The 144,179-nt window shown below is 43.0% G+C and overlaps 1 protein-coding gene across 3 annotated transcripts; it reads right to left on the bottom strand.

Moving 5' to 3' along the window:
* Positions 1–26,487: 26,487 nt before the first annotated feature.
* On the bottom strand, positions 26,488–110,378 carry CD47 (CD47 molecule). Of its 3 annotated transcripts, XM_060234539.1 has the most exons (11): positions 110,126–110,378; positions 105,540–105,896; positions 66,309–66,398; positions 63,497–63,598; positions 51,648–51,740; positions 50,199–50,294; positions 45,573–45,665; positions 39,857–39,888; positions 34,273–34,297; positions 33,607–33,634; positions 26,488–27,262 (listed from the first exon to the last, which is right to left on the bottom strand). In XM_060234539.1, exons 1-10 carry the CDS (start codon positions 110,172–110,174, stop codon positions 33,609–33,611), a joined length of 963 nt encoding a protein of 320 aa, XP_060090522.1. In that variant the 5' UTR covers positions 110,175–110,378; the 3' UTR covers positions 26,488–27,262; positions 33,607–33,608. The 3 variants fall into 3 exon arrangements, with proteins under 3 accessions (XP_060090522.1, XP_060090523.1, XP_060090525.1); XM_060234540.1 differs by lacking the exon at positions 33,607–33,634; XM_060234542.1 differs by lacking the exons at positions 33,607–33,634; positions 34,273–34,297.
* Between the last annotated feature and the right edge of the window lie 33,801 nt (positions 110,379–144,179).

The following is a 144,179-nucleotide window of genomic DNA, read 5'->3' as shown; positions in this document are numbered from 1 at the left end:
TTTTAAAAAGTTCTGCAATGGCAATGGCAATGTTATCTCAGCTATCTACTAAAAGAAGTCAAATAAAAAATAAATATCAGGTTTCAACCAATGCGATGATTTTGCAGCATTCTGAAACATTAGGAAATGTAGTACTTCCTGACTGGTTGCCAAATGACAATCATAGACAACTGTCTAATAAGGGTGTCTGCCTTTTCTCAGTTTGTCTGGTTTACCATAATGCTAAAACTACATTTCTTTTTTGATGAGCTGTGTCTATGTTCCTTATACTCAACGCTGGTCCCTGAGGTTGCATGGCAGTTGCAGGGAAGACATTTTTAGAAGTCTCAAAGAGAATATGGGGATGAGAGGAAAGGAGAGGCTCTGCTTCCCACCTCTGCTGGTAGGGTTGCCAATCCCCAGGTGGAGCAAGGGATCTCCTGGTTTGGAGGCCCTCCTCCCACTTCAGGGTCATCAGAAAGCATGGGGGGGGGGGAGAGAAATGTCTGCTGGACACTCATTATTCCCTATGGAGACCAATTCCCATAGGGAATAATGGCGAATTGATCTGTGAGTATCTGGGGTGCTGGAGGAACTGTGTTTTGAGGTAGAAGCACCAGATTTGCAGCATAGCATCCACCACCTCTCCTCAAAAGAACCTCCAAGTTTCAAAATGATTGGAGTAAGGGGTCCAGATCTGTGAGCCCCCAAAAAGGTGCCCCTATTCATTATTTCCAACAGAGGGAAGACATTTAAACGGTGTGTGGTCCCTTTAAATGTAATGGCCAGAACTCTCTTGGAGTTCAATTATGCTTGTCACACCCTTGCTCCTGGTGGCACCCCCAATGTCTCCCGGCTCCACCCCCAAAGTCTCCTGGGTCCACCCCCAATGTCTCCCGGCTCCACCCCCAAAGTCTCCTGGGTCCACCCCCAAAGTCCCCAGATATTTCTCGAATTGGACTTGGCAACCCTATCTATTCTCTTGCGCCAAAATGCCTGGGGAGGGAGTAATAGTCCCATCTATCCCTAAGTCTGTTTCCTTTGTGTACTAGCTCTCATCCTGCAGGGGCAATAGTCATGTGTTGATCACTGTACATGATAACAAGCATTTCACTCATTAGAAAACAGAAAATATTTCATAGGAGTTTTTTTCAGTACTTCCCAAAATTTCCACTTTTTTAATTGGAAAAACTGGGGGGGGGGGAGTCCTTGGGGAAAAAATGGAAAACATTTTCACTCCCCACCATTCCCCCCCCCCCCCGCCATTCTTCCCCCTCCCTGGGTCTTCGCATATCTACAGTGCACCAACATTGTTTGAAAAAGACAGCAGACACTGCCTCACATGTGAAATCTAAATGACCATCAGGAGGAAAGCAAATTATAAACTTTTGGTTGTAAAGCATCTCCATCCAGTCTTTAGAGTGGCAGCATACAAGTTTTCTAAATAAATCAATAAATAAGCTAATACCTTAAGAAAGATATATCTAGGGCGGGGTATAAATCTGCAATTCTTCGTCTATACTGCAAACTTGTTTGATGGCTCACATAACTGAGGTGTTTGATAAATGTTCCTCTTCAGTTTGTTTGTGAGGTCACTCTAACCCCTCTCTGTGAATGCTATAGCACAGGGGTGGCCAATGGTAGCTCTCCAGGTGTTTTTTGTCTACAACTCCCTTCAGCCCCAGCAATTGGCCATGCTGGCTGGGGCTGATGGGAGTTGTAGGCAAAAAACATCTGGAGAGCTGCCATTGGCCACCCCTGCTATAGCAGATGGAGTCCAGGGAACATTTTTAAAATCCAGAAATAAAGATTTCCAATAGTCATTAATTTTTGAATTTATGTTAGTTATAACTATACTAAAAACTCTGTGTTATTAGCTAATATCCAAATGCATATCCTTGTTGTCTACGTCAGCAGCTTGCAGAAAGTGACACTTCTACTGAAGCAACAGCAAAAAGAAAATTCTGTTTTACATGATGCTTCAGCTATGGTAGAAACAGCAGGAAGTATTGGAAAACCAGAGTTCCTGAAGCTAGTTCTATCAGGATGCAAATAACCATCAATCTCAGACATCAATCGATTCAGTAGCAGGCAGACAGTTTCCAATATTTAGCACTAACCTCTTTTTACCTTTCATTTCCGCAGGGCCTGCAAGACCGCCCTTTTTAGACAAGCTTATAACGATATCGACTGCTGAGTTGCTAGGAACAAAGAACCGCCATCTTTAATATTACCTTAACTGGCAGAACCAGCACCAGAACAGTTTTATTGCTGCCAGATATATATATAATATAACTAAATTATGTATTTTAACTTAACTAACTGGTTTTTATATGTTTAATTTTAATTGTTAAATTTAATGTTTTATCATTTATGTTAATGTATGAATTGTTGTGAGCCGCCCTGAGCCGCCTAGGCGGGGAGGGCGGGGTAGAAATAAAATCTATTATTATTATTATTTAAAAAAAATTCTGCAAATTGCTCTTCGCTAGCTATAGAACTTACTCTTCAAATATTTGTTCTTGACTTATCACAACTGAATCAAGCCTTGCATGATCTATTCAGCTCTAGAAATATTTATTTATTTATATTTCGATTTATATCCCGCCCTTCCCACCGAGGTGGCTCAGGGCGGCTCACAACACATAAAACTTACATAGGTTTTGGCTTAAAAGCAATTACATAATAACAGTTAAAACAATAAATTAATAAAACATAGGACATAAAAAACCAGCGGTCTGTCAAAGTGCATTCTAGCTCCATCCAAAAATTCTCAGTGATAATTAGTTGTTGTAGGCCAGCTGGAAGAGGACTGTCTTGCAGGCCCTGCGGAACTGCCCTAGGTCCCGCAGGGCCCTCACCTCTTCCGGCAGCTGGTTCCACCAGTAAGGCGCCGTCACCGAGAAGGCCCGATCCCTGGTGGATTTCAGACGGGCCTCCTTTGGCCCAGGGATTACTAGCAGGTTTTGCAAGCTGCTATTCGACTTCAGCAAATCATACTTGAGTAAATTTAATTTTAAACAAGATGTTTTAACACAAAATAAAATATCTCCAAGGGCAGTATCAGAGTTTTATACAAATGAGACTCAGATATCAACTCATCTACTGCATTTTAAAAACAAATCAATGAAGTATTAACCAGAAAATATGCTTCCCTTTGTAAATGAGTAATTTTTTTTTGTCTTAAGTGCATGAAAAATTAGACAGGAATTTGTGTCGTTGAATGGCACTGCTGATTGTACAAGGGAATCTGGCTTGCTTAACTCGCATTGTTAATGGTTATTGATTTTCAGTGAGTTTTTTAAATGTTCAGTTTAAATTGGGAGTTTGATTTGTAAGAACCCCAAGTACTACACAACTAGTTGCTTGAACTCAAGGGAAGTCCAAGTGAGGGTTTTCTTGCCATATGGCAAACTATGAATGATTTTGAATTTCTCAGCCATGCTGTTTAAACACTTACTTCAATTTTGTATCCTCCTGTGTTTGATGTGAATCAAACCCATGATATAGTACTTCATTTCCATACCATTTTGTTTCCTCATAATGAATTCTTATAAAACACTTTTTCAATAAAATCCAGTGTCCAGTGGCACCTTTAAGACCAACAAAATTTTATTCAAGGTATGAGCTTTTGTGTGCACACACAGTTCTTCAGATACAATTAAATGGAAGAAAACTATTCAAACTTATAGACAGGGCAGAAAAGCAAATTAGCATAAACATGATGTAGATACTTGGCTTGTAGTTCCTGTTTTGTCTCAAAATGTTTGGTATAATGGTTAAGTGTGCAGATTCTTATCTGGCAGAACTGGGTTTGATTCCCCACTTCTCCACATGCACCTGCTGATGTGGCCTTGAGTCAGTCACAAGTTCTCACAGAACTGTTCTGCTCAAGAGCTGTTCTGGGAGAGCTCTCTTGGCTTCACCTGCCTCATAGGGTGTCTGTTGTGGGAGGGGAAGGGAAAGGTTATTGTAAGCCACTCTGGAATGCCTTTGGGTAGTAAAGGGTGGGATATAAATCCAATCTCCTCCTCCTCCATTTCTTCTTTTCTGAAGTAGTGAATAGTTTTCTTCCATTTCATTGTATCTGAAGTTTTACCTTAAATAAAACTTTGTTGGTCTTAAAGGTGCCACTGCACTTAACTATCTATTGTTTCAGACCAACACAGCTACCCACCTTGATCTATTTTTTTTCAACAAATTAGCATTGAACATTATTTCCTTTTTCACTTTTCCTGACAGTCCCCATATCCTCTCCTTTTTCAGCTTCTTTCTTTCTTTCTCTCCCTCCCAAACACCAACTTCCCTGCCCTCCCCTTCAATTTTAATTCATTAATACTTTGCCTTCCTCTCCAATGGAGACCAAAAGCATCTTATGTTGTTTTGTCTTCCACTGTATTCTTACAACTCCTCTATGGAATAGATTAAGCTGAAAGTGAGTGACTGGCCCAATATTATTCATAGCAGAGTTGGGATTCATATCTGGGACTCCAGATCCTATTCTAATCTTCTTATCAATACACCACACTGACTGTCATGAGGGGGTTGCAATGGAAGAGCAGTGAGCTGCCAGATGGCTGTCACTGGGCCTGGTTGAGTTGTGCAAGTCACTCAGTAGTAATCACCTGATACCTGCTGTAAGGCCTGGCCCAGTGACTCCTCCCTCCAGAGTGGGAAGGAAGAGAACAGGGATAGACTGGGAGCCCAAAATAGTAAAGTAAGTAAGTAAGTAAATTTTATTCTTATATCCCGCCCTCCCCCGCCAGAAGGGAGGGGACCTGTGAAGTGTCATGCTCTCACCTCCTTTTGACAGAAACCAAATTTGATTCCAGGCAGTACTGTTACGGTCACCTAGCAACCCCTACAATGACTACTTAGAGCATTCATTTCTTAAAGGTAGAGGCATTGCTTCTATTAGTTTGGTGGGCTTTAATCTATCATTTTAAAATTTATTTTTAGATTTCAAGTTTGTCTGTAAACCTGAAGCTTTCTTCGGGTTTATAAAAAGATCTGGCTTGTCTGTTCCTGGCTTCAGTCTCTGGACTTAAGTATCCACAGATTTCTTAGTGGCAAGATTTAGATGTAATCAGGGCTTTGTTTGTAGAAAAAGCCCAGCAGGAACTCATTTGAATACTAGGCCACACACCCCTGACACCAAGCTAGCCAAAACTGCATTCCTGTTCAAAACCCCCCCCTGGATGTAATGAAAGGTGTGAAGATTGCTAAAATGGTGGTTATTAAGCATTGCCCACCTGGATGTTGGTTTTTAGCCATTTGATGATGTTAATCACTGCTTTGTGTCTGTTGTAGTGGCTCTCTCAGGCTTACCTTCTTTCTAATGGCAATTCCTAGATTGTATGGGATACTATTCAGTTAACTGAGTAGGTGGTTTATGTTATATTTTTCAGCTATTAGACATGTACTGAGTATACTCACCCAGATACCTAGAAACATAAGCCCCGTTCGTCAGTACAGTAGACTATGCATGTGGATATGCTACAAACAATCCTCCAAATGTGCACAATTGCTATTTCTTCTGCCATAGGCAACATATCTATTTCAGCTTTGGAACACAAACCAGGCTCCATATTAATCTGGTTCTGGTAAATGCACCAAGGAGGAAAATCTTCACATTGCCCCTTTCAGGAGAAATGGCAATTGTGTGCATAGGGATGGTTCCATGAAGCAAACTTGTTCCACTTGCATGGTTTCAGCTCCAGGGATACAACAAATATGAAGTGTTGTAGTGTATAAAAGAGAATTGCCTCCATATTTGGTGCAGTGGTTAAGTGTGCAGATTCTTCTTTGGGCGAACCAGGTTTGATACTCCCTCTTCCACCTGCTGGTATGATCTTGGGTCAGTCATAACTCTCTCAGAGCTGTTCCTCACAAGAGCAGTTCTCAGAGAGCTCTCTCAGCCCTACCTACCTCATGGGATGTCTGTTGTGGGGAGGGGAAAAGAAAGAAGTTTGTAAGCCACTCTGAGACTCCAAGTGAAGGGCAGGGTATAATCTCCTCCTCTGTGTACAACAGGTTTCCAGCTTTGGCATCTTCAGATATGGAAAATACTCATTTAAGTAGTGGCAAGAAATGATAATCCATGAATTTTTCTTCAAAAATTATTTGCTTTTTTGAGTTTTTTTCATTCTAACTGAAGAACAACTGAACAAGAATTTGCAGCATGGTAGAGATTCACGCTATGTTTTTGACAATGTGTGAGCTAAGAATTTCCCTTGTACTTCAGATACATTCCCCCCGCCCTTCTATTTCTAAAGCGGGAAGAGCTTGTTGATTCTTAAAATATGTGTGTGTAGTCATAGCTGTCCCTGTCCACTTTAGCCACACAATTTTAGCCACACACTTTGGTCCAGCGTCTACAATAAGTCAGTCAGACTTGCATGCACTTCAAATTACTCCAGCATTGCCAAGGTATAAGAGAACAAAACTTCTCTGTTTGAAGTGGCTTGGTCAAGCTGGTGCCTTACCTCTGACAAATGCATTCAGCAGATCAGTAAGTCTTTCAAATTATCTATTAATTCTCTGCAGTAAATCACACTATTTTCTTGAGCAGAGTTATAGCCCATTCAGCGCTTACAGAGTATAACTCTGCTTAGGACTCAGGTGGGTAGCTGTGTTGGTCTGAAGTGACAGAACAAAGTTTTAGTACAGGAGCACCTTTAAGATCAACAAAGGTTAATTCTGAATATAAGCTTTTGTGTACATGCACACTTCAGATAAACGGAAACAGTTTTTGTCAAGCCTTACATATAGGTGAAGGAGTTAGTTGCTAGAAAGAACTAGATAGATTCAAGATGCATAAGTAACTTGGCAATAAAGTAACTGCTTTAATCCATTCTCAGCTAAATTTATCACCCAGTTCCGCATCTTGACTCTAACTAGCTGTTTCTGGCAACTACCCCCCTCTATCTACCTATGTATAAAGCTTGAGGGAAGCTTTAAATGTATCTGATAAGGTGTGCTTGTACATGAAAGCTTATACTCAGAATAAAATTTTGGTCTTAAAGGTGCCACTGGATTCAAACTTTGTTCTCTCCTTAGGACTGCACTGTTAATTGTATATATGATACAATAACTCACACACTAGCTATCCTTTATGTAGTAATGTAGTAAGCCATTGTATGGTAACCACAGAGTCACCAGTTCTGAGTGGGAAAATCCCTGGAGATTTTGGGGGTGGAGCCTGAAGAGGGCAGGGATTGGGGAGGAGAGAGACTTCAATGGGGTATAATGCCATAAATCCCACACTCCAAAGTGGCCATTTTCTCCAGCGGAACAAATCTCTGTTGTCTGGAAATCTGCTGTAATCCTAGGAGATCTTCACATGCCACCTGGAAGTTGGCAACTCTAGGTAGCCATCCCAAAACCTCAAGCTGGCATAAAGGTTTACAGGTAGTGGAAGTCTCAGAGACATGGGCAGCATTGCCTCTTCACAGTCAGTTTTCTCTGAGGCAAGTGAATAATCACTTTGAGCAGAACTAAAAATATCACTGGCTCCAGTGATGACAGAAATTATATCAATAATACAGGCAGACTGAGTAAAAAAGAAGTTTTTAAGAGGAAGGGAAATGGATGGGGTCCCAGGGCAGGCCAAAAATGAAATCTATAAGTATAGAAGACAGAAGCCTGAGAAAAATACAGCCAAAAAGAAAAACGAGGAAAAGAAATGGAGATAGGAATAGAAAAAGTTTGCACAAGGCCTAAGAAGCATAGATAGTATTCTGTTGACAACAAAGAATGCTCTGTGGGAACACGAATGGCTGAAGTAAAATATTTCACAGAATTCAGGTTTTCACGGCTGGTAACATCATTAGGGTTTGTAGAATCTTTTGGGATCAAGTGCCGTGTTCTACTGGAGAAAGTTTTCCTTCCAGACGTTTCGTTCTCAGCTGCGGAGAACATCCTCAGTGGCATTGCAGCCGGAGCAGGCGCTCAGACCTTCTTGGCTGCTGTGCATTGAGTGATGCTCAATGCACAGCAGCCAAGAAGGTCTGAGCGCCTGCTCCGGCTGCAATGCCACTGAGGATGTTCTCTGCAGCTGAGAACGAAACGTCTGGAAGGAAAACTTTTTCCAGTAGAACACGGCACTTGATCCCGAAAGATTCTACAAACCCTAAAATATTTCACTTGCCTTCTCCCATCCATGGTAGTAGATCAGTATGGCATAGTGGTTAAAGTGCCAGACTAGAATCTGGGAGAGCAAAGTTCAAATTCTAGTTCTGCCATGAAAGCTTCCTGGGTGACCTTGACCAAATAATTCACTCTCCCCCTTCCCTAACCAACATCACACAATTGTCAGGAAGACAAAATGGATGACAGAAGAATAAACTGGTTTGGGGAGAAAAGGCCTAAGGAAACAATATAGTAGCACCTGTGCTTTCTTGAGAGCAGAGGTGTTAGCCAAAGCTTTTGTACCAAGGCTGAAAAGACGAGGAGAAACCCTCCTGACAGAGTAGCAACAGGGGCAACTCTGACTTCTTTGTTCCTGCTTGTGGGCCTCTGAGGCATTTAGCTGACCGCTGTGGGAAACAGGACCCTAGGCTAGATAAACTATTGGTCTGATGCACCAACGCCCAGGCCCAGGCCCAACCTCAGATCACTGTCTTGCTACTTAGGCTGGTCTACACTGTAGGGAATTCTGTTTGAAATTCTATTTCTTTATCTCAAACAATTTGATGGATCACTGGATCGAATAATCATTGAGAGGCATTTAACTTGAAAGCAAAAAAACATATTTATTACTACAGGGAAAGGGTACTAGGAGATGAAAATAACAAACTCTTAAGAACTACATCCTAACACATTGAAGACCACGTGTTTAATGGAGGATAATTCCTCCTTCTCCTTGATCTCTCTGCCTGAACAAAGGAAGTCACCTGACTGACCAGACAAATAAACCAGTTTTCCCGCTTTTAAATTAGGAAAGGGTTTCCCTTCATATCCATTCACGATTTGGAAGGGGGCAGATTTTGTTGAGCTGTGCAAACTGTTGTTGTAACCGTATTCAGCAAAAGGCAATAAATCCACCCAATTGTCTTGTTGGTAATTGATAAAGCACCTAAGGTATTGCTCGAGAAGAGAGTTTACACGTTCCATCTGTCCGTCCGTTCGGGGGTGGTAGGCGGAACTCAAGCCTTGTTCAATCCCAGTTAGTTTACAAAACTCCCGCCAGAAGTTGGCAACGAACTGTGAGCCGCGGTCGCTAATGACCTTGTCTGGGAATGAGTGGAGTTTCACAATGTGCTGAAAAAAGAGATCTGCTAGTTTTTTGGCCGTGGGGAGCTGTTTGCAGGGGATAAAATGTGCTTGCTTTGAAAATGTATCCACCACCACCAAAATCACCATTCGCCCATTAGAGGCGGGCAGTTCGACTATAAAGTCCATAGATACTACCGCCCAGGGGCGCCCTGCAGTCGAGGTGAGGCGTAGTAACCCCAGGGTTTTCCACCTCTTCTTTTGGCGATTATACAGGTAGCGCAAGAGGCTACAAATTCTGAAACGTCCTTTTTCATTTGCGGCCACAAAAATTGTCGGTTTACTAAGTGCAGCGTTTTCACATAACCAAAATGTCCGGCTAATTTGCTGCTATGGCAGTGCATCAGTACTTCTTGGCGGAGGGTTTTTGGGACGTACAATTTCCCTTCGTGATACCAAAATCCTCCCTCTCCTTTTACTAAGCCTTCCGGTCGCTCCTCCCCCTCGCGTTCTGCTTCCGTGATCAGTTTATCCCCCCCCCGGGTTCTGGTTTCCCGGTCTTTTCCCCCGACCGAGTGGTCACTCCCCCTGCTACTGCCGAAGGCGGGATTAGCGAGTCTATAGTTTCCTCCCGTTGGCTTTTGTGCTACGGCAGCCGGGAGAGGGCATCTGCCAAGAAATTCTTTGAGCCTGGGATGTGACGTAGCGAGAAGTCAAATTTGGCGAAGAATCCCGCCCACCTGATCTGTTTGGTGGTTAATTTTCAGCGTCCCGTGAGTGCCTCTAGGTTTTTGTGATCTGTCCATATTTCAAATGGCACTCTGGCCCCCTCCAGCCAGGACCGCCATGTTTTTAAGGCAAATGTTACTGCAAATGCTTCTTTGTCCCAGACTGACCAATTGCATTGCTCATTGGAAAATTTCTTAGATATATACGCGCATGGTCTCAGCCTCCCTTCGGGGTCTCGCTGCATTAATATTGCCCCGACGGCTACATCGGGGGCGTCACATTGCACCACGAAAGGCTTCAGCTCGTTGGGGTGCATTAAGATGGGTTCACTAGTGAACAGCTGTTTGAGTTTTTCGAACGCCTTTTGACATTCGGGGGACCAGGCTAGTTTCGAGCTTGGTTTCTTTGCCTCAGGACCTCGCCCCTTCGTCTTTAATAGGTCTGTTAATGGCAGCATAACTTTAGCAAACCCCTTAATGAACCCCCTATAAAAATTTGCGAACCCGATGAAGGATTGGAGCTGTCTACGTGTTCTCGGGGGGTCCCAGTCTAATACTGCTTGAATTTTCACTGGGTCCATGGCCAACCCCTTCCCTGACACCCGGAAGCCTAAATAGTCCAGCTCTTTCTGATGCAATTCACATTTAGACAATTTTGCCTAAAGTTTGTGCTCTAGTAAGGTATCAAGGATCTTCCTCACCAACTTTATGTGGGAGGGTAGATCTTTAGAATAGATAATGATGTCATCCAGGTACACCACCACCCCTTTGTACAGGTATTCTCTTAACACTTCATTGATAAAGTTCATAAACACTCCGGGGGCCCCCTGCAGTCTGAATGGCTTTACTAAGTATTCAAATTGCCCCATCGGGGTGTTGAATGCTGTCTTCCACTCGTCTCCTTTAATCCTGACTCGGAAGTAGGCGTCTCTTAGGTCTAATTTAGTGAAGATGCGCCCTTCCGACACTGTGCTTAGTAAGTCTTTGATCAGTGGGCTGGGGTAGGCATTGGACATGGATATGGCGTTTATCCCACGAAAATCTGTGCAAAGTCTAAGCCCCCTGTCCTTCTTCTGCCTAAATAGTACCAGGGCCGCGTGCGGCACCGTGGCGGGTCTAATAAACCCCCAGCTTAAATTTTTGTCCAGGAACTTCCTTAGCTCTGCTTTCTCTGCCCAGCCCATCAAGTACAGTTTCGCTTTGGGTAATTCTTGCCCTGGTATGAGTTCGATAGCACAATCCGTGTTCCTGTGGGGGGGGGGGAGTCTGTCCGCTTCTCTTTCACTGAACACCCTACGTAAGTCCCGGTACTCTTGGGGGATGGACTTTACTTCTTCTATTGTTAGACATAGTCTCTCGTTCTGGGGAGGGGAAGAGGGGCCCCAATCCCCCGACCATTTGTGGTTGGTGAACTTTTGGCTGTCAAAGTCTATAGTTTGTTCTGCCCACTGGATGTTTCGTTGGTGTCTTGTTAACCACCCCACCCCCACTACTACATCGAATGATGAGGAGGGGGCTATCACAAACACTTCTAGGTCCCAGTGTTCCTTAATTCCTACTGGGAAAAGTTGGGTCTCCTCTATGCACGGTTCCCCCCTCATCACTGACCCGTCCATCTGTTCAAATTGTAGTGGGTGGGGTAGGGGGCTCTTAGCTAAGCCTAGTGCTTCCACTAGCCTCGGGGTGATTATCTCTCTCGTGCACCCCAAGTCAATTAACGCTTTGACGTGCATAAATCTTTTACAGTTAGGGTTCAGTAAAGTCACAGGGACCAAGAACAGTTCTCCTGATATTCTCACCTGTAGTGGTGCTGGTGCGGCGTTGACCTGCCCTTCGGCACCGCTTAGGGTAGGTTGTGCTCGTTTCCCGCCAGCTCCGCTTCGTCTCCGGACTCGTCCCCCCTGAAGGTAAAATACTCATCAAGCACCGCTGAAAGCGCGGTGCTGCCCCGACTGGGCTCCTTGGGTCGTCCCAGTGTTTTCTTCATCTTGGGACCTGCGGACTTTGGTGTGGAGGAGGGGGGGCTCGAGGTTTCTCTGGGCATTCCCCTACGAGGTGCCCCAGGTCTCCACATCGGTAGCACCTGCGGGTGGTCAGCCCCTTTGCGGTGCCGCCCGGGGGGAGGGGTTAGGTTTTTTGGACTCAGTCTTTGCCCCTGACCGAGCCTCACGTCCCCCTCTGTTGCCTTCTCGTTGCCATTGCAGTGCCACTTGATCCATGTTGGTGTCCACTTCGCCTGCTACCTGGACCCACCCCACTAGTGTGGTCGGTCGAGCTTGGTGGAGGGCCCGATCCAGTAGTGTGGATCTGAGGCCACTTTGGTAGGCCTTGATTTTTATTATTTCGTTCCAGCCTCTCACCCGGGCGCAGTGGGTTTGGAACTCCACCGTGTATTCTCACTGAGCGGTTCCCTTGCTTCAGGTCTTTCAGCACATTGAGGGCCCGAGCCTCTCAGAGGGGATCTTCGTATTGCCGTAGCATAGCTTGCAAAAAGACATGCACGCTCCCCAACTCCGGTGCTCTCGATTCGTACAGGCTCACGTACCATCTCCGGGCGGCTCCCATGAGCTTCGAGCCCAGGTAGTCCACTCTGCTGGGCTCATCGGGGAAGGAGTTCCCCCAATAGTGCATGTAGCTGGTCGCCTGGATCGTAAAGTATTTCACTTCCTCTGGATCCCCGTCGAACTTGAGGTTGAGTTCACGGGGCTTTCCTGGTTCTCGGGGTGCTGGGCCTCCCGGAGGGGGTGATGGTGGGGCTGGGGCTCCTCCGCTGTCGCTTCCACCCTGGTTCACTGGTGGTGCGGGCTGGCCTCGGGGCAGCCGTCGTTCTAGTTCCCACAGGGTCTGCAGGCAGTCTATCTGTCTCCCGATCTCCCGGCTGACTGCCTGGGTGTTGCTTTGGATCTCGCTTCAGAGGTCCCTCACCAGCCCTTGCATCTGGGTTTTCACCTTTTTCAGGATTTTCTCCTCCAGCCGGGTGGCTTCATCTGCTCTTTTTGGATCACCGCTCTCGTTCTCCTCCTCCTCCGAGTCGAGCGGGCTCCTGGGCGCATCCTCTCCCTCCTCTCCGGATCCTCCGGCCGATGGCCGGGTGAGGAGGCTCTTGTGTTGTGCCGGGGCCGCGTCCATCAGTGCCATGGAGGTTCTTGGCTTTCACTGCGGTGGGCTGATGAACAGCGTTTGGGTGTAGGTAGGGGAGTCGATCCCCGTGGCTCGCCTAGTTCCAAGGACGTGCCACGGAGGAGTTTTCGGTTCCCCTGTAGGTTCTCCATTTTCCGGAACTTTTTCAGCCATCCGACTTCAAAGTGGCCGGTTCAGATAAACCTTTTTCAAAGGATTAGTCTCAAAATGTCAAGCGATGGAGACTCAAGGCTGTGTTCATTGATAGAAATGGACACTTTAATGGAAACTCATTGCAAGATACAGAAGTTGAGACTAATGCCAGAGACTAGGGGTCCCTGGGTCTTATGGAATTCTACATCAAAGTATTATCTAAACAAAGTGATTCTCATAACAAAAGAAACTGAAGGTGGAAACTTTCACATGAGAGCTCTCCCTTATCTCTTTGCCTAAGGGAGGATGCTGGCCAGACGTGGTATCTATTAATGGCCACATTCTTTACTCCTTTCACACTCTACACCAGGTTAATTTATTTATTTATTTTATTTATTTATTACTTTACATTTATATCCCGCCCTCTCCGCAAGCGGACTCAGGGCGGCTTAACACTTCAAACAGTCTCTCCTTGATATGCATACTAGCTACAACACAACAAAGGCTTCGGGGGTTAGTATGAAGAGGCCATTTGGTTAATATTATATGGCTTTTATTATAGGAAAGTTACAGAGCCTGACATATTGCTTCAAAAGTTTTAATATGCTTAAGTCCTGTCTTCTTGCCAAACCAAGCCTGGAACTGAGTAATACCTGTTTCCTTTGAAGGTATTCTATTGTGAATATACACTGCTATATTTACAGCTTCAGCCCACAGGCCTTTAGGTAATCCAGACTGCATGAGCATTGCTCTGATCATTTCCTGTAACACATGATTAAGTCTCTCTGCACTCCCATTCTGCTGTGGAGTGTATGGGACAGTCACTTTGTGTTCAATCCCTTCTGCTTTCAGAAAATTCTTCAACTCAGTATTGCAATATTCACCACCTCTATCTGTCAGCAAGCTTTGAGGTGCACGCCCAAATCTGTTTTTAACTATGGCAACATATTCTTTAAATTTATCAAGAGTCTCATCTTCTGATCTGAGCATATAGACAGTGCTATACTTTGTCTTTGCTTCTGTGAAAAATGAGAAATATTTATTTTTCCCAATCGAAGATTGGCCCGATGACGTCACTGAATATTGTCTCCAAAAACCTTTCATTATGCACACTGCTTTTTCCACTGAAGCAAGGTGCGGTTCCCTTTGCTCTCAGACAAACATCACATCTTTCCTTGGATTTATCACAATGCACAACATCAAGTCCACAGTCTTTTAGCAACTTCTCAATACTCTGCATGCTTCTGTGTGCTAACTTTACATGCCAAGCATAAACACATCTCCTATGAGCACACTCCTTGCCTTCAGTCTGGCAAACAGTCTTTTCTACAACATCAACAGCATCTGACCTTTCACTTAAGTCCATAATATAATGAGCTCCATTTCTTTCATCCAGTTTAAAACTAATTCCAGAATTTATCTTAATAATTTCACCATCATCTCCTTTATCAAGATATACAGCACAATTATTTCTTATAAGCACTTGACTTGAATGTAAATTCTCTATTGATTCAGGTGCATAAGCCACATTTTTCAGTCTTACTGGCATTAAATCTCCATCAGCGGTAAGCAATTTCATTTTGATCTCACCCACACCATGAACTTTCAAGGGTTTCTGGTTGGAACCTGTCATTTCAGGTCTCTGACTTTCATTCAACTCTGAAAATATGCTTTTGTATCAACAAATATGTATAGACGTGCCACTACCGATCAAAAATCTTTATCACTAATAGAATTCACATTATTAATATGCATGGTACATTCTCTGTTCCCTCCTTTATTTCCATTATGCTGCTTGAAAAATTTCTGGCTGCTATTATTTCTGTGGCCACGAGATGGCGCCCGTGTTCCCTCATTTGAACTATGTGCTTCAAAATTCCTTTGTTTAGCAGCATCACCCTTATTATTACAATATCTCGCAATATGGCCCTTTTGTCCACGTCTATGGCATATTATATCTTTTCTTGACTTATTCCTATGCTGTGGTTTCAGGCTTAATGCAGATATAGAATCAGATAATTCAGTGTCCTTGTCCCCAGATCTGGAGGCTGCTTCCTCTTTGATAGCATATAACAGACTTTTCAGACTCAAATTTGTTTGCAGTCTCAAAATCATCTTAAGAGGCTTGTAGCTATTTGGTAGAGCTTTCAATATAATCGAGATTAAGTCTCTTTCTGCAATAGCCTCACCAAGCTCCTGTAGTTTGGATTGAATGCACATAAATTCCTTCAGACGTTTAGTCACATTCTCCCCTTCTCGCACTTGAAAACCAAATATTTTGCCCTTTAAATCATGAATAGTGCTGATTGGAGTTTCATTATATTTACATTCAAGGCATTCAATCATTTGTTTTGCAATTTTAAGGGTGTGCGATCCAGAAATTTCATATGGCTCAATAGATTCTAAAATGAGAGCTTTAGCATATCCATCTAGCCATTTAAAAGCTGATTTTTCTTGCTCATTATCAGTGCTATCTGCAGACAGAGTTAGTTCAGCTCCATAAATTTCAAGTCTGTGCATTAAGAGCGAGAGCCAGAATGAGAAATTATTCTTAGTTAACTTCAGGGTACTAAATCCTATCAAAGGCAGGTTACTCATGGTACCAAAACCAAGATTTGCAGTGGCTGCTCCTGTAGATGTGGAAACAGAAGGTCAAATGGCTCCTCTCTCTGGGCTCAACATTTTTCACAGCAATCAGGCAGGACAGGGTTAAAGATTCTTCCTTCCTCAAAATAAAAGGCAGATGGGTGTGCACACGTGGCTGCAGCAAGGCTCTTCCAAGGTCTCTGACGTAATCCACAGAAAAAGGGTAAAAAACAAGCTCAAAAAATCTCTCTTTAGCACATCTGAGGCAGGTACTGGTTCCCAGGTCAGGACAATCTGGGTTCCAGGCTCAGGCTGATTCCGCATTAATCTTTGCTCCGGCGCGGTTATTCCCCTGGGGCAGATGTTGGTTTCCGCATATCTTGACCCAGGCAGCAGTTTGACCCGCCTCCAAAGCGGTGTCGCCCCGCATTTAGGAGATAGGCAAAATGTGAGAAGTTTATTTTTGATGTGGTTTCGGGGCTCAAAATTTATGTGTGGAACTCACGCCAATGTGCTGTCAAACTTCTCACATCAGTAAACACACCCATATAACTCCACGCTCATGATTCTGCCCAGTTATTTCATCATCCTTCCTTAATTTTACTCCCTTTGAAAATTATCCAATATTTTCCTGAAATAGAGTAATTTTTTTTAAACAAATAACGTTTCGTGTTACAACATGAAAAATATATAATGATGTAACATGATTTTTTTTACTGAATACATCCCTTGCTTCCACCCACCCCCATTCTTTATGATATTCCACATGATTTTGATAATGTGTCATTGCATTGTGATTACTTTCTTCCCCCTTCCGATAAAAATCACTATTATATATATATTTTTCAAATAAGATCGTTACAATGCAACTAAATAAATAGCGATGTTACACGAACTACTTTAAAGATGCGCGATTGCCACCTTTATCGATCCCCCCCCCGGGGAAGGGGAATTTGATTAGGTTTATAGGTTTATATTTTTGATAGGTTGGGGAAACTTTCTCCCTTAACCCCTCTGCATAAATCTTCCCCCCACCACCTTAATCTGTTTGTAATTTGTTACAGCTTTTAATGGAAAACTGTGTGCTTAACATTCAGCGTGTATGGATAAAAATGGTGGATCGCCGACTCAGATTTCCCAGAGCTTAGATAATCTGCCAATGGCAGGGCAAAAGGAAAACACATGACTTTGCCAGTATTATGCCTCTGGCATTACGTTGTAACGCAAACAAAGACGATCACGTTGTAACACGAACACGCATGCGTGTTAAAAAAAAGGGAAACGTATGAGGGAGGGGGAAATTGCTACGATTGTGGGGGGAACTCCGGGAACAGCAGTAATGCGGAATCAGAACACATGGAACAGATTGGGAATTGAATCGGGGAATAATCCTCTAGTGCGGAATCAGAAAATCACACCTGCATGGAACAACCTCGGAGCTAAAGGGAGGCAAACGCCAAATCCAGAATTAGCCTCAGTTAACTCAGAATGTACTCAGGAGGCTTCAAAGGAAAAAAATGCATCGTTTTAAAAATGAGGCTTGACTGTTCAGCATTGCAGCTTTTGCCTATTGCTTTCTAAATGCTCTCAATGTGATCCAAAGCTCAAAATAAATCATTTAGAATTCAAAAGCCAAAAACAGTCCATGCTATAATCAATTTTGTAGCAAAACCAACCATCGACTGCTACCAATTTTGTAGGGAATTCTGTTTGAAATTCTATTTCTTTATCTCAAACAGTTCAATGGATCACTGGATCAAATAATTACTGAGAGGCATTTAACTTGAAAGCAAAAAAGCCCATATTTATTACTACAGGGAAAGGGTACTGGAAGATGAAAATAACAAACTCTAAGAACTACATCCTAACACATTGAAGACCACATGCTTAATGGTCTTCTCTGCCTGAACCTTGACCTCCTTGACCTCTCTGCCTGAACAAAGGAAGTCACCTGACTAACTGACCAGACAAATAAACCAGTTTTCCCACTTTTAGTTCTTGATTGACAGCAGTCAGTATCTTCTTCCTAGGTCATGCAGACAATAGGGAATCAGGCACAGTGTTAACCCTATAATGACTGGAATTTTAGAACATTGCAAAGCACATACAGAACAGATACATAATTCCAACATATACAAGGATCCAATGCTTAGTGCTCTTGCTTGCTTACATTGCATCACATATAAATTCTATGCAAGCATTTTTAGACAGAGAGCAAATGCTTTGAAGACAGGAGCCATGTCTCACTGCAAGTTCTCTTTATGACACAATGGAAACAAATGTGACATTTAGACAGCATGCTATTTAAAAGTCATTCCTTACTTTTGTTACTTACTGTTGTTGTTGAGTGCTTTTTTCACATTGTTAAAATATAAGATGCTATGGTCTCAATACCAGTCATCAATCTTATTTTCTTGATACTAATTGCTCTCTATTTAAAATTAATATAAATGTAGTTCATTACACTTTTGGAGCAAGCCACCTGGGGACATAATTTAGGATTGTAACACAAGTAGTTACTATAGCAATAGCATAATAAATTGGCAAACAGCAGCCAAATATTTGGATTGCTAGCTCAAATCAATATGTGAAATATATATTTCTCAATTCTCTTTGTTCCTCAATCCAGTTATTACAGTACAATCAAGCTGCCTGATCCATTCTACCAGTAACATGCAGCCCCTTCTATTCTAGCTTTTGTATGGTTTCCCAAAACCCTTCTGCATCCTCAGATCTTCTTTTTCAACTCTATGTCCCCTCTACTTCTTTCTGTGACCTATGCTTTCTCTGTCCTTTAGCATTCCTGTCTATATCTTGCCACCAAGATTTTCCAGCATCACACAACTCTCCTTTTCCCTTGACCCTGTATTTCAGTCCCAGACAAACTGAGCTCACTTCCTTCTCAGACATTGCAATTTTGTCAGTATTCTATTGTTGTCCACCTTAGTAGTTAAGAATGTTTATGAACAGTCTGTGACATAAAGGTAGCCCAGCCAGAGGTTGCAGGTGGCTTGCAGAGAGGTAAAAAGATGTAAAACCAGATTCTGAAGTTTTTTTAGGTGTTGTAGCAAGACATTGGAGATTCTACCCAGAAATCTGTTGGGGAACAAAAAGAATGTTAATGTTGGATTTCAAAGTCCAATATTCTTGTTCAGGAAGAGATCGTTAGGAGACACAGCTGAAGCTCACATCACTACCATGAAGAAAACGAACATCAGATGCTAGCTAGAGAATCAGATATGAGCACAGAACATAAAGAGGAAAAAAGGGAAATAATCACATTTCCAGGGATTGAAGAAAATGCATACACTGGGGCACTATAGAAAAGGAAATAGTGACACAGGCTTATTTGCCCCTGCTATTCAATCTTTATTATAGAATGTACAATCTAGAAGAGAGGTGGAAGATGAAGTATAACCAAATATCTTGTTGCAATCTCCATATTAGTTACAATATTTTGCATTCAACTCCCTTAATAAACAGCAGTTCCTACTGCTGGTAAATCTACTTCTGATAACCCACACACATGCACCACCTGGATTTCAAAGAAGATGCAACAAGGAAGGTTATGAATAAATCCAAAGCTGCTTCACAACATATTCGATGTAGAGGTACTGAAAACAAAAGCATATGACCAAACACCTTCTGATCCCTCCCCACCCCCCACCCCCCCGATATTCAGTTAGCGAGCATCTTTCTAAAGAATCTTCAGAATCCTCAAAATAATTTTTGGAAAAGCCTGTGACTTACCAAGCAAAATGCCATCCACTACCTAGATGGTGCATGCCAGATGCTCAATAACTCTCTTATGTTTGTAGCAGCAGCCCTGTTTGGCTGATCTCACTTTCAAGGCAAGAGCAGCTTGGTGGGAGTGTTCTCCTCCAAGCCAAGCTTCCCTTGCAAGGGAAACCGAGCTCAGAGAATGCCTGCAAGTGCATTCTCGGAGGCACTCCAAACTGCCCTAAGAAGGGCAGTCTTGGATTGCTTCAGAGAGCATGGGTGTGGTTCACCCAGAGTCCTCCCTGCACTCCCCTGCTGCACCACTGTGCCTGCTCTCCCCACAGGCAGGGGTGCAGTGGTGGAGCAGGTGCAGGTGGACAGGTGCAAGAGCAGGCGAGAGCAGCTGGGCAGGGCGTGTTCTCCTCTGAGCCTGGCTTCTCTTGTAAGGGAAGCCGGGCTCAGAGGAGAGCCCCACCAATACGCCATCCAGCCACTATCAGCTTCCTGGGTCTGTGAGCCAGGAAGCTGAGAGCGGCAGGGAAGGGGAAAGGGGGTGCCTAGCAGTACCCTATAGGTCAGGTAGTGCCCCAGGCTGCCTCCTAGCTCACCTACTCCCACACGCCAGCCATGGGCAAGCCAGGTCCCTCTGCAATCCATCAAATATTCAAATGCTTTAGCAAAATTATTATTTAATTATACTTGATAAAATCACAACACAAATTGTTGCATGTGAATGACATATTTTAATCCTACAATAACATCAAATATAGGTAATACCTGTTCATTCTCATAAATGGGGGTGAATGCTTATTCACAATTATAAATATGGTGCTATACAAGATATTTTTTCATGTGAGCTTTTTTCTGTGTGGGCACTTTTCCTTGTGGGCTTTTTTCCTGTATTTATGACTGTGGGGCTTTTCCTGTGAGCTTTTCTCCTGTGGGCTTGTTTCCAGTTACCATTCATAATATTTTCAGCATAATATACTTGGAGGGTCCTATTTTATGGAATACATTTCGTTTTAAAATTCCCTTTAAAACAGGCTGTCTTGGACTAGAGCTGTACTAAATTTTACCTTTCTAGATCATCTGTATGACAACTATTTTAGGATGTTTTTTTTTTGGGGGGGGGAGCATTAATGTTTTCAGATTTCTCTAATAATTGGCATGTCTTGGACTAAGTGTGCCAAAACTCAGCTAAGTCAGATGGAACAATTTTTATCTCCCACTGTGCCTGTCATTCAGCAAGGTCCAAGAGAGTGCACACACAACATAGTTCACCTTTGTCAATCCTCAACCAAATTTTTTCAGCATATAATAGTATTACACCCTTTCTAAGAATCAGGTAAAAATAACTTGGATATTATTACATGAGAAGTTATAGAAAACAGCAACAACGCAACAAAAATCAGGCACCACCATTATCCCATTAAAAAATGGGGGGATATGTATATACTGTGCCCAACCTGGAGGTTTATATGTATACTCATTAATGGATTGTCTGGCTAAAGTTTTTCTGAACCGGATAGAATGGCAGAACATCAGTAGACGCTCTGGCTGCAACTGTGATTGTAGGTCAGTCCATTATCCTCAGTACAACCTTGCCATTTGAAAAGGAAAGACAGACGACAGAGCGTATTGGCAGCAGAATGTACAGGTTTCTAAACTATTGATTTACTGTTTCTGATGTAATGTGTGATAGACATATGCCAGCCTTCTCCTGCGTAACACTCTGCAGTCTTTATAATAGGGAAAGCTGTTCATCGGGCTCATTAGAAGCCAAATTTTGCTGTTTTTTATAGATGCATGCTTTCCAGTGAATTCAAACAAACATTAAATTGAACCAAGGAAAGCAAAGAACAAAGGTTTTGGTTCAGTCTAGGTTGCCTTTATGCTGTAAATTGTCTTTCAGCTGACAAATGCCCTCTGCTGTTCTATTATTTTTGATAGTTACAATTTTTTAAAAAAAAAGTTTTTCTGAATTAAGTACCTTGGAAATGATCCCAACAAACTTTTACAAATCAGTACTAAATGGACTGTGTCAGCACCAGTGTTCCAAGCTGAATCAGTGTGAGCTAGTTTTTTTAGCCTCTTGCTTACACATTTTTGTCTTAGCTCAGGAAAAATGGACCCAGAGCAAACTAATTTATGCAGTAGCTCACAACTTTAATGCCAATTGCTCATGAAGTAGAATTTTTGCTCACAAGACTCCACAGCTTAGAGGGAGTATTGGTCAGCAGCACACAGAAACCACAATCCCGTTAATCAGTACCACATACACTCTTACCTTTACTTTCATGTATAACTTTTTCTTCAGAAAAATAGTGAAGTCCATGTATCTGCCCCCAGATTCTAAAAACATTTAGAAGAGCTGGCAGCAGCAAATTAGAGTGTGTGTGAATTCATGTTGTAAAGAGTAGAGCTGTGGCTCCGTGTAACGTCAGGAGAAAGTGGCTGAAGAAGAACCAACTATTGAAACTGTGAGGAGTCCTTTTAAAAGCGGTTCCTTATTCTCTCCACACCATCACGAGTGGAACACTAAGAAATTAAAGACTACACCCACGCCTTCACTAAGTCCTATTTGAAGAGGCTTTCATTCTTTGTGACTGTTGAGAGACTTTGTGAGAAAAATTTCAAGAATGTTCAGTGTTCCTTAGTTTTGTTTTGTTTAATCTCACTAAATACCATATTTACACGCTTTGCGTGAAAGTTTCATTGCTTCCGGTGGTTACCACAGGAGAAAATGCCTGCTTTGAAGGGTGGATTCAATAGCATTGCACCATGCTGAGGCCCCTCCCTCCTCAAACCCCACCCTCTCCCAGATCCATCCCCAAAGTCTCCAGGTACTTCCTATGCAGATCTGGCGCAACCATTTGTGTAACAATTTAGTAAGTATTTAAAAGCAAGTGGAATGAAGCCAAGTGAAACAAATACTAATTTATGCACTGATCCTGGAAATAAGCATTGGGAAATAGCATTTGGAGTAACCAAGACAACATTTCTTCTTGCAACTCCCCATTTTAACTTTGAATGTTGTAGGTCCATGCTCTCATCCTAAAAAGAATTCCAAATATCTTTTAAGAGTTCTATCTAATGATTTTGTCTGATACTTTGTTGGGGGGCTGTTTGAATAGCAAGTTGACCCTAGTTCAGGGGGCACACATTTTCTATGGACGGTCTAAACAGACAGAGAATGGGCTAATACTCTACTGTGCTGAAAGAGATTCATGTTAAATCAGGCTGACTGCAGCTTAACTCACACATGAGTGTTCTAAAACACATCTGCAGGGAACGTCTCAATGTGTTAAAATAATAATTTAAACAGTAACTGGCTACAAACAGAAATATTCCCAGATTAACCTGCAGATTACTTCGTACATATTTGATTCCATGTGCCCCCACTCTATGTAGAATGAGAGAAACTGTCTTTTTCATCTGGAAAAAGTTACATTATTGCCAATACCGACCAGTAGCCACCTCAACAGCCCTCATTGGACAAAAAGGCAGCATACAGATTCTGGCAATAAAATAAATACTTGACATGGCCAAACAAAGTGCACTCTTCATGTTTTCTTCACAGTTAATTTAAAAGCCGTCTAATGAAATATGTAAATTATTTTCCTTTATATGTTTCTTAAATGCTGAATTTTCTCAAGTATTAATTATTTAAAAAACTAATGATACACTATGCATGCCCTGAATGAAAATATGAAGCATGTATTATACATATTTCAGCATCTTTAAGTACACAGAAACATACTCCCATAGTGAAGAATGCAGCACATTTTACACTTGATAAAGTCCATTTCCATCAAATTTGCATTGATGCTTGTAACTCCCAGAAATGTAATGACTTAAGGTTTATTTTTTATGCATCATTTGGATTTTTAAAACCATTTAATGTTATATGGTAATTTAGACTAGCATTGAATACTCAAACACTAACCCCAACTGTATTACTGACCTTTTCTGTTGTAATGGTTTTACATTTTCAGTGGAAAAAAGTAGGCATTACTATGCACATTGTTAAAATGGAACTATGTAGCAATTTACAATATGTTGTGGGGTTACTGTGATGGAAAAGCAGTCTAGCAAACCTTGAAATTATTGTTAGTAGCTGTGCTGACTCAAGCAGAAAGACAAAACATTTAAAACAGTTTTATTTACAAAGCTATGTTCAATAAATAAAAACAATGTTTAGGTTAAGAGAGGAAGATTTTTCCAGATGTTCAAATAATGAGAAATTTGGCTTTCTATCTATACAAAAACTGAATTCCCGAGACCATTAGCACAACCAGTTTGGGTAAATAAATGGCAATTTTAGGAAAACTAGAATTACATTTTTAATGGCACCAACAGGAAATCTTTAGCAGAGCCCTTTTATATACTGTAACTATCTCCAAAGGGCATGTGCTAAATCCAAGACTTTTGGTAAATCCTGGTAATATTCTGCTTATATAAAAGAACTTTGCTTCACTATTAGGGATATACAACTGTTCTTCTGCAGCTTTCCTTAATACAAAGTCTTAAACAAAATTATACAACTCTGCAAGGCAAACAGAATCAATGGATTTCAATTTCATATGGTCATCTCATAAAAGCAGGTGAATCCTATCTACCCCATATTCCGGAAACTAGATTCATTGGTAAAGAACCAGATCTGCTACAATGCTATGGAACTTTCTGACTGGTTATCAACTCATATGATACCATGAATTCTGTTTGTATTCAGGGTGGTGATGAGCTTACCTTCATCAATCCACATACAAATGATAGAGATCAAAAATCTCAAATTTTTAAAGTACTGCAACCAATGTACATCTGTCACCTACCCCTGCTAGTAACCCTGCCTGAACTGAACCTGCCTTGGTAGGATGGGCATGATCGAAATCCCATAAAATAAATAAATAAATTATATGAATATTTTTGAACATTTCTATATACTTCAATTATTAAGAGGGTCAAAATTCTGAATCTCAGATTATTCAAAAATACTCATGAATTAAGTTTTCAATCCATCCACCTGTACCCTGTTTAGTTGTTTTTAGGGGACTGAACTGCAGCATACCCCTGGGCTCAGGAATTATTTGGAAAGCACCGCAGAAATATGAACCATTTACTATTCTACCCAGTTTAAAAATACTTCAGGAAAAAGTCAGTGACTGATATTCAGGCCTCTAGAAAATCTAATATCCTAAGAATGGGAACCAACCTGTACCAAAACATCTGTAAAGATAAAACTCATAAAATCGTTATTCATGCACTACTGCACCCAAAAGGTTGCATAACCATGTACTGGTTGAAGAGTTATCTTTTGCACTTGTAGCTCATGCCATTTAGATAAAGAAAGAAACTGAACACAAGCAAGCCTTCTGTTTTGTCATTTTTACTGGCACACACTTGGTGAAGAAAGGAAGAAAAATAGTTTGCTTACCTGTAACTGATGATCTTCGAGTGGTCATCTGTGCAGTCACACACATGGGTCTTGCCGCTGGCAACGGAGCCATACCTCGGAGTCTCCAATAGCTCGCTGGAAGAAACTGAGTTGGAATGGCACCTCCCGCTCGCTCCAGGCATGCGCTGTCGGTGCCTGCTCCCCAGGGCGAGCGGAAAGTGCACCAGGAAAATGCTCTAGGCGAGTTATTGGAGACTCCGAGGTATGAATCCATTGCCAGCGGCAAGACCCATGTGTGGGACTGCACAGAGACCACGAAGAAGATCAACTAGCTTGCTGGTAACAACTAGCTCACTGGTTTAAAATAATAAAAAGCCTTTATAGATGTGATGTAACTGACTACTAAAACACAATAACTTCTGTTAGGAAAAATCCAGACTGTCAGTCTGCGCTAGAATGCTATTAAAAAGCTGAGTGTCCTTGATGATTCTTACCAAGAATGGCATTCCATGAAACTGACCCATATCTACAAAAGCGAGATAACTACAGGATATGGTTTAAAACAACAGAATGGAAGAATTTAATTGTTACTGCAACAGTTACAGTGTTTGAGCTCTTATTTGGAAAGTGGTTGGAGGAGCAGATGACTTTTTTTTGCAGAATGTATAAGTGCAGAACAAACTAGGGGTGTGCAAAACCCCATGATATTTTTCAGGTTCAGGTATATTGAACTAAAAAAAAATCAGTATTTCCCAATATTCCCAAATCCCAATACCAGTATGATATTCAGATTTGGTCAATATTCATGATTGCTGAATTTTTTAGCTCCACTAAGGTATATTTTGGGGAGGGGGTTTCAACTCCAGTAACCCGAATGCACACCCCTTGAACAGACTCTACATAGAATATTTCAATATCTGTAAGAACTAGACAAGCACAGGAACAGAATTCCTATTACATAATTCCCATGTAACTAAGGGGAAAGGCAACATCACAGAGATTGTGGCTTCAATTTAAGAACTGTAGTCTAATCTGAAACACTGAGAGCTAATGGTCTGACAGAGAACAGCTCTTGTTTCAATGCATATATTTTTGGTAACTGCAAACTACAAGGGATGAAGGATGCTTTAATTAGCAGAAGTCTCACAGGATGTTTCTCTTCTTTATGAAAATTGCAGTTAACACCGACCTGGCCCTTAGTTTAGAGTTTATTTTAATTAAAGAATAGGAAAAAGAGAGGAAGTTACTTGGACTAAAATACTGCTCACCAAAGCGCACACAGAATTACACTATATACAGCAGGAATACTAGCAGCAAGTGGGTGAATAGGGACTTTTGTGATCATTTGAAAGAACTGGAAATCAAGATCTCTTAGAAAAGGCTAAGTACCATAGTCTTGTAAAAATGTTATAGTAGGAACAATATCAGTTCACCCTGTATTACATCCGTTCCTATTCACACCATACAAGTATGAACACAGTTTATATAAATAGTTCTCTTATTCTAGTGCTATTTCTGCATTTATCATAAAAATGTCAAAAGATAGGTTGGGTCTGGATTGGTTTTATAGGACAGTGAGTAAAATCAAAGAGATAACACTAGCAATTCATTTATCATGCAGTACAAAGATTTACATAAATGGTCCCATAGAAGTCTGGCCCATGAGATTAAGGTTCTTTCAGAAATACCAATACTAACTTAGCTTGACCTTTGCTAAGCATAAGGCTGATGCTGGCCAATTTTCAGAGTACCTGAAAACATTAGTTAGGCATTATAAGTGGAGCGGAAAATAAGCTGGCCCTGGATAGGTATTTTTGGGAAAAAACAGAGTGAATAGTTCCTAAGAAATCCCTCCCCATTACTCTGGCATTGCTGCTATGCAACTTTTACTGCAATTTGAGGCTGGAAGTGCCATGCTGTAAAAGGAACAGCTGTTGTACAGCAGCACAAAAATTGGTCCAGAGCAGAAGGCAGCAAACTCGCAACACTGTGATATCTGAAAGTGATCCTCTATGAAGAAGTTTTGGTCTTTATGCAAAGTGGCAGTCAACACCATTCTGAGAAGTGCAGCACTATTACAGTGGATTAAAAGAGTCTTTTGTATTCTTGCCCTTGTCCACCCCCCCAAAGGAAAACGGCTCACGTGCATACAACACTCACTTCTCTTTTGAACTCTACTACAGCTGCTGTGACTATAAAATTACATCATGTAAATCATTACAGCACTTTTCCACACATGCAAAACAACTAATTTCCTGATTTCTTTTTTTCTTTGAGTAGTGCATCATCAAGGCCACGGTGTATGAACAAAAGTCTCTCTCCACTTCTTTCCATGTCCATATCAGATTCAATTAACTCACATCACGTGCTAGAAAATTAAGACAGAATAGTTTGTTAGAATCACTCTTAAATCTGCATTGCTTTAAAAAAATTCTAAAATTAAAACTTCTAAAATTATTCTACTAAATTATTCTTGATTCCAAAACTGATAGAAAACACCACACAGCACAAGAACCACGTTAACCCCAAAACCTGTTTGCAGATTATGAATGTTATTTTATATGTATAATTAAAGCACTAATTTCAGACTCAACCGTGATTATCCCTCTGCCTCTTGTTAACACAAACAAAAATATATTTACATTTTTCAAATATGGTTAAGTACCATTTTTGTATTCTTTAAAAAAATGCTGTAAATTACTGCTAAGGAAGAAGAGTCCTGTTCCTTTTACTTGTTCCGCTTGATTACAGTTGCAACACCATTTACTGCACCAGCCAGCAAATCTTTTCATTTTGCATTGATATAATCCAAGTGACTAAATGATTCATGAGTTTAATGAGATGCGTGAGATGCATTAAATTGAAAACCAGAAAAAGAACATTAGTAGAATATCACAACTAAATTTCAGCTGCTGTTTTTAAATACCTGAAAATCTAGCCAGTCATTAAACTATATTTCACAGAATTGCATTCTACAAAACTAAGTCAACAAGGCAGGAAAAGCCAGTCTGACAATCCTAACAAATGCACCAGGTATGATTACTCTAAAACTTCCATTTTAATGGGATGTGTGACTTGTAGCATCACTCTGGAGTCCACAGATTATAATTATAAAATGGCACATCTCTCCAATGCCTGACAGGAAAACGAAAACCATTCCTATGTTTTGAAATATCTGCATAGTCTGATAAAGTTTTTTCTTGGATTGGGAATGCATTCACCACTCAGCTACGAAGAATACTGAAATCTTCAGCAAGGTACAAATCTAGCAGCCTAACTTGCATTACAAGATTGTTATGAAGATAAAAATGGATAACCTCAAGTATGGTGGACATTCTGAAGGAAGGGTGAGATACAAGCATGCCAAAGAACAATGCACTGTCCTACTGGCTTGGGCTGTTAACAGAAGCAGTGGAGCTAAGCAAGCGTGTAAGCAGCTGAAGACATATCAACTCTTCTTCAGGAAATTGTTAGGCATATTGGCCCTGAGTCTACCTAAAGCACTTTCACATGTGCACAAAGACTTTTCTATTTTCAACTTGCACATGAAACCCTCACGTGGAATCCTCCAGAGAATCCACTTAAACTGCAAGAAAAGCTTTTCAGGAAATAAAACAGGCTACCCTGGAGAAAGAAAAGGGCTTTCATTTTAGTGAAAGTCAGCATATGCTCTTGTGGTTCACATACAAAGTATTTATACTTTTACTGCACTGGTAGCAGGCTATAAATTTAGATTAACAAATTTCAATTACTTTCCAACAGAATCTAGTATAGGAAGCTGACTATAGAACAAGTTTAGGAACTATTCAGAATTACCTTATTGATGAATTCCTTGAATGACTAAGATCTAATTACTCTCACTAGTTAGATTTGAATGTAGAATTAATTAATCTAGACTTCTCAAAATGGACTAGTGTAACAAAAGTTAATGAAGTATTATGTAAATAACAAATCATTAAATGAAGTAAATTTGATTATTTCATTATTGCCCACTATTCTCTTAGTAGAATAACAAAACCAGCAAATTTTCTTTGTATTATATGATCTGCGATGTTTATTAATTTATTTATAAACTGCACTTTCTGTCATAAGGCACTCAAGATGATATGCAACTTTTGAAAAGATAAACAAAAGAGGGATTCTATTTCTATATTTATTTTATTTACTTTATTTATATCCTGTCCTTCTTTCCCAAGAGGGACCCACAGCAGCTCATGTTTCCCTTCTCCTCCATTTTATCTTCACAACAACTCTGTGAGGTATAAGCTGAAAGTGTTTGAGCGACCCAAGCTCACCCAGCAAGCTTCCATGGCAGCACTGGGATGCAAACCTGGGTTTCCCAGATCATAGTCCAAAACTTTAACCACTACACTGTGCTGGCTCTCAATTGATATATAGGTATATTAATGGCCTACTCAACAGATTCAAGGAGACAGTTCATTCTCAGTGGTTGAAAACCCATTCCCCTGTGTGTACCAAGAAACTTGAAGGAATTATGTTATCTATGGCATTATTTTATCTATGGCTTTGAAAAGGCAAAAGCAGCACACATTCCTTCTGTAAAACTGAGCTCTGGAGTGCAGCAATTCACAAAGAACTTGGTAGGTATGACTATGTGTTTATTTTTGGGCTACTGGGCATACTGTACTCCTGAGGATGAGGGACATTAGCCTCAGCAAATTAATCTGCAAATGTTTAGTAGCAGTAATACAATTCAATATAATAATAATAATAATAATAATAATAATAATAATAATAATAATAATAATAATAATAATAATAATAATAAGTAGTAGTAGTTTATTTTTGTATCCCGCCCTCCCCCGCCAAAGGCAGGCTCAGAGCGGCTCACAGAGCATGGTGTATACCATGTTTACAGTAGAATACAATCATATAAAAACAGTTAAAATATAATTGAATTACATTTATAAATTAAGTTAAAAGTTAGATAAAACAGTTGTGCCAGATAAGTTATTAATTAAGGTACTACAATTCAGAATACGTATAGGATGACTAGATGTCAATTAGCCGGGTTCCGTCTCAAAAGCGAGCTGAAAGAGGGCAGTTTTGCAAGCCCTGCGAAACTGATTCAGGTCTCGCAGGGCTCGCACCTCTTCTGGTAGTTGATTCCACCATCGGGGAGCCATTGCTGAGAAGGCTTGCTCCCTCGTTGTTTTCAATCTAGCCTCTCTTGGTCCAGGGATTTTTAAAAGATTTTGGGAACTAGATCTCAGTGCTCTCTGAGGAACATATGGGGAGAGGCGGTCCCTAAAGTAGGCAGGTCCTCGACCATATAGGGCTTTAAAGGTGATAACCAGCACCTTATAATGAACTCAATATACAATTGGCAGCCAGTGCAGCTCCCGCAGCCTAGGCCGTACATGTTCCCACCGAGGTAGTCCCACCAACAGCCTGGCTGCCGCGTTCTGCACTAACTGCAGTTTTCGTGTTCGGTATAAGGGCAGCCCCATGTAGAGGGCATTACAGTAGTCCAGCCTCGAGGTGACCATTGCATGGATCACAGTTGCCAGGTCTCTGCGTTCCAAGAAGGGGGCCAGCTGCCTCGCCCTCCTAAGGTGGAAAAAGGCGGATTTAGCAGTGGCAGCTATCTGGGCTTCCATTGACAAGGAAGACTCCAGTAGTACTCCCAAACTCTTGACCCTACGCACTGGTGACAGCGGCGCACCGTCAAAGGTTGGTAGGGAGATCTCCCCTCCTGGCCCGCCGTGACCCACGCAAAGGACCTCAGTCTTTGCTGGATTCAGCTTCAGTCCACTCAACCTGAGCCAGCCCGCCACGGCTTGCAGCGCCCGGTCCAGATTCATAGGGACATCGTCAGTCCGGCCGTCCATCAATAGATAGAGCTGGGTGTCATCAGCGTACTGGTGGCAACCCAGCCCATACTTCCGGGCAATCTGGGCAAGGGGGCGATATAGATGTTAAACAACATCAGAGAGAGAACTGCCCCCTGAGGCACCCCACAATTAAGTAGGTGTCTCTGGAACAGCTCCCCTCCAATTGCCACCCTTTGTCCCCGACCTTCAAGGAAGGAGGAGAGCCACTGTAAGGCAAGCCCCCTAATTCCTGCGTCGGCAAGGCGGCGGGTCAGCAGCCGATGATTGACCATATCGAACGCAGCCGATAGGTCTAGCAACAGCAACACCGCTGAGCCGCCTCAATCCAGATGTGGCCGGAGGTCATCCATGAGGGCGACCAAGACTGTCTCCGTACCGTGGCCCGGGTGGAAGCCAGACTGGCACGGATCTAAGGTGGAAGCATCATCCAGAAAATCCTGTAGCTGCAACGCCACTGCCCTCTCTATAATTTTGCCCAAAAAGGGCAAATTTGAGACCGGCCGGTAGTGAGCCAATTCGGCCGGGTCTGATGTAGCCTTTTTCAGGAGAGGGCGGACCACTGCCTCTTTCAGGGGCGTTGGAAAAGAGCCCTCTGAAAGGGATCTATTTATGATGTCCCACTTAGGACATCTTAGCTCCTCCTGGCAGGCCTTAATTAGCCAGGAGGGGCATGGGTCCAGATCGCAAGTTGTTGGGCGTGCAGTAACCAGGACTCTGTCGACCTCCTCCAAGCTGAGTGGGCTGAAGCAGTCCGGGGTCAAACCAGAAGACACGCATTGGGCCTCAAGTTCACTTACTGTATCTAAATTGGCAGGGCAGTCACGGCAGAGCGACTGGATCTTGTCTGCAAAAAAATTCGCAAAAGCCTCGCAGCCTATCTCCAATTCCTTAACATTTGGATTGCCCTGTGGCAATGTGGTAAAATTCCGAATTATCCTAAACAATTGTGCCAGGCGCGAATTTGCAAACGCAATCTTAGCCGCAAAGTATGTTTTCTTTGCGGTCTTGACTGCCATCTCATAGGACTTCATAAGCTTCCTATAAGATGTTCTAGTCGCTTTGTCACGGGTACGCCGCCATTGCCTCTCTAGGCATCTGAGACCTTGTTTCAGCTGGCGTAACTCCGGGGTATACCATGGGCCAGCCTAGTCCGAGGTCGTAGAGGGCGTCGAGGTGCGATTTCTTCAATGGCCCTAGAGAGCTGGCTGTTCCAGGTCTCAACCAGGCCATTGAGAGAGTCGCCAGAGGGCCAGGGGCCCCACAGAGCCATTTGGAACCGTTCCGGGTTTATCTGGCTCCGCGGGAGAGCCATAATATGCTCGTCGCCTAAACAGGTTTGGGGTGGCATATCTACACGAGCCCTGAGGGCGAGGTGGTCCGACCATGGCATCGCTTTGGCGGTTATATCATCCACCGTAACCCCGGCTGCAAAGATCAGGTCTAACATGTGCCCGGCCTGGTGAGTGGGGGTTGTAACAAATTGAGAGAGTCCTAGCGTCACCATGGAGGACACTAGGTCCATCGCCTGACTAGAGGCCGGGTCATTAGCATGGACGTTGAAGTTGCCCAGGATTATCAACCTTGGATGCTCCAGCACCCAGCCTGTCGCCACCTCAAGCAGGGACAGTAAGGCGCTAGCTGGTGCGTTAGGCGTACGGTACACCAGCCAGATCGCCAACCCCTCTCCAGCCTCTCACGCCAGACCGGCACATTCAATACCCTTGATCCTTGGGGCTGGGAGCGCCCTGAAGGAGTAAGCCTCCCATATAAATAATGCCATTCCTCCCCCCCACCCGTTAGTCCGCGATTGGTGGAAGACTGAATAGCCCGGGGGAGCTATTTGCGAGAGGGCTACTGTGTCTCCCTCTCGAATCCAGGTTTCAGTCACGCAAGCCAGGTCCATGTTCTGTTTGAGTAGGAACTCTCGAAGGACTGAGGTCTTATTATTAATGGACCTGGCATTGCATAACACCAATGACGGAGGCGAGTTCTTCAGCCTGACCCTACTACCTGTCACTCTTGGGATGGGACACAGATTGGAGGGAGATCGAGCACTATCTTGTCTCAGTCTTCCTCCCTTATAACGTCTGTTCCCACCGCCATACCCCCCCCTCCCCAGGAGCACTGGAATCCCTGGGCCAGCCATTCTCTGTTGGTAGCAGCCGCCAGCCATTCTCCATTGGTGCTATCAAGCACTACTATCAGAGATACTCCCCAAACCGCTCCGCCCTACTAGGTCCCAATATTCAAATTAACCCAATACAACCCCAACCCTTGGTTTCCCTTGTATATTAATTGGTAAAAATTTAATTATATTTAAGTCAAATAGCAAATTAATTATAATCCCACCCTGTTAACTGTCCTTAAATTAATCAGCTAAAAATATTTTAAACAATCCAAATCCAATATATACAATAAGCTAATCAAAATGAGTTAATTAGTAAAAAAAATTTTAAGCTAGTAGTTCACGAGTAAGTAGAGGTAGTATATTGTTCTTCTGATAAGGCAGGTAGAAGCACCAGTAGAATAGGGTAACGGGAGTAGAATAGGGTACCGGGAGTGGATGTTGCCGGCAGGATACTGAAGTAAAGTGCGGAGTGCCAAGTCAAACTCAAGCGCCGGCGTCGAGGGCGTCAAGTATGAAAACTGTGGTACATTGCCATTCCAAGCAAAAGAACTGTTGCAATTTATATCAGGGCCAAATTTTATGATGAAATAAACAAGATTTTGTCTCAATGGTATGGGAACTGTGCAATTACCATACCATTATCATGTACTCACAGTTTATTTTAAAAATTAACAAAAAAGTAGTCTAAAGCACCTATTAAAAATTTGATCAATAAATACAAGCACTCACCATCATTCTAACATCACTCCTTTTGCATCTTTGAAAAATCAAGCAAAGGTTAGTAGTTAGATAAACACACAGTTAAGAACAGTTAGGCTCCCATAGAGTTAGAACAGATTAGTTTTATGACTACTTTCCAGCATGCCAGAATTTTATTTAGTAATGCGGAAGTAATTAGAGTGTTATTACTGATGTGTCTCCCCAATTCAAGTATGACCAGCAATTATTCTGATTTTATATCACCTTAAGTGGATTTTTTTTCTCAAGACCAGCTGGATCAAATGAGGAACTAAGACATCCAAAAATATTTTTTAAAAAGTGTAGCCTACCAACAACCATACTTCCCATGCACACAAGTTTCAACATTTGTACCCCATGCAGAACACAGTTTCAATATCTATTCTCTACAAGAAACATCCATTTGGCCAAGATATTTATTAACAAGCACTATGCTGCTGATAACCTAAAACCACCACTAGGGCTCTCCAAACACCTAAAGCTACCAGTAAGAGAGCAATAAACATCCAGTGACTCAACCCCATAGACAAGTTCAATTTTATTATTATTTTTTAAAAGATATTTATGTATAAGCAAGATCAACAGTGAGTCACTGGCCTGGTTTAGAAATAAAAGTCAAGACCCTGAAAGACAGTAAAATTTCCAGTAATTACCTACCATTTAGTGGTTCTTCTACAGCTTTCTGTAAAATATTTAAAATATGTGTGTGTACATATATATGTATATATATAAAAAGCCTTTTGTCTAGTTTCGATCTTCAAACTTAAATAACTCTAATTGACATATACAGTAAATAGTGATTCTATGGAACAAATATAAGAAGTAACAGATTGTTAATAACATTAGTGTGACAGATAGATTAGTGACAGGATTTGTTATTTTATGTTCAAGGCCACTAATGACGACGTTCTTGCCTCCTCAGAAAGCACTTCAATGACAACAGCACTGCTTAGAAATCTGACTGCATACCCAAAGTAAAAACTACCAAGAAAAAAGAGAGAGATTTTGTAGCTTCATATCTACAGTGAATGACTGGACATAAATGTGGCCTATCTGGTAACAACTACCTGAAAACAAAAACATAGAAGCTAATAGAACCTTCCTTGGGTTCCATTCTTTTTTAAAAAATATATAGAAATATTTAATGCTCATACCAGAAGTTTAGAAGCATGACCTTTTAAAACCCAACCTAAGTTCCATTCTATTTTGCAGCTTGTCATTATAATCTTAGAACCAAGGAAAAACACCTAATTATTCTGCTATCAAAAAGCTTTTAACTAATGCAGTCATGGAGCTGATCATTCAAACTGATTTTTAAAAAGTCTATTTAGATTTCAAACCTTTGGTCCCAACTGCTACTCCAATCCTAATTTCATTATGTGTATTATGTGCCACAGATAAGTTACACCACCAAGGAACATCATGAACCCAGTACACGCTAACAGAAAAAGATTCCACATGTGACATATGCACATCTGTACATCTTGTAATCTAACATTATAAATAGTTTCATACAATTATATTAACAAGGGAAACTTATATAGCAGTAAAGCTTGAATCAATATTTTTTGTGGGAGTGGTGGTACAGTTTACCACTGACTAAAAGATCATAATATATACCATGAAAATGTATTTTATTGACACAATTTTTCATCTTTCAAAATCGCTTTTCTATCCCTTTTGTATTCATCCAGAGGTTTGGTAAAAACCTGTTTGCTACTGCAAGTGACTTCTTACTTCTGAGATACTTGAACCTGATGGCCCTCTTCCTGAGTGGCCTGAGGTCACCCCTTCTCAAGTTGACAGCTTGATCCACCACCTCAACTCAGGGAATGGTCCTGGAATAGACCTTATCCCAAACAAATTATTCAAATTAAATCCATCTTGGTGGGCAGATATTCTAGTTCCACTGTTTTCGCAAATAAACATGTCTGGGGTTATCCCAAAATTTTGGAGGCACACAATAATAGTTTTTATCTTCAAGAAGAGTCAACACTCAGACCCATCCTGCAATCATCCAATCAGTTTATTATCTTGCTAGGGCAAATTATATTCTTTGTATTTGCTAGATGCCTTAACTGATTGGCTTGAACAGGGTGATATGCTGAGTCACAGGCAAATAGGGATCAGGAGGGGTAATTCAACCTTGGACCATTATCTAGTTTTGTAACATCTGATAGAAAAATACACCAGTTTCCCAAATGGCACATTCTACATAGGATTTATTGATTTTAAAGGGGCTTTAGATATTCTGGGGAAAGCTGCAACATACCACAATTGATAAAAAACTGCTATGGCTCATGTAGTAACTTCATATGGACCTTACTGCTCAGATCCACTATGGCTATGGTGGTGACTTGATTGAGCCATTGAAGCTCAATAAAGGGGGTTGGGCATGGCTGACTAAAGTAGTTGTTTTCTCAAAATAAAAAATGGAATACTTCATTGTTCAGTGAGACTCTGAATTGGGAAGAAATTCAGCAAGTGCAGGAGTTTTCATATTTGGATATCCATGGTTGCCACTAAAATTTTATTTTTCCTTTCCCTAACCAACATTTGTCAATTTCCCTGTCCACCATTCAAACATAACCACAAGTTAAAAAATGAATAGGTCATGTTGCATTAATACAAGGCATAATGAAATGTTCCACTCTACAATTACACGAGTCTCAACTGCTAAAATATGTGTCAATGTAAGAGATTTAATATCAGTTTCTTTCAACATTAACTGCAGCAACATCTGTTTTGCAACTGCACCAAAAATTACACCAAGATACAAACTTCAATTCAAGTAAACTCTGAATGCTAACAAGTAGGAACTTTCCCAAAGCTGGGAAAGTTTCACTTTCTGGTTCCACAAAGTGTAATGTCCAGATCAGCAGCAAGAAAGGAGGTGGAGTTTCTGCAATCTAGAGAAGCAGACAATCCTCATTTGCAACACTTATGCATGGGAGAAGTCAGGAAAGAGGGTGAGAGAGCTGGTACTACATAAACTCCAGCAGGAAAAAGCAATCACATTTGCAAAATTTACTTTGCATGGTGCAGAGTCGAAAGTGCTAGTTCTTTGTGAAATCTGACAGCAGCAAAACTCATTTGCAACTCTGTGCTGGGCTTTAGCAGGAGACAAAATGTTTATTCCATACACAAGTTTAGAGTAAGCCCAAGGCCTAAATGAGTGTTGTTTCATAGATGTTTGGGAAATCTACTGGAACAGGCTTTGAGCTTCCAGAAAACAGTAGAAGATAAAAGCAATCTTTTTTCGTCAAAACTAATTATCTATGAGCAATACATTGGAATCTGCAAACGACCTGTCAAAATGGGAAAATTATAAGTTAAGTTTCTGAACAGAGAACAACTTGGCAAAATGCCCTTTCTTTGTTTAAAGTTAATCACCAAGAGGTCAATTAAAGTTTAAAGCTCCAAAATGTTGTTTAAAGCTCATAATATCTTAATATCGGCTAAGAAACTTGTTGTTTATAGTTAAGATTCTGAGAAAGTTCATAAAATAATAGTTTTACACATCATGGGATTAAAAGATTTTGATATTTAGTTAAAGAAATCCATAAATAAACAGCTTGATCATTTATACTCTATGATCATAGCAATCAGCATTATTTTTAACAAGCAAAGGTGAACTTTGTTACTGGAAAGTATTTTCAGCCAATTAAGACTAGACCAGAATTTTTGCCAAGATACTTCTAATAGAGCAGATGTTTTTTAGATTTATTACTCCTGTCTAGAATCTTTGACCTAGATTAACATTAAATCAAATTTTGAAGGCTAATTAAGACAGTAATTAAAATAACAAGGAAAATCAAGAATACTTTCCATACAAAGAAGGCCCTCATGTGGTTAAGAAGAAAAGTGTTTTATTCACAGTTTTCATAAAGATATAAACTTTAAAATATTTCAAAAATCAAATAAAGGCTTCCTGATCAATTAAAGAATAAACAAGACCATGCATTCAAGAGAGAAAAATAAAGTTCTTCAGAGTATGCCATTTTAGAGCTGAAAAGTCCATATAAAAGTTCAATTTTTCTAAGAAATGGCTATGGTATTATTATTAATTCTTTTCATATATTTTGTAAGAATGCTTAATAAACAAGTATTTTATATGTCTTTATGTATGTAAAAGCAAGATTATGCAATATAAAGTTAAGTTTTGCTATAGAAAGTTAAGTTTTGCATATGAATTCAAGGTTATAAGTTCAAGAGAGATGGGAAGTCTGGAAATAAGTCAACTGGAAGGCAACAGGAGGGTCAGTGTCTAGGAAGATGTTACATTTCATTTTTAATAAGCAAGTCTTGACAACACACCTGTGAATAAGAAGGTCAGTAAAGTTGAAAATAAGCCAGGAACATCTTGTTTGTCAAATGTAAGATTAATGAATGTTCGAGACAAAGAACTTTCAAAAGCGCATGCCTGGTGAAGTAAGACTAATGATGTAAAAGGGGAGGAGCGCTGAAAAGTATAAAAGTTTGAATACAACTGGAGCTCAGTGAACAACTGAGCTGAACATTTAGCTGTATGTTATTCCTTATTCGAATAGAACTTTTGTTACCTCTTTTTTGCTGTCTGGGTTTTGTCTCACTGTGTGACTGTAATTGGCTAGCCACACAAGTCAAAGAACCGTGGTGCCTGACAGCGTTGCTATCACAAGCATGACCAAAAAACATACTTATTTTATATGTAAGTTAAATGCAGTACTAGCAGGTAGGGATGAAAACAGTTAAATGTTTAAAGTTTGTATATTGCTAAACATTTAAACTAGCCTTGCTTTGCAAATGCTACAGGTAGACCTTGGAAATCATGCAGGGACAGAGCTCAACAAACACATTAGGCTAGTTGCTGGGGGTGGAGCTGGGAAAGGGCATCATTAAATTTTATTTGTATTCTGCTACTTCTCTATTCCAGTTGCCACAAGAACAGATCATGTTCTTACAGCAGCAGGTCAAAAATCCACTGCTTGAATATATTTTAATCACAATTTCCCTGACTTTCCCTGACTTCAGACCAATTTCCCTGACCAATCTCCATTTCCCTGACTTTCCAGAAAGTGGCAATTCTGGTATCCTTTTCACATGTAACCAAATTCTGTCCATCATCAGTCACTGAAAAGGAAAAAAGCAAACACTTGTGCAGAAAGCATATTAAACTTTTTTTCAAAATGGAGGAGGGAACTATGTTCCAGGTGCTGCTTAAGTCTTTAACCTAAAAGTCATTCCTATTACCCTTCATGGAGTAGCCATAAGGACTGTCTCAGTAAATGAAAACACTGACCATCTTCCTTTATATTTCTGTGAAAATTATTAAACATTCCTCACTGTGTGGCTGGTGTGGCTTTCTGTTCAGAACTGGGCCAACCTTCCTTCAAGGCAAGGGCTTGGTTACAAACATTTAGACTGTTCATCAAGTAGCCCTTGAGCAGCAAGGGCTACCTGCCAATCCTGAAAGAAGACTCTTAAAGGCCAGGTGTATTTTATCATGTTTGTAAGTTCATTCAGACATATATTCCTATGACATAAGTTACCTTTTTACTTTCTGAAAGAGATCCAAAAAGAACTCTAGCAGTTGTAAAAATGTTTTACACCTTTTGTCTATTGGGTGATAAGTGATTAGTAAATATCCACTGCAACATGTGAAAGGAAAGGAAATAACTTTTCTATGTATAAGTGAAGAATTCTTGTATGTAGCCCAAAAAGATTATTCTGAGTTTTAAAAATGGAGTATCCATTCTTCCCTGCCATATTAACAGTTGTGAGAGGTATGCAGAAATAAATCTGTAGGACTCACAACCAGAAGGACAAAATCGGCTATTCGTTCTTTAAAATAATATATTATAGAACATTCATCATGAATTTGGAAGTCCTAGTTTAGTATGTTATGCATTTTGGTAAATGAATAGTTGCCCACACACTGCAAGTAAGGGGCATCATATCTGGGACAGGCATAATACACCAGCACTAACTATGGCTGAAGCTAGAGTTGCCCTTGAAACCAGTTTGAAACCAAGGTATGAAGAGAATTTGCAAACCGTAATTAGAAAGAAATCTGATTAATAATGGAGACTAATATATATAATATATAATGAGGCAAGTCCTGTTCAAGTCTTATTGCCATGTGTTATCCATAATTTTACTTGCTACCAACCTGGTTGCAACCAATCGTGAAAGGCTCAATATCTCATTAACAATCCCCTGAGCCATCTACTCACACAAAATGCATAAATTGTAAGCTTACCCTTGGAGGTTGACGATCTTTAAAGTTGGAACCTAGGATTACAAGAAAAGTAAACAGATTTTCTTATTATATGCCAAAAGGAAATAAATAAGAAGTGCATAGTTTTAATTATTGCTGTTTAGCACTGATTAATAAAATAAGTTAACATTTTTAATAAAATTAAGTTTAAAATAATGATGTATGAATATTTTTCTTCACAGAGGCATTCAACTGAGAATATGGAATAGCCTCCCAAATTTCCAGTTACATGGATCTCAGGAATCATACTCTGGGACCAACTCCTGCCTGAGAAGTACTGCTGCCAGTCCTCTAAATAGGCGTTTCCCAATGGCAGAGTCATGACCCGGCACCGGGGCACCTGGGACTTGATCTCTGGGCCTTGAGCCCAGGTCAATTTCAGGCTGTGTAAAGCCCTCCGTCCCCCTCCAACCACCTCATCAGCAGGGAAAACCAGCGTGCTCCAAGCACTGATTCGCTGCTCAGGCAGATTGAACGGACGGCGTCTGAAAAGGGCACTGCGACTGTTCCCACCCCCACACTTCCATCAGCCGCCGGTCTGCCTGACAAAGTGGTCGGCGGGGAAGGGGGGCGGAGAGCTTTACAGAGCCCGAAATTGACCTGGGCTGGGGAAGGGAGGGAGGAGGAGGCACGGGGGCCGGCGCGATGCCGTGTGGGGGGGGGCAAACTTGGCCTGACTTCCCCCTGACCAGTCAGCTGTTTAAAAGGTAAGTTGCTCCCATTCCATTTTTTTCTATTTTTCTTTTCTTTTTTTCCTTTTATTTGTCCCTCCTTTCTTTCACTCCTTTCCTCCCTTTTCCTTCCTTCCTATTTCCTTCCTCTTTTTTTTCTCTGTCCATTTGTTTCCAACTCTCTTCCTTTCCTTCCTTCCCTCTTTTTCATTCATTCTTTCTATCAGTCTTTTTTCCCTATTTGCTTTATTTCCCACTCCCTTCCTTTTTCTCTTTCTCTGTCAGTCTTTCCCCCCCCCCCCCCCCCCCGTCTCCTTCCTTCCTTCTTTGTCATGCTAATCTGAGTAGAGCGAGATGGGAGGGTGGGGGAAGAAGCTTGAAATGCCCTGCTATTTCATGTTTCCCCAGCACTGCCATTTAATTTAATTTAATTTAATTTCTTTATTTCTTTCCCCAGCACTGGCATCTTTCTTTCTTCCTTCCTTTTGGGACTGGGAGAGAAGCTTGAAACACCCTGCCATTTCATGTTTTCCCAGACTGAGAGCATTTTATATTTTTAGTTTTCTGCTGTGATTCTTGTGCTTTTTCTTGATGTTTTATTTTTAAAACTGCATTGCAAAATCCCAGTATTCTTTTACTTTCCTGAACAAAATATTGTAAGTTTTAGGCTTGTTTGTACATCATTTCCTGTCTCCCAGCTCCACCCCCAAAGTCTCCTGGCTCCAACCCCAAATTTTAGTGGGTCACGAAGGAGAAGTGTAAAAATAACCGGGCCCCGAGGGGGAAAAGTTTGGGAAACCCTGCTCTAAATAAACCAGACTGCACAATACTGGGCTAGATTAATCAAATTGGTATGGCTGAGAATAAACCACCAAATCTTTTATGACTCTCATATTATACTGGAAAATCCAAGGATTTTTTTTTAAATCTGCAAGCTTTTGAATGTCTAAGTATTGTCTGTTGTGTCTATCAAAAGGTAGAAGGGTCAAAAAGAACTGCATCATATGTTTAATTACTTCCGTTCCAAGTAATTTGGTTGAGAATTGAACTGTAAAGGTTGGATTCAGACTAGATTTTCTGCTAATGAAAGGCACTTCTGCCAGTGGAACAGACATTCCTACCTTCTTCCCGGCCCCCTGCTACAGGCCACTGATCTCCCTGTGAAACAGGGGCCTCTCAGGAACAGCATCAGAGGCAAACTGGGGCTCAGAGCAGGATGGGGAAATTATCTCAACACTTCTGTTAGTGGAAAATTTAGCCTGAATCCAACCCTATATACGATTGTATTCCACTGAAACTCAGTGAGCTAAAGGACAATTAATGATGCCCTGAATCACAGTCATGGTCATCAACTAATCCAGGAAAATCAATACAACTGATCTCTCATTGTAATTCAAATTATGTTTACTAATTCACATACCAAAAGATAATCAGGCATCTAAACACTTGGTTCAGTTGTGTATGTATGTTATATATTATGAAGCTGTTTCCAACTTCTAGCAACCCTATGAATTAATGACCTCCACAATGTCCTATTATTAACAGCCTTGCTGAGGTCTTGAAAATTAAAGGTCATTGCTTCCTTTATTGAGGCAATCCATATCCTGTTGGGTTCCTCTCTTTTTCTGCTGCCTTCAACTTTTCCTAGCATTATTATCTTTTCTAGTAGGTCTTCTCATGATGTGAAAAATACATTTGCCTCAGTTTAGTCATTTTAGAACCATTTCAGGCTTGATTTGATCTAAACCCCACTTAATACAGCTAATTTCACCACAAATCCCTATTTCTCCATTTACACAATTATTGTAGCAACTTCTCTCATTGTCCAATATTTGCATGATATTTATGGTGCTTTACAGTGTATTTTACAAATGTATTTTATGGTTGTGAAGAACCGGTCAGGGTCAGCTTGGGAGGTGACCACTAACAAATTTTTCTGTCCCCTTCCCCAAGTACCTCAGGCACACACACTAAAGTCCTGTCAGAAAATATAAAAAGTGGGCACCAGATGTTTTCAAAACCACAAAAGAATATTTACTGGCTCACAAAAGGCAATTATTAATTAGTTGTATTAAAAACAAATCAGTTGGCAGGCAGATGGTTGGCAAAATAATCACTATATACTAGAGGTTTGTCAGGCTGATACACTAATATAATTATAAACAGGCAGGCTTTAAAACGATACAAAAACTTTGAACAGGCAGGCAGTGCCTTCTTGGCACTAGGAATACTTTGCAGAGTTGATGGTTTAGCCCTATTATCAGGCTTTACAAATCATAAAAATAATAAACTAACATTCACTCTTTTCCACACATACAGAGGACTCTTGACTTGTGCCAGATAACTTTCCCCTCACAGACATACACACTAGCATACAGGATTCACACCTTTGAGAACTAATTTCCAGCCCCTCACTCCTTTGTGATCCACCCAGCTAGATTCCTAGTCTGAATCTTGGGATTCCCTTCTAGCCACCCGAATCCAGTCCTCCTTTCAGAGAGTTTGCGTGTTCTCAGTTTAAACTAAGAGTCTGCCCTGTTGTGCTGACAGAACCCCACAGAGAGTTTTGCCTCACAGAAGGTGCCTGGCCGTGACTCCCTTCTGATCAGAAACTCTCTCACTGACAGAAGGTTTTATTTACTTCTGTCTCCCAAGGAACTCAGCCCCACTGGCTGTTCTCAGCTCCATGTCCAGTTGCTTCCCACAGCAACACTTCAGCTTCAGTACCTAGTCTCTATTCCACTGTTCAGTACACAAGCTGCAACTCCAAAACTAAAAACTCTGAGGCCTTTTCTCTTCTGCAAGCCTCTTCAATTTGCTACATTTTAGTTACCCTGGCTGCTTCCCAGCCAATCGTTGCAAGGCTGTTCCCATCTTCCAGGCTAAGTGCCTGAGTCCATTACAATGGTGTTTTTACAAATCCTAATGTCCTGCCATACTGAACAGTCCATAATCTATATTTTTATTTATTTGTAGCACTTGCACCCTTTGTAGTCAATAGGATCAAGAAAGGCAACTCATAAGTAAAGCATTTAAAATGAAATACCTTTTGCTAATACAATGTATTTACATACTGTTCTCTTTTTTATTTATTTTTCTCTATCCGTCTATTCTTCTTTTAACCAATTAACAGCACAAAAGCTAAGTCCTCCTCTTTGTACAGTAGTACAGCTTGCCAAGGATCTAATTCAGTGTGTTTTAAAATGAGTTTAACAAAGATTTTAAAGATGTATCCTGTGAATTTTTGAAAACACAATTTAATTTTTAAAGAGTTATCTCTTACCCAGCATCTTTGACCAACAGGTCTCTTAAGAGATGGTGGGCAAGAAACGACCTTTTAAAAATAAAAATGTGTTTTCAACAATTCACATGATGCATCTTAAAAATCTTTGCTAATTGTAAAGAAAGACATATATACTTTTACTAGAACATAGGTGAGAGAAGCTGCAGCAAGTAATCTATAGTAAGGACCTTCCAACCTGTATCTATACCACCTATTAAGTTGCTGTAAACTACAAATCCATGCAAAAGTACTTGTGCAATACGGGGTGTATGGAAGAACATTATCTATATGAAAATAGGTTGGGAACACAAACAACATTTCCTGGATAAAAGCTAATTTTCATTGCACAAGCTTCTCATGTAAGGTGGGAAGCTGCTTTAGATCCTGAATAGCTTGTGTGACGGTAATGAAAGGGTTAACAAGAAAACTAAGGATGCATAGAGCCTGCGTCAGGTGATCTGAGGGTGGGGGCCAGAGTGCTCGGAACTCTCAGAGGTGATTGACAGCTAACGGCTGAGGGCAGTTAGTGACAGACAGAGGAGACTGCTGAAGAGCAGTTGGTCTGAGAAGGAGCTGAGACAGGAGCTGAGGAGAGTCTTCGAGAGAAGCAAAGCTCACTGTTCACTCTATTAAGACAGCCAAGGGGTTGTGTGTGACTAAAGGAGAGTCACAGTAAAAAACCTGAGAGGTCACAGACACAGAGACACTTCTCTTAAGAGCTAAAGAGGTGGTTGAGGGAAAAATGTGGGTCTAGAAGTCTGAAGGGCTGGGAGAAGAGACACCAGTCGACTTAAGGGATTTGGCACATTATACCCGAGAGGCCAACCTAGAATAGTATTGGAGAGTGAAATCTATATGATCTGTGAAACCTGAAAGACCTAAGCGAAATTGATATTATAAAGCCTGAACTACGAAGAAACTGTTAACTGCTTGAGATACAATATAGCCCATGTAGATAGTTCCCATTCCCCAGTTGAAGACGGTGTGTGTACGTTAATAAATTTCTGTGGTTTACTTTAAAGTTCTCTGGTGCCAGTATATTGGGAAAACTATCAAAGCTGCTGTGGTCCCCTACAAACTGAGTTTATATCCATCTGAAAGCAAAACAAAAACCCCAAAGAGACTAGTATTGAGAAATCCATATTACACCCACCCCTTGAGTTCCATGGCCGTGAGGTAAAATTCAAGAGGAAGAACTGAGGCTGAAGAGGGGCTGGGGTAGCCATAAGCCGCATATAGAAGCGATCCAGTGAGACCGCAAGGCGTGCTGTTATAGCTTGTTTGGGTGCTTTTCACATGTGTACTCAGACTGTTCTTCTCTGAACAGCAGCCTTCCATCCCATTGCAGGGGTGGGGAATAAAAAACCTTCAATGTCTGGACTTAAGCCAATGTTTTCAATATGTAATACAATTATTAACTCAGCTAAACAAATTTCTGAGATCTATGAACAGACAATACTATACAACCATACTATTGTCATGATTACGCTGTTGTCTCTTGTATGCCACAGACTCCACTTTCAATAAAACTGCTTTTTTCATTTGCATTCTAATTATGCAAGTCTCATCAAGGGAACTTTGACCATGCAATGGAACCCAACATGAGAAATATCAATTTATTTAATTTGCATGTAAAATTTGAATCAAGTATTTATCAGAGATATAATAGGTGGAGTTGACAGAATAGCCTGTCTATAACATATACCAGCAGTTGTGGAAATAACTTTAAACAGGAAGAACTTACCAATAATAATCACATAAACTAAGGCAATTACTGCTACAAGATCAATAATTGCTAAGCCTGCAACCATGACAGGAGCCTGTAGTGGGGGGCATGCTGTTGAAAAACAAACACAGTACTTAGGTTAGAATTTGTGGTTCAAAATTCCTTTGTTTAAAACATAGCTAATGAAAAGGCAGAAATATAATTCATTACTAGAAAAACTGAGTTTTTAAAGGTATGGCTGGCTGTTTTTTTCCCTCTGAAATCTGTATTTTTCTACACTACCTGTGATAAAAGCATCTTGAAGCTACACTTGCTCATATCTGCTGTACAGTGAATCCATTTCAACTTGAGATTTTAAACAGAAGAAGAAGTTAGACTAGGTGAAGATTTGCAAGATTCTAGCAACATTAAATATATACAAAGGAGCAACTACTGCTCTTTAAATCAATGCGGATCTGTTTATGATTCCAACTCTGAACATAAGAACATAAGAGAAGCCATGTTAGATCAGGCCAATGGCCCATCCAGTCCAACATTCTGTGTCACACAGCGGCCAAATATATATATATATATATATATATATATATATATATATATATATATATATATATATATATATATATATATATATATATATATACATACACACACACACACACACACACACTGTGGCTAATAGCCACTGATGGACCTCTGCTCCATATTTTTATCTAACCCCTTCTTGAAGGTGGCTATGCTTGTGGACGCCACCACCTCCTGTGGCAGTGAATTCCACATGTTAATCACCCTTTGGGTGAAAAAGTACTTCCTTTTATCCGTTTTAACCTGTCTGCTCAGCAATTTCATCGAATGCCCACGAGTTCTTGTATTGTGAGAAAGGGAGAAAAGTACTTCTTTCTCTACTTTCTCCATCCCATGCATTATCTTGTAAACTTCTATCATGTCACCCCTCAGTCGACGTTTCTCCAAGCTAAACTCTGCTATGATCACAGACTGACTTGAACAAGTAATCCCTCTTAAACTTGTTCCTAATGTTTCTCCATGCGGATATCAAATTATTACCAGAAAAGGTTGCCTGAGCTACCAACACGAACAAATGGGGACTATGTATGTGTGCTAATGTTGTACAGGTGTCACAAGTATGAATGAGAAGCTATCCACTATGCTGTCAGGATGTCTGTGAATTACAAGAATGAACAGAAGGAAAAATTACATCTGGGATGCCACGGTGATACAGCAGCCAGCACATACCAGGCTTTTGATATTTCCAAGATATTTTGCAAACATTTCATCAAACACAAAGGATGACATTTGCAACGCTTCTTGAACAATTTGTGTTGAACATCTAAGGAAGTCATCCTATAGATAATGAATACCTGGGAAATGAGAAGCAGAACACCCTATTTCATTGGGGTGGAGAAAAGACAATGCATGTGGATGTCCTTAAGCTTCAAGATAATTTGTGTTTTAAAAGCCCTTTCTTCTCATGAGGACTACAAAGTGCTCCTCTACCAGAGATAAAATTGTAACTTTTTGTACATGACAAACAGCCTACTATATATGATAATATGTAATATAAAGGCTGTCCTCTGTAAATTCTGTGGAAAGACAACATTTGCATCATCTGTATTTGTTTGATACAATAAAAAATAAAAGACAAAGATATGCTTGCTTCAATATTATGGACAGCAGACACATACATGCCATGTGGAGCAGTCTAATAATGCAAAATGCTTATGGAATGAAGCAGAGCCCTATCCAAATGAATCATCCATGTCCACTGCTATAGAAAAGTCCTAAGTCTTACTCTAGCATGCATATGCATTTCCCATTAGTATTCCTGGTCAAGAAGAAGAAGAAGAAAACTGCAGATTTGTACACCACCCTTCTCTCTGAATCAGAGACTCAGAGTGGCTTACAATCTCCTATATCTTCTCCCCCCCACAACAGACACCCTGTGAGGTGGGTGGGGCTGAGATGGCTCTCACAGCAGCTGCTCTTTCAAGGACAATTCCTGTGATAGCTATGGCTTACCCAAGGCCATTCCAGCAGCTGCAAGTGAAGGAGTGGGGAATCAAAACTGGTTCTTCCAGGTAAGAGTCCGCACACTTAACCACTACATCAAACTGCATAAGAACATAAGAGAAGTCATGTTGGATGAGGCCAATGGCCCATCCAGCCCAACACTCTTGTGTCGCACAGTGGCAAAAAAACCACAAACAGGTGCCATTAAGAGGTCCATCAGTGGGGCCAGGTCACCAGGAGCCCACTGTCCCCATCCCAAGCACCAAGAATACAGAACATCACTGCCCCAGATGAGCGTTCCAACAATAAAGGGCAATTAACACATGGAATTCACCGCCACAGGAGGTGGCAGTGGCTACAAGCATAGACAGCTTCAAGAGGGATTGCATAAACATATGGGGCAGAAGTCCATTGGGGCTATTAGCCACTGTGTATTGTTGCACCTCTGCTCCATAAGCTTATCCAATCCCCTCTTGAAGCTATCTATGCTTGTAGCCACCACCACCTCCTGTGGCAGTGAATTCCATGTGTTAATCACCCTTTGGGTGAAGAAGTACTTCCTTTTAGCCGTTCTAAACCAACTGCTCAGCAATTTCATTGAGTGTCCATGAGTTCTTGTATTGTGAGAAAGGGAGAAAAGTACATCTCTCTCTACCTTCTCTGTCCCATGCATAATTTTGTAAACCTCAGTCAATGTTTCTCCAAGCTAAAGAGCCCCAAGCACTTTAACCTTCCTTGATAGGGAAAGTGTTCCAACCCTTTAATCATTCTAGTTGTCCTTTTCTGCACTTTTTCCAATGCTATAATATCTTTTCAGAGGTGTGATAACCAGAACTGTACACAGAACTCCAAATGAGGCCGCACCATCGATTTATACAGCGGAATTATGATACTGGCTGATTTGTTTTCAGTTCCCTTCCTAATAATTCCCAGCACAGCATTGGCCTTTTTTATTGCTGCATGGTCAAGTGCATAAGCTAATTACTGGAGAAACATGAAAGAAAAAAGATCTTTATATCAAAAGATCTTATGGATCAAAAATCAGCTGAAAAAAAGAGGTTTTGGGGTACATGTCCATGTGTTTCAATAATTACTATGCTGCTTGCTTTACATCATAACTTGTAACACAAAATACTTAAAAATAACCTTCAGCTTAATATATTTAAATAATACTATTATTAGAGATAAAAAAAGGCTGAAGCAGAAGCTCCACTTTCATCATCAAGAGAAGACAAAATATAGAGTTTCTGCTCTTTATTTTTATTTTTTTTAGAACAGGATAGGAAGAGGAGAAATTGTCAGAATATGGATTCCAAAGAACTGCCCACATACTTAAAGATGCCACCTAAACCAAAGCCAGTAAATTTCTGTTGAAAACTGTTATCTGCTATAGATAGGCCTGTGCTAAAAAAAGAGACATCACAAAACAAGGAACATAAACTTTTGGCAATGAACTTAATGCAAATAACACACAAATTCAATTTAAATAATCTTATTGGAAATAAATCTGTATCTGTAACCTTATTATAGCCAGTTTTTCACGTTGCTTTCTTTTTAGCAACATGATCTCTGGGGCTATAGAAGACTGCCAACTTGTAGTAGCTGTATCGTATTAAGCATGCATAGCACAGTGTGCACAGCAACAGATCAGTGCTTGCAGCCTGTTTTATTTGCCACACACTAGATGTAGTTTTAGCTGTAATGGCAAAAGCCAGTAATTGTATCATTGCACTGAAAGCCAATTTATAAAATTTTATTCTAATTGTTCAGAAATAAAGTTTCTAAACAGCTTTCCTCCTGTGACACATTTTTTAAAGAAAAAAAGCTTCTTCTTTTTTGCTTTTAAGTCTACAGATATCTTTTTCTAGACAAAAAAAACTAAGTATGAACTTTTCAACATATAATGCCCCCAAAACATTGCCAAAAGAACACAATCAATATAAATGCAGAATATGCCATCATTATTTCAGGCTAGCCAACCTTGAACAATTACCATTAAAAATTGTCCAGGTAGTTCTCTGAATTTTATTCTTTAACACCACTAGGGATTTCCCAGTTTTTGTCTCCTATTTCTAGCTTTTTATTAACACATAAACCTTCTTGTTGAAGGTTTATGTATTTAAAGTATGCATCTAAACATATAAATAAGTGAAGATTTATTTTCTACTGCAACATCAGAAACTGTTTGTAGATGTGTATTCCTGCATGCATGGCATGTTCACATACAAAGCCTGTGGACACAAATTGAAATAATGACAAAAAAGGTCAGTAGTGGCTTTGGGTGATGCTCCAGGATATGTGGTGTTACCAAAGTAAATAATTTAAAGCAATGCTTTTGAGGTTTGGCTTCCATGATGCAGCAATGCATGGAACAGCCATGCTAATGAAAATGTATCAACACCTCCAGGTCATTGTTTGTTCACAAGATAAAACAGTAATAACAGAATGCTCATAGATTCTGTTCTATGAGATCCTTTGTGGATTTCCCAGTGTGAAAAGCTTTTGTAGGATATTCCTCAGTGTGCATGCAAACAGTGAAAACATACAAAATAAACAAGTTTTTTTAGAAAACAAAAATGCAAAGAGATATTAACACCATAAAGTAAATACGCTGCTTACCTGATACAGACATAGCAAATCCAGTCACAGCAATTACATATCCAAGTGCTTTCAAAAGCAGCAACGTAACTGCAAAGCATGGAGGTTTCTCAAAAACTGGGGGGGAAATTATGATTGGAAAGCATTTAAATGGTAATAATAACAATATTTTCATCAAGTGTGATGTAATTCCATGGAAATGCAACACCAACTGTCATTACTTTCCTCTTAATGTATGTATTGCTGCCACTAGGAATTTAATTTCAAACACTTTATTTAACGTTCCCAACTGAATTGTGCCCAAGCTTCTTCGCTGGACTATGTGGCCTGAGGATGAGACTCATATAATTTAATATCAAAAACTCCAGGATAATATAAAAAAGAATAAAACTTTATTTCTACAATAAGCATATTGGTATCAAGATGTTTATAGCTTAATTCTTCAGCGAATAATAATAACTTCTAAGGTGTCACTCTTTCACTTCACACACTCCTCACTCTCAAATCCTCCTTTCTCTTCCTAACTCAACTTTCTGACAGCTTCTGTCTCTCACACTCCTATAATACTCTGACAATATTAGGTTTTGGCTCTGTATCTAGCCCTTATATGTCCTCTACAGTATTCTATTTTTCTTCCCTAGAATCTAAACGCCTTTCACAGCACTAGTATGGGATTCTAATCAGAAGACTGCCTCTCAGACTCTGTAGACTGCTGTCTGACCACAACTGTCAGTTAACTGTTGTCACTCTGCTGAAAGTTAACTCCTGACCCCCCCCTTTCTCCCCACATACTTTTCAGTTCCCTCCACACTCTCTCAGTCACCAATCAATCACCTCACTCAGTCATTCCCCCTCTTTCACCCCCGTTTCTCTACTACAACATACCAACAATTAAAGAAGTACACATATTATATAAATTATAATCATTACATCAATATTTCCTAAATGGGATAGACAAAAACAATCAGAACTGTCTACCCGCACACACACACACAAAAAGGTCTTAGTGCTAGGCTTTCTAATATAACACTGCACCACAACAGGTAAAATCTATGACATATGCCAATGGTACATCAACAAATAATCACATCTCATGAACTAGACAATTTTACCAATTAGCAGCCTGCCTGCTTAAATCAGAATTAAGGGCTCAAAGACAAAGTCTTATTGGGTTAGATGTTAAATGGTCTGCCTAATTCAATATCCTCTCTGATAGTGAAAGTAACAGCAAAGCTACTCCTTTAGTGAGTTGCAGGGAAGAAAACAAAATCTCTCTGTATAGAGTACATAGTGCAGTGGCATGACCCTGAGGCAAGCTGAATCTCTGAAAACTACCACTGTTTACACCTAGAGAGCACCTAGGACCAGAATTATCCCCAATTACCACATTGCTACAAATCTCTCCCTTCTCCCCACAAATCACATTAAATCATTAGAAGTTCAGAAGGCAGAAAGTCAACAGATTCTTACCTGAGTCTAAGAGAATGTAGAGAAGGGGTACTAAAATGATAGCAGGGAGTACAATTAAGCCAAGTCCAATTTGATTTGATGTTGCAAATCCATCTGTAAGAATATAAAAACAGCTACCATGAACATAAGCAAATCAAAGGATATGTGTAACATCTTTATATTAAGACCAGTACAGATTTCTTAGACTCTTTCTGATCATTCAAACTAGATCTTACATAAGAATGTTACCCTGCTCCCTACCCTACATCCTTGTAACCCAGAAGCCACAGCACAGAGAAATAAACTGAATCCTGACTGAAAATTCAGCTCAGTCAACAGATATCTTATACACTGAATTCTTATGATCCACACTATTCTGTGGTAGTTCTAATCAGAGAAACATTAATACTCCAGGAGAGGCAAAATAGCTAAACTGGATTGGATCCATCAAAAGAACATTACTTAAGAGAGAAGAACCAAATTATAAAGCAAATCTATTTATATGCACCCTACAGGGGAAATCACCACAAAATAAAGACCCTTTCTGTATGAATGAATGCATACTCAATAGAACTCTAGCAGAATCCAAATCACCATTAAAAAACCCAAAAAGGTAACATCAGGGGAAGGCCTCAGTCTCTATTTCCTATTGTTGACCATCCAGAGGAGTTGGTTGACCACTGTGTGAGATAGGATGCTGGACTAGATGGACCACTGGTCTGATCCAGAAGAGTTCTTCTTAGTGCTTAGAATACCAAAGAATGGGTTCTGAAAATCCTGGAAACATTTGGGATTAACCAGAAATATAGGGAGCCAGCATTTGCAGGCTTCCTGCACTGATCCCCTCCCTTTTTTCTTCTTTTCCTCATGTATTTCTGAGTTTCCCAGGGCTTGATATCAGATTGCCAGGCTGCTTTAAGTAAGATTCTGTAAGTTTCAAGCATTTTTTCTGTTTTTCTGTTGGAGTTGGTTTGTGCTGGATTCCTGAAACTTTGGGGGTAATTCTCATGTTTTACATAGGTCAAGATTCTTCAATTTCCCATTGGACAAGATTCTCAAGTTTTATACAGTTTCAGATTCTCAGGTTTTATATTAGTTGGGCTAAGCAATCGCTTACAATAGCGTTCCCATGTTTCTCCAAATATTTATCTGCATTTGTATTTAGCCACAGGCCATTACAAACCAGAGATGACAAGAGCATAAAATAGGTATAACATAGTTGTATAAAATGAAATAAGATGGGGGTTTGTACGCATGCGTTAACTAAGCCGGCTGTGTGCTTGTCCTCCCCTTCGAACTGGAATTTTAAATAGCTCAAAGGAATGTAAATAGCTCTTTGGCAAGTCTATTTGAAGAAGAGCTTACTTACGAAGGTCTGAAGATCATAAGAATTCCTTTCTGGGGTCCCAGAGGGTAAGACAACAACTTCTACTATCAAATTAACGAGGCAACGCCCTGGTTAATTACTCAGCGGTCGCAGGTAACTCCAGAAAAGAATCATCATGGCTAAGACAATTAAAGAATTATCTGAGCAGATATCAGCTTTCCAGACTTTAATGATGTCGTCCCAGGACCAGATGAGTTCTGAAATTAAAGCACTCAGGGAGGCTTTTACAGAGTTGAGTGCAGAGCTCAAGGACACACGGAACATTGCAATCTCTGCTAATGAGCTGGCCTTATCTAATAAACAAAAAATACTCCAGCTGAATTCGCAACTTACAGAGCTCTCTGATCGTAACAGAAGAGCGAATCTGATTCTGGGTGGAATTTCAGAGGAAATAAATAATAAGCTCCTGGAAGGAACCCTTATAGACTGGATGGGTGAGCAAGGAGTCACTCTGCAATCTCAGGATATTGAGAGAGCTCATAGACTGCAAAGGAGACAAGATGGGGGTGCCCCAAGGGAAGTCATAATTAAATTTTCAAGGGAAAAGACTCAGCAGACAGTTTTCAAGACTTTGAAAAAAAGGAAAGACCTTTCTTTTAGAGGAAGGAAAGTTTGGGTGAGAGAAGACTTCTGCCAGGAAACCATCAGAAAGAGAAGGCTAATGAGACCCTTTGGGCAAAAATTATATGACAACAAGATTAAATTCTCTTGGGGGTACCCCTCCTCAATAATTATTTTTAAAGACGAAAAAAGGCTGGTGGCCCGCAACCCTAAAGAAGCAAGGGATCTTCTCACTCGCCTGGGCATCGCCACAGACGACCTGAGAGACCCGAGAGAGGAAGAAGAAGAAGAAGAAACAGTGGAGCTCGGTGTGGACCCGGGAGAAGGAAGCTCAAGTAGACAAGAGAAAAGGCCAAGAACGGATTACTAAAGGGAAGTATAAAATATTTTGAGCTAAATTTAGCTATAAGCTAGAAGGGGAGGGCGGGATGCGTGCCCCCTGGAAGGTGGAAGACAGGATGATGGTTTCATCCAGGAAGTTGTCTGTGCCACAGGGGAAGGGAATGGGGGGGGGGGGGGTTCAGTAAGAAGTATAGAAAAATACCCTCAGCCATTAGGGCCCAAGTCTGTTACATATAAAGAGAATGGATAGATCTTTAAGAGTCCTTTCACTGAATGCGAATGGTCTAACATCAAATCTTAAGAGATTCAGAGTAATTAAAATGGCTAAAGAACAAAGAATAGATTTGTTGTGCCTACAGGAAACTCACAAAAAAATAAATGATAGAAAACCATTGATAAAAGATCTGAGGTGGCAGGTTTTAGCAGAAGCAAGAGGGTCTTCCAAAGCTAGAGGCATGGCTACATTGATTCGTAAGGATATTAAGGTGGAAAACATGGAAAAATTAGTAGATAAGGAAGGTAGATACCTCTTAGTTAAGTTTAAGCTGGAAGCCATAAAAATCACTATAGTAAATGTTTATGCACCAAATAAAAGACAAAGGAAATTCTTAAACTTGGTTTTTAAGAAGATACAACAGTTTTCAGAGGGCGAACTAATTGTAGTGGGCGATCTAAATATGGACATAACCAAGAACAATAGCATTAAGCTAAGAGATTGGGGCTTGAAGGACGCTCATGAGTTCATCAATACGAGACCCAGCCCAACACATATTTCTTGTAGACATAAAACAGCATCCCGCTTAGATTATATAATTTTGGGAAAAAATAATAATATGGTGGTTAAAGAGATCAAGACCCATCCAATTTTGATTTCTGACCATGCCCCTCTAAGTATTGAATTAGAATTAAATCTTCCCTCGAAAAATAGACCTTGGAGGTATAACAACTTGGTAATGACAAAAGAAGAGGATAGGGAATACTTAATGACACAGTTAAAATTATATTTTAAGGAAAATAGAGGAACTGTGTCAACTAATATATTGTGGGACGCTGCCAAAGCAGTAATAAGGGGCCATTTGGTTAGAAAGGAAAAAGACATAAAAAGTGAATGGCATAAAAAAAGGCAAACAAAACTTAAGGAATTGGAGGAGTTACAAAAAGAAATAGTGGGAAAGTGTAATCCTAGTTTACAGATTAGAATTAAAGAGATTCAAAAACAGTTGGAGGCCCTAGATATGGCAACAATGTGGAAAAAGGAAATAATGGTTAAGAACGACTTCCAGAGGAATAGCATTAATACAGCAAAAAGATTAGCTAATTATTTGAAAGTTAAAAAGGCAAAACAATCAATTAGAACTATTAAAATTAATAATAGTACAACTCAAAACTCTAAGGAAATCACTAAGGCATTTGAAGACTTCTATAAAAATTTATATATGAAAAAGAATATAACGGAGGTGTGGGACGCACCTAAGCCAATCATAGAGGAGGAAGCAAAAGCCTCACTGGGTGCTGAGATTACACTCCAAGAGATAAAGGAAGTAATAAAAGCGCTCAAAAAGGGTAAATCACCAGGGCTGGATGGCTTTACTTCTGACTTTTATAAAGAAATGGTAGAAATTATAGCACCTGAATTGCAGGTAGTTTTTAACGAAGTCTTGGAAGGAAAGAAAGCCCCGGACTCATGGAAGGAAACAGAAATAATTTTGATATTAAAGCCCCAGAAAGATCCGGAAGAAGTAGGTTCATATAGGCCCATTAGTTTACTAAATCAAGATTATAAGATTTTTGCTAAGGTTTTAGCAAATAGACTTAAGAGAGTTATCCCGTCAATCATAAAAGGGGACCAATACGGTTTTATTGAGGGTAGATCTATTGCCCATCCTATTAGAAATATCTTAAATGTATTGCACCATGGCCAAAAGAAAAAAATAGCTCTGTTAAAGTTGGATGTTTATAAAGCCTTTGATACTCTCTCACATGAATTCTTGTGGCAAATATTAAAGTAGATAGGTTTAGAGGAACGGTTCTTACACGCTATACAGGAAATATACAACGGAGGTAAGGCCAAAGTTAGAGTCAACACTGACCACTCACAAGCGTTCCCAATTCAAGGGGGGGTAAGACAAGGCTGTCCACTATCCCCGCTTATATTTATAATAGCTATAGAGCAACTAGCAGAGCGAATTAGGAATGCCGGGAGAATAGAGGGGTATAAGTCAGGTATTGAAGAAATGAAAATTAATTTATTTGCGGATGATATCATAGTAATTATGTCTAACCCAAAAGACGGAGTTAAAGAGATTAAGATAATTTTAGATGATTTTGAAAAGTGTTCAGGGCTCGGAGTGAATATGGCAAAATCAGAAATTCTATACCTTAATGTTAATAGAGAGGAAAAACAGGAAATAAATAGGATTACGAATATAGGAATGGGAGCCAAGAGATTAAAATATTTAGGGATAGTCCTGCAAAAAAAATATGGACAAAATGATAAAGGAGAACTATGGTAAAATATGGAAGAAAATAGAGAGGGATATGAATAATTGGAATCATAAAATACTAGGGATATCATCTAGAATAAGATCTCTTAAAATGTTCATGATACCAAAGTTAATGTATTTATTCCAAACGTTACCCTTAGGTTTGAGGAAAAATCAAATTGAACAATGGAATAAAGCAATCAAAGTGTGGATTTTTAATAATAAAAACAGTAGGTTTCATAAGAGAATTCTATACAACCTTAAATCAGAATTAGGTTGGGGAATCCCAAATTTAAGTAAATATTATGAGGCCTTCCAACTAAGAGCGTTACTAGATTTGAGTGAGGATAAGGTACAGAAGTGGATTAATTTCGAGAATGCGGTCAACAGTGGCATTGGAAGATTTGGATTTTTTCCACAGTGTCGACAAAAGATCTAAAATTAGCTATAGGGCCCAGAAGAGCAGCATTAGAAACCTGGATGAAATGGTACCCACAGTGGCTAGGGAAGGTTTCAAGGTGGAGCCCCCTAGAAGCTATTGTTAAGGAGGTGCATGCTATAAAATGGTGGGAAAGGCTTAAAAACAAAGGCTATTTTAGAGTGGACGATATGTTTAGGGGTGGTAAGCTAAAACCCTTACAGGAAATTATAGAAGATTTAGGTAATCAATACTGGTTAAACATAGCAGGCTTGCATAAGAGAGTTAAGATGATCAGTGAAAAGGGAGAGCTTTGGTTAGAGATATATAAGGTAATGGCCAAACAAAGGAAGGGTCTAGTGGGGTTACTATACAGAAAAATGATTTCAAATAAAGATAAAATAATAGTACATTTACAAAAGATTTGGAGTCATGAAGGTCAGTTAACAGAGGAGTTGGCTGGGAAAATCTTGGATGGTCTAGAAAGGATTAAAGTAACCAAATTTAAAGAACTGGAATATAAATTTTTCACAAAATGGTACAAAACTCCCGCACAAATAGCCAATATATTCCCAGGAGTGAGCTCCAAGTGCTGGCATTGCAAACAATTTAAGGGTTGGTTTGCACATATGTGGTGGGAGTGTGAAGAGGTTAAACCCTTTTGGGGGGAAATTATTCAATTTATTAGAAAAGTCTGCAATGTACCATTAACCATTGGCTTTAATATGATGTTGTTAAGCACAATAGGAAGTCCGGCACTAAGTAGACCCATGCAAAACCTTGTCAAGGCAATGATACTAGCGGGGAAGGCGGTCATCGCTTTGGGGTGGAAAGATAAAAGTAAATGGTCAATAGAAAGCTGGCACAGCTATTTGTTTGATTACATACAGTCTGACATCGTGGCAACAATCAACAAGGATTCCACGTGGGAAGATAAAGTCAAGGAAATCGAGACCAGATGGAACCCTTATTTAGAGTGGATCCCAGGAGAAGCAAGGAAGGACATTCAGTGGAAGATCAGGACTCTGTGCCCTTGGCTGAGGGGAAAAGACTAAAAGAAGATGGGGAGGGTTGGGGGGGGGAGGGTTATTTGTAATTTCAACATCCATATGCTGTAATGGCCAATTGTACTAAAGTCAATAAAACATAAAAATATTTATTTAAAAAAATAAAAAATGAAATAAGATTTAAAATAAGACTTAGTCCATTGTCAAGTTCAAATAAAAACATAGTAAAAGGTAAACATCATTAAATATCCTCTGAGATCAAAGTTAATTAAAACCCTTAATAATAGTGTTATTTTCTTTGCAGCCAGGGCATATAAAGCCATTTTGTATGATATGTTGGCATCAGAGTCAGCTAACAAAATTACAATCTTCTCAGTCTAAATAGGAACGTAGATTGGATAGAATCTCAGAAAGGAATTTTAACCTGGGTTGGATTTACAGTGTGCAATTAAGAATATAATGGGGTAAGTCTTCAATAGCAGGACCACTACAGGGACAAAGTCGTTCCTTAGGTGTTCTGCTATCTCTCTCTCTCGGCTTGACTTCGCGAACGAAGATTTAAGAAGGGTGCAGTAGTCCACGTCTGCTGCAGGCTCACTGGTGGCTGACAAGACCAATGCGGGACAGGCAGATCCGGCCACAGTGGCTGCAGGGAAAAGTCTGATTTGGGGTTGGTGCTGTAGCAGTGCGATTCTTCCTCAATCTCCTTTTGTCCTCAAGACCAGCTATGCGTGCGTTCTCAAAGGAAGAGACAGCCTGGTGGATGGTGTGCCTCCATGCTTTGCGATCTGAGGCTAGGTCAGACCACTGGTGATGGTTGATGCGACAGGTGCCAAGGGATTTCTTCAAGGAGTCCTTGTACCTCTTCTTTGGTGCCCCTCTATTTCGATGGCCGGTGGAAAGTTCGCCATACAGAGCAATCTTGGGAAGGTGGTGGTTTTCCATCCTAGAAATATGCCCTGCCCAGCGCAGCTGCGTCTTCAACAGCAGTGCTTCGATGCTTGTAACCTCCGCCCTCTTGAGGACTTCAGTGTTGGTCACAAAGTCACTCCAGTGGATGTTGAGGATGGTGCGAAGGCAGCGCTGATGAAAGCGCTCAAAGAGTCGCAGGTGATGACGGTATAAAACCCACGATTCGGAGCCGTAGATGAGGGTTGTCATCACAACCGCTTTGTAAACAGTGATCTTTGTGCCTTTTTTCAGATGCTTGTTGCTCCACACTCTTTCGTGCAGTCGGCCAAATGCACGGTTTGCCTTTGCCAGCCTGTTGTCAATCTCCTTGTCGATCTTGGCATCTGAGGAGATGATGCACCCCAGGTAGCTGAACTGCTGGACTGTCTTCAGTACTGATTCACCCACAGTGATGCAGGGAGGGTGATAATCTTCCTGGGGTGCAGGCTGGTGGAGAACTTCTGTCTTCTTCAGACTAACTTCTAGGCCGAATAGCTTGGCAGCCTCTGCAAAGCAGGACATCATATGCTGCAGAGCTGATACTGAGTGGGAGACGAGTGCAGCATCATCAGCAAATAGTAGCTCTCGGATGAGTTTTTCCATTGTCTTGGAGTGAGCCTTTAGTCGCCTCAGGTTGAACAGGCTGACATCGGTGCGATAGCGGATGTAGACACCATCGTCATCATCTAGATCTACTGCAGCTCTTTGAAGCATCATGCTAAAGAAGATCGTAAAGAGAGTTGGCACGAGAACGCAGCCTTGCTTTACACCTGTTCCCATTGGGAAGGGCTTCGAGAGGTCGTTGCAGTGTCTGACTTGGCCTCGCTGGTCTTCATGTAGCTGGATGATCATGCTGAGGAACCTTGGGGGACATCCTAAACGTTCCAAGATTTGCCACAGGCCTTTCCTGCTAACGGTATCGAAAGCTTTGGTAAGGTCGACAAAAGTCACATATAGACCCTTGTTCTGTTCCCTGCATTTCTCTTGGAGCTGCCTGAGAACAAATACCATGTCGGTGGTGCTCCTGTTAGCTCTGAAGCTGCACTGGCTCTCTGGGAGGAGTTCTTCTGCAATGGTGGGCACCAGTCTGTTCAGGAGTATTCTGGCAAGGATTTTGCCTGCGATGGAGAGCAGGGTTATCCCCCGGTAGTTGGAGCAGTCTGACTTTTCCCCTTTGTTCTTGTGTAGAGTGATGATAATTGCATCGCGAAAGTCCTGTGGTAGTTTGCCTTGTTCCCAAGCAGGTGACAAGTACTTTGTGAAGTGTGCTATGTAGTACTGTGCCCCCATGCTTCCAGATCTCTGGTGGGATTCCATCAACTCCCGTTGCCTTGCCACTTTTCAGTTGCTTGATGGCTTTAACAGTCTCTTCTAGGGTGGGGATCTCATCCAACTCTGTTTTCACTGGTTGAAGTGGGGTGAGGTGGATTGCTGAATCTTGAACTACGCGGTTGGCACTGAAGAGAGCCTGAAAATACTCCGACCACCGGTTCAGTATGGATGCCTTGTCTGTGAGGAGCACTTGGCCGTCTGCACTATGCAAGGGACTCTGAGCCTGATATGATGGGCCATATACTGCCTTCAGGGCTTCGTAGAACCCTCTTAAATCACCAGTGTCTGCACACAGCTGGGTTCTCTCTGCAAGCTTGGTCCACCACTCGTTCTGAATGTCTCGAAGCTTGCGCTGGAGGTTGCTACATGCAGCGCGAAAGATTGCTTTTTTCCCGGGACAGGAGGGCTGAACAAGATGTGCTTGGTAGGCAGATCTCTTTTTTGCTAGTAATTCTTGGATCTCTTGATTGTTCTCGTCAAACCAGTCCTTGTTTTTCCTTGTGGAGAACCCGAGGACTTCTTCAGAGATCAACAGGATGGTAGTTTTTAGGTGTTCCCAGAGTGCTTCTGGAGAAGGGTCTGTGGGGCAACTGGGGTCCTCAATTCTTGACTGGAGTTTTGCCTGGAAGGCAGCTTTAACTTCGGCTGACTGAAGGCTGCCAACCTAGGCTTCCTCCGAGGGACATTCCGCACTGGGCATTACTCGGGTGTGTAAGATATCTCGAAGGTCTCTCTGGCGCACCAGAATGTAGTCGATAAGGTGCCAGTGCTTGGACCGTGGGTGCATCCAGGTTGTCTTCAGGCTGTTCTTCTGCTGAAAGATAGTGTTGGTGATGGTGAGCTGGTGCTCCGTGCAGAATTCTAGCAGGAGGCGCCCGTTATCATTGCAGTTGCCAATGCCGTGTTTGCCAAGTACTCCTTTCCAGGCTTCCGAGTCTTTACCTACTCTGTCATTGAAGTCGCCAAGGATGATCACCTTGTCCTCTGTAGGGGTCTTCCGTACGAGGTTGCGTAGATCAGCATAGAACTTGTTCTTTTCTGCAGGATCTGCTTGAAGGGTTGGGACATACACACTGAAGAGTGTTGCATGCTGCTTGTTTTGAAGTGGGAGGCGCATGGACATGATGCGATCTGAGTGACCTGTTGGCAGGTTTTTGAGTTTGGAGGCAATGGAGTTCCTGACCATGAAGCCAACGCCAGAAAGGCGGCTCTCAGCCTTTGATTTACCCAACCAGTAGAGGGTATAGCCAGCACCATGTTCTTGAAGACTACCTTCCTCAGGGAAACGGACCTCACTGAGAGCTGCTATGTCAATATTCAACCTGAGAAGTTCGTGGGCAACTAGAGCAGAGCGTCGTTCAGGGCGACCACTGTCTACTGTATCAAGCATGGTTCTGATGTTCCAACACGCAAGCTTAAGTCTTTGCACACTTTGTGAGGCAGGTGCATGCCTTTTCTTTGTTGTTATTTTTTGACTGCAAGTAAGGATGCCCGTTGACCGCAGCTAGCCAACTGGGGTGGGGGAGACGAGCTTTGTTTAGGTCACCTTTTCTAGGCCCCTCTCTGTGTGGAGCAAGCAGTGCTGTCCCTAGATAAGGCTGCTTGGTCATTCAGGGTGCTGTCGAAAGATGCTTTCGTCTCCGGGTCAGCATCAGGCGACCAATACCCTGAACCGCCTACATGCAGGATCGGGACTGCGGCTTCCAGTGGCATCTTCCACCTGCCGTTTCGCCCCTTGCCCATCGCTGCAGGACTTGGTGTGTTGTGGGTTGTGGATGTGGATATGCCCTTCAGGCCTGCGCAGAGGAATTTTTAGGTAAAGCACAGTGTGTGCAGTACTGGCTCCACCCTTTCACCTTGGGGTCATCTGCCATGGCCCAGTAAGCCGGGACGCCGGCAGCGAGTCCTCCAGGTGGTAGGTGTTACATAAACGAGCTCTATCTGCCCGAGTTTGATGTTAGAGTTTTCCTTCTCTTGGCTGGCGAGGTTGGTGAGCCCAGCCTGCCCATCCGGTTATACCGCCGGACATTCGGTCGCACCATGACGTGGCAAACTCTGTGAGAAACGGCGGGACCAGCGGGAAGGTGTTGCCACAGATGCAATAATGCAGGAGAGGCCATTGCAGTGACCATCTGCCAGGCATAGCCGGACAGTGACCACGCGGCGTTCACTACACCGGGAAGGAGAGGCTATGTATTGCGCATACACTTTCCCTGGGGGGGGCAGGATACCCAAGAGGGAGCCCACCCCTCCCCCCCCCCCGTTCTGCTATAGTAGCTGGTTAATATAGCCATGGGGATTGATTTGAAACGCAAGGATGTAAAAACTGCTCTGAGATTATGGTTAGCAATACTAACTAAATAAGAGGATCTAAAATGATCACACTTAAACAATTTAAACCAAGGGGCAGACTGCGAGTTCAAGAATGCCTGTCTGTCTAACAGAGCATTACACTTGAAAACCCAGTCTTGGAGATGTAAATTATTTGCTGAGGAGCTGAGAAGATTGTCAGGGATGGAATATCTAGATAGCAAGTTGATAAGAAAACTAGAGCATGCCAAGTCTTTAGATAGTGTTAATCCTATGGTTCTTTTACATTTTCCATGGGCTTTTTTCCTCCACAGGAAACAATGGAGGTGAGTTGGGGGCGCCTTGTTCAGGGGGCCAGAGATTGGACCCTGTGGTGCACCTGACTTAAACTCTGGAGATTATTTAAAGGATAGGTATCAGCAGTTTCCCTGCAATTTTGATGCCAATACATTCAAATGCACCCCATCAGCACTCCAGAAAGATTACCCAAAGGGAATAATGGAGCTGAATTTCAGAAACTTAAAAAAAAAAAAGATCCAGATACCATACTACTATTTGAAATCTGGAAAACCAGGAATACTGATATTTTTCAACTCCGATCTATCTGGATCCAAAAAAAATATCTTTTGTTGTTGTTGTTGCACGCAACCATCCACAGAGAAGGGTTTATTGCTACCCAACCCTTTCAACCAATCTGACTCAGCTCAATATCAGCAATGTTGAGCCTAGAGATTTTCCACAAAGGGCCTGCAGTTGCCCAAGTGGAAGTCTGCCAAATTTTGCACATGCAAATCTAGGTCATGTTTAAATAATACTTCTTTCCAGAGTTTCACCACAGGCAAAACTGGAAACAGGCAGGCTTGCAAATGTCTTTTCCCTTCCTTCCCCATGACTACTCTTATGTAAAAGGGAACACCTTTTCATTTCCAACATCTATTCAAATATGAGATCTTTCCCCTTTGACCACACAATACAGAATCTTCTTCCTTTACAATACATAAACTAAAAACTATAGGCTAAAGTACTTTATTTCAGAAAACTGTTATTTACGTCAAGCCATCTTAGTTTTTGACACTTACCTGGGACTAAAAGAATACAGCCAATCACAGCAGCAACTGTGACTATTAGTCCTGCAATAATTAAGCTGATCTTCTTTAGTAATGAGATGTCATATTTTGTTGCTTAAAGAAAAACAAAATGAATTAAAAACAATAAAAAATCATAAAATTAATATATATATATATGCCTGTTGGAAGAAAAAGCTTCAAGAAGTATTGAGCACCTTTAAATCTAATTCATTGTGACATCCAAAACAAATTTGGGCTTTGCTTACTCCTGGTTTAAAATCTATTACAGGAAAATAAACAAATCCCAAGAGGTTAAGGCAAATTTTAAACTTTGACATCTCAAGAAACTTGAGTGAGACCAAACATTTTCTAAACCAGAGTCCTTCAATTGCATCTTCTTGCATGTGGGATGGTGGAAAGAAATTTAAAGGTCATTCATTTCACAAAAGAAATTTTGCTTTGTGTATTTTACCTGATAAAGCCTAAAGGTCTGACATGCTAGTTCAAGGCCTCTTTGGATTCAGTACATTCCAGCAATTTTTTGCATTGCTGTCAGCTATGTAACACTGGCTTTTACCAGTGAAAAAAATAATAAAATGAAGGGATTCCTCTTCATGCACTTTTATGTCAAGCACTTATTTCAGACACTTTTATGATTCTATTTCAAATTATTACATAGAGTTCAATTCACCTTCAATCAAAATCATGTATGAGAAAGCTCAGACCCTAAATTTTGCATTACGCTTCAACTGAACATGCTTGTCCTTTAAAATTCAGTTAAATTTACACTGCTACAGAAGTGGTTCATTTCAAAGGCTGATAGTTCATAGATTTACCTAGCAGTTTGGGAGTCTTCCAAAGTGAGGAAGTTAAGAAAAATTGTAAGCTCACTATCACCAGCTGTGTTTTGTTCTGCCTTAGGCACTTCTAAAAAACCTGTCAGGTACATTTTTATTCCAAAATGTTCATTGTGGCTGAAGCATTAGAAAAGACATAGTATGATTTTTTTGTATGAATGAGAAAGAAACCTTGTATGTACAATTCTAAAGAGTAGCATTTAAAAGCTTGAAGAGTCAACTATAATTTCTTCTTACTTTTTCTAAGTTTTCTAATATACCAATGCAGTTGCTTTTTGTTTACTTCTGAAGCACAGCAATAAATTGGAAATGCCCAAGATGAGGCTTTGTTACTATACTGAATGCTCATGGAATCAGTGTGCCATGAAATAATGCTCAGAGACACTATGTTAGCATCCCCATGAAACATTACATCACACAGATGTAAGTATTTTGTAGCACAATGGGAATGTTTTTAGCTTAATAATATATACTGTGTATAAAGTGATGTCTAAAGTGATTAGTGGGCTTTGAAGATCCATGTCTCACATTATAAATTCCCTCAAAGTTCACATTGACTAGTACAAAGGCACTGGTCCATGAGTGACATTTTAAATTACACAGTATTATAAATAATGCTCAGAGTTCTCAAGTGCTTACACTAGAATACCAGGGCAAGTGATTTTTAAGAACAAATTGGACAAATAAATCTTGTCTATTAAACTTTGTAAATAGAAGACTCAGCTCATTCATATGCTGATGAATACCACAAAATGGAGACAAATGTGATTCAGTACTGAATGGGAATCCTATTACTGAACACTCGCAAGTGTGCTCCACATCTGGAACTGAGGATTAGCTCTGAGATTGCAGCCCCCACCCTCACAGCTATTTTACCATCAGACACCCAGAAATGATACCAAAAGATCTGAGTAGTTGCAGTATGTCTTTTCTCCATCTTCTACAACTCACACGTTATTTCTAGCAGAAGCTTTGAATCTCTAAAAAGTGTATTTCTTCCTACTCTCAGAGACAAGGAAGCTACACACTGCATTTTGTCATGTGTCTATTAAAGTCAAAGAGTTTTTTGGGGAATGTAATGTGAGAATTAGGAAAGCAGGAGTATATGAAATAAATGGTATGTGGGAAGGATTGGGAGAGCATGGAGAAGATGGTTTGTTGGAATGTTAATTAAAAAGAAAAATGGAAAAAAGAATGGATCACTGCTTTTCTTTAATGTTCGTCATTAAATATTGATGTTTTTTAGATCAATTAATTTATGTTTGGCTTTTCCACTGCAATAGCTAACAGGATAGCTAACAATGGCATATCATAAAGCCATTAATGTGAAAACCTCAGGCAAACAACAACAACTGCATTTTAAAGGTCTCCAGGGTGAAAATGTCTTAACCTTATTAAAAAAAAATCTGTAAAGATAATGCCAATCACACACCTTGGGAGAGGGAGTTCCATAACTTGGGAGTGCCAGCAAAAAAAAAAAAGCTTTTCCACAAGTCCCGACTGTTCACATCCAAATCTCTCTCCTCCTGAACTGAACACAATAGTACAAAATGGTGGTGGAAAGTGCCCTCAAGTTGCAGCCAATCTATGACAATTCCATATGGTTTTCAAGGCATGATGTGAACAGAGATGGTTGGCATTGCCTTCATTTGCACAGCAGTCCTGGATTTCCTTGGTGGTTTCCAATCCAAGTACTAACTAGGGACAACCCTGCTTAGCAACTGAGATCTGATGAGACTGGGCTAGCCTGGCCCATTGAGGCCAGAGCTCTGTACAAAAATAATCCTTTCAAATTCTCCGGGCAAGGGGAAGAAGTGGGAGATATGTTACCTTTGTTACCTAATGGGGCCAATAAAATGTTTCATTGCTATTTTTATCAGGATGCAAAATTTCCTTTACACTTTTGTTACATGCATGCAAAATATTTTAACAAAATTCCAACTTTTGTAAAAGAATGTAGAACTTACCAACAACGCCTAATTGGGTCCAATAAAAAATAGTGGCCAATACCATGGTGATAATTATGAGAACATTCTCCACTGGTTCAAACCAGGATTCTAAAATTTAAACAGATATAACAATTACAAAATCTTAATTTATTTATTGCGATTTATATCCCACCCTCCCCGCCAAAGCAGGCTCAGGGCGGCTTACATATTCATGTATGAACATGAAACACATGAAAAACAAAATACAATTAAAACATAAAAACATGAAATATTTAAATTATTTGAGGTGCTATTGATCTTTAGATGGTAATCTGTTTAATAAAATGGATGGCTGCCTATTCTGTTTTGAATTAAGTTTAACTATTCTGCTGCTTCAGCTGGATGTTGTTTAAAAAACAGCTCTTAGGGTCATGCCAGAGGTGGTCCAGATGTTTCAAAGTCTCTTGTAGCCTGTGATCTAATTAACAAAATGCCTGGTGGAAGAGCACCATCTTGCAGGCCCTAACCTCTTCAGGGAGCTCATTCTACCAGCTTGGAGAAGGCTCTGGCTCTGGTCATCATGAGCCTGGCCTCTTTGAGGCCAGGGAATGAGAGCAGGTTTTGTGACCCTGACAGAAGTGCTCTCCAGGGAACATGTGGGGAAAGGCGGTCCCGAAAGTATACAGGTCCCTGGCCATATAGGGCTTTAAAGGTAAGAACTAGCACCTTGAAACAAACCCAGTATGCAATAGGCAGCCAATGCAGCGCTTTCAGCCAGGGCCGGATCTAGGGGGTGCTTGCCCCGGGCACCACCAGAGAGGGGGCACCAAATTGGGTATGGTCCATTCAATTCTATGGGACCATTTTTTAACTTTGCCCCCCCCCCAAAAAAAATATGTAGATCCGGTCCTGCTTTCAAGCACAGGCTGAATGTGCTCCCATAAGGGGAAATCCATTAACAGCCTGGCTGCAACATTCTGCACTAGTTGAAGCTTTTGGATTTGAAACAAGGGCAGCCCCATGTAGAGGGCATTACAGTAATCTAGTCTCGAGGTGACCGTGGCATGGATCACTGTTACCAAGTCGTTGCATTAAAGGTAGGGGACCGACTGCCTTATCTGCCGAAGGTAGTAAAAGGCTGAGTTGGCAGTGGCTGTCACCTGGGCTTCCATTGTTAAGGAGGAATCCAGGAACAGAAGTAGAAATACAATACATTACAATTAAGTTTGTTGTATAATGGTGGCTTCATTAATGACTACAAACTTCAAGCACAAAAATCCTCATGTACCTACTTCAATACATATATCATTTGAACTCCTAGGCATTTCTTGGTGATCACAGCTACTAGTAAATTCTTCACAATTCAAATTCTGGTTGTTTGGCAATTTTACTGCAGAATAACACATGATTTGCATATGTTTGCCCCATTCAAAAATGTCTTTTTATCCCCAGTACGTTACAAGTATCTGTCTCTCAGATCACAAGATTGTTTCCTACTTTCTTTTGACACTGTATTTTACATAGAATATAAGAAAGAACAGACTTCCAGTGGACAGAATCAAAGGGCTTTATATTCCACCCTCGGCTAGTATTACCAAATAGAGTTACTAAATACATACATGTGCATAAATATATGAATATACCATTTCAAATTGCCTTACAGTAAATATAGGTGCAAAACTATCTAGTATCAAAAAGGTGCAAAACTATACTAGTATCAAAAAGTAAAAACAACAAGCTGTTGATATTTAGGATCACGAGTAAAGGTTGCAGCATGTTTACAATAATTGAAAGACATATTTATTCTCAAATTCTTTTTAAAAATCATTGATTTGGTGCCTACCTATAACATTGATTTATTGTTAATTCTATATTGACATAGTGACCACAATGGGAAAATGAAGAAGGTTCACTTTAGCAGCTTATTATCAATTCCAAATATATAAAGAATCCATGTTAGTGCAATAGTGATTTTATTTATTTACTTATTTATTTATTTATTTAAGTAAATTTCTATTCCACCCATTCCCCATAGGGCTCAGGGCAGTGTACAACATATAATAAAACAATAAAATACAATTTAAACATTTTAAAACAAACAACTCAACAGCACTCAGATTACCATGATATCACATATTGCCCAGCCTAGCCATCTCACATCATGATATCTCATAGGGATGGCAGTTTTTATTCCAATTCCTAGCACAGATGACAGTGCTGGCCGGGGAGGCCAACCAGATCAAGAATAGACGCCCGCAGCTTCAGCTAAAAGCTTGGCAGAACAGCTCCATTTTACAGGCCCTACAGAAGGCTAATAAGCCAGGTAGGGCCCAGATCTCAATAGAGAGCTTATTCCACCAGGCTGGGGCCAGGACTGAAATGCCCTGGCCCTAGTTGAGGCGAGGTGGGCGTCTCTTGGGCCGGTGATGGCCAACAGATGTTGGGAGGCCGAACATAACAACCTCCTGGGCATATATGGAAGGAGACGGTCCCGCAGGTATCTAAGTGATCTCAGTGCTTCATAATCTCACATTAATATTATAACTTATCTGGGAATTCAAGAAGAGCTCTCTGATTAAGAAATGTAAAGCTAAAAATCACTGTAGTGGAGTGACAACTATAAGACACTTTAGAACAGTACCTGATCAATTCAATTCTTGAAATTTGAATATAGAACAATGCACAGAAGCCTAATGAAAATTTAGAAAGCTTAACGTAAGAGTTGTTCTAGGAGCTCTATTAATTCCTCAGAAAGTCCCTAGTCACTACTATATTTTTACAAGTGGGTCATCCACAAGACATATGGGGGGATCACATCCCTTTTCTTTCTCTCTGGGCCACTGACTCATCGACCAGTCTGTCTGCCTGGCTCAAGCAGTACAGGGGCTCCCAACTTGCTGGTACAGACAACTCGAAACTCTTATGGGTTTCCTCTAAAACTCCTCCACAATTTTTTTTAAAAGATCTGAGATTTTTATAAACTTGTAGGTGTCCCACCACATTTACCATGGCCCCAATCTCTGGATATACCAGTCTATATCTAGGGTCATGTTGAGAATCAGATATAACAAGGGAAACTGCGACCACTCCAACTGGTCCTCTCTATCTTCTGCTGTTTGTTTCTGCTACCATTGCCTTTCTATTGCTAGTTGCCAGGGGACCCAGTCAGCTGTTAGGTTTAAATGGCTGCAAGTCAATAAACCTCTCAGTTTTGATCCCCTCCCCTTCAAACTATGCTCCCCTTTCTCTTGGCCCTGGTAAGTCACAGCTGGGAGAAAGATGGGAAATCCCTTCCAGGATGACCCCTGCTCCCTTTTTCCACTGGGAGAAAAGAGGAACTAAACTAATTGGATTAGGTTAGTTCAGGTGGGGCCCTTTTGGATTAGTTCATGGTTTAATTTGCTTTTTTTGGTTCATGCCCATCCCTAATGGGGTAGTGTTAGCTGGTCACTGCAGAAAATGTTAACCTCAACTAGCAGGACAATTACATCAATAGCAACAGTAGATCTGGTGGGGGGGCAGAATGCCTTTATCCTTTATCTAAAACAAAAGCAAGATATATGACACAGTGATGCACATTTCTTTAAATGTTTGTGTATGTGTCCAATATATTCAAGGATTTTGAATGCTGCATCCTCTATTGCTGTATCAAGTACTTTTCAAGACACGTAGTTTAGTATTAGCCAAAAGAGAAATGGAAGTTACCATGTTCTTTTACATAGATAATGGGGGTGTTTTGGCAGGAGAAAAAGAGTATAGAAACACATAATTACTGTCATTGTTAAGTTGGTTTACTATAGAAAATGGCTGTTTGTCACTTTCAACAGCTAGAGAAGTTCTAAAAGAGGGCATGTCAGTACTATGTGCAGACCCCTAGTGCTATGTTCAGGAATGAGTATATATTCTGAAACCACAGGGCAGAGGTGTCAGGCCCATAGGCTTGATCCTTCTTCCTCTCCTGGTTCCTCTCAAGGGCTCCTATCAGGCCTGCTTCCTTCTTCCTCTCCTGGTTCCTTCGCTCACCATTTTTGTGTTTCTTCATGTGATGCAGAGCAGCCTCCAGCTCATTCCCTCTTCCCCGTCCCTTTTCCACAAGGAAGGAGGAGCCTCAACCAATGAAGGAGCTTGGCTCTGTAGCTCTGCTGTGCAATTGAGAGAGCTCAGCTAGAGCTCTCTCAATCAAAGCTCGAGCTGTGCCAGGCTCTCTCAATTGCACAGCAGAGCTACAGAGCCAAGCTCCTCAACTGGCTGAGGCTCCTTCTCCCTTGGGGAAGAGGGAATGAGTAGGAGGTTCCTTTGCTCAGCTGCATCACATGGGAGAAACACAAAAAGCACCTTTAACAACAACAGTTTTATTCAAAGTAAGAGCTTTTTGCCTTGCTACAGAGAGAGGAGGGCAGGGTGAGAGAGAGAGAGAGAGATCATTTTGCAAAGGGTCTCCTGGGTGCAACTGGATTCCCTCCCCCTTTTGCATTGCATTAATGCCCTCCTGATCCAGTCTTTCTCAGTAGAAAAGCAATGTGGACTATTTAGATGAGGAATAACAGCAAGCCACCAGTGAAGATTAGGCTGAGAGTGTGTGTCCAGCACATTTCCTTTGTAGACTGGGGATTCTGAACCTAGGCTTCCCAGATAGTAGACTGATACTGACCCCTATATATGGCTGCCTCCCTATTATTGCACTGCCTCATAGGAGTTGCAGTTATTTTTCTGGGGAAGAATATAGTTTTGTAGATAAACACATAGCTTCAGCCTGTGTCATGGTGCCTTCACATGGTTTTGATCAGCACACAAAGCAACTTATGTTCAAAAGCTCACAATGCCCAGTCATTTCATGTTTTCCCCTGAATCCTAGGGCACTGAGCATGAGATTTCTGTAATGAATGTCAATAAATCAGAAGTACATTTGCACCTTACAGGTACCCACCTGAATAGCATACTCAAGATTGCTACAGCACAGACATTGTCTCCAGATTTTGATGCAATAATTCAGAACAAGTGGTGTCAGTTATCAGAGACTGTTAAACAAAATATTGCTAGCGTGCTAATGTTTTAAGCATGTTTTATTTTAAGTAAAAAACCCTTTAATTATGTTTTCTATGCCTTTTATAAAGTTTACATCTCCACTACCTGGCATTACATTTTATCACAGACATGGCCCAGCCTTACAAGGTCTCATTTATGTCAGATCCGTCTCTCATAACAAATGAGTCTGACACCCCTTCCCATAGGATATGAGTGCAGCATGTGGAACCAGAAATATAATTCACACTCCTGTGAATTCCTAACCCTTAAAATGGAAAAATGGAGTTACAATTGAAAGTATGTGGGCAATGCTTGGCAAAATCTCATAAACGAGAGACAATTGAGTACAATTTTCTGTTGTTAGGGACTATCACTTCAGCATGTTGTATAACTCTACTTTCTCAACCAGCTTTCTTATTTACTTCACTTCGCACCCATTTTTCTCAGAGACACAAATGAGACACTGGAATAAAGACCATTATAACAAAATGCAATAAAACTAGTTACACAATTAGAGAAATATGAAACATAAACAGTGTAATATATCCAATACACTGGTTTTTACAATGTCTAAAATTTTCACAGACAATTATAACTGCAACCCCATTCCCTTCATAAAAAGTGCCCCCTGCATAATTTTATTGTATTACAAACAGGAAAATTTTTGCACAATAAGAAAAGGTTAAATGTCAAATCAAACTCAATACAAACAGATTTTATTCCTAAAATCTTTCACAGTTCTGTTTTATGCATCTTTAAACAGAAATCAAAGGCTTTATTCACTAAGATATAACCAATCACAGCAGATCAAGCCCCTAAAGAATATGGACTTATGCATTTCCTTCACTATCACGCCTCTCCTTTCTGTACAGCTTAGATATTGAAGACTGCATTGTTCTTCCAGTCACATCCTAACTGGTTGAAACAAACGAAACAAACGAAGTTTGTCCTTCTGCCCATGAACAAGTAGTCCAAACATTAGCTTAGTCCTGTTTTGGAATCTTGGTTATGGGGCAGAGAAACACATGATACGTCGACATTTTGCTGGGTTCAAGACCCAGGAAGTCTTCACATTCCAAACCACATTTGAGGTAATGACAAAGGGAGCTCATGAAATTCAGAACAAAGGTTTGATATTATGAATATACCATGGTTGGTCATTATATCTGTACAAGTGGGAGCCCACAGGGGCATTTCATTTTTTCCTGTGTCCTCTCACTATTTCCTCTTTCCCTTTCCCAGCATCCCTCACAGTCTCTCCCATTTTCCAGCTTCCTTTGCTTCTTCCTGTCCATCAGCCAACCTTTATGCTGTTTTCAGCTTTTCCTCTCTCCCTCCATAGAAACCTCTCCTAGGGAAAACTCTGGTCAAGTTGTGTGGTGCCAGTGGCCAGGACATGTCGAGTTGTACCATGGGATGCTCACAAGAACCTGTGAGGTGCACCCCACTTCCTGTTGTTTCCTCTTCCCCACGCTATTTCATCTTCCCTCATCCCGGCAACCACCATATCCTTATCTTTCCCTGCTTCCTTCTCTCCTTCCCACTCACCCACCCTCTTTTACCCCTTCCCCATCTACAGCTATATTTATTATTCATTTACTTCATTTATACTCCTCCTTTCTCTACAATAGGGACTCAAAGCAGCTTACATAATTCTCCTCCATTTTATCCTCACAACGCCCTGTGAGGAAGGTTAGGCCAGGGATCCTCAACATGGTACCCACCAGGCCTCAGATTCAGTGGTAGCTCACAGGAGCACAGCTCCTGAACTTTTCTGAGAGTTCCACCTCCTCCTTCTGAGAGTTCCACCTCCTTGTCCATTGAATAGTATTGCAACTGCATAACAATCCGTGGATGAGGTCCACCACCTATTTTTCTACAAAATGACCCCTGGTACCCACCAAGTTATCCGATTGGCTACTGGAGAGCTGATAAAAATCATGCTGATTTTTAATATGTTGCTTTGGCAGCAACTGCCACTGCCAGACAAGGGTATTCACCATGTGACTGAGAGTAAGCTGCAACAGCCATTTTCTGGCTGGCTCTATCTCCTGCAGCAACAACTTTGTGGCTGTGCCCACCACAATATGTCAGAATCCCAATGGTGCCTGCAGACACACAAAGAATGGGGAGTCAGGAGCCTATGGGCTTGGCTGAGGGTGTGTAACTTGTCCAAGAACACCCAGAATAATGTTTGAATCCAGCAGCACCTTTAAGACAAATTAAGTTTTACTCACGGTATAAATTTTCATGTGCATGCACACTTCTTCGGATGGGAAAATGAGGTTCTATGGGAAAACGAGGATTTGAACCAGAATCTCCCATATGTATCCAAATCTGAAATTCTAACCATTATACCAGAAGAGGAAGAAAAAGATGATGATTTTGGATTTATATTCCGCCCTCAAGAGTCTCAGAGCGGCTCACAATCTCCTTTATCTTCCTCCCCCACAACAAACACCCTGTGAAGTGGGTGGGGCTGAGAGAGCTCTCCCAGAAGCTGTCCTTTCAAGGACAAGCTCTGTGATAACCAAGGCCTTTTTTGTAGAAAAAGTCCAGCAGGAACTCATTTTCATATTAGGGCACACACACCTGACATCACCATTGTTAAGCATGGGGCTTTTATGTAGAAAAGCCCAGCAGAAGCTCATTTGCATATAAGGCCACACCCCCTGATGCCAAGGCAGCCGGAACTGCATTCCTGCTCAAAAAAAGCCCTGATGATACCTATGGCTGACCAAGGCCATTCCAGCAGGTGCAAGTGGAGGAGTGGGGAATCAAATCCAGTTCTCCCAGATAAGAGTCCGCACACTTAACCACTACACCAAACTGGCTCTCAAAGTTTTCATGGGGTGGCTCCTGTTGAATAGTAGCAAGGAGCTAGATGAGTTGTGTTAGGCTGGTGGTTGTGTTGGGTCTGGCTCCAATAAATCTTCCCTCAAAGGCCAAAGCAGTCCTGGAAAGGTCCCTGCCAATCCCCACCTTTTACTGACAGAAACTAAGGCTTGAAATACTGTTGTGGTTACCTAGCAACAGCCAATGAAGGTATCTGTTTCTTAAAGGTAAGGTTTATTTTATAATTTCAAGGTGTTAGCCCTGCCCATGTATTGTTTATTTTGTATTTTTTTGCAATATTGGGGTTTTTATCAGGTTTGTAGAAACATCTGTCATCTGTTCATTGCCCCAGTCACTGGATTATCCTCAGATGGAGCCACATTGAGAAAAACAGGTTGCTTACCCATAACTGATGATCTTCGAGTGGTCATCTGTGCAGTCACACACATGGGTTTTCCGTCTGGAATCGAACCCAACCTTGGAGAATTCAAAGCTAGCCTAAGCGTTAATTTTTGGTGTGCATTCCCTCTCGATCTGGGGAGCAGGCATCCACTGCGCATGCCTGGAGCGAGGGGGAGGCGCTCCACCCACCCAGTTTCTTCTAGCCGCTGTATATAGATATTTGCTAGCAGAGAGAAGAATAACCAGCAGCAGGGAAGGCTGGGCGGGTGTGTGTGACTACACAGATGACCACTCCAAGATCATCAGTTACAGGTAAGCAACCTGTTTATCTTCATCATGGTCTCTGTGCAGTCCCACACATAGGTGACTGGTAAGCTGAAGTACATGGAGGCAGGTGCTTGTGCTGTAATAGAAGAATATATGTTAAACATGCATAAAATAATAAGAAATATTGTACTCACAGGGCATGGAGCTGGGGCGTCAGTCAAAGAAGGAGCGGAGTACAGCCTGCCCAAAGGATATGTCATGCAGAGCATGAGCGTCTAGGGTGTAGTGCGTGGCAAACATCAATGGAGAAGACCAGACTGTGGCAGCACAGATGTCCTCCATTGGTACGCCTCTACAGAAGGCTGATGACATGGAGACAGCTTGAGTGGAATGAGCTCGTAGGTGTTGAGGTATGGGTTGTTTAGCCAACTGGTAGCATAAAGTAATGGCAGCTACAACCCACTTTGAGAACCTCTAAGTTGAGATTTTGTGTCCCTGCTTATGTGTTCCATAAGCCACAAAAAGTCTACAGTCCTTACGGAAGGGACGTGTCCTTTCAATATAGAAAGCGAGGGCCCTTCTTACATCAAGATTGTGTAAGGTCCGTTGCCCCGCGTCACTAGCTTTTTGAAAAAATAAAGGCATGGTGGTTGACTTTCCCAGATGGTAAGGTGAGACGACTTTCAGTAGAAACACAGAGTCAGGGCGTAGAACCACTCTGTCATGGTGGAAGACAGTGTAAGGGGGGTCTGACCGAAAAGCACAGATATCACTGACTCTCCTGCCAGATGTGAGTGCCACCAGTATTGCCGTCTTCCAGGACAAGAGATGCAATGGAATGGATGCCATTGGCTCAAAAGGGGTTTTTCATTAGTTGGCTCAGGACAAGAGATAAACTCCATGTAGGTTGCAGTTGCCGAATTGGAGGCTGAAGATATAGAATGCCCTTTAGGAAGGCTCTTGTAGTGGGATGAGAAAAAACAGTGCATCCTCCAATATGTGGATGAAGGGCTGAAATAGCAGCCAGGTGAACCTTTAAAGAGTAAACCAACCCTGAGTTAGAGAGAGACAAGGTGTAGGACAGAATCTGAGCTATAGAAGATGATGCAGGAAGGAAATTGTGTTGAACAGCATACTGTGCAAAGCACTTCCATTTTTGAGAGTAAGATTTTCTAGTAGACGGCTTTCTGGCATTTAAAAGAACATGCTGGACTTCTGCGGGAAACTCTAGAAACTGATTCTCCAGGAGGTCAGTCGCAAAATTCCCGGGTTGTGATGAAGGACTTTGCCATCTTGTTGAGAAATGAGGTCCCGAGCTTGGGGAAAGTGATGGAACACACTGTTCGATAGGAGGAGGAGTGTGGTGAACCATGGCTGACAAGGCCACCAGGGAGTGATACGGATACAGTTGGTGCGATCCAATCTGATTTTCTACAGCGTTCTCTATATTAGTGGGATAGGTGAAAACAGATAGTGTAGTGGTCCCGACCACTGATGGAGAAAGGCATCTCCCGGAGATTTCGCTGATGCAGGGCCACGAGCGTAGAAGTGAGGGCATTGGGCATTGCTCAGAGAGGCAAAGACATCTATGGCAGGGATTACGAATGTCCTGAAGACTGCTTGTAGGTAGTAGCGGTTGAGGGTCCATTTGTGGTCGTTCACAAGGTGACAACTTAGCACATCTGCTTTAGTATTTAGGATTCCTGGCAGGTGTATGGCTGTTAGGAATATGTCATGAGTAACGTTCCAATGCCAAAGGGCTAAAGCTTGCCTGCAGAGGTGGGTAGACGCAGTGCCCCCGACGGTTGATATAAAACATGGTTGCCACGATGTCTGAGGTGACTTGGATGTGCAGACTGTGAAGGGATGGCAGAAATGACTTGAGCGCTCTGTGGACCGCCAACAGTTCTAGACAGTTGATATGGAGGGATATTTCATAATCCGTCCACTGTCCTTCTACCGTTAGTGTGCCAAAGTGGGCTCCCCAACCCCACCGTGAGGCATCTGTCGTGACAATGGCTGATGGGGACGATCTTATGAATGGCATTCCCACCAGAAGATGATTTTTCAGTGTCCACCATTCCAGTGCTGGAAGAATGTGGCGTGGGACGGTAAGTAAAGTCATTTGGTGTTGTCGATGTGGGCGGAATGTCCGAACAAACCATAATTGCAGAGGTTGCATGCGGAGTCTCGCAAAGCACAGGACAGAGGTCGTGGCAGCCTTAAGTCCCAGCATGCATTGAAAAATAAAGGCTGTCTGGGTAGGGTTGGATATGATGGTAGCGGCCAGAGATTGAATGTGGTGAACCCTGTCTGCAGGGAGGTAGGCCTTGTGGGATACCGTTGACAGGCATGCGCCTATGAATTGGATGTCCTGTGTTGGAATAAGATTGGACTTCGTCAGGTTGACTTGAAGACCCAACGAGGACAGAAAGGACAGAGTGGTGGAGATGTCCCGTTGAAGTTGCTGTTGGGATTGGCCCACAATGAGAAATCGTCTATGTAGGGGTAAATGGAAATTTTTTTGCTGGCGAAGTATTGCCACCACCACGGTCATACACTTTGTGAAGGCTCTTGGCACGGTCGATAGACCGAAGGGAAGGGAGTGGAACTGGTAATGTTGGTCTCCGACAGCAAACCTCAAGAATCTTCTGTGGTGATGGTGGATGGTAAGGTGAAAATAGGCATCTTGAAGGTCTATCAACGCCATCCAGGCATCTTTTGGGATCATGGGAGAATAGACTGCAGGGTAATCATGCGGAATTTTTTGTACCGGATATGGTGATTGAGTTCAGTATTGGACGTTGTCCTCCATCCTTCTTTAGAACCAGGAAGTATCGAGAATAGAACCCTGTGCGATGGAATTGCGGTGGGACTGGTTCTATGACTGCCTTGACCAGCAAGGCAGCAATCTCTTCCTGAAAAGGCAGGGATGGAGGGGTACGTATAAACTGATGGAGCTTCGGGGGCGAATTGAACTCTATGGTGTAGCCCCTGTGGATGATCGCCAGGACCCAGGAATCCGATGTTATGGACTCCCACATGGGGTAAAAGGGAAGCAGTCTTGTAGTGTTGGGTAGAAGCTGTGGTTGAGATGGAGATGGTATCAGAAAGCCAAAGAGACTGTTTTGAAGCAGGAGTCATCTTTTTTGTAGCCTGCGATTGAGGTTGTTGATGGAATGGTTGTTTAGCTGGTGGAGCTTTGCGCTTTCAATAGACAGCCTGTCTAGGTGAACGTGGACGTTTATAGAAGGATGGTTTCCAGACTCTTTGTCTATTGGGTTGAAGTTGTTGTTGACTGACTCCTAGTCTCCTAGCCCTTTTCCTACTGTCATCAACAGTAGTCAGGATGTCATCAGTAGTCGCATTAAAGAGGCCCTGGCCATCAAAGGGTAGATCTTCAATTTTAAATTTGATGTCCGGTTGTAGTGATGAAGAGCGAAGCCAGGCATGCCGACACAAGGCGATGGAAGTGGCCATGGTTCTGGAGAAACAGGCAACAGCGTGACAAACCGAGTTGATCTGTTGTTTGCTTACTCGGAAAAGCTCTTGCAGAATTTGTGATGCTTGCTTCTGTGCAGAATCAGGCAGAGACGGAACCAAGGTACTGAGTTGGGACGTTAAATTAAAGGTATAAGCTAAGAAGTATGCCAGATAATTATGGATTTTAGAGATGGCAGTCGAGAGGGAGTCAAGCTTCTTTCCTTCCTTCTCAGGTGGGACTGGGTGACGTGTTTGTTTAGATTTAGAAGATGAGTGCACAATCATGGAGTTGGGTGCAGGATGATTAAATAAAAATTTTGAATCAGGTGCATGTATCTTATACAGGGATTCGATCCTCTTTGACGTAGGTGGTACTGATGCTGGCTTGTCCCACATCTCCTTTAAGCCTTCCAGGTGAACGGGAAGCATTGGAAGGAAGGATCCCATAGGTAAGTCCGCATGGACTAGGTCATGGACCACATCGGATACCCTCGGTAGATCAGTGGTGAGCTTTATGTTAAGAGTATTCGCCATGTTGGTAAGTAGGTCTAGGTATGCCTTGGATCCTTCAGCTGGTGAGAGATCGGCCAGCTTGGTAATGTCGGCGAAGATGCTGCGGATTGCGAAGAATCCAAGTGCTCAGCTTCCAATTCCTCAGGGGCATCAACAGGTGTCGTAGGACGGTCATGTAAAGGTCTAGTAGGCAGTGATAAAGCCTTGCTCGGGAGAGTAGGCTGGTTGGGTTGTAGTTGCTTCGGTTCCTGACTGTAACGTCGAGGCTGATGATAAAGTTCCTCAGGATACTGAGATAGATATGCATCTTCATGGTACCAAGGTTCATGGTATCTGTGTTGGTGAGCTTCCTCACGGTACGGAGGCTGGTGGAATTCTTCACGGTACTGCGGTTGATGTAGTTCCAGGGATGGTGACCTAGGCAGTCTGTAATATTGGTTGTGCCGACGTGGGGACGGCGATCTAGATCTAGACGGGCTGAAATAATAATAACGATCCCTGTGGTGACTTGGAGATCGATCAGTGTAGCATTGAGTTGGAGACTCCTGATGAAGTGGGAGACAGTCGAATCCTTGAAGGTGCGCGGTACCGACACTTCACGGAACGAGTGTACTACCAGTAGATTGGCTCGTTGAGCTCGAAGTCGAGGTGACGAACCCAAAGACTCAGTAGCGATGATGTCTCCCGATAAGGATTCATAGGCAGACGGAGACTTAGATTAAATGCAGATAACCTCATCAGTAATAACATCTGTGGGAATTGAGAGTTCCGCGGGGACAGTCAGTGACGTTGATATCAGAACCGAGGTGGATTCCGCCGGGTGTGAGGTCGAAGTCATGGTGTGGTCGGCGGGTCTTGAGTCCAAGTGATGATCCGTCTTCAATGTAGATTTCGAAGGTATCGACGCCGAGTGTCATTTTGACGACGATTCCAAGCGGGAAGAAGAAGAAGTCACAGAGTTGAAGAAGGTAAAACAGAGTTAAGAAGGCCAGATGAAGTTGAGGAGATGCAACGAGGCAGGTCTATTCCGAGTGGCAGTTAGAAAGAAACTGGGTGGGTGGAACGCCTCCCCCTCGCTCCAGGCATGCGCAGTGGATGCCTGCTCCCCAGATCAAGAGGGAATGCGCGCCAAAAATTAACGCTTAGGCTAGCTTCCTTCAGCTGCTACTACTGGAACCCTGCCTCAAGCTACAACCAAGCTTGCTTGGTTTCAAGAAAATCTTTTGACAGCTATTTTTCATACTTTTCTTTGACTAAAACACTGGGAAATTGCTGTGAAAGGCAGCAGACAATTGTACTGCAATTAATGAATTAATTTCAAGTTATATGAAGTTCATACAAGCTTTTCTGCAGTTATCCCAAAAAGGATATTTATGAGGGGCTTGCCGCTTCTTACTGGCTGTGTTTCCCATGCCTTTAAAAGCAACCTGTAGTGCAGATATTTAGCCAGTGAACTTCTTTCATCCTTTTTAATATCTACAGAAGAAGTTTAATTTTGGTGTCAGACAGCTGTTAAAAGCAGGACCAATAAAATGGTGGCAAGTTCATAGTACCATCACTTCCAATGCTGTTGAGATATACAGCAGTAATCTCCAATAATCTCTTTCTGCCCTACACCTCTCACTATCACTCACTCACACAGAAATCTCATAGAAAGGCAAGCTGGCTACAACTGGGGGTGCCAACTTTTCATTGGCAGAGCTCCTATGTCTGCAACAACAGTATGATGAACAGAAAAGTTTCATCCAGTAAAAATGGAAGGAAGGAAGGAAGTCATGTTGGATCAGGCCAGTGGTCCATCCAGTCCAAAATTCTCTCATACAGTGCCCCAAAAGCACCAGAATGTCTACCAGTGGGGCCAGGGCACTAGAAGCCCTCCCACTGTTACTTCCCCCCCCCTCCCAACACCAGACAGAGCATCATTTGCAGGAAAAGAAAGAAGGGGGTGACAAAGAAAAAAAAGTCTTACTATCATATGACCCCAGTCAGCAACAATTCTGCCCAGGGGTCATTTGGTTAAAAAAAAAATAGCTACTGGAATGCCCACTCCTTGCCAGTTTGGTGTAGTGGTTAAGTGTGCGGACTCTTATCTGGGAGAACCGGGTTTGATTCCCCACTCCTCCACTTGCACCTGCTAGCATGGCCTTGGGTCAGCCATAGCTCTGGCAGAGGTTGTCCTTGAAAGGGCAGCTGCTGTGAGAGTCCTCTCCAGCCCCACCCACCTCACAGGGTGTTTGTTGTGGGGGAGGAAGGTAAAGGAGATTGTAAGCCGCTCTGAGACTCTTCGGAGTGGAGGGCGGGATATAAATCCAATATCTTCTTCTTCTTCTTGCCCCTCCCACCTGAAAAAACATCCCTCCATTCTTTGCCATCCAGGCCTCCTGGGAAAATCTCCCCAAAAGAACATATTGCAAAGCACATAAAAGCTCATACCTTGAAGAATATTTCATGGGTCTCAAGTGCCAGTGGACTATAGCTTTTCTCTCAAACACTGGGAGGGGGAGAGAAGGAAGGAGAGACTCCTCTCTGCACAACACAGAAACATTGGGGAATGGAAGGAAGGAAAACGAAGCTCAGGCTTTGCAGCCTGTGTCAGACTTCAAGCCTAGCTTTTATCTGCACAACATATAGATGTTGGGAGATGGAAGGAGGGAAAATGGAGCTCAGGCTTTGCAGCCTGTGTCAGTCTTCAGGCCTAGTTTTTATCTGCATAACATGAAAAGGGGAAAGGAAGGAAAACAGAGCTCAGGTTTTGCAGCCTGTGTCAGTCTTCAAGCCTAGCTTTTCTCAGCACAACAAAGAGATGGGAAAGGAAAGAAGCAGAGAAGAGCTCATGTTTTGCTGGGGACAGGGCTAGCTTTGGCTTTTCTTGTGACCCAGTATTGAAGCTTCTGTGGCCCGGTACCAGGTCGTGACCCTGCAAATGGGAAACGCTGATATAGGGGTTTGGGGCGGGAATCTGGCAGTTCAGTCTTTGAGTTCAGTTAGCTCAGATGGTATTGTCAAGCTTGCAACAGGCTAAGTACTTGCCCTGTATGACATCCAGTTAGGGCAAGTATTAGAACAGGGAGAGAAGAACCAGTTTTCCCCTACTTTGATTTGTTTCTTCTGTTCACTTTTTTTAAAAATGCCTGTAAATAGTTGTCTACTTTAAATAAATGTTATGTTTCGTTAAAGTAGAGTCCCTCTGTACCACATAGTTCCCCCAACACTAGGAGTGGGTGGGGGAATCCCTTGGGTGGAGAGAAGTTGCACAGCAACTGGCTGCCAACTCTCCAGGGAAGCCCCAAATATCCCTAGGAAGCCCCAAGAAGGATTTTTAGCAAGTCCAGAGGGAGGTTAGGAGGCTAACCAGAGCCCAGAGAGGAACAGTGGTGGCAACGAGTGCCCTGAGGCAGCAAAGCGGAATAGCCCTTTCAGGTCAGTATACCGGAAAGGGCTGGGTAGAGCTGGGGCCAGCTAGCAGACGCAGGACAGGTCTACCACAGCATCAAAACACCGTTCATACTGTCTTAACAAGCAAAGTCCAGTATTTTTCGCCTTAATGCATTCCAAACACAGATAAATGTATAGTCAGACTTCAGCAACATCAGCCTCTGGAGTTATCACAAGTCTTTTATCATCTCCATGGTATGAAATATCATTCATGTTGCCATTTAAAATCAATTCTTCTGTATAACCAACAAAAATGGCTATAGCTGCAAAACTAAACGGATTATCACCTGGCCTCAAATGATCAGGTCTGAATTATTTATGAGTCACTGAGCTACAGACATCTAGGAATACTTTTGTATACAAATGCCTCAATAGTAACAGCTAGATACCTTGCAGTTACAAATACAGTTAAATAGTCTTTTCTGTCAGATAGCTTCCAATATCAAATTAGGGTTTCAGTTGTTCACAGAGCTATTTGATCTAGGGTCCTTAAACCAATCTTACCACAAAATTAAAGCTAAAGGGAAATTATAACAATTAGTTTTCAACAAGTTCCATGCTGGATACAAACTAACTAAAAAGTCAATTCAAGAGCAAAACATTACAATTATCAGAAACTACCACTTGATCATTCTCAAAATGGAATCACCTAATATGGTTTTAGGGATGACTTACGTTATTGCTATTTTCTTTCTTACCAGGGGGTGGGGTCATGTTTCCTTTGTGAATACACACAGCTTTTACAAACACATTAAAGTGAAATGTTCGGTTTGAGATCCAGAGAAAACAGTTCTGAGAACAAAAATTATCTACTGTTATGAACTGATGTCCATTTTTGCTGCTAAAATAAATTTCTTTTGAATTAAAGCATAACCAAATTCTATGTTTATCTTAACTGACCCAATCGAACTACCTTGCTATTTAAATAGATTCCTTCTTGTAATTCCTGCATTTCCAACCATCTTAGAAATCTCAATGATGATCTATGACTTCTTGCAACCCTATTTCCCCTTCCTAACTAATTACTACCTCTTCCTACAGCTCCTTACCTTCTCCCCTGCAATATTAGCAAACAGTTACCATTTCACTGTCACAATTTCCATGTCATGTAAGTTTCTAAAATACATTCTTCATTAACACATTATTTCTTGTGCCCTTCTTTCCCATCCGTTCACTTTATAAATCACAAACCTTGAACTGATGGTTTGCTGATTATTACTTTCACTAGCAGTAAAGCCCGTTGAAGGAAGAAATACAATGGGCCCTAGAAAAAAAACTTGGAAGGGGGCTGATGAATGTGTAGGTGGCAGAAAGGAAGGAAGACAGACAAACAGAATGAAAAAGACAGAGAAAGAATGGTAGGGAAAAGATGGAGAGAAAAGAGAGAGAAAGGCCCTTTCTCCATTCAGCTTTGCTTCAGATCTACTGAGCACTGAATCCACCTGCTACAAACTCGCATCATTCAAAATGCTCCTACATTTGACCCGGACGGAAACCGGACTGATGGGGGTCAAGAACGGAAGCATCCTCCAGAAAACTCTGCAACTGCAAGCCCACTGCCCTCTCAATGAGTTTACCCAAAAAGGGTAAATTCGAAACCGGCCGATAGTGTGTCAATTTGGCCGGATCTAACATTGGTTTCTTCAATAGAGGGCGGACCACAGCCTCTTTCAGAGGTGCTGGAAAATGCCCTTCCATCAGGGATCTGTTTATGATATCCCATACAGGATATCTGAGCTCCCTCTAGCAAGCTTTAATAAACCAGGAGGGGCAGGGGTCCAGATTACAAGTTGTAGGGCGAGCGGATGCGAGAATCCTGTCAACTTCCTCCAGACTGAGAGCGCTGAAACCATCCAGGACACACTCTGAAGACAGGCACAGAGCCTCAGGTTCACATACTGTCTCCAATATGGCGGGAAAGTTGTGGCGGAGCGATGCGACCTTATCTGCAAAAAAGTTCGCAAAAGCCTCACAGCCAATCTCCAATTCTTTAGAATTTGGTCTGCCTTGTGGCAGAGTTATAAGGGTCCGAATTGTATTGAACAGTTGTGCCAGTGCAATCTTAGCCGCAAAGTATGTTTTTTTTTTTGTGGCCTTGACTGCCATCTCATAGGACTTCATTACTTCTCTATAAGATGTTCTAATCGCTTCGTCTCGAGTATGCCGCCATTGCCTCTCTAGCCGTCTGAGTCCACGCTTTAATTGCTGCAACAGACTGTGCTGTAAGCGAAGAGGTGGAAGACTGCCCAATAAGGAGAATTTTCTGGCATATTTATAAATACCTCACCTCCCAAACAGTAGGGGCAGGGGAGCGTACTGGGTGAATGCAGCTTTGGCAGGCAGTGTTAGTTGGAGGCAGCAAAAGGGTGGAAGCATTGTTTTGGGGCAGGGAGATGGACTGAAGAAAGGCAGTAGTAACCCTAACCCTAACTCCAGGAGAACTTCTCAGCAGACAACTGCCTTCATCAGAGGTCAGAGGCTGACTGATGGAGTTCCGGCCTGACAGGGCCAGCAGTAGGCGGGTCACAGCAAGGCTACCCAATGACAGGGGGGAGTGGTGACAGCGTGCAAGGCCACTCATGTGGTAGCCACAACTTCCAATAACAATTGAGGATCAAGCCACCCGTAAGGCTTTTACTATATCTATGATAAGTGACTACCTTAACACCTGTGCTTCACTGATTACCATAATCATCTTGGCTCTCTGGTCCTGCTCCTCATCTTGCAGCAAATCAATGCAGGCCTGGCCTATTAGAGAAATTTCTTTCTCTCTCTGTACTTTCAGAATAGTGACATAAGGAAGCTATCTGGCAGCTGACCAAACTTTTACCCTACCCCTCAACCAGGTAAGTTCCTGGCTTACAACAGATCTAAAATACAGGACAACAAAAACAACCATAAAATATTCATAAAATCACAATAAAACTCTAAAATCCAGCAAAAAGAAACTCCTAAAGCTGCTTACTGTGCAATCCTTTGCAAAGTTGCTCCAGTCTAAGCCCACTGATTTAAATGGATTTTGATTGGAATAAGTTTCATAGGTTTGCACGACAATCTCTTCATTTAGTAGGTACTGTCAAACCATGAGTTAAATGGGTAAACAGACCTCCAAAAGAGAATAGGTGTTCAATAATTTTCAGTACACCTTGAACATGCATGGGTTCTGCAGTATCCTAAAGTCATCATCATACTAATCTGTATAACACAAACATTTTGAGGAATAACAACTATAGTTTGCTACCCACAAATGCATGCAATAGCACAAAAAAGCATTAGCAGAAATCACATAATAATGGTAGCCTCAGCTTTAATGTCCAGACGTAATTAGGAAATGTGTCTGCACAAAAGCTAGCACTTCCTACATGAACCCAAGGAAACATTTCCCATATGAACCTAAGGATTATATTACATCAAGAACAGCCTCTGGATTTAACAAATATTTTGAAATACCAAGCAAATGGTTGCATTTCTTTCCCTGAAATGTTCTCAAAGTCTTTTAGTTGTCACTGTGAACAGACATCCATGCTTCCAGTACTGTTCTTGATAAGAAATTCACCTACATTGTGATACCTAACCATAGTCCCCGTGCAACAAGTCTGTGAGACAATCTCAATTCATCTGCCAAGTTTATTTATTTATTGCTAATTTGTATTCCGCCCTTTCCCACAAGCAGGCTCAGGGCGGATCACAGCAAGAGTCAAAAACAATTAAAAACTACAAACTAAAACCATAAAATACAATAAAACAGATAACACAGTTATATGTCAGTTCCCAAAACTTGTATGTCAGTTCACAGTACTGGCCTGTAAACATAGTACACACATGGTAGTAATTTTTCTCAGGGTGATTCACTGATGAATATGAAAAATATCTCATAGCAATATTTGTACTAGTGTAGTAGCCAGAAGTTTCCCCTGTACTGCAGAATCTTCTCCACAGTGCTCTGGCAAATACCATAATGATTTCTTAAGTGGTTTTAAAGGAACAGAGTCCATTCAGCATTCTGGGATGTCACTTTTTGTTAGCATGCACTCACATTTTAAGATTATCCATGGGAGATCATTAAACTTGCTTTTGCATTGAATTGCATTGAATTCAAGAGAAGGCTGCCTGGCCCCTAGCTATCAAACAACCAATCCCATGCAAAAGCCCAAGCTGATCTGAATGCTGAAGAAACATCCAATTGGGTTTCAGAGAGCTGACAGAATGTTAAATTTTATGTCTGGAAAAGTATACACAGAAAAGAGTTGGGATCTGGCTCTTAAACAGAACAGACAAATTATAAAAAAACAGTCTCAAGGGTGGATCAAATGAGGTAGATTAGAACTTTGTCAAGGCTGTAGGAGTCTGACAAGAGAGAAATGTCCCAAGGTGAAATCCATTAATGACTTTTGACTGCAAAAATATATTTTAGTGGTAAAATGACACATTCTCTTTGAGCAATTAAGTTAAACTGTAAATATAGCTTTGGATACTAACTGATCAAGAAGAAAATATTTACTTCAGCCAATGTTGTAGTGCTGTGCCCATGACTACTTAAAGCATTTTAACCAATGTGAGAAGAAAATAAATCCCAGCTCAAGAGTCTCAGTGTCCATAAAGAATAAAACTTATCTCACATTACCACCACCCCCAAATTCAATAGTTGTCAGAATAAAGCTTTAAATATGCTACCACAGAATACCTCAGAAAAGAGGAGTGGGAAAGTTTATCATCATCATCAACATCATCATCTATCTATATACTAATAGCCAAATCTGTGGATAACTAAATCTGTGGATCAACCCCACTTATACTGCAATAAGACTTTCCTGCAAGCTTGGGGGACTCCCCAGGGTTGCAGAAAAATCTGAATGCAAGACAAAAAGACTAGGGGGTAATACAAAACCTAAAAATTGCAATGCTGCTGTGGTGGGGTGAGGAGGAACAACTGTTTCTCCTAATGGCAGCTGGAGGGAAAAGATAGCCAGGAAGCTGGAAAGAACCTTTCATCTTCCAAAAAGATGGAAGGAATCTCAGGTACCAGTGGAGGAGTAGAACCTACTCCAGCCATCAAAGCTCCCAAAAGGCAGCCATGGACCAGCTGAGAGGTGGCTGGGACTGGAGGAGGTGATGGTAAGAAGTCCAAGCCAGGAAGGGGCTGGGGGAGTCCCAGGGAAGGTGATGGGAATGGGACAGGTTGGATGGAGGAGAGAGTGCCCATCATCGGTGGCAAGACCTGATGTGCATGCATGGCAGCAGGAAAATTCAGGAAGACAGTAATCTTCCAGAGAACCATAAGTGCTGGTGGGGAGGGGACTGGGGAGGCAAGCAGATGAGGAGCCCCCTCCCCCACCATGAACTCTGGAGTGCAATGGAGGCAGACAGATGAATAGAGGAAGCAGGAGAAAAGGAATGACAGTGTGTATGTGGGGGGGGGAGGGGACTGACATCATGGAAGAAGTGAAATGGAGAAAAAGAGACAAATAAAGAGAGAGGACAGTAGTTGCAAGAGTGGAGGGGGACGAAAGACAGTAGCCATGGCTGAAATGGGAAAAATGAAGTAGAAACAGAGACAGAAGGAATTAAACTACCAGAAGGGTGACAGTAGCCATGGCTGAAATGTAAAGAGACAGAAACAGAGAAAAAATGACAGGGGGGGGGGGAGAGGAAATGGTAAGGCAAAATGAACTTGCAGGTCTTCACTTCTATATCTAATTCTCAACATGGCCAAACTTGTGAATACTTAAATCTAGGGAGTCGTGAACAAATTAAACAGCTCTTTCTGCAAACCTGAAAAACACCCCAAGTTTGTAGAAAAATCTGAAATCTTAAAGAAAAAAACCATTTGTAAATATATCTAATTCTCAATGTGACCTCATCTGTGGATACTTAAATCTGAAGTACAACTGTAATGTACTGGGAGACGAGACGTGGTGAAGGCATAGGTCTTTATTGGTTGGTACATCACAAAACTGGGAACACGCGGCCGGGTCCGCTAATATATACATGCATCCCGGAACATCCCCTTGGCTGGCCAGCCCAATCCTGGCCAGTTAAACTTCCCGCCCTTGGTCAGGATTGGCGGTTGCTTTTCCCGCGCTGCGCACGGCGACCCGAGGGTGGCTCGGGTCGCGCGGCGCTTGCGCTGAGTCCGATACACTACACTCCTCCCCTCCTAGTTTAAACTACATAGTCCTGTAGGTATGCTGGCGCCCTGCGTTCCCGTGTTGATCTCCTCGGGGTTGCCGTTGGTGTGGGGCCCGATCCCAACGTGGGTGGCGCCGTTTCTGGCTGTTGCCGGCCCGGGTCTGGTGCTGGCTCCGGTTCTGGTCCCGCGGCTGCGGGGGCCTCGTACGTGGGTAGCTCCTGTATTGGCGGGGCCCCTTCTGGCGGTTCCGTTGCTGGCGGTTCCCTACTCTCTGCCTCTTCTGCCTCCTCGGGTAGGGTGCGGCGGCGCAGCTGGTCGATGTGCCGTCTCAGCACCTGGCCTCCGGCGGTGGTTACCTCGTATGACCGGGAGCCTGTCACCCTCAGAACCCTTCCCGCCAACCACTCGGGGCCGCTTGCGAAGTTTTTCGCATACACTGGGTCGCCCGGGAAGAATCCTCTCACTACTTCCCGGACCTCGGGGGACCCGCGGACATCCGGCGCCCGGTCCGGGTGTAGCCTATCTAGACGCGTGGTCAGTTTCCTCCCCATGAGCAGTTCTGCGGGGCTGAAACCGGTTACAGGGTTTGGGGTGATCCTGTTGTGGAACAGGAATGCTGAGAGGCGGTGGTCCCAATCCCCATGTACTATACGGCCAAGGGCCTCTTTGGTGGTCCGCACCATGCGCTCCGCCTGGCCGTTGGTGGCTGGATGGAATGGTGCGGACCTTATGTGCCTTATGAGGTACCGGTCGGTGAACTCCCGGAATTCCCGGGAGGTGAATGCCGTGCCGTTGTCCGTCACCAGGGTGTCCGGGATCCCGTGTGTGCAGAGGACCCTTCTGAGCGCCCTGACTGCTGCTGCGGTGGAGGTCGAGGCCACCGGGATTACCTCTAGCCATTTTGTATATGCGTCCACAAGTATAAAGAAGATCTGGCCCTGATACGGCCCCACGAAATCCACATGGAGGCGGGACCACGGCCACCCGTTCGACTCCCACCTGTGGACCGGGGCGGACGGCGGGTTGGGTCTGGACTCCTGGCATGGTTGGCACCTTCTTACCCACCCCTCTATTTCCTCATCCATGCCCGGCCACCACACGTAGCTCCAGGCCAGGGCTTTCATTCTCACGATGCCCGGGTGGGTCTCGTGGAGATCTTCCAATACCTGTCTGCGCCGGGGGGGGGCACCACCACCCGGCTCCCCCAGAGTATGCACCCCTTGTGTGTCGATAGCTCGTCCTTCCTGGACGCGAACGGCCGGAATGCTTCTTCCACCTTGCCCGAGGGCCACCCCCTTCCCACCCAGTCCCTGACCCGTGCGAGGATGCGGTCTCTCCCAGTCGCCCGAGCCACCTCGTCCGCGTGCAGTGGGCGCTCGGGGAGCGACTCCATGAGCATCACCCCGTGTGCCGGGGCGGGATCTGGGTCCGTTGTGGGTAGCGGCAGGCGGCTGAGGGCATCTGCGTGTCCCATTGCTTTACCGGGGCGGTGTATCAGTGCGTAAGTGTATGAATTCAGGAACTGGTTCCACCTTAAGACCCTCTGAGACAGAATCTGGGGGGTCTGACGATCGGGGGCTAGGAGGCCGAGGAGCGGCTTGTGGTCAGTGGCGATGGTGAAACGCCTACCGTAGAGGTAGTCGTTGAACTTATGCACCCCCGCCACGATCGCCAGGGCCTCCTTATCGATCTGGGCGTAGTTCCGCTCGGCAGGGGACAGAGTCCGGGAGTAGTAAGCGATCGGCGCCTCTCTCCCGTCCGGGAGTTGGTGCCCTAAGACCGCTCCTACTCCGTAGGGGGAGGCGTCGCAAGCCAGGATCAGGGGTAGGTTTTCATCGTAGTGATGAAGTACCGCGTTAGAGACCAAGAGGTCTTTCACTGCCTGGAACGCCGCGGCTTGGCGTTTACCCCAGACCCACGGGGCCTGTTTATCTAACAAGCGGTGCAACGGTTCCGCCACGGCGGCTTTGTGTGGCAGGAATGCATGATAAAAGTTCAATAATCCTAAAAAACTCTGTAGTTCTGCCTTGCATTTGGGGGCAGGGGCCTGGACTATGGCCCTGGTCTTGTCCGCCGTCGGATGAATTCCAGCCGCGTCCACGGCGAACCCCAGGAACTCCACTCGCGGAACACCCAACAAACATTTCTCCTTTTTGACTCTCAGCCCCGCCGCTTGGAACCGTCTGAGGACCTCTCGCAGGCGGCAGCTGAACTCTCCTTCGGTGGGGGCGGCGATTAAAACGTCGTCAAAGAAGGGTTGAACTCCGGGGATCCCTTTCAAGAGAGAGTCCATTATGCTCTGGAATATCCCCGGAGCTACACTGACCCCGAACTGCAGCCGTTTAACCCTGAACGCGCCCCTGTGGGTCACGATCGTCTGCGCCTCCGCTGTCTTAGCGTCGACCGGCAGTTGCTGGTATGCTTGTGCTAAGTCCAGCTTTCCAAAGACCCTCGCCCCGGCTAGTGCTGCTAGGACGTGGCTAACCACCGGGACTGGGTAGGGGTTGTCTTGCAGCGCCTTATTGATCGTGCACTTGTAGTCAGCGCAGATCCTAACCTCCCCGTTGGGTTTGACTGGCGTCACTATGGGGGTCTCCCATTCCGCATACGTTACAGGTTCTAGGACGCCCTGGGCTGTTAGGCGGTCCAGTTCTGCCTCTATTTTAGGCTTAAGGGCGAACGGGACGCGCCTCGCTTTAAGCCTTATGGGCCTGACCATTGGGTCTATCGGTAAGGTGATGGGCGGACCCTTTTAGCTCCCCAAGGACCCGTCGAAGACCTCGGGGAACTCCCGGCAGACCCCGTCGAAATTGCTGGCCTGCAAGTGGTCCACCCCCACCAGCTGGATTCCCAGTGGATTGAACCACGCCAACCCGAGAAGTGTGGTCAGTTGGCGCTTGACCACTAGGATGTCTAGGGGCCCCCTAAAACCCCCTCTTTCTACATGCACCCGGGCCCACCCCACGATGTGTACTGGGTTCTTCTGAAAGTCCCTCAGTACGAAGTCCGCTGGCCTCGTTTGGATGCGGCGGCGGGGACATAGTTTCTTGAGGGTTTCCTCCGAAATGATAGAGATGGAGGAACCCGAGTCTACTTCCATGATGCAGGGGGCGCCCTCGATTAGGACCGACATTTTGACCTTGTCTGGGGCCGCGAGGGGCAAGTTCAATACCTGTAGACTGGTGGATGCCGTCGTGTGTGTGTCCAGGGAGTCGTGATGCGCTGACGGTTGGCGGCGGCTGTTCTTGGCCCGGCAAGCCCGGGCGATGTGGCCTGTCTTTCCGCAGCTGCGGCAGTCCAGGTTGCGGTACGGGCAGTCCCGTCGCTCGTGGGGGTCGCCGCAGCTGGCGCACCTGGAACCGGTGGTGGCGGTGGCCCTCTCCGTCGCTCGTTGTCTCGCGGGGGCCCGTGTGTCCGTTCTCTGAGGCCGCCGGAGCTGAAACGCTTCTTCCTCTGCTCGGTCTTCCAGCTCCGTTTCTCCTTGGTGGACTGCTTCGCCGCGTGGCTGGCCGAACGCCTTGGTGGCCCTCTCGAACGCCGTCGCCTCGTTGAAGGCTTGTTGTAGCGTGAGCTCCTCCTTAGCGAAGAGCTTCTGCTGCAGTCGTTCGTCTCGGAGGCCCCAGACGAAACGGTCTCTCAGGGCTTCGTCCCTTTTGTCAAAATTGCAGTTCCCGGCGATCTGCCGAAGGGCCGCCAGGTAGACTGCCGCTGTCTCCCCCGACTTTTGGTCCCTCTTGTGGAAGAGGAATCGGCGGGCGACGATGGACGGTTGGGGCGAAAAGTGGCCCGTGAGGAGTCTCACGACTTCCCGGTAGGTCCTCTCGGTCAGCTTAGCTGGAGCGGAGAGGCCTCGTGCGATCTCGAAAGTTTCTTCTCCGCAGACGCTCAGCAGGACGTCTCTCTTCCTGTCGTCATCTTCGATCAGGTTCGCCCGCAGGTAGCACTCGACCCTTTCTGTGTAGGTCTCCCATCTCTCGGGGTGCTCCGGGTTGAATTCCGCAAGATGGCCCGTCGTTACCGTAGTGTTCGCCATGGTGGCGGCGGGCTGTGCGATCCTGCGGTCTCACGCCTTCCTCGTCTCCGGCCCGGTCAGGTTCCCCTCGGGGCGGCCGGACCTATCTAGATCCCACCTTCGTCGCCAGTGTAATGTACTGGGAGACGAGACGTGGTGAAGGCATAGGTCTTTATTGGTTGGTACATCACAAAACTGGGAACACGCGGCCGGGTCCGCTAATATATACATGCATCCCGGAACATCCCCTTGGCTGGCCAGCCCAATCCTGGCCAGTTAAACTTCCCGCCCTTGGTCAGGATTGGCGGTTGCTTTTCCCGCGCTGCGCACGGCGACCCGAGGGTGGCTCGGGTCGCGCGGCGCTTGCGCTGAGTCCGATACACTACAACAACCATGAACCAAAAAACCAGATCTTTCAACAAACCTAAGAAAAGCCCCCCCCCCCCAAAAAAAAATGATACAAGGAGAACCTGCAGCTTTAAGAAATGGATGCCCTCTGAGGGGCTATTGTAGAGTTGCTAGACAACATCAACAATATTGCCATCCTTCTGGTTATAATCAATAAAAAGCAGGGGAAAGGGGCAGGGCCATTTCCAAAGCTGTTGAGGCCTTACAGAACCCATCTGCTCCCCACCCCTCTCTCACTGTGGTCAGGCCTGGCAGCAACCACAAGATGACTCACTACCACACAACTTGTTCAGCAACAACAACCTGGGAACCCACTACTATTCAACAGCTGCCAGTGGTGACAGACTAGGATCCATGAGACCTAGGTTTAAAACCCCACTCTACCACTGGATGACTTTGGGTCAGTTATGTATTTTCAGCATGACCTTCCCCACAGGATTAAATGCTTTGAACCTCATGGGGGAAAGTAAAGTATAAATGAAGTAAACAAATATAGCTTTAAGATGAGGCAGATAAAAGGTAAATGGGGGTAGGATTAAAAAGCAAGAAAGAAGCTGGGAAAGGTGAAGATATGGGGGTTGCCAGGAAGAGGGAAAGAGGAAACAGTGTCAAGAAGGAGGTTTAATAGAAAATGAGGTGCACCCCTTTAATTCTTGTGGATTCCCAACTTGTAGCCTGCCTGATTTGCACCAAAATAAATAAACTGGATGTGATGGAACACTATACCAATGCACCAAACACTGTAGGGTGCCTTGCAAGTGCAATTCCACTATCCTCAGCAATAAGTTTCTGCTACCTAACATACAGTTCCACCAAGTTCCAGTAATCAAAATGGGAGTAATAAGCATATTATTTTAACCCAAAACATTTTGAAAAGGTACTATCAACCAGCCACATACTACCCACAAGACACAAACCCAATCACCTAGAATCCTAGATAAAACAGAAGTCTAGTGGCACATTAAAAATTAAGATTTATTCCAGCATACGCTTTCTATCAGTCACTTTCTCAAATACATGCAATTCAAAACCATCATAAGACGCTTTTTAATAATCCAGTTTATAAAGGGAAGGCAGGAAGAGATGAAATTGCAGTACAGAATACTTATTGCAAATCACTCAGATAAATCACCATGAAATAGACTCCAACAAAATGGTTAATATACAAAATGGGTGCAGATACCAAAAGGTCCAATCAAAACCATTAATACTTTCATTCAGTTCCTCCAGAGAATGGCATTTTTAAAGTCCACAGGGACCCAATTCATCTTGAGAACCTGGTATGGAGGGGGGGAGGGCTTCCACCTCCCCACCAGACCATTTTCTCAAACTGAAACAGTCACCAGAACTGGAATTATTTGGGGCAATCTGAACCCAACTAATTACAAAACATAACATGTAGGTTGGCCCTTAATCTATAACTTTCTAATTTCCTCTAGAGTTTACCATCTCTAGTCGATTGTCTTCCAAGACTGCACTGGCCTTTCACTAATATCATACAATACCTGTTCCTGTCCTTTATAAAGCCAAAATCAAGGATGCATTATTGAAATCAAGCAATTCATGTTGCATTTTAACAGCACCTTCTGCAAGTCACCAGTATGGTTCAAACTGAATACAAGTACAAAGTACCACCATTCTTATCATGTAGTTCATTAAATTAGAATCTGACATGCTGTCTTATAGCAACATACACAATAACTTCAGTCCTTTGCATAGTAATGATTACCTTAAAAAATAGAAAGATCCAAGTGGGAAGGGGTGTTGGTTTGAAGCAACAAAACAAAGTTTGAGTTTAATGGCACCTTTAAGACCTACAAAGTTTAATAAATTTTTGTGTGCATGCACACTTCTTCAGATAGAAACAGGCAGAAAGAACAGTCCTGCCATAGAAGTCATTTTTACTGCCTAAAATATTCTTTGGCAACTGTAGAAACATGAGGAAGGCAAGTGTGTGTATGTGGGAAGTGGGAGAGAAGAGCTTGGAGACAGTCAAACCTCTTTACTAGAGATACAACATTTTGAAGCCATAGGGGAAAATCACATTTCCCTTGGGGAAAAAACAATTTTAGGAAAAATTGAAATATATGCAGTACTTTATCAAACCTAAACATATTTACCACTTTAACAACATAAAATGCATACTGTTTAACGTACTTAAAAATAAAATTGTACTATTTGGTATACAGGTGGAATTTAGAACTATAATTACCTTACTTTCCTACAAGCAAAATCATGAATGTACCCAATACTTTAGACAAAGAGGGAAAAGAGAGTTGTACAAACAGCTGCACCTCATGCACTTAGCTTTTGCCATCTGAGCAGCAAGAAAAAACAGAACTTAAAATAGAAAAAAAACAAATGTCATAAAAAAGTGCATTATTTGGAAAGAAAAGTATCACACAGTCACAGTGAAGATGCCTTGCTCTAAAGTCAGGCCATTTATCCAGTTTATGGGTGTGCACTTTTTTTTGAATGCATATTTTTCAGTTCAGGTCTATTGAATCTGAAAAAAAAATCAGTATTTGAAAAAAAAAAACAAAACCCTGGATCCCAATACTGGTATGGTATTTGAATAAAGGATTTTTCAGAAATCCCAATATTTCAGGTTCAATAGACCTGAGAACAAAAATACTGTTTTTTTTAAAAAGCCAGCCTAATCCAGGGCTGGCTTGGCTTCTTATGCAGTGTGGTTTAAACTGCATTTCAGATGAAACTGGTCCCAGGATCTGCATGCTGCGGGGACATCTTTCCCTGCCAAAAGCAGACCTGGCTGGGATGGATTCTCCTGCAGTGCAGTTGAAACCACACTGCAATTAAACTGGCCCCAGAAAGTGCTGTGCCATGGCTAGCAGATTGCTCCCTGCAGCACAGCATCTTATGGGGCTGGCTTCTCTTGTACCTGGTTTAAACTGAGCTGTGCAAGAAGCCAGAGCCAAGCCGAGTTGGTGGTAAGAGTCTGCTCTTTCTGGCATAGCTGATTCTCAGACTGTCTTCTGCAGTCCCTTTGAAGGGACTGTGGAAGAAGCCCAACAAACAGTGGAGAAGTGGGAGCAATCTGCTCCAGCCTCTCAGCTGTTTTCCGATCTAGCGGTAATTCCTGAATATATTCAGGATTTGGGGGAATTTTTTGGGGGGGGGGGGGTTGGTTTTCAGAAAACCCAGATACATTTGGAAAGTCAGTATATACCTGGTATATTTTCAGATTGGGTAGATCTGAATGCACACTCCTAATACAGACATCTCTGCAGAAGTAGCTCATTTCTCTTTGTGACTAATGTCATACACTCCAAAGGAGTTCTGATTACCAATTTAGGAATCGTGCCTTCATAAAGACAGTCCATTGTGATCAATTCAGTTGTCCTTATTGCACATCTTTTCCAGAACTGTTTTCCATCTTGAGGTGAAGAAACCAGAATTGCATAGTTTTCTAAAATGTGAAAGCTCCCCAGATTTATGTGAAGGAATTATATAGCAGATTTCTGTTAATCACTTCCTAGTAATTTTTCACTGTTAACTGAATTGATACTTTCTTGCATGACCCAAGATGGTTCTGAACCTATCAGTGTAAATCTGAAGATAGGATTTTTGCCCCAATGTGCATCCTTTTCTATCTAAATTTTCTGCTCCATTATCTATTTAACCTTTTTGGGAAGTTCGGGAGCCTGACAAAGGTTTTATCATCTTGGATTATTCATAAAAACGAGCAGATCTCCAGAAATCTATTCAAGTGAAGCAAATGCTCCTGGCCCTTAAGCAAGGTAGAACACCATGAGTAAGATCCCTGGAGAACTTAGCAGAAATCTCTTGTGCCTCTGTATGAAATGGGGGGGAGCTGTCACATGCTCCAAAGCCCAAGTGCAAAATAAGATTTCCCCATTCACAAGGTTAGGATTCTTTGTGTTGCTCTCAGTTGGTGGTATGAGTGCAAAGGCATACATACTGATGACAAAGTTTCCATACACTTGAGTTTTCTGTGCACTTTCCCCACCTCATTTTGTTCACCTTTCCCCTTCCACACTTGCCTCAGTGACTGTGTTACTTCTTGGGGGCACTCCAACACAGCTGTGATGACAAGTTACTGCCTCCTTCTTTTTTTTTAAATATATTTTCACTTGTTAACACACATCAAGCTCACTGCCCTACTGTCATCATGGAGTTTTGTCTTTTGCTTCTATATAGGCAATGCAGGAGAGTAAACAGATTTTGAAAATGGACTGCCTCTTGCCACAAGGCTTTCCATTCTGTCAGGTTCTTCCAGAGGTACCCATGCAGCAAGGATTACTGGGGAAAGTTTGCCATGAAAATCTGGAACAATTAAGATTGTACTGAAAAATTCTGGATGCCATAATTTAAAAAAATTGTAGGAAGTCTTCAAACTGCATATAGAGTGCTAGTGCATGATCATAAAAGTGCACAAAGCAATGAAGGTCACTCTGGTTTTGTGATGGCCTGCCAAGATGGACAGCTCACGGGTCATGGTGTCACAAGTTCAGGGGTGCTCAGTCCACTGTAATGGGATGTGCTTCACCATGAAGTTGGACCTGCTGCAGAAGAGGCCTTTATAAAGCCAGCATAGAAAGCATCATCTCAATTTGCTTTTGATAGTCCAATGATTTTTCTAATACTTTCTTTTCTCCCAAACTTTTCTTCTTTTTAACTTCTATGTTGATATAGTGCACTACAATGACCGCCCTGCATAACAGCCCATTCCACAGCAATTTTTCTTGCAATGTGTTCTCACAAACATAAAATGGATGGTTTCAAACACCTTGCTTTCTGTGTTGTGCCATCTTCTTTTGTGTGTATCAAAAATGTCATCCAAGTGTCAAAATGCCTTCTGGCAGTAGGAGGTGGCAGACAAGATTCTGTCCATCCTGTTGAAGAACAATACAGGCCAAAAGGTGATGCACAGGACCTACTGGGAATCCCATCACTCTTCATCAGGGTGGCAATGAGACATTTTCCCTCAGGATGCCAGTGGTGCAGTGCCCTGTGCTCCTCTACATTCAAGAGATTTGAGGGCCTTTTTTTGAGGTGCTGGAGAATCTTACCTCTGCAAGTCATTCTGCCCCACTTTCTGCTCCTGCAGAAATCGTGAAAACAGCTTTTGTAAGTCAAGCTGAACCCCAACTTAGTTGTCGCTTACAACAGTGCTTGCAGTCCTGCATGAAAAGCATCCACAGACAATCTGCCACCTACCAGCACTTGCCCCTTAGTTTTTAAAAGAGCATTCTGAGACAGCTTAGAATATAATCAAGATGTTTATTTTTTTAATAAATATATTCATAAAAGTATACAATATATGCCAACTTTTTTTTCTAACATTCTTTATCTGTTTTGAAGATCAATTACTAGGTGATTTTTTCTTACCAAACAGTTCCACAGAATTCTAATCATGGTAGGCCAGACCACAGACAAACCTTTACTTGAAGTAGTAGTAAAATCTAGCTTGTCATCATTCTGACAGAGCTCCATCCTGGATCAAAATATTATTTACTTAATTTATAACCTGCATGTTACAAAACCAGCCTGGTTCTGTCAGTCCCCTCCTGGGCTTGCACCACTTCTGGGAGGGTGCTAGTCCACTTCCATCCACTATGGTACACTGCCACCACTGTCTTGTTGGGGTCTTACTGACAGGTGGGATAGACTCTGACACCCCTTCTCAATTCTGAGGGTGCCTCCAGTCTCCTACCCAGCACTCGGTTAACACAGAGACCAAATTCCTTCTTTGTGTGTGTGTGGGGGGGGGGACTGGAAATTGGCAGCGGGTGTCTTGTCTGCTTGTCTTCCCCCTCCCTGGGACCCCCTTCTTAGAGTATTGTGGTCTAAGGCAGTTGGGGGAAGCATGTAGTACAGAGATTAATGAACAGCATTCAAAATACTGAAATGTTTATTAAAAAGAATAAAAGGTTACAAGCATACTTTTAGCACAGCACCAGATCAGCAATCAGAAGGACAAAGTAAAGTTGGTGCTAATTGCATCCTTCTTTCCCTGGTTCTAAACACATACTCCAGTCTATACACATGCTGACATAGAGCAGGCAATTTCAAGCTTAGTAAGTTTCAAAATGTTCTAAGGATACCTCATTACATAAAGCTTCCTGCCTTCAGCCAGACACAGCTACATGTTCAAGATGGCTGTTGCCTGCTGTCCAGAACTCAACAGTCTTTTTCTCTTCCAAGGCCCAGCACTATGAAACCCTCCCCTCCTGGAAGCAGCACTTTTATTAAACCTATGAATCTGGCCATTTTACATGACTCTCCACCCCCTTGTTACCTGGCCAGCCCAGATCCCAGGTGCATCCTGGGAGCCCCCCTTGAAAGCATTCTGAAAAATCTACAGCTCATTCCTGGAGATAGTCTCTGGCGCTGGTTGAGCCCAATGTTCTCCACACTGTTTCCTGCCTGGAAGAAGGGGATGACCTACTGAATTTGTATTAATTGCATAAACATTCCACATGGGATATATCACTTAGCATTCCAGAAAAGCCAACTGTAAATGTAATAGTTAAATATGATCTTCATACTTATTCAATTGAAATCACATATTTTTATTGATTTCCCCTAAGATGCATCTTCATCAATCTTATCACCACAAATGCTGCATCTCATCCTTAGTGGCTCAACTTAAAAATGCCTTTAGGCCTGTGCTAAAGTGCTGACTCAAATATATTTGAATGCTACAGGTGGTCAGGCTCAGCTGGACAGAAATACATCATGCCAATGCTATTCAGCAGAGGGAAAGGTAGACATGTTCAGACAGCTGGAATGGCCTAAAATATTGCAATTACCTATGTGCTAAATGTAAAATGTAGTTCAGCTTTCAGAACAAAAGATGGCTTTCCATGTCCAATTTATGAATAAGCAAATTAGCTGATGATCAAACTGTGAGTCCTTATATGATTCAGTTACTGTGCTTACATTCTTCAAGAAATGGACCGAAGACTGCTGGGCAAGATTTCAAACTGTATTTGGGAAGCTGGGGAGGACCAGTGGCTGACTGGAGGAGATCACACTTGATGAGTGCCTTCCTTAATTACTAAAATGATAGAGTTCTAAGCAGCACCTACCTGCAAATCATTTCCTCTAATCTAATCTAGACAAGTACAAAGTAGGCAGACATGTGTTGTTACTGTGGGTGGGGAGCACTATGCACATGTGTACAGTCTTGGCATTACTCAGTGTACAAAGACCTTATCTTTCTGACTTGAAAGGGGATGAGTGGGATCCAGGCTAAGTTTTCCATCAGCAGAACCAAATTCTCCTGTCTCTCCTCTTTCACTGGAACCCAGTGATCTCCACAAAATGCTGCTCTTGGGGGGGGACAGGAGATCCTAAGGAACAGCATGGTCTACTGTAAGAAGTGAAAATTGGTGGACCAGGTCCAACCCCAAGATTCTGTTAAGACTGTTTGGATAAACTTAGGGTTTAAATTGTGAATGATCTTCAAACAGTTTTGTTATATTTTTTTTACAAGAACAGATTGGCAGATTGTGTGGAGTGGGTAACAAGGGATATTTAAGTTTCTATATGAGTGTTCTGAAAGCCAGGATGCATCACATATCAGGGGGAGTACTTAGTCATGGAAGGTACAACCCAGAGCTGTCAAACTCTACAAGGCCAGATCTGACATACATGTCACTTCGTCAGGTCAAGCCATCTGCGCCATAAAATTTAACACCAGTTACTAGAGATATAAACTTTATAAAGGACACAGACAACCCAATCAATGGCATTATTTTTAGCCAAAATACAAACATGTTTAAAACATTAATACTCTTACAGTGTTTCCTGAAAGTATCTCCCTGATGCCCACCCTCCCACTTCCACTGCCCATTAGTCATTAGCCGTAGGACATAGTGCCCAGGAACATAATACACAGCCTTTGTCATCTGGCTACAAAGGTAATTACCAGTTGCTCGTGGGCTGGATAAGCTATGATGGGCCTGCTCTCTTTGGGTTAACTTGGGACAACACACTTTTGTCCTGATATTCCTGAATAAGTTCTTCCCCCAAGCTCTCCAAATCCTGCATGGTTCACCCTATGAGGCAGAAATTCAGTGACAGGGCATTTTCTTGGGTCTCTGCTTTGCCTCTTCCTTGTCTACATGAATCACTGTGGAAGTTTCCCCATGCAGCCTACAGATGTTCCCCTCTATTTCCTCTGCATGCTGCTGCTTTGCTTCTGTGAGCTTTTGGTTAGCAGGAGAGAGCTCTTCCTGTACACCTGCAGATGATGAAACAAAGAGGAGCAGCATTGTTAAACATGGAAAGATCTAATCATTGATGAAAGACAATGTGATGCTTATTTTCTGCTGGCAAATCATAGAGCACTACAAATGAATTTATCACCCCTTGCACCCCATCAGACTTGTTAAGGGTCCCAAGCACACTCTTCCCTGTCCTCAGATTTGAAAGCTGGAAAGAGACATGACAATTTGTGACACAGGCCACATAACCTAGCAGGAAGAAAACAAAGTACCAGGTCACTGACCCAAAGCAGCTTACCCTGCTCTCCTCTCCTCCATTTTATCCTCACACAACCCTGTGAGACAGGTAAGGCTGAGAGCATGTGACTGACCCAGGGTCATGTAGCAAACTTCCACAGCAGAGTTGGGGTTTAAGCCGGGTCTCCCATATCTTAATCTGAGATTCTAATCATTACATCAACCTCCGATCACCAATTTACAAGCACACTATCAGCTATCCAGGAGTAAAGTGATTTGCTTATAATGACTATATGATCATTTATTCAACAGTGTACTTAATTCTCCACTCAAGAGAAGGACAGAATATTGCAGGCTGGTATTCAGCTCTATATTTGGAAAGCTGGAGTGGGGTGAGGAGTCAGCATTTAACCAGTACCCTCTTCAGTCACTAAAACTGGAGAGGACTAAGTTACAACTACCTTAAAACTAAAACTGGAGAGGACTAAGTTACACCTACCTCAAAACAACTTCCTCAAAACTAGTAAAAATTATCTAGTAAAAACTAGTAAAAAATATCCCCTGGTACAAATAGATAGATATGTGCGGTTAGTCTGCACTAAGTACTGTGTACATGCTCAGTCAGTATATTATTCCTGATACATATTAATTACTTTTTGCACAGACTTACTTAATTTCTTCTGAAGTCATTATTCCTCTGTAGTCAGAGATAATGAGGGTTGTGCCTGGATATTATGTTCCTAAATCTTTTCAGAAATGGATTCGATGATTTAGCTCCCACCTGCTTGCAGATTTCACTCCCCTCCCAGCAATATGTAAACCTGCATCTTCTCCATGGATATATTTTGTTAAAACAATTAAGAACTGAGAATCCAATAGTGGACCGTGACATATTCTAGGGGAAGGAGGGAGAACTTAGCTTTGAGTCTATGAGCCAATCACTATTCCACACCTTAACCAATATTGCAGGGAGTTGCAGAGTAGATAAATAAGAAGTGGAGACCACAACCACTGACCTGCTGTATCTGGTGAATGGTGGGCTAAAAACATAATAAAATAAAGCAAGCTGTTAATTTGTCATACCACTATATCTATAAGAGCTTTTTCACACAGCCTAAGTATTCAGGTATAGCAGCTGGTCACTAATGGGTTTTTGCTGTGATTTCAGACAGACCCGATTCAGCAATTGGCTGCTACCAGAATACTGTTACCTTTTCACACAGTCCCACAGCTGTCCTGGCAGTGAGGCATGCCTGAGTCGTTTTTTACTAAGAGCAGTTCCCTCCAGTTTTCAACCCCTCCTTCCAGGTTGAAATCACTATGGGATGCTGTGTGAAATCCCCCATAGCAATTCCGGGAGCTCTGGCCATTTCTGTACCCTTTCTTGCTGGCTGGCACACGATCTCCGGCTTTTTTTTCTCTTCGTTGGACTAAGAGTATTATAGTGCTATAACAACATATCAACATAGTGTGACAGCACCAACACTGGACTGCCTGGGCTCCAATGATGTCCGATTTTCTGTTTTGATACACTGCCGGTGATCATGCACCGGCTGGCAAAAAAGAGCGCAAAAATGGCTGGCCCTCCCAAAAGCAAATTGGAACAGTGTGAAATGGCTCGCTTCAGACACAGAACCCTAACGGAAAGAAAATCATGCGTCTGAAACTCCCATTCCTGTCCCAGATTACTCGTGGGCGGCACAATACCGATTCCCTTACAGTTTCCACTGGTAAGTGTGAAAAGCCCCTAAATCATTATAGTGCTGAAACAAGCTAGCAAAAAACAAACAAACCCTGAGAGGAGAAGGCAAGGTAAGCCCTTCACGCAGTGAGTGAGGGACTGCAAGCATGACTTTCTTTGTGATCAAAGGAGGAGGGTGCTGAGAAGTGAATGGGTGATACCCATCCCAGATCTCAAGGGAAAAGGTCCATGCATCATACCAGGTGCTTTCTCTATCCTTTTCTCATCATCTTCCTCATCTGTAGAAGTTAACAAGATCAACATGGTAGTTGCTGAAAAGGGAAATGGATAATAGTTATTAACAGAAAAGAACAGGAGCAGCAAACTAAAAAATGAAGAATGGCACCACACAATGCTGTTAACATCACTCTTACCTGAAGTTCTCAGTGTGGAATAATGTATATCTTCCATGCTGATGGAGGTCGTGGAGGAAGAACTCTGAGTCTTCCTGCAGGGGGAATACAGCAAAGCAGGTTTGCACTGGAAGTTTCTGCCACTTCTTTTGGCTTCATACTGTCAATCCCCTGAAGAATACAGTGCAGCTCCTTAAAGTATGGGTAGATGGCCCAGCGGTTCCCAGAATGGCTGCTGTCAGTAATTAGTGCTTATGCCAAGTTGCGATGCAGTTATGATGAGACAGATGAGACAGACAGGCATCATCTTCAAGATCAAGAAAGACTCAGAGAAGCAAACAGAGATTTCCCCATGTTTCTTTCTATTATTTTAGTCCCTTGCATCACCTGGAAAGGTCATTCCTGGAGCTGCAAGGTTTGTACAGATGAAGACCTAGGTGGACCAGTGGCTGAAGTCAGGAAAAGGCAAGGAGATGTTATCAATTTCTTTTCTTAGCAGGAGTATATTTGCAGAAGAAGGAAGAAGAGATTTCCCCTTTTATCCTTCCTAATTCCAGCCCCCCTCCCCAATCCACACAACCATTTTTCCATGTGGGTCGTGAGACTATGGGAGTGGTTCTTTCAGTGTTCTCTCTAAACTGAGTTAGTGTGAGCTAGCTCACAGTTTTTGAGCTTCCAGCTCACATAACTTGTCTTAGCTCAGGAAAAATTATCCCAAACTAATTTAGTTCACAACTTTAATGCCAGTAACTCAGAAAGTAGAATTTTTGCTCACAAGATTCCATAGCTTAGAGGTTAGAAGTGGTTGACCAAAAAAAGAAAGAGAGAGAGAAGAGTGTAGGAAAATTCTGAATTCTGCTAGCAGTTCCATAGCATCCTGAATGTTTTAAAAAATAAACCCCAAGGAGAAGTCTCCAAGGTACAATTTCAGTACCAGCTGGCTGACTGCAGACATTACTTTAAAATGAAAAACCTCAGAAAACTGAAAAAATAGGAAAGGAAGGAGAAACTTTTAAAACAATCACAGAGATTTTAAAGCTTTTTGAACAGTAAACTGACTTAGTTACAAATTTCAAACATGGAACCTCCAAAGGGTACACAGGGGAAAAGATACTTCTGAGGCACCAAGCGTAAGGAAGGGCTCCAACAGGAATCCCTATGAGAACTATTTTGCAAGTAGGTCATGGTGCAAACACCACCACAACCACTTGCCTTCTTTTGGGGATTGCTCCTTTTGGCCTTGGGGATTTTGTCCCTTTAGCTTTTCTGCTTTAACATTATAGGCAGGTAAACGTAGACCCCTGTGCAAGCACCAAGTCATTACAAACCCATGGGGTGATATCACATCACGACATTTTCTTGGCAGACTTTTTTTTACGGAGTGGTTTGCCATTGCCTTCCCCAGTCATCTACACTTTACCCCCAGCAAACCGGGTACTCATTTTACCAACCTTGGAAAAATGGAAGGTTGACTCAACCTTGAGCTGGCTACCTGAACCCAGCTTCCACCAGGATTGAACTTGTTGTGAACAGAGGTTGGACTGCAGTACTGCAGCTTACCACTCTGTGCCACAGGGCTCCTTCTTCTAACACTATAACAATATAGTAAATGTAGCTGTATTGAAATTATGAACTGGAATACATTCTCATGTATTGTAGTATTATCACATTATAACAGTAATAGTTATAAGGGTTTTTTTTTTTCAAAAGTCCTCCCAAAAGCCATACCAATGGCACAGCAGGAAAAAAGTATCTGGAGCATGCTGGAAAGACTGTATATGTGATGGTCTGAAAGGAAAGTGAAAACACACTTTCCATCCACACACAAAGCAATAAGGTTGGAAACAAGATGGTATGAGTACAGCATCCTCTGTATACTTGCCCTCTTCCCCCCCACCCCCAAAAAAGGCCTCAATTTTTGAATCCATGGTGCAGAAAAATCTCTGTGAGGAAGAAGAGCAGGTAGGAACACTTTTTGTGTCATTCTGAGAGCTGAATTGGCCAACATTGGAGACACCTGTGATGCACCCAAAGCCCCCTCGATAAATTCTCTTCTATATTCAACAGAACCATATGTGTTGGTGGAACATATAAATTATTGCTGGGTTTTGAATCAAGACATAATTTGTGATCCCAGACGCAAAATCACTTATGGACAACAGTTTAAAAGCATCAGTCCCAGTACTTAATAAATAACAAGACCAATAACTTACCTACTGTTTTCTTAAGTTCAACTGTAATTACTCCTTCTCGGTTTGATTCAGCTACTTCACAAGTATAGTTTCCTGGAATTGCCTCTTCCCTTGATAGACGGAGTGAAGCGATGCCAGAGGACAGCTTTGGCAGACATTCCAATTCGGCAGACTGAAAAGTGCTGTTTTTGTGAGTTTTCATGGGTCGTGCATGTCCCTCAAAAACAAAAAAACCACTTCCTCCTAGTTTCCACTTTATAAACATTCGTCTAGTGTCATTTTTTTGCAGGTTAGTTACTAAGCAAGGTATGATGACACTTGAATTACATTTGTTGATTAGAACACTTGTGATGTTTTCAAACAGCAGCTGAGCAGAACCTGGAAAAAGAAAAACAAGTTTTACTAATTATCTTTACTTAAACCTGAGAGAAAAAGAAGACTATGGGTGTTTTCGCACTGACCTTACTCCAGAGCGACGTCCCTCTTCACCGCGCAGCATCTGCGCGGATTTCGCACCAATTGCTCTGCAAAACCCAGAAGAGCCGCAAAGTCCCACAGCTTTTGCGTCGCAAATGTAAACCGCCAAAAACCAGTTTACATTTACGACGCAAAAGCCGCAAGACTTTGCAGCTCTTCCAGGTTCTGCGGAGCAATTGGTGCGAAATCCACGCAGACACTGCGCGGTGAAGAGGGGCGTCGCTCCGGAGTAAGGTCAGTGCGAAAACGCCCTATGCTTCCAAGTTTTGATACATACTGAGGACTATTCTGACCCCCAATTCCATAAGACCTATTTAAGAGCACTACTTGTTTGGCTTGTTTCTCTATCTACTGAAAAGGTGAAAATCTAGGGCTGAAGATTATATTTATTCCCCCATTAGAGAACTTGCCTCAGAACATCAAGAAGAGGCCAAAGCAGCTATGAACTTTTCCTCCAACAGATTATTTATGATTCTTACATTTATGTATCAGCTTGCACTGATTTGTTGCAATTGCTTTTGGTGCTTGCTGACTGACTGTTGTCAGCTACACTGCAATTCAGCGTACTCAGTAGAAAGGCAGGTAATAAATATTCCAAAATAAAAAGTACACTGATTTGAATAAGTATTATAAAGCCATCTTCAACTTACCAATGAGATGAAATGTAAACATATAAATCTTATTGAACATTTCCTGCTTACTAAAATCAACCAATATAAATTAATTGCTCCATTTTTAAAATATCTTCATTTCAGAGGTTTAAATTTCACAGTACTTATTAGCTTACTTGTACTTCCTGAGGTTTGTAGAACTAACAGCCCTTAAAAGCAATGACAAACTGCTGAACCCCAGATTTTTATTACACTAACATAGGCTCTTACCTAGTCTCCTAATGTTTTAATTTCCCAGAACATAGTCAACTGTCATTCTTCTCTCCTGTCTCAAAAATGCTATCTGGAGATGTGAAAAGGTACGAGTCAATGAACAGCATTTGAAAGCTCCTAAAAATGACTGCTTGATCATTAGAAAAATGACTCATGTGAATCTTAGGTCATATGATTTCTCCTTACAATGCAATCATATACATTTCTTCCTCTCAAAACCAACAACCATGGATTGATCCAAGTTTTTAAGATCTTCTTTACAACCCTACTCTCTGTGCCCTCAGCTGCAAGGGTGAGGTAATTAGCAAGCCAGATAATAGGACTTGGTCAGTCACCTGTAGGGAATGCCCTCTTCCTTGAGGTTCACCTAGTGCCTACCCTACTCTCTATTCAGCGCCAGGTCAACAAGTTATTTTTTTAACCAAGCTATTAACCGAGGGTTTGACTTTCTAAAATGTGTTTGTTTTTAGAACCCACTTTTAGCCAAAGAACTGTTACAAGGGCTTTAGGTCACCACATATCTAATGCTCTGAGTTCTTGTATGCTTAAAAAAAGTTTTATTGCTTCTGGGGCAGTGTTAATGGATCTTAACTCCAATTATTTATGTTTTTTATAATTTATATTGTTTTATTTTGTGAACCACTTCTAACCAGACAACATATAAATGTTTTAAATACATAAAATAAACAGTATTTTGTGGTGATATGGTGGAACAGGCCTGTACTCGCTTGCAGACCCAATTCCACCCTGCCCTCAAAGGTTTTTCCAACACCTGGAGGGGCTTTTCTCTCTTTCTCTGGTAACTCATCTCTACCACCTGACCTTTTGCAGGAATTGCCTACTGGGAGGATCAGGACTCCCAGCTTTCTTCCATGTTCTGAGACCTTGCCTCTGTGCCTTCTGCTGCCCAGTTCTTGGTCACTACAGGGAAGGTTTACTGCCTTGTGCCTGGAGGAGTAGCTGCTTGCCACCTGCTTGACTTCTCCCTGGCACTTCTTTTAAAATTGTGTGTCCAAGACAGGTGAGGTCTCTGTGGTACAGAGAACCACTACGAGCATCAAAAGTTATAAAGTATTCATTAAAAAGAAAATGTTCACAAGTGTACTTTTAGCACAGCAACAAATTGAGCAAGGGATTCAAAAGAAATAGGCAAATATAATTCTTCTGTCCCTTCTCTATACATGTTGTATCAGTTGTTAAAATACAGGAAAAAAGAAAAGTCGCCTGTGCAAGCACCAGTCACTTCCGACTCTGGGGTGACGTTGCTTTCACAACATTTTCACAGCAGACTTTTTACAGGGTGATTTGCCATTGCCTCCCCCAGTCATCTACACTTTCCCCGCAGCAAGCTGGGTACTCATTTTATCAACCTTGGAAGGATGGAAGGCTGAGTCAACCTCAAGCCGGCTACCTGAAAACCCAGCTTCCACCAGGGATTGAACTCAGGTCATGAGCAGAGTTTAGGATTGCAGTACTGAGCCCGCTTCGGCGGGGGAGGGCAGGATATAAGAATAAATTTATTATTATTATTATTAACACTCTGCGCCATGGGGCTCTTTAAAAAATAGGACAGGCTCCTTAACTTCATGAAGTTACAGATCTCTGCAGAGGGACCATATCCTTGAAATTTGCTTCTGCTCCTCAGGCCAGCAGCACATGTTCAAAATGGCAGCCTCCTCTAAAACTCAGCTAAGAGTTCTGCTGCTATGATGGATTCAGCACCCAAAAGAAAGAGAGCTTCCTCCTTGCTCCCCTGAGTTTTATTGCCTCTCTTTTCCCTTCCCACTGACCCACTCAGGTCATATCAAGGAAGCTTTTCTCAATATCTCCAGTTTTCCTTCCTGAAATCTCTCCAGCATTTAATGCCTCCAAATCTCTGTCCCCTGCTTGTGGGGGGGCGGCTCCTATTGTCTCTAGTCAAACCTATTAGCATTTGTATGAAGGTGAGCTGAGGTAAGTTTGGAAAGTAACTGAACTGACCTCTCCCTTCCTGCCTGTTCTCTGCAGTGTGGGGGGGGGGGGGAGACTTTAAAACTCAAGAGTGCAGACTTGCCTCTTTTCAAACCTCCAAAGAAAAAAATGTATTTATTCACATGTGGCAATGTTATAATAAACACAAGTTGATAAATAACATGGTCTCTAATACAGTGACATGATTCGAAGCTGTTCACCTCTGCAGCTGCAACACTCAAATGCATACTGATTTCCATCCCCCATTAGACAGTTAAGAGCTGTCTGCAAGACCAACGTGGATCATGCAAGCCTCACAGGGAATGTCCCAGACGAAAGCTGCCTCTTTTCTAAGTGGGATGCCACTCCCAGTTTGTCTTCCAGCAGCACTAAGATCCTACAAAGTTGCTGTGAACACATATCCCAAAGTTTAAAACACACACACCAACCGACAAGAGCCAAACCGACAGATGGATTATACACTGTCATAATTCTTTAGGTGGGTTCTTGAAAGGGCACCAGCCATCATCAGAACCGATTAGCTGAGAAGACTTAAGTTTGCCATAAAACCAGCCACCAGCCGTCACACAGCTCCACACAAGACAAGCAAGAACATGTGGGCGAGCCCGAGAAAGCCAGAGCCCTTTCTCTACCTAGAACGCCTCCCCTCCCCTCCCCTCCCCTGTCGTTCAAGGCACGGCGGCTGCTGGAGCCAAATCCTCACCTCCCAGTCCCACACAAGCCTGCTGTCACTTCTGCCACTGTAAATTCACAGCAGCGGGAATCCTGAAGCGAAGCTTATGGAAAGCATCAGGCGTCCTAGAGGAAGCCAATCCCAGAGCGCATCACCCGACGATAGAAGCCGAAAATGGGTTTGCTTGAAGGGATGGGGAGGGGAAGAGGCACGAGGCAGCCCTGCCCGTCATTGCGCACTTTGGTGGGACGAGCAACCCTCCACCTCCCAAGGACCGCCGCCGCGTCGCCCCTTCCCATATTCCGACCCACCCCGACCCCAAAGGGCTCCTCTCACCCCAAGCCCAAGGGTCCCTGCCCCCCCCCCCCAAGACCCCTCGTCACGGGACAGAGAGCGGGGGAGGAGCGGAAAGAAGTCCCGCGCTCTCTCTCCAAATCGCCTCACAACCCGCTGCTGTTTTGAAGGACGGACGGTGGCGAGGGGCACGCGGAAGGGTTCAGGCGCCAGCAAAAAGCGGAGATGGGGGGGGGCGAAGGAGGGGGGGCAGCGGCGGCGCCCAGTCGAGGGCGACCGCTAGAAGGGAGGCAGAGGCAGGAACTCACCTGCGCCCAAGGTGCCCAGCAGCACCCACCAGACTCTGAGCACCCACATGTCCAAGCTGGGGGGTGGGGAGCCGCTCTCCGCAGCGCTGAGCCTCGGACACCGAAGGACGGCGGGGTGGGGGCCGAGGAGCCGGAGCGGGGAACTGGAGCCGCCCAACCCGCAGCCTGACGAGCTTCCGCCGCTGCTCCCTCCAGCCGCAGCGAGCGGGGCGGGGCCACACCCGGCTTTCGCTTTCGCTCTACGCCACAGGAGAGAGAGGGGGGGGGAGGGAGCTGGGCAAGGGGTGGGCAGGCGGCCGGGCGGGCGAGAGAGCGAGCGAAGTCCTCTGCAAAGGCGCTCCGGGCGACAACGGCTGCCGCTGTGGGCTTCGAAAGGGAGGGAAGGACAAGAGGAGGAAGGCGGCGGCGCAGGGAACAGCCGAAGACGGCGGCGGCGGCGCTTGGTAGCGACCTCATGCGCCGTTTGGTTTGGCAGCGGCTGCGTCGGGAAGGGCTTCTGAGGATCGGACCCTGCTTGAATCTTGGGGGCTGCTGATTTTCGGCCGTTTTTCCCCCCTGCAGGGAGAGATTTAAATCGGGGCGCGCGCTCCCTCTCCCTTCCAGAAAAGCGCGCGAGTGCCGGCGTTACCGGGGAGACGTTTTTGCGCCGTGCAAATTCGGGGATATCCCTTCACCTGTTGGATCTCGACCGGGGTGGGGGGGGTGTAGGGATCGGAGCGCTGAGTTTGGATGACGCAAACGGGTTTTTTAAAAAAAAAATCTATAGTTTTTATATGCAATGTATATATAGTTTTATTCGTGTCTTCGTCAAAGTGGTTTGGGCAGGTAACCTTGAGCTGGACCGCGATCTGAGTCTCACCTGCCTGCCTCGCAGGGAAGTTGTGACCGTGAATAAAGGGAGAGTGCATCTTGCAAGAACTGAGCAGAAATCATAACATGGCAGCCTGTGTTTCTTGGACGCGGTTCTGAATCTCGCTGTCGTGCCACCCTGTGCCATTTTATTACTCCGCAGGAACGGGATTGAGACAGTGTCGCTGTGGTTTATTTCAAGGCAGATACAGCTCTCAGATCTGTCAGCCCCTCTCCCTACTGATGCCTTGTTCTTGTGGCATCTTTCATAAAGTTTTAATAAATTGTGCTTTTGAAGTATTTGAAGCCAAGATAATGCAAAATATTTCTGCAGACACCAAGTCCCAGTTGATTTAGAGGATCTAAAATCAGGATAATGTTTTAACTCACTGGCATGTCTTTTAAAGATTTATTACATTCTAACACAAATACATCGTCTTCAGTCTGCTAGAGATGACTAGGGAAGGGATGCCATGCAAACAAGCAAAGACAGCCAGAAATCTACAGCTAGAGACGACATCAGTTCCAGTAACATGGAAGGTGCTCGGTTGAGTTGCTCCATCCACAGCTTTTTGAACACTCAGGTCCAGAGCCACTCGCCCCTTTTCTTCTTCCTGCATCCTGTATTAATAGAGGTTTTAATCAGTGTGTGTGGGGGGGGGGGGGAATCCAGATCTGCATACTCTTTTCTCAAAAAATTATATTAACATCACAGAGATCACAAGAAGATTTTAACATTGTCTATCTTAAATGGAAAGACAAAGACTGGTTTTACTTTTAAAGCTAGGGATATGTGCAAATGGGACTGCCTTCTATGCCTCCTGAACTACATAAACAAATACCACATCCACATAAAATGGCAATGCATTCTTTACTGGTTGACCATGATGCCAGATGATATCCTTTTACATTGAGCCCAAATTCTGCCATTATCCCTTTTGTCTTTTTTTTTAAATGTGCTGCCTGAGGTAGAATTCTGCAGAACTTGAAAGCTTGCATATTGCTTTCTCATCTTGCAACAGGTATCAGTAAATGTATTGCTCACTTTTGCTTTCTTGGGGTTATTTTTAAAGTAATTTTCCTCTCCTTTTTTTTTGTCAGCAAGCTTGCATGTTTATTTTTATTTAAGACATTCATTAGTGCCTTTCTAGGGCATTTTTTGTAGCAGGAACTCCTTTACATATTAGGCCACACACCCTTGATGTAGCCCTCCAAGAGCTTACAGTACCTATTGTAAGCTCTAGGACAGTGATGGCGAACCTTTTAGAGACAGAGTGCCCAAACTGCAACCCAAAACCCTCTTATTTATCGCAAAGTGCCAACATAGCAATTTAACCTGAATACTAAGGTTTTCGTTTAGAAAAAACAACTCATAGTGAAATTAACAAACTGAAAGAACATTTGGTCTGGATAGTATTTGCTTAGGAAACCAACAAAATAGTAACATGTCAGAATGGGAGAATGATGGTGAGAGTGTCATAAGGCAATAAATGGAGGCTGTTCATTGCTCTGTTGCTTGCAAATCTGCGTTAAACTGAGAACATGCCTTTCCCAGAGGTGTTCCTGACCACCTAATTTACTTTTGAACATGTAACATATATTATAAACATCATTCTAGTTTGCCATTAGGAAAAAAAGAATACATTAAAATATAGTGTGTTTAGTAGGAGCTGGTGGTTAGGGTGTCCAAATCAGATCTGGGAGGTCCTGATTCATATGCCCACTCTGCCCTGGCAGCTTGCTGGGAAACCTTGGACCAGTAATATACTCTGAGTTAACCCGCCTCATAGGTTCGTTGTGAGGATAAAAGAGAAGGGGAGAGTGTGTCAAACCACTTCAGTGTCCTTTTGGGGAGGAAGGCAGGGGATACATGATGTTAGTTAATAAATTAAGCTGATGAGTCCGCTGATTTTTATGGCTATATCTGAGTCCAGCAGCACCTTAGAGAAAAAGATTTTTGAGAGTCAAAGCTCCTTTTAGCTAATCGAGGGAGCTCTAATGCTGGAAAGTTTGTGCCCCCTCCCCCAAATCTTGTTGGTCTCTAAGGCTTGAATGTAGTTCTGCTATGGACAAGCACAGATACCCTTGGAAACTTCAGGGATAGTCTGAATTGTATTAATTAGAAAGTCTGATGTGAGACAGGATGGCCAGTTTGATGTAGAGGCTAAGTGCGTGGACTCTTATCTGGGAGAACCGGGTTTGATTCCCTACTCCTCCACTTTCAGCTGCTGGAATGGCCTTGAATCAGCCATAGCTACCACAGAGCTGTCCTTGAAAGGGCAGCTTCTGGGAGAGCTTCTCTCAACCCCACCTACCTCACAGGGTATCTGTTGTGGGGGAGGAAGATAAAGGAGATTGTGAGCTGCTCTGAGACCCTGAGATTCAGAGTGAAGGGCGGGATATAAATCCAATATTTTCTTCTTTTTTTAAACTAAAACTGCAATCCTGTGCATGTGTAGAGAGTAGGTGCCACAGTGCTCACTATAGATTACTTCCAAGAAACCATGGAGAGCAAGCCCAATGAGGAAATGCTAAGGGACTTGGGGATATTCAGTCTGGAGAAGAGGAGGATGAGGGGGGAGACATGATTGCTCTTTTGAAGTATTAGAACGGCTGCCACTTAGAGGAGGACAGGGAGCTGTTCCTGCTGGCAACAGTGGAGAGGACTGGCATAGGAAAAACTTTTTAACAGTAAGAGTTGTTCAACAGTGCAATCAACCCCCTCACTGGCAGTCGCCAAGCAGCAGCTGGACAAGTACTTGTCAGGGAAGCTCTGGAAAACCAGAACAGCAGTGCAACAGTTCAAAAACAGCTTATTAGCAATTTGCATTATGGTCCCTGTAGCTTGAAAGAGCTCTGCTCAGATACTGCTGTCAGAAGCATCATATCTGAAAGCAAGGAAGCCTGCAGTTCCTCCCTTTCCACTTTTAAACCAGAGGCAATCTCGGCTGCTGTTTCTGCCAGATTAGTGGGATCCAACATTTCCTGTAATAAACCTGCATCCCTTTAAAAAAAAAGTGCTTGATTCAAGGTCCTGATCTTTCCTCCCCATCCTCACATACCTATGCTCTCTTCTTCCCTTCGGCTTGGACCGTGCCACAACAGTTTTGAAATATGAAACACAACCAGGTCTTGGCCACATGAAAACGTGAAGCTGCCTTATACCCATCTCTCTAGTGCAGGGGTGGCCAAACTGTGGCTTGAGAGTGTGGCTCTTGAAGCCCCCACCAGAGAAGGCATTTGTCTCTTTAAACCACTTCTTCAAGCCAAGCCAGCCAGTGGCTTGGAGAATGCATTTAAAGTTCAAGTTGCTTTCTTTCCACCTCTCTCCCTGCCCACCTATTTTCCTTCCTTCCTTTCTTCCTTCTCTCAGACATCTGACATTCATGTCTGGTGGCTCTCACATACCTGCAATTAATTCTATGTGGCTCTTAAGTAAGTTTGGCCACTCCTGCCCTAGTGAATCCCATCTAACTCCCTCCCTAAAACTGCCGAACACCTGCAAGGAATTTTCCTCTGTGTGTTGTGCTTGGAGGCTGCATTGTGGTTGCACCCCCCCAAGTCAGAATTCCAAAGGTGCTCATGAGCTCAAAAAGGTTGGAGTGCCCTGTTGTCTCTCTGAAGGAGGCCCAGTTAGGGTTGCCAGGTTTGGGTTGGGAAATACCTGGAGATTTGGGGGAAGGAGCCTGAGTATGGGAAGAGGAGGAGCTTCAATGAGATATGACTCCAGAGCCTCATGCGCGGGGAGGGGGACAAGAGAGCATGCGTGCCCACTGAGTGCCGCCTCTGGCACCCGTGCCATAGGTTCACCACTACTGCTCTAGGAGGATTGTTGGCATTGGGGGGGTGTCCTAATATGCAAATGAGTTCCTGCTACAAAAAAAAGCTCTGGAACTCAAGGTGGCTTACAATTTAAGTAGAACAAAAGGATAAAAATATGTTAAAATAATAGATTAGAATCACAATTTATAGCATAATAGAGGAAATTAACTAATCAAATGCTGCCCCAACTAAAATCACCTTTTGCTGTCTCCCAAGGACAGAAAGTGAGGGGGCCAGGGACAGCTCCCAGGGGAAGCTGTTGCATAATTGTGGGGTTGCAACCAAAAAGACCTTCTCTGTGTACCCACCAAATGAGTGGCTTTAACTGTTGAGGCAGCCAGGAGGGCCTCTCCCTTTGATCTTAATTCCCGTACAGAAGGAACAAGCTTGGAGGTTTTTAAATAGAGGCTAGATGGCCATCTGACAGCAATGCTAATTCTATTAATTTAGGGGGGGGGGGAGTATTTGTGAAGTTCCTGCATTGTGCAGGAGGTTGGACTAGATGACCTGGGGGTCCTTCCAACTCTGGGATTCTATATGGGAGAATATGGTCCTTCAAGTATCCTGGGCCTAAGTCATGTAGGGCTTTAAAGGGCAAAACCAACACCTTGAATTGGGCTCAGGATCAAATTGGTAGCCAGTATAATAGCTGTAATATTGGGGTTACATGTTCCCCGTAGTTGGCCCTGACCAGCAGTCTACTTGCCACCTACATTAGCTGTAGCTTCCAAATGCTCTTCAAGAGTAGCTTATCATCCCTTCTAAGCATAACTGAAGCATATATTGCTGTGTGTAGATCTAACGGAACCAGGAATGTGCACTGTTACCAGACCAGCCAAAGCAGTTGGGAAATCATTCAGAGCCCCTGCAGCCACCTGAATTTCTTAGAGAGTCAAGCAGTGCTCCCAAGCTGCAAACCTGACTTTTAAGTATGAGGTTTTTAAAAATTCAGAATGTCCAGATGTATAGGGAGAACATAATGATGACAATCCTGGCTGCAGCATTGTTGACAGTCACATCTTGTTAACCAGTTTTAATAGATTGCAGAAAGTTCTTTTTCCTTTACAATTTGAAATGGGCAGCAGAAACGAGCAAGAGTCCCGTAGCATCTTAAAGACTAACAAAATTTGTGGTGAAGTATGAGCTTTCATGAGTCGCTGTTTACTTTTTCAGATTTCTGAGCAGTGACTCACGAAAACTCCTACCCTGCCACAAGTTTTGTTGGTCCTTAAGGTGCTGCTGAACTAGTATTTTCTGCTGCTACAGATAGACTAACATAGCTATCCATCGTGAAACAGGCAAGAGTTAGATAAAACAGGAGAAACTATGGGTAGAGTTTATTACTGCATAACACCTATGGAACAAAACCCTACCCATCAGCTACTGCAGCAAGACAGGTCCAGGACTAATATGTACAACAAGGGCTTCTTGAGAGGCCTGTTTGGACTGTTGCGTAATGCAACACGTTATAGACCAGGGGTGGCCAAACTGTGGCTCGGGAACCACATGTAGCTCTTTTACACATATTGTGTGGCTCTCAAAACCCTCACCATCCTGTCAGCCAGCTTGGATAAGGCATTTCTCTCTTTAAATCACTTCTCCAAGCCAGTTGGTGGCTTGAAGAAAGCTTTTAAAGTTAAAGTTGCTTTTTTCCATCTCTCTCTCCCTCATCCTTTCCCCATTTATTTGCTTTCCTCCTTCCCTCCCTTCTTGTCTTGTGGCTCTCAAACATCTGATGTGTATTCTATGTGGCTCTTACATTAAGCAAGTTTGGCCACCCCTGTTGTAGACATTATGCAAACTTCTGCTATGAGGAAAGTTCATGTATACAAGTAAAGCAGTCCAAGGCCCTATATGACTTGTGGCCAGCATTCCTTAAGGACCACCTTTTCCCATATGAACCTCCCCATCCATTGGTGCCCCCATCATCTGAGGCTAGATGAGTGGCCTCAGCCACAGCACCAAAACTTGGGAACTCCCTCCCCAGAGAGATGTGTCTGTCTTCCTCTACTGTTGGCTTCTACCAGCAAGTGCAGTTTTGTTTGTTCCTTTTTTTTTTAGTAGCCCCAATAACTGTTATAAGCCTTCCTCCCTGATGTTGGTGTTACGTGAATTGATATGCTCTGATTTAATTGTTTTAGATATACTTTAGTTTAAATGTTTTCACATTTTGATGCTTGCTGCCAGAGGACCCTATTTGGGTGAAAAGGTAGCACTGAAATGTTTTAAATAAATAAATAAAATGCAGACCTCTGGCACATTAACAGGCCTTTTCTGTTACTGCTGTGTGTCCTGGATGAGGGTTTGCTGCAGAGTGACATATAGGCCACAACTGTTTGCCTTCTGGCCCTATGTAGTTTGCTAAGCAATTCAATACTTTTACAGTGCCATCCAAAGCAGACTTACATCTTATAAACTCAGTGGTTTCAGTGCACCCCGCTGATCAGTTAATCTAGGCTTGGACTGGAGAAACTTTACATAGAAACTTTACATAAACCCCCAATCTCTTCAGTTGAAATCACTGGGCTTAGAATGGTGCAAAAGTCTGCTTGGGATGGCACTATGAACTACTAAATTTAGCAGTTGCACTCTTATGCACATTTATTTGGGAATATGCTCATACAACACAGGAAGTTTACTTGTGAGTAAACATGCATAGGGTCACTTTGTCAGTAAGGTACATACATTTCTAGCCAAAAATGCTGTGGAGTTTCTAATGAAGGGGGTTCATTTATTTTCTGTGGGATTCTTGAATTTCAGCTAGAAATAAATACATGTACAGAGGTGAAACTTTGCTGGGGGAGATGAGTGCAGGCAAGTCAGTAATATACCATGCTTGATCCTCCAGAAGGGTAGCTATGTTTCAGCCAAACGAGCAAACAGTTTTGTGGCATCATATGGACTAACAGATTTACTAGAACAAATTTTGTCCAGTGGTATCTCTAAGACCAAAAAAGTTTATTCAAGGTATGAACTTTTTTGTGCAGGCACGCTTCCTCAGACTGCACACAAACATTCATACCTTGAATAAACTTTTGTTTGTGTTAAAGATGCCGCTGGACTAAAATTTTTTTCTTCTGCTGCAGACTAACATGGCTGCCCACCTGGATCTAATAAATCTTCTGTGGGAAAAGTTTTCATGAACTAGAGCCTGATTCATTTGAAAATTAGTCTCAGGAGCAACTGAAATCAGAACTGATTGCAGAATGATAATCTCTAAAAATGCCTAGCTTGTTTTTTTTTAATGTTTCACAGCAAAGGGGTTACCTTGTAGTTAAATTGTTAGAAAAGCTGATTCTACTTCCAAAATATGAAACCTAATGGATGATGCAGCCACCACCAACATTTCTGTTTTTAAGGTGTGTTAAGCATTGCCTCCTGGTTGAACCTGGAAGCTGATTCACTCACCACACCTTCCAGCCACACCATGAACCAAGGAAGGAAAAGTCAGTAACTTAATTGACTATATGTTGATTACATTTGTAGGTCAAGTAACAGAACCATTGTCCATAGACATAAGCAAGCAAATGTAATGTGCTGGTAAACAAAAACAATGGAATAACTCCTGATCTTGGGGTTGTATTTTAACTGATCATTTTTACTGCCAATAAAGAAAAGGATCAAGCTGATCATTTCAGACATTGAACTTTACTTTGGGTGATGGTAGCTCCATACATTGGTTATTACCTTTAAAGCCCTATATGGCCAGAGTCCTGTATACCTTAGGGACCGCCTTTCCCTGCATATGCCCCAGCAAGCACTTCGGTCCAGGTCTCAAAACCTGTTGACAGTCCCCAGCATCAGAGAAGTGAGGCTCAAAACAACAAGAGCCAGGGCCTTTTCCCTTGCTGCCCCTAGCTGCTGGAATGAGTTGCCAGAAGAGGTTAGGACCCTGTGAGAGCTTTCACAGTTCCTCAGGGCCTGCAAAACGGCACTCTTCTGCCAGGCATTTACATGATGGTAATATCTGGAGCAACGGGACTGGCCCATAAGAATACCACCAATGGCCTATCTTGCCACACTGTGGCAATCCCGAGACCTCTGAGTACAGCTAACCACCAGAATTTAATCACTGCCTGAAATCATGACAGTAGCACATGCAAATGTTTTAAAATTGTTTTTATGTGTTATGTTTTTATTGTTGTTTATTTTATCAGTCACACTAATGTGTTTGTGTCGACCCTTGGTCTGTGAGCCACCCTGAGCCTGCCTTCGCTGGGGAGGGTGGGATATAAATTAAATAAATAAATAAAATACATGATGCCTTGAGCAATTTCTCCTTTGCCTCTTCTAAAAGGCCTGATCCATGGTTCTCATTTTATATATTTTTATTTAAAGTATTCACCCTTCCTGCCTCAACCTAAAAGTTTCCCAAGATATATAAGAATAAATATTCAAATTATTGCTAATAATAAACACATCAAAATTATCAATAATCTTTTTAATTTTACAAAATAAATGGTCATAGTAACTATGTTACAAAAGAAGCTAGTTTAAAATACATTAAATTAGAGAAGCTGGATGCTGTATATATGAAAAGACTGTGACACTAGTCCACCACTGGGAGAACAAAAATGTTTTTTTACTTTGCACCTAAAACTCAAATGTGGATAGCTGTGGGCAGGGCATTCTGCAACAGAGATGCCACTACAAAGGAGGCTTTGTCTGTTGTAACAATTTGGAAGATAGGAGCACACAGTACTGGGCTTGTTTTATTAGACCACTTTCTGAGGCTAGCTTCAATATACAATAAACGTATAGGACAGATGTATCAAATAGTGGGCTAATAAAACTTCATGTGGACAAACTGCTTTTTGTGTTCATATTTGCTTTCTAGTCCAACCAGTTATGCAGTTTTTCATAGAGATTCAAGTTGTATTCTGGATGGGGATTAATTTGTAAGCCCTTTGAATTCTAAAATAAGACTTGTTTTTGTTGTCTTTTGATAGCTATGCAGTTACCTAACAAAAGTGTTACCACATGTTTCTAAAATGTTATCCAGTGCTGGGGCGGGTAGTCTTCACATGGTTATGCAAATCTGATTCAGTAGTTTCTCTTCCAAGTATCTGCACAACATGCTTTACTATGTGAGCTATGTGTCTTGATAGATGCTTCATATTCCAGCAAATTCAGCCTATCTCAGTATGTGGCAACTCAGAGAAAAAGCTACATCATGCAGAATTTAGTTGCTTCAGGGAATGCTGAACCAATAATGTACATGTGTTCACAGGCAGAATTCTACGCACAATAGACCAATTGACTTTTTAGTGGCAGAAGTAGTAAGAACTGAACATGAGCTGACATTTTCTCAGAGATGCCATGGGTAAGGTGGCTGTGTGAATTATCTCTTCAAAGTGCTGGCATGAGTCCAATTATGTGCTTTGCATGAACATATTTGGCATGCCATTCAGATTTTTATTTTGCTATGGAACAAAAGCAGGTGGACTTTGTAACTGATGGGTGGTTTCAAGAAAACAGGTAGTGCTCCAACTGTCAAGCATTAGATCTCAAAATAACCAGCCGTTGATTTTGAAACAAAGTATTGGTTTATTGATAATCCATTGTGCTCTGGTAGATACCAAATTGGAAGTGATACAGAGTAACTCAAAAATACTAACTTTAAGGGGCACATCAAAGATACCTTAGGAATTCTAACACAGGCGTGTGAAACTAACACTCCCACTACTTTATCTAGTCCTGCGGTTTTGCAACATCCTGGGTCCAGGTTTGTCCCTGGGAAAGTACACCAGGAGACCTTATCTTCAAAGCGGACATTCCTGTATTTGCTACTAGAACATAAGAACATAAGAGAAGCCATGTTAGTTCAGGCCAATGGCCCATCCAGTCCAACATTCTGTGTCACACAGCGGCCAATTTTTTTATATACACACACACACACACACACTGTGGCTAATAGCCACTGATGGACCTCTGCTCCATATTTTTATCTAACCTCCTCTTGAAGGTGGCTATACTTGTGGCCGCCACCACCTCCTGTGGCAGTGAATTCCACATGTTAATCACCCTTTGGGTGAAGAAGTACTTCCTTTTATCCGTTTTAACCTGTCTGCTCAGCAATTTCATCGAATGCCCATGAGTTCTTGTATTGTGAGAAAGGGAGAAAAGTATTTCTTTCTCTACTTTCTCCATCCCATGCATTATCTTGTAAACCTCTATCATGTCACCCCGCAGTCGACGTTTCTCCAAGCTAAAGAGCCCTAAGCGTTTCAACCTTTCTTCATAGGGAAAGTGTTCCAGCCCTTTAATCATTCTAGTTGCCCTTTTCTGGACTTTCTCCAATGCTATAATATCCTTTTTGAGGTGCGGCGACCAGAACCGCACACAGTACTCCAAATGAGACCGCACCATCGATTTATACAGGGGCATTATGATACTGGCTGATTTGTTTTCAATTCCCTTCCTAATAATTCCCAGCATGGCGTTGGCCTTTTTTTTTATTGCAAACGCACACTGTCTTGACATTTTCAGTGAATTATCTACTACGACCCCAAGATCTTTCTCGTGGTCAGTCTCTGCCAGTTCACATCCCATCAACTTGTATTTGTAGCTGGGATTCTTGGCCCCAATGTGCATTACTTTGCACTTGGCCACATTGAACTGCATCTGCCACGTTGACGCCCACTCACCCAGCCTCAACAGATCCCTTTGGAGTTCCTCACAATCCTCTCTGGTTCTCACCACCCTGAACAATTTAATGTCATCCGCAAACTTGGCCACTTCACTGCTCACTCTCAACTCTAAATCATTTATGAACAAGTTAAAGAGCATGGGACCCAGTACCGAGCCCTGCGGCACCCCACTGCTTACCGTCCTCCACTGCGAAGACTGCCCATTTATACTCACTCTCTGCTTCCTATTACTCAGCCAGTTTTTGATCCACAAGAGGACCTGTCCTTTTACTCCATGACTCTCAAGCTTTCTAAGGAGCCTTTGATGAGGAACTTTATCAAAAGCTTTCTGGAAGTCAAGGTAAACAACATCTATCGGGTCTCCTTTGTCCACATGTTTGTTCACCCCCTCAAAGAAATGTAGCAGGTTAGTGAGGCATGATCTTCCCCTACAGAACCCATGCTGAGTCTTCCTCAATAACTCATGTTCATCAATGTGCCTACTCATTCTGTCCTTGATAATGGTTTCTACCAACTTCCCCGGTAGTGAGAACTACTACTGAGAACTACAGAATAGATTACATGGTTTTGATGTGCAACACAATAAAACAACAGTAGAAAAATACAGTTTACTAAGAAAGAAATCTCATGCTTGACATACTGCCCCCCCTAAGCATTCGCTCGGGGTTTGTCTGGGTGCAGTAGGTAAAACTTCTTCACTGGTCTCGAGGCTTGGACATTGGATGCTTCTACCCACTCATCACAACTCAGGGGAAAGTACTTCCACCGTATTAGAAAATAGAGCAGCCCCCTTTTCATTTTAGCATCAAATATCTCCTGTACCTCATGATGACTCTGACTGTCCACTTGTATCAGAGTGGGCGCCGGCAGGCGAGGATGCCAGCTCATAGGCCCCGGATCTCGCTGAAGAAGGCTGCAATGGAAAACAGGGTGTATTTTACTAAACAGTTTGGGTAGTTCCAATTCCACAGTCACCTTGTTTATTATTTTCTTTATTTTAAATGGTCCCAAATACTTGTACGCCAGCTTCCTTGAGGTTTGTGGCAACGGTAAGTTCTTGGTTGACAAGAATACAGTCTCTCCAACTTTAAAATCCCATTCCGGTGCATGTTTTTTTATCATATTGTTTCTTATACATGTCTTTGGCAGCTTCTAAGTTCTCTTGAATTGTTTTCCAGCTCTTGCCCAAATCACCCCACCATTGCTCAAATGAAGAAGGGGCTGAGTTGTTAGTGCCACCTGGTAGGAGGGGGAAGGGCTTCCCCTCGTACCCATTCACTACTTTGAAGGGAGAAGTTTTAATCGAGCTATGAATGCTATTATTGTATCCATATTCGGCAAAGGGCAGCAGTTCCACCCAGTTCGACTGCTGGTGGTTTACGTAGCACCGTAAATACTGTTCTAGAAGTGCATTAACCCTCTCCATCTGCCCGTCAGTTTGGGGATGGTACGCGGAGCTCAGACCTTGCTCCTTTCCAGTTAGTTTACAAAACTCCCACAAGAAGTTGGCAACGAACTGCGGGCCCCTGTCACTAATTACCTTATCAGGGAATGAATGTACTTTGACCACGTGTTGGAAAAACAGGTACACTAATTTCTTGGCGTTTAGTAGTTTCGCGCACGGAATAAAGTGAGCCTGTTTTGAAAAGGTGTCTACAATTACCAGGATCACTGTTTTCCCTTGGGAGGGTGGCAACTCTACAATAAAGTCCATAGAGACAATAGACCAGGGTCTCCCCGCAGTCTCGGTAGGTTGTAGTAGCCCGGGGGGCTTCCCCCCTCGCTTCTTGGCCATGATGCACACCGGGCATGTAGAAACATTCTCAGAAATGTCCTTTTTCATTTGTGGCCACCAAAACTGCCTATTGACCAAGTGCAGAGTCTTTACATATCCAAAGTGGCCTGAAAGTTTACTATTGTGGCAATCCTGCAGCACCTCTCTCTTGAGGCTCTTAGGTACATTGAATTTACCCTCATGGTACCAGAACCCGCCTTGTCCTTTATGTACTCCTTCTGGTCTCTCAACTCCTTCCGCCTCAACTGCCTGTATCAATCTCTGACCCCCCCCCCCATGGCTCCACCAATTCTCTCCTTCTCCTGAAACGGGTGGTAACCACTCCCATCACGCGGCTAGGGGGTATTATAGAGTCAATCACCTCCTCTTTTTGGCTGTCATGTTGGGGCAACCTAGACAGCGCATCCGCTAGAAAGTTCTTTGAGCCTGGGATATGTTTGAGGGTGAAGTCAAATTTGGCGAAGAACCCTGCCCACCGAATTTGCTTCTCAGTGAGTTTTTGGCGCCCTGTTAATACTTCTAAATTCTTGTGATCAGTCCAAATTTCAAAGGGCACTCTTGCCCCTTCTAGCCAGGTCCACCATGTCTTTAAGGCAAAAGTCACCGCAAATGCCTCTTTGTCCCACACAGACCAATTGTGCTGCTCTTGCGAGAATTTTTTAGAAATGTAGGCGCAAGGGCGCAGCCTTTCCTCCATGTCCGCTTGCATAAGTATTGCTCCTACAGCCACATTAGAAGTGTCACATTGCACCACAAAGGGTCGGAGCTCATCAGGGTGACTTAATACCGGCTCACTGGTAAATAGTCTTTTTAATTTATCGAACGCCTGCTGACATGCTGGCATCCATTTTAATTTGGCTCCCGGCTTTTTTGCCTCAGGGCCTTTCCCCTTGGTCTTTAAGAGATCAGTGAGGGGTAACATGATCTGGGCGAACCCTTGAATGAATGTCCGATAAAAATTTGTGAATCCAATAAAAGATTGTAGCTGTCTATGTGTCCTTGGGGGTGCCCAGTCCAATACCGCTTGGATCTTGGCCAGATCCATGGCTAACCCGTTCCCGGACACTCTGAACCCTAAGTAATCCAGTTCACTCTTATGAAACTCACATTTAGATAGCTTAGCATACAACTTGTGCTTGTACAGGGTGGAAAGTACTTTCCTCACAAGGCTCACATGAGACTCCATATCATTTGAATAAATAATTATATCATCCAGGTACAGCACACACACACACACACGGTACAAATATTCTCTTAGGACTTCATTGATAAAATTCATGAACACCCCGGGCGCTCCTTGTAATCCAAAAGGCATCACCAGATACTCGATCGGCGTGTTAAAGGCTGTTTTCCACTCATCCTCTTCTTTAATTCGCACCCTAAAGTACGGGTCTCTTAAATCAAGTTTGGTAAAGATTTTCCCTTCAGAGACCGTACTTAACAAATCTTGGATCAGGGGGATTGGGTAGGCATTAGAGGTCGAAATCCCATTGATCCCTCTAAAATCTGTACAAAGTCTAAGACTCCCGTCCTTTTTCTTCCTGAACAATACGGGCGCAGCGTGGGGGGGCAGTTGTGGGGCAGCTGAAACCTCTCTTGAGATTTTTCTCTATGAACTTTCTCAGTTCTGCCTTTTCCACCCACCCCATTGAGTACAGTTTTGCCATGGGTAGATCCTGCCCAGGGATGAGCTCAATAGCACAATCCGTACTCCTATGAGGGGGGAATTCATTTGCTTCCTCCTCACTGAACACACTTTTCAAATCTCGGGATTCCCTGGGGATGGCCCGGACTTCCTCCACTGCCACACATATTTTCTCATTTCTAGGGGAGGGCTCCGGTCCTCACGGTTTGGCCCACTGGTGGTGTTTGCACTTACTGTCCGTGAAAACTATAGTCTGATCCCCCCCCCCTAATGTCCGGCTCATGTTTGGCTAACCAGCCCACTCCTAAGACTACATCGAAAGATGCAGATGGGGCAATTACAAACAGTTCAGTGTCCCAGTGGTCCTCTGTGCCCACCGGTACCATTTGAGTCTGTTCCACGCATGGCTCTCCCTTCATTACTGTTTATTTATTATTTTATTTATTATTTTATTCGATTTATATCCCGCCCTACCCCACCGAGGTGGGCTCAGGGCGGCTTAGAACATAAAAGCTAACAAAGTCAGTTTAAAATACATTAATAATTATACAATAAATACATAAAAACACATAAAACTCACTTCAATATGTACTATGCTACCTTTCCTTAAATCAGTTCTTCAATATTCCAGTATTCAATAATCTGTTGTTCGAGATTTGGATATTCAGGCATTCCGATAACAATTAATTATATGCCAACCGGAAGAGGGCTGTTTTGCAGGCCCTGCGGAACTGTTCAAGGTTCCGCAGGGCCCTCACCTCTTCCGGGAACTGATTCCACCAACAGGGAGCTGCGATCGAAAAGGCCCTGTCTCTGGCCGCTTTCAGACAGGTCTCCCTTGGCCCAAGGATTATAAGGAGGTTCTGAGACCCCGATCTCAGCACTCTCTGGGGAACATGTGGGGAGAGACAGTCCCTAAGGTAGGCAGGTCCCAGGCCATAAAGGGCTTTAAAGGTCATAACCAGCACCTTGTACCGAACTCGGTATGTTATCAGCAGCCAGTGCAGTCCCCGAAGCCCCGGCTGAATGTGCTCCCGTCTAACAACAGCCGGGCAGCGGCATTCTGCACTAGCTGCAACTTCCAGGTTCGGCACAGGGGCAGCCCCATGTAGAGGGCATTGCAGTAGTCCAGCCTCGAGGTAACCGTTGCATGGATCACTGTTGCTGGGTCGCCGTCCTCCAGGAAAGGAGCCAACTGCCTTGCCTGCCTAAGATGAAAAAATGCGGACTTGGCAGTGGCTGCTATCTGGGCCTCCATAGTTAGAGTAGGCTCCAATAGCACCCCCAGGCTCCTAACCCTGTGCGCCGCTGACAGAGGCACACCATCGAGGGCCGGTAAGGGAATCTCCCTTCCCGGACCACGGCAACCCAGGCAAAGGACCTCTGTCTTCGTCAGATTTAGCTTCAGCCCGCTCAGCCTGAGCCATCTAGATACGGCCTGCAATGACAGATCCAGGTTTTCTGGGACACAGGCAGGCCGGCCGTCCATAAGTAGATAGAGCTGGGTGTCATCAGCATACTGGTGGCAACCCAGCCCGTATCTCCGGGCAATCTGGGCAAGAGGGCGCATGTAGATGTTAAACAACATCGGGGAGAGAACTGCTCCCTGAGGGACCCCGCAATCCAGCGGGTACCTCCGGGACAGTTCACCCCCAATCGCCACTCTCTGTCCCCGACCCTTGAGGAAAGAGGTAAGCCATTGTAGAGCCAACCCCTGAATCCCCACGTCGGCAAGATGGCAAGTCAGCAACCGATGGTCGACCGTATTGAACGCTGCCGATAGGTCTAACAACATCAGTACTACCGAGCCGCCTCGGTCCAGATGCCGCTGGAGATCATCCACTAGGGCAACCAGCACTGTCTCCGTCCCATGACCCCGGCAGAAGCCCGACTGATGGGAGTCAAGGATGGAAGCATCCTCCAGGAAACTCTGTAGTTGCAACGCCACTGCCCTCTCAATGAGTTTACCCAAAAAGGGTAAATTCGAGACCGGCCGATAGTGTGCCAATTCAGCCGGGTCCAATGTTGGTTTTTTTAAGAGGGGGCGGACCACTGCCTCCTTAAGAGGTGTTGGAAATTGCCCTTCCATCAGGGATCTATTTATGATATCCCGTACAGGATACCTAAGCTCCCTCTGGCAAGATTTAATAAGCCAGGAGGGGCACGGGTCCGAATTGCAAGTTGTAGGGCGTGCAGACAAGAGGATCCTGTCAACTTCCTCCAGGCTGAGAGCGCCGAAACCATCCAGAATACAGTCTGAAGACAGGCAAGGAGCCTCGGGTTCACATACTGTCTCCAATATGGTGGGGGAATCATGGCGGAGCGACGCGACTTTATCTGCAAAAAATTTTGCAAAAGCCTCACAGCCAATTTCCAATTGACTAGCGTTTGGGCTGCCCTGTGGCAGCGTTATAAGAGTCCGAATTGTGTTAAAAAATTGTGCCGGGCGCGAAGTTGCAGACGCAATCCTAGCCGCAAGGTATTCTCAGTCGCATATAATTCTCAGTCGCATATTATTCAGCCTGGAAGCTGTAAATGCGTAGCATAGTTTGTTCAGCGACAAAAGTTGGTAATTCAAGGAGCACTAACACTAGGGCTCCTTGACCGTCGCCATCTTTGTTTGTTTGTAGATGCTGCACATAAGAGTTCACTCCTTTTTTCACAGGCTTAATAGAACCTGAATAACTTCTGTGCTTCAAGTCTACAGGTGTCTTGAACTGTGAAACAAAGCAAAACAAATTACTGTGCCATCCATCTGTTCAAATTGGATTGAATGGGGTAGCGGGGTTCTCGTAAGTCCGAGGGCGTCCACTAATTTTGGGGTAATTATTTCCCTTGTACACCCCGAGTCAATTAACGCTCGTGCGTGCATAAATCTCTTGAGCTTTGGATTTAACAAAGTCAATGGGACAAAAAACAAAGACCCGGTTATTCGCACCCTCAGCGATGCCGTTAGATCCACGGACCTGCTGCTTGGCACCTTTCAGTGCAGGTCATCCTCATTTCCCGCCGGCTCGGCTTCCCAGGACATCTCGCTCAGCTCGTCCAGGATGAGAGTTTCCTCCTCCGGGATTGTGGACGCGGCGGTACTCCCCCTCGCCGATTCTTTGGGACGGTTGGATGTCCTCTTGGGCATAGTGGCCGTCGGCTTTGGAGTTGGGGGGGGCTCGAGGTTTCTCAGGGCAATCTGCCGCCAGATGATTCGGGTTCCCACACTGCAGACAGGTGGAGTTTTGGTAGCCCCGCTCGTCTGTGGGCCCTTTTTCTCCAGTTTTGCCCCTGACTGAGACTCACCTCTCCCCTTTCCCCCTTGCTGCTGTTGCTGTTGTAGGGCCACTCTCTTCACGTTGGTCTCTACCTCATCTGCCAGCTGCACCCACCCCACCAACGTGGTGGGGCGCACTTGCTGCAGGGCCCGATTCAGCACACTCGCATTCAGGCCCCTCTGGAACTGTTCTATCTTCATTAGCTCGTTCCAACCCCGGACTTTTGCTGCGTTGGCTCTAAAGTCGGCCGCGTACTCATGTACCGACATCAACCCCTGTTGCAGCTCCCGCAGTGCCTTGAGGGCCCTGGTTTCTTGTAGAGGGTCTTCGTATTGGGTGAGCAAGGCTTGAAGGAAGCCGGCCACGGTGTCTAGCTCAGGACCCCTCGTCTCGTATAGGCTTACATACCACCGCTTGGCCGCTTCTTTCAGTTTGGACCCCAAATAGTCCACTCTGCTAAATTTTTCTGGGAACGTGTTCCCCCAATAGTACATGTAACTATTGGCTTGAATCGAGAAGTACTCCACTTCTTCGGGATCACCATCCAAGGTAGCGTCTAACTCTCTCCCTCGTAGTCATGGAGCCCCGACACTGCTTGCTGTGTCACCAGAGCAGGGGGTGCTGGGGCCCTCGGGGCTTGGAGCAGTACTGGCTGTCCCACCAGTGGAGCTGGTGGGGCTACCGATGGTGCTCCTCCGGGGATCTCTGGTATCCCTCTCAGGTCTGGCCGCAGCAGCCAGTCGATCTGCCTCCTTATCTCTTGGGCCATAAACGTTGGCTTGGATATCATCCCTCAGCCCTCTCGCCCTGGTTATCATCTCTCTCACTATTTCCAGGATGTCTGGCTCGCTCGGACCCTTGCCTCCATCCTCCCCCTCAGAGTTGGAACCCAGCGGTTCTCCGCTGCCATCGTCGGGCCGGGGTTCTTTACGTCCATCTCCGTCCCCGAGAGGGCATCATCTTGGTTTCACCCTGGTGCTCTGTCGCCCTGTCCTCCTCGAGTCGGCCTCATTAGGATGGCCTCCTGGCAGACTGGAGCTTTGTCCATCAGGGTGATGGAGGTTCGCGGCTCCCACTTCTGCGGGGTGATGAACAGCTGTTGTACATGCAGAGGGGAACCGCGCCCCGCCTCCCGTCGATGATGTGCCAAGGGGGGGTTCGCACTTCTATTCTTTCCAGCGGTTTGATCGGTTCACTGTTATCTGGAGCTCCTTCAGCCATTCGGCTTGAAAGTAACCAAGTCAGTTGAACTTTAAAGGATCACTTCCAAAATGTCAAGCATTAGATCTCAAAATAACCAGCCACTGATTTTGAAACGAAGTAGTGGTTTATTGATAATCCATTGTGCTCTGGTAGATACCAAATTGGAAGTGATACAGAGTAACTCAAAAATACTAACTTTAAGGGGCACATCAAAGATATCTTAGGAATTCTAACACAGGCGTGTGAAACTAACACTCTTACTACTTTATCTATTCCTGCAGTTTTGCAACATCCTGGGTCCAGGTTCATCCCTGGGAAAGTACACCAGGAGACCTTATCTTCAAAGCGGACATTCCTGCATTTGCTACTAGTGAGAACTACAGAATAGATTACATGGCTTTGATGTGCAACACAATAAAACAACAGAGGAAAAATACAGTTTACTAAGAAAGAAATCTCATGCTTGACACCAACATCTGACACTGCTGCATTTAATCAAATTATAATAAAATACATTCAAGAATCCGCTCCTTAAATTTATATTAGAAAGTTCAGAAAATGGCCTCCAATAAAGAATCATACATTCCTGAGAACGATTATAGAGTTGTGTGGCTATATTGTAAAGTCATCAGAATTTTACAATGTTCTAACATCATTTCAGAAAATTTTGTTGCCATACACTACAGGCAAGTTGTCCTACCAATCTGAAATGTAATACCAGGAATCATACTTGAAAGCCAATATAGATTTCAGGGATGTTGAATACAGTGATAGTGTTGTATACGTTTTTAAAAGTTCACAACATGATTAGTTTTTGTATCCCAGAAACTTCTCCTATGTACAAATATTCCAAAGTGCTGCCATGACTAGTTTGGTGAAAATCCATTGCATATTAATAAAGTGATGAGGTTTCAAAACAAAAAACAAGGAGATTCTATTTTTTTAAAAAACCAACATCCCTTCAGTCTCGGACACTGACAATGCAATTGTAGGGGCATTTTCCTGACAGTAAACCCCGTTTAATCTGAGTAGACCTGTTTAGGATTGCTCTCAGATTCTCTCATTCCCCTGCCCACCAGTATCTCCCAACCCCCACGCAAACGGGAATTGCAAGTTAAGGCTGCATCATTAACATATGCACCTTGATAGCAGAACAGCGATTGTACAGTCTGACAACTTGTGCTCCATGCACCTACACGTTCCCTTACTCTTTTAGTCCCAGTTCTCTTCCTATGCAGCTTGGGGACTGCAGCATAAACATGGGATCAGGCTATTTCACACAGATTGGGTTTCATGTCAAAATTAATGACATGGACTGCCAGCTGGATGGAATAACAATGCCAATTTGGGAGGAAATCTACAAGAGCAAGCTAAATAATAGCCGAATGGAACCTGAGTAATAAGTGAGCACAAAGTGTCTGTATAAGTGACAACATTTGTGACTCCAGTTAAGAAATGTAAGTCTGAACCGGGTGGGAGATTATTACAGTCCCCACTCCCATCCTCAGCGGATGCCTTTTTGCCCCTTGACCCTAGATTAATTATGTTTTCTGCCTGAGAAGTCATGAAGCACTCAGACGTCTTTCAGTGATCATGGTTCCCTACAGCAATTCCATCCAGCTGGCTGTAAAAAGGGCAGGCACTGGAATGGGAAAGCTATGCAAGGGGGAGGACTGTCACTACACAACCAGTCTCCTCTTGGCAGTGGGAGTCAAAAAGCACTCATTTATAGCCAGCAGAAACAGAGTAAAGCTGAAAAGGAACCAGGCAATACAAGGAAGAAAATTCTCAATTCAATCCTTGAGATAATGTCTGAATAGAAAGAGACACAGGCTGCATGTTTGTAGCGACATTGGGCTTATGTGCCATCACACAGTAAGCAGTCTGTTAGATAACAGCGCAAACTACCTCCGTGTGGCTGAGTCCAAAGAGCTGCAGCTGCAGCACACCCACTCATATTTTTGCTGCCAAGGCAGCTCTTGGAGCACACCCACTCCCTGCTGCCTAGCACACCCACCCTTTGCTACAGAAGCACGTACACACAGCCAGTCCTTGATAGTGCTTCTCAAAAGGGACTGCTGCTTCACAAAACAGCTGTGCAAAAAAAAAAGTCCTAGCAAAACTAGTGGCCATTATAAGCCTGCACAGAATCTGGCATTATCAATACAACTGAATCTCTATTAATATAATTCAGGGGCAAAGATTCATATTTGCAATCTTGATATTTCTAGGTTTGGACTTCCTTAAACTTTCTTTCATGGCTTTCAGTAACAGCTGCAGCAGGAGTTGCTACTGTTTAGTGTGACAGATAAACATTTAAAAGGTGCCTTCACACAAATGGTCCCATGCTTTCATACCTGCAAATCACAGTTTTAGGAGGATCAGAATGGAAGTCAGAGATACTGTCATTTCAAAACACTGACAGTAATTCTAAACACCCACATTAAAACAGATCAGTTTAATGAGGTATTTTCTTGTTGCAATCCCTTGTTTGTGTCAAATATTTTCCCTGGGAAAAATTATTTCACCTAGAGTGCTTATTATTCAACTTTTTGGTAAAGCAGATTAAGATGTTCCCAAACTTGTATTCGATCTGCACCCTGCAACCAAGAGCCAACCCATCCTAAACTCTGATGTGACTTCATTTGTTATGCTTGTGGAGTTCAACCATTCACCACAGAAAATTGCAACTTTAAAAGGAGGAGTATACAAGATCTACTGCGGTGAGTGTACAGACATTCTGATTATAAACATAGTATGGAACAGTGTTACCTTTGTGTCAATCTATTCCACATGGTAGTTTATGAGGTACTAATACACTATTAACATCACTTCTTGATTTGAGCTACATTGATGTGAAAAAAGGCACCAAGACTGACTTTTCTGTACAGCTGAAGATCACAACAAAGGTCATGTGTTTTGTAAAGAGCAAACTGAGAACCTAGCGTCAGCCCGGTTAAACATTACATTTTCCCTTGAACTTCCACTCAAAATTTTGTTGGAAAACGAATAGCTAAGAAAGATAAAAGACAGTAAAGAATAGACTTAAAGGCAGCCAGGGTCATCTTCTGCCCAGTGTACTAGATTTGCATTTGGTGGAGAAGAGAATACAACAAACAGAAGTTCGACTCACATAGTATGTGTTGCAAGTAAAGGACTTTCCACTGTCTTTTGCCTCAGATTACAGAGGAAGACTACAAGACAGTCAGATGGGTAGACAGGGAGGACTTTGACTATCCTTTCATTTCTGCTCTCTGATGCTTTCCCTTTGAAGTTGTCTCAAGAAGGGGACCAGACTGTCACCACTCTGGTAAGGGTCTATCTGGGAGGGCCCCAGAGCACCCACCCAACTCTTAGCAAGTGCCTTTTAACCAAAACTGAAGAGACATGAGGACCCAAGTGGTATAACCATAACAAGTTTGTTGTACATGCTCAAAACAAGTGGTTTTAAATATTACTGCAATAGTGGAAGGTAAAAAAACTAAAGGTGATATAAAGCAAAATAACAGCCCTAACACAACTAACTATACGTCCCCTTCCTCTAATGCCAAAGACTCACCATCCTTGGATGAGGGCACCTTCCTGTTGCAGTTTTTCCAGGGAGAACACTCCTGACTGCAGCATCTCCAGAGAGAACAACCCTCCCACTATAGCTGAGCCTTTTATATCCTTCCTTCCAGGTCCCACCCCTCTGGGCAAGTTTTCCCTCCAAAACAGAAGGGATCCTGGGAAATTTAGGGCCTATTACTACTCCAATACAGGCTTCCGTGGAGCCTTTAGGCCTCACTTGGCCTGACAGAAGTATAGATTGCTATTCTCAGGGAAAGTTCTTCCTTTTTCCCCAACAATACCATGTTTCTCCATCTTGGCAACATGAGAACAGGATGCTTTCTGGAATCTCAGGTTATCTAGTTAGACTAGATTAGAGAATATGTCTCTCCTCTAGTCTATCTAGAAATGGAGTTCCTATAATAAACTCCTATTACTCATTTTTCAACTATTAAGAGGCTCCGTGTAACTTTGTTTCTTGATGGCACACACAATGACCAGCTGAGCTCTGTAGTGTTAAAGCCTTGGGCACTCTGCTAACTGTAAATCCCAACAGTATGTGTAACTTATGATCAAGCTTTGAGGGAAGAAGATGGGACATTTCCCTTCCTGATGATATCCTCTGATATGAACTTCTTTAAACAAAAAGGCTATAAAAAGAAGCAGGACAAAAAAATGAAAAAGAATGTGGTCAAGGAATCTGTGCCACAGATTTCCCCCCCTTCATGTCACCAAAGTACCTAAGGGCAAGCCTTTAGCAAGAGAGACTTCACAAGCTCTAGCAATTGATAGATGACAATTGGGACAGTTGCATTGCATTAAGCAAGCAAGCTACAGCTCCTGTATTAAAAATACAGAATAAAGTTGTCAGGTAAGATCACTTTCTATGAGCTGAACTTAAATACATATCAGTGTTCATTGTAAAGACTTTCAGAGTTGAAGTCCAAAAGCAACTGCTGAGAAGCTGAGCTTTTTTGTTGTTTAAGAAAAAAGAATGGGCTGGGTTCCTTTTTGACATAGCTTTGGTTCCTGTTAGCAGTCCTTCTCTGCAGGGCTTATAGTTTCTTTACAGTGATTTGAAAGGCGCATTTTTGTTTTTGACCTGAGATTCCCAAGAACCAAAGTAATTTGTTATCTGTAGGCATGATTGCAGGAGTCTGAGAGGTCAGCAGCAGTGCTCCAGCAGATCGCAATCGGCTGAGATGATTTTAATTGGACAAGATTCTGCTGAAGAAAGGCTGGCAAGAGACTGGTGCCCTGCTGGTCTCATCTGCTGCCAGCTTCCTGCTTTGCTAATGCCTCACCAAAGAAGGCAATCAAAAGGCAGCTGCATGTTACTATTTCTCAGACATTTCTTCCCTCAGTGACATCTTTGAGAAGCTCATAAATTACGGATACTGCTCTTATCCCATCATCCAGGACTTATCATTCTACTCCTGACTTGCTTGTTTTTGAGAATGTTAGCTAAGTATGGCAGGGTGGTAGAATGGTATTTCTGTACATAAACAGCATGTGAATATTATGAAACACATTTATTTTTGAAGAATCCCTATCTTGGTACCAACTACTCTGTAAATACAAGCCAGTATTTTTGCAAAACAACACCCTTTGTGGCTCTCTGCCATTTACTGGTCATCATTTATAACCCAGACAAACAGAAGTTATCAGCTTTATAGAGAGACATTGAGCAAATGACTCTGTTAACGATAGCAAGGCAGTCCGATGCTATGGATACGGAGTCCATGTTCGACAGATGGAGGGGTAGGGCCTGTGAATGGTGTGTGCGTGTATATGTGTATGTTTCTATGTGTCAATTTATGCATGCCTAGGCATAGCTAAGGAAAGATTTGCTGATTAAAATCTCTTAGTTTTTTTTCTTGATGAGCATTGGCAACTACACCCACAGAAATCACTCCCAGCTGGTTTTTCTCCACACAACCTTCTCTAGTCATGCATGTACTTGTAAGTGACTGTATGGATCAGTTTCTCAGTAGATTCTGCCCTTAGCAAATCAGCCTTCTCCAGAGACCTTGGTATCCTACAGCTACAGTTTTTTTAAAAATACCCAAACAAAAGCCAGCGTGTCTCTACAGGCCTACACAAAAACACCACCACTGCCACTCCTTCTGCTGTATTGACACAATGCATGAAATGAAGCCAGAGCATATTTCTGTTTTTCCTCTGTTGTAGCAAGGAGAGAGGTGCTTGGTTGGAACAAGTGAGAGCCAACATGCTCCCCTCTGTGTTAACATTTCTCAGCCAGAAAGCTCATTGTTTGGAAATCAAAGAAGCCTGCTATTATTCTGCAGCCCAGGATATACTCAAGAAGTCAAGTTTGCCAAACACTCAAGGAACACCATATCTTCTCTGAAGAGCTCATGAACAAGAACACATAATGATGATAATAAAAAAAGAAGGGTTTCTTCTTGAGTAGTGGAGAAAACTACTTCACAAGGAAACATGTAGGTTCCGCATAATGCAAAAGAGATTAAGTACCTATATAGTGAAAAAATGCTGCTATGATGCCAGTTGCTCCAAGTACTGGTTGCTCTGGATTACTTTATGCTTTAGTTCATATGGCAACCTGTGTGTTAGTTGTTTGGTCAGAGACAGCTGAGAAATTAACCAGCCTTGATAGTTCTGATGATTGTCATCATCCCAGCCCTCCCCCCCCCCCGCCCAGTGACCTTAACTTACTATTTGTTCTAGATGACTGTGGTCAGACCTGACGCTAGGGTTGCCAAGTACCTTTAAGCCCCCGTACCATAGAGTTTCCCCTCCCAAATGGCTAGAGAGTCCGGGGAAACCATAGAGTTTTCCCAGAAATGCCTAGAGCAGTCACCGTGCGATGTCACCGGCACAATGACATCAGTTCCGAGTGGCGTCATCACACTGGCGATGTCAGGGAAGGTCCCCCCCACTGGCCCAATGTGGGCCGGCAGGTTGGGAAATCCCGCCCGGACCGGGGGCTTGACAGCCCTACCTGACGCAGATACAGGCCTGAACCTATAACAGAGGCACACTTAAAAAACATTTGGGGTTCATTATAGGTCTAGCACACAAGTGATATTATTATAGAATTTTTGCTTCCATTTTCTCTCTCTCTCTCTCGGCTTGACTTCGCGAACGAAGATTTAAGAAGGGTGCAGTAGTCCACGTCTGCTGCAGGCTCGTTGGTGGCTGACAAGACCAATGCGGGACAGGCAGATCCGGCCACAGTGGCTGCAGGGAAAAGTCTGATTTGGGGTTGGTGCTGTAGCAGTGCGATTCTTCCTCAATCTCCTTTTGTCCTCAAGAACAGCTATGCGTGCGTTCTCAAAGGAAGAGACAGCCTGGTGGATGGTGTGCCTCCATGCTTTGCAATCTGAGGCTAGGTCAGACCACTGGTGATGGTTGATGCAACAGGTGCCAAGGGATTTCTTCAAGAAGTCCTTGTACCTCTTCTTTGGTGCCCCTCTATTTCGATGGCCGGTGGAAAGTTCGCCATACAGAGCAATCTTGGGAACGCGGTGGTTTTCCATCCTTCAACAGCAGTGCCTCGATGCTTGTAACCTCCGCCCTCTTGAGGACTTCAGTGTTGGTCACAAAGTCACTCCAGTGGATGTTGAGGATGGTGCGAAGGCAGCGCTGATGAAAGCACTCAAGGAGTCGCAGGTGATGACGGTATAAAACCCACGATTCGGAGCCGTAGATGAGGGTTGTCATCACAACCGCTTTGTAAACATTGATCTTTGTGCCTTTTTTCAGATGCTTGTTGCTCCACACTCTTTTGTGCAGTCGGCCAAATGCACGGTTTGCCTTTGCCAGCCTGTTGTCAATCTCCTTGTCGATCTTGGCAACTGAGGAGATGATGCACCTCAGGTAGCTGAACTGCTGGACTGTCTTCAGAACTGATTCACCCACAGTGATGCAGGGAGGGTGATAATCTTCCTGGGGTGCAGGCTGTTGGAGAACTTCTGTCTTCTTCAGACTAACTTCTAGGCCGAATAGCTTGGCAGCCTCTGCAAAGCAGGACATCATATGCTGCAGAGCTGATACCGAGTGGGAGACGAGTGCAGCATCATCAGCAAATAGTAGCTCTCGGATAAGTTTTTCCATTGTCTTGGAGTGAGCCTTTAGTCGCCTCAGGTTGAACAGGCTGCCATCGGTGCGATAGCGGATGTAGACACCATCATCATCTAGATCTACAGCGGCTCTTTGAAGCATCATGCTAAAGAAGATCGTAAAGAGAGTTGGCGCGAGAACGCAGCCTTGCTTTACACCTGTGCCTATTGGGAAGGGCTCCGAGAGGTCGTTGCAGTGTCTGACTTGGCCTCGCTGGTCTTCATGTAGCTGGATGATCATGCTGAGGAACCTTGGGGGACATCCTAAATGTTCAAGATTTGCCACAGGCCTTTCCTGCTAACGGTATCAAAAGCTTTGGTAAGGTCGACAAAAGTCACATACAGACCCTTGTTCTGTTCCCTGCATTTCTCTTGGAGCTGCCTGAGAACAAATGCCATGTCGGTGGTGCTCCTGTTAGCTCTGAAGCCGCACTGGCTCTCTGGGAGGAGTTCTTCTGCAATGGTGGGCACCAGTCTGTTCAGGAGTATTCTGGCAAGGATTTTGCCTGCAATGGAAAGCAGGGTTATCCCCCGGTAGTTGGAGCAGTCTGACTTTTCCCCTTTGTTCTTGTGTAGAGTGATGATGATTGCATCGCGAAAGTCCTGTGGTAGTTTGCCTTGTTCCCAAGCAGGTGACAAGTACTTTGTGAAGTGTGCTATGTAGTACTGTGCCCCCATGCTTCCAGATCTCTGGTGGGATTCCATCAACTCCCGCTGCCTTGCCACTTTTCAGTTGCTTGATGGCTTTAACAGTCTCTTCTAGCGTGGGGATCTCATCCAACTCTGTTTTCACTGGTTGAAGTGGGGTGAGGTGGATTGCTGAATCTTGAACTACGCGATTGGCACTGAAGAGAACCTGAAAATACTCCGACCACCGGTTCAGTATGGATACCTTGTCTGTGAGGAGCACTTGGCCGTCTGCACTACGCAAGGGACTCTGAGCCTGATATGATGGGCCATATACTGTCTTCAGGGCTTCGTAGTCCTTGCACACTTTGTGAGGCAGGTGCATGCCTTTTCTTTGTTGTTATTTTTTGACTGTTGACCACGGCTAGCCAACTGGGGGGGGGGGGAGACGAGTTTTGTTTAGGCCACCTTTTCTAGGCCCCTCTCCGTGCGGAGCAAGCAGTGCTGTCCCTAGATAAGGCTGCTTGATCGTTCAGGGTGCTGCCGAAAAATGCTTTTGTCTCCGGGTCAGCATCAGGCGACCAATACCCTGAACCGCCTACATGCAGGATCGGGACTGCGGCTTCCAGTGGCATCTTCCACCTGCCGTTTCGCCCCTTGCCCATCGCTGCAGGACTTGGTGTGTTGTGGGTTGTGGATGTGGATATGCCCTTCAGGCTTGCGCAGAGGAATATTTAGGTGAAGCACAGTGTGCACGGTACTGGCTCCACCCTTTCACTTTGGGGTCATCTGCCATGGCCCAGTAAGCCGGGACGCCGGCAGCGAGTCCTCCAGGTGGTAGGTGTTACATTAATGAGCTCTATCTGCCCGGGTTTGATGTTAGAGTTTTCCTTCTCTTGGCTGGCGAGGTTGGTGAGCCCAGCCTGCCCATCCGGTTATACCGCCGGACATTCGGTCGCACCATGACGTGGTAAACTCTGTGAGAAATGGGGGGGACCAGCGGGAAGGTGTTGCCACGGATGCAGTAATGCAGGAGAGGCCATTGCAGTGACCATCTGCCAGGCATAGCTGGACAGTGACCACGCGGCGTTCACTACACTGGGAAAGGAGAGGCTATGTATTGCGCATACACTTTTCCCTGGGGGGGCAGGATACCCAAGAGGGAGCCCACCCCCCCACCCCATTTTAATATGTTATTAAAGCTTCCATTTTAATGTTATTAAAGCATAACTCTTTTGCATCTTTAGCACTAACTCAACATAAAATTATACCATCCATCACAGCTACATAGATAAATAAGGGAGAGCAAGTACATGAATCCATAAAAGTATCTTACCTAAAGGTAAGCAGGACACAAACAAGGAGCCTCTTATGAGAAGAAGCCCCAATCAGTTCAATTTTCCATACTGATATGCCTGTAAAATAATCTCTTAACAGATAGCTAGCTGTTCCACTTGATAAGGGCACATGTTTAACCATCTTATAACTTCAAAAATCATACAAAATTATCTATACTTGAAACATAAATTTGTTATTTAATTCTTGCTATTTTTCATTTTAACAAATTCTGTTTTAAAACAGTAATTACAAGTTTATTGTACATATGAATATTTTTTGGCCCTAAACCAACACACCTCATCTTTGAACTATATCTTCACTTCTGTGAAGCTAGATGCTTCTGCACCTAGACCTCAACACATAATATCTATTGATATGGGTCAGATTCTATTCTGAGTCTCTAAACTCCCTTTTGGCATGTCTAGCTGATATATACCAGCTCTGTCTTCGGTTTGGAGAAACATCTTCAATGATCTTTTTGGTAAAGATCAGCAACTGTTCTTTTGTATTTCTGGCCATATGGGCCAGGAGAGTCAAAAAAGGCCAAATGCAGCAGTCCCTCCCTCCCCTATGATTAATATCTGTATTAGTTCAGCAGCTGTTTCCATAAAAGGGTTGTGTATCTCAGGCTTCCCATGGCTTCAAAGATTGTGGGTGGAAGATGCAGGGGTGATGAATGTATTTTTGCCCCCCTCAGCCCTGCTTAAATCGGAACTTTCAGCTCCAGCTTGCTAGAAACATACTAGTCATAATTTAACAGCAAAAGACTGATCATGTTGAATTACTGTTTTTTTAATTGTTTGGTCTACTGTGTGTTGTCCTGGGGTGAAGTCAATGAGAGCTACAATTGGTAGTTTATGCTCAAAAAGTAAAGAAAAAAAAGCTAAAGTGAATACTGGGTGAACAACTGAAGAATTGTGTGTGTTACATGGTGCGTGCTCTAATTAGAGTTATTCAGTTAAAGCAAAGAGAGATTTAGGAACTGGAGTAGTACGGTATGTATTAGGTTAGGATAAAAGGTAAAATTACACAAACACACACATGTGGCCTGTTCCTTCCATTTGGATCCTTTTGTCCAGAAAAACTCTGATAGCCATGCCAATATACTATAAGGTCTAGTATGCTGTTTTTGAACCCCAGGACAGTACATGGTAAAACATGGAATAACCTGTCATAGGATATCTATGCTTATTATTATGTTATGTATTAAACTTCTAAACCACCCTCCTCCAGAGGGCTCAGGGCAGTGTACAACATACTTAAATACAATTCAGTTAGTCATAATACATAAATTAATTAATTTAAAACCAGCTAATCAATCATAGTTCTAACAAAACCAGTAGAAGCAAGGACCTTCTATTTTGGTGTTCTGCATGTTGTCACTTCCTCTAAGTGTCGGTTCATGGGCCAGATGAGATGGAAAAAACATTGCTATGCCCTCAACCATAAGCCTGGTGGAACATCTTTGTTTTACATGCCCTATGGAACTATACAAAGTCCCACAGGGTGCAGATGTCTCCAGGTAGAGAGCTCCACCAGGCAAGGAGAGCTGGAAATCTTTTGGGCCTGGTATCACCAGCAGGTTTCGATCTTGTGAGCATAATGCTTTTCACACTGGGAGAGGTGATCCCACCAGTACAATGGCCTCAGAATGTTTAGGGCCCTAAAGGTAAAAACAAAACTTTGAAGTGGATCCGGTGCTCAACTGGGAGCCAGTGCAGCTAGTGAAGCACAGGTTGGATATTTGCAGTCATAGGAGTATCAGCACCCATGCGGCTGCATTTTGAACCAACTGTAGCTTCCAGGTCAGCTTCCAGGATAGCCCTATGTAGAACGGGTTACAGTAATCTAACCTTGAGGTGACCGTTATATGGACACCATAGCTAGGTCAGAGTGAGAGATGTAAGGGACCAGTTGCCTGACTTGCTTAAACTAGAAGAGGCCAGCCTGTCAACCTTCACAATCTGGGTCTCCATAGATAAAAAGGTATCCAGAAGCATTCTCAGACTCTTTACAACTGGTGCCAGTGTTAATGGCATTCTGTCAAGAGCAGAGAGTTGACATCCCAGCCTTGGATTGCTCCCACCCAGCCATAGGACCTCTGTCTTTGATGGATTCAGCCTCCAATCCCTCAGACAGATTCATTAGAATGGCGGCCGGTTAGCTTCCCATCAGCAAATACACCAGTCATCAGTGTATTGGTGGCAACTCAGCTTGAAACTCCACACCAGCTGGGCGAGAGGGTGCATATAGATGTTAGCATAGGAGAGAGGATTGCCCCTTGGGTATCAGGGTGATACCCTTTCTCCAAGCACCATTCTCTGTCCACAGCCATGGAGGAATATGTTGAGTGCACTGCTTTCTGGCCCCATAAGCTTACCAATCCCAATATATATACATGGAAATCTCACTTCTGATTTTTTAGCTGAACTGTTCTTGGTCATCAATCAATTCTTTTCCGAAGCTTTTTAAAGTATTGTTCATGGCATCCTTCTGAGCCACCTAGCCAAGATAGGAATTGAGATCATGGTACTTCCAGCCCTGGAAGGATAAATACAAATACAGCAAAGAACATAACATATAAAAGAGTACCAGTTGATGTTCTCCGGACTTACAATTTTGTTTGAAAATTCTGGAATTCATGACAGTGAATTTCCTCATAAGAAAGGTGCTGGCAGTATAAAGATGAAAGGATGAATCCCCTTGGATTTAATGAGTCTCACTTGAAGCAATTCACCAGAACAATATGAACATTTGTCTCCATGCCTTGTTTGTTGGCCATTCATGGCAAATAGTAGTCCACTGGTCTCATCCAAAAGGACTCCTCTTAAGTTTTTACACAAATAAAATAAAATGTAATAAAATAAAGTGTTTTGTTAGATATACACAGACTAATTGTGGTGGTGATTGCTATGGGCTGAAGAACTAGAGGAAGAGCAGATCATGGGCATGGGACCCTGAAAACCTTACAGAGCTTTCCATAAGAATATTGTGTACCATTTTATTTCTTGGACATCAAATTTCCAGGATGAAGGTTGCCCTTGATACTGGACAAAACAATCAGTTCCAGGCTATCTGGCAGCTTCAATTGGCTGGCTTCTCATTAGTGTTGATTGATGGACTCAAGTGTCAATGGGTCAACTTCCTTTTGTGTGTGTGTGTGTTTTGCAAGCTTTTGCTTCCTCACTGTCACACTCTTAGGGTCTTCAAAACATGCTTATAGAACACCATATTGCTGCTCTTGCTTTTTTACTTTCCTCACCCTGCCCCTGATGATGGTGAAATATTATAATTAGATTAGACTAGGGGAAAAGTGCTTTGCCTTTTTAAAAAAATTCTAGTATAAAGGCAGACTGGCATATTTCTTGGAGTCATATGCATTCTTAGCCATGTTTGTTTGATTAATTAATTATGAAAATTCTTTGTGATTCTTCAGTTCTCTTGTACATTTGTTTGTATGCACTAATGCTGCCTGCTGAGATGTTTTTATCATCCCTTCGTAACTATGTTCCACCTTAGTTTCTTGGCTCACTGTTGTTCTATTCATCACAATGTTTGAAAACCCTTGATCGACAGTAACTAAAACAGAAGAATATGATAACACCACTATGGCCACTTGCCAAAGTATTGGTATATCTGTCTTCTCTAATTAAGAGAAAATGTCCTGATTTTAATATTCTAATCTCATGATAGCAGATATATATTTCACTTTGGGGTATATCTAGAGAATTTTTTTAACAAGCCAGTATTCTAATGCCCCAAGCATCAAAGCAGATCTGCATGCAGAAGCATCATCCAATTGCCTTTCTTTAGCCAGATGGGGAATCACAAGCATAAATCAGAAGTGTTTTAAAATATGCATCTAAAGGTGGCTATCTGTTATTTATTCTGCATTGCTTTTAATTGCACATGCGAATGTGCATTCAAAATATGCATTTCAACCATATTTGGAAGGCAATTCCTATTAAATCCCTATTCACAAAACTGCAAGCACATGTCAGCAAGCAGCTATAGCACCCCATGCCAGAAAACTACCACCACCATACACTAAACTCACCATAGACTGAATTTTGGATTGGCATTACAATGGGTATTCACCTTTATATTTGCACTGGGACCTCCCTTTTTCTGTTTTTGAAAGGTTAGTTAGGGCTGAATTTAGCATACAGTGATGTGATGCTGTGATGATGTGAATGAAACAATGTATTTGAACCAGGGAAGCTGCATAGCTTTGCCATGGGTTGTGAATGCAATGTGACCTTCATGTGAAAATGTCTATTGGGTTTGGGGACCTCTAAAAGACATAGCAAGAAAACTTTTGCAAAGGGGTGTTAATGGAACAAAAATGTTCACATAGGATAATTTAGGTAAGGGAAAGTCAGACAAGGTAGGGGAATGAGTTAGTTGTACTGCCTTTTCTGGAAATTAATCTTTGGCACTGATGGATTTAAGATGGAAGAGAACTGTCAAAAACCAGGCAATTGCACCTTCAGGATCAGTTTTCCCAGACAAGCCTTTGGTCAGTATTTGATGACATACATTCCATGTGAGTGTCCTATTTGCAGACCAGGTAAAAGTCTAGAGGACTGACCCTGTGAGATGTTGAAAAAGAAGGTTGCCTGCCATCACCTTTTCCAAGTTATCAGACTAGTCCTTTGAGGGAGGAGGGGTCCAGGCACAACAATACTCAAGGTGGATTTCCAAGCACTGACTTCAATGGATGTATAAGAGCATAACTGTGCTTAATGTTGTACAGTCAATCTATGTTCCCAACATACAAGTTTAGTCAGGGCTTTTTTTGTAGAAAAAGCCCAGCAGGAACTAATGTGCATATTAGGCCACACCCCCAATATCACTATTGTTTCTCACAGGGATTTTTTTAGAAAAAGCCCAGTGGAAGCTCATTTGCATATTAGGCACATCCTCTGACACAAGCCAGCTGGAACTGCATTTCTGTGTGTTTCTGCTAAAAAAAAAGCCCTGCTGTTTAGTTATATGAAATGCCCCTAAACCAAGTCTTACTTACAAAAGAACTATCTATAATGGTAGTGATTTCAGTGTAGGTACTTCTCTAATCCCACCGTAAAATTTTGCTCAGTTAACGTAGAAGCCATATCTAATATCTTTTAAAAGGTTCTGACTTCCTTCTACTTTCTTTTTGCCAGAAAAAAAGTACTTCCTTAGCTTCAAGCAGCTTTCAGTAGTTT

This window comes from Heteronotia binoei, chromosome 3 (genome assembly GCF_032191835.1).
Source record: "Heteronotia binoei isolate CCM8104 ecotype False Entrance Well chromosome 3, APGP_CSIRO_Hbin_v1, whole genome shotgun sequence".
Lineage (NCBI taxonomy): Eukaryota > Metazoa > Chordata > Lepidosauria > Squamata > Gekkonidae > Heteronotia > Heteronotia binoei.
Note: the sequence above shows the minus strand (reverse complement) of the source record. Positions and strands in the feature narration are given on the sequence as shown.

What these genes read in the sequence shown, in the direction of transcription:
- CD47 (XM_060234539.1), bottom strand. Translation starts at nt 110,174, where the DNA reads ATGTGGGTGCTCAGAGTCTGGTGGGTGCTGCTGGGCACCTTGGGCGCA. An exon ending in TGAACTTAAGAAAACAGTAG is followed by an intron (nt 66,399 to 105,539) that starts GTAAGTTATTGG and finishes TTTAAATTTTAG; the next exon opens with AATCCTGGTTTGAACCAGTG. An exon ending in CTACATTCTCTTAGACTCAG is followed by an intron (nt 50,295 to 51,647) that starts GTAAGAATCTGT and finishes TTTCCCCCCCAG; the next exon opens with TTTTTGAGAAACCTCCATGC.